Here is a 127,917-nt window from a genome sequence, read left to right on the forward strand (position 1 = left end):
TGATAAAAGAGGGCCAATTACAATAACAGCATTAACTGTAGTAATATTGGATATAGGTGTGTGAAAATAATATTGTAAACAGAATTTTCCACATGAGTTTTAGAATAAGCAAAAAAACGGAAAATTTCAATAGAAGTTAAAGATTAAAATTAGAGCTACATGTCAGTACATTGGCACGCAGAGGAGGAGGGATGACAGGGTGGTGGCCACAGGCACCCAATTGCTGGGTGTATTCCATCATATTCAAACTATATCTCTTATTCTCATAGTATTTTTTAGTACTAGGACTTGGACTTGAGTCTTTGGGATATATATAATCAAAGAGTTAGCACCGGGCATCACCAGACTCCTACATGCCACTTTGTCAGGATCTGACATATTAGAACAGAAAGTGAAACTTGGGTTTACTTTTGGCAGTCTCATATCTCTTGCTTGCCTTATTTTTGTCTTTTAGTTCTCACATTCCGTGAGAGATTTTTCTGACAAAGGGAGAAGAATTGCTGTCCCCTGGGTCTGGATCTATCCATCTAACACTTATCGTTGGATAATTTTTAACTTTGTAGTAGTTTCTTTTTTAGCTTCTTACATCAAGTGGCTTCATGACATGTCTGGAGCAATTTCTATTTAAAAAAAAAAAACTGAAGAAGACAGCAAAATCATTCTTTTCGACAGGCAAGCTGGTCAGATTCAGATTCACTTTTTATTCAAAGCTCTTCTCCCCCCTCCTTCTCACTTCACCAGGGAAGTGAGCGATGAAAAGCTCACGTGTGTAATTGTACAATGCCATATAAGAATAAAACAATTGTTACGCCATAGTGAAACAATTGTTGTTGTTCTTTTTTAAATGGTTACCCGATTACAAAATGTAAGGAAGAAGCAAGACAGAAAAATTTCTTCTGTTGTATGTTCACTACGACTATGATGATATTTATTAATTTATTTCTTGCGGACTATTATCCTCATCTTTTTATTTTAGTTTATAGTCTGCAATAAATAAATTAATAAATAATACTCATCTCAATAATGAATTCCAATTAAATAATATATATACCATTTGGTACGGACCCAGCCATAGAAGATCAGATATAAAAAACATGGATTTATAAGACCAAAAAATCCCACCTTGATCGCCCTTCGTCTCTATAGACGTTGAATCTCTGCTGTAATGCTACATAGCTAAATTCTTATAAATTTTGAACACGTCGTTTCCAAAGTGGATTTGACTTTCAAGAATTCCAGGCTTAATCTTTATTTATATAAAATCATGTAAAATCGGCTGATTAGTTTTGGAGTTAGACCTGTATATACAGGTCCAACTCCAAAACTAATTAGCCGATCATTAGGAATTTTGATAACACAACTTCTGGGTCTAAATGTAGGCTATATGTAGTTTTATTTAGTTTTATGCAAAGAGAATAAAAAAGAGAACTGAAGCCCTCTGTAAAAATTCAGATATCCAGTGTTTGTGAAATATTAACAACAGATATTAGATATAACTTAATAAATATTCCTCAAATTTCAGTTTCTTAGGAATATTTTAAAGGGTTTTTAGGGGCATAATATAAGCACGACCTTTCATTTGAATATTCAAATATATCAGATTTGTATTGAATTTGATCCATAGTCATTAGACATTAAATAAATAAGATTCTCTGAATTCACTTCGTTCTTAAAACTCCTTTATCTTAAGCCTTTAATTTTTAGTCATTTCAAAATCAAAATCATGTAATTGATTTTTATCAAAAATTGGAAGGTCCTATGGAAGACCTCTTGTGTAAGCATGTCAATGACCCTTGTCATAGCCTCTTTCATTTCCTCAATTGTTTTATGATGACAGCCCCTAAGGTTTCCTTGAGCTTGGGGAATAATCAAAAGTTACAGGAAGCAAGGTCTGAACTATAGGGAAGGTGAGGAACTGGCTTGATGCCCATCTTGGTTACATAGTCTGAGACAAGAATGGAGTTGCGGACTAGTGCATTTGCGCAAATCTTCTGCATCTTCAATTCCTCATGAACAATTGTGTGTACAGTTCCTACACTGACATCAAACTGTGCACTTATTGTCTCCATAGACACACGACGGTTCTTATTCATGCAATTCTTTATTTGGCCAATCAACTCTGGTGTTCTGACTTTCTTACTCCTCCCACACTTCTAATCATCCCTCACAGACTCCCTGCCTTCTTTTATGCCACTCAAAAACTGATGCCTGATTCATGCAAGATAGTTCAAAAGCAGTCGGAAGCATTCCATATGCTTCTGTGGCATTTTTTTCCAAGTTTTAAACATAATTTTATTGCATATCGTTCTTCTAAAGTGTCCTTATCTCCAGATTGTATTTTTGAAATTCACCAGCTGTGACAATCAGGCTTTGATAGGGTGTATTCCAATTCCTGCTGTAGCTGTTCATTTGAACCTGAAATCATAAAAATGGGTCAGTCATCTCATACGATGTCTAGCAATAACATACCGAATTTTCAAGAGTCTATGACAATTTTAAACGCCTGTACAAAGAAATTCTGGAAACTTATTGAACGCACCTCATGTAATGAGATTCATGGAATATTCTCATAGCACAGTTCTTTTTTTATGTGCATGTTTTGTAAAGCTCACATTTCACCATTATTCATTTGAATTAATATAATGATGGCGAAATCCATAGAAATTCCATAGTGTTTTTCGGTTGAAAATATTAAATGTCTATCAGGGTCAATACTGTTAAGAAAAAAAAATGACTCTTCTTCATCTGTAAAAATTAGCATTTGTTAGCTAAATATTCTTTAAATGGAACGAATACATCTCTTCTTTCTTGTTTTTTTATTTAAATTTGAAAGAAATTTCGATCTTCTTAATATCATATTATGTCTTCTTATTGTAAACATAAGTCTCAGTTACATATTGTGTACGTCAATAAAACGAATATCACTTTTTGAAATGCATTTATTGTTTAGAAATATATCATATGAAACTTCCACCAAATCACACTGACTTCCTGGATACACTGGATTTTGCACTCCCCGACCATGGGAACATCCTCTCACGTTTTTTCTTTTTACCCCACTCCATCTGTTTCATTGATTTTATTTTCATGCTAGTATAATCCATTTCATACCTATTTTCATTAAATGGTTTACAAGCAAAATTTCTTTTCACTAACTCCTCTCCTCTGGTGGGAAGGAAAGTATTTCTTCAAAACTCCGCAGATTAAGAACTTTCACCTCTATTTGTGTTTCCCTTCCAAATAATAAATATATTTTTACCTTTAACTAAAGTGTTTCTGAACATATTTTATTTTTTTTATTTTATTTTACACAGGAATCATTACTTATCAAGGCCTGGAGGCCACTCGAGGATAAGGGTTAATGGGTATACATTAGTCAATGTGATTATAACATAGTAAACATAAGTAGTAGGAATTTTGTAAATTGGATTACTTAGGGGGACGGTTCATCAAGAACTTGTTTACGTTGGACTTGAAGACAGATTGTAGTCAGCTGGAAAGCAAGCAATCGGAAGAGAGTTCCACAAGCGTGCAGTTCTAAGAAAGAAGCTTTGTTCATGGAATCTACATTTAGGTTTACGCATAGATAAAGAGTGTGGGAAATTATTGATAGTGGTTTTGGCTAGACGAGTTTTTTTTGTGAAAGTTTGGCGAGGTAGGGGTAGAGATTGAAACTCAGATGAGCCCTTGCCATGGAAATAATGATAAAACAATGACAGGCTTGCAACATCTCTTCTGTGGGAAAGAGGTTGCAGGAAAGAGAAAAGGGCATCCCCCACTAAGCTACAAAGTTTATTTTGAACTCTGTCAAGGCAGGATAAGCTGCTTCTAGCAGCTTATCCTGCCCAGATGTGGCAACAGTACTCTATCGTTGGCCATACCTGGCTTTAATATAGGTAGAGAATTGCCTCAGGAGTGAGATATCTACTGATGTGGTAGAAGGATCCCACCATTTTTCCAGCGACCTTGGCAATGGATTTGATATACGTGTTCGTAGACAGGAGTAAAGGGCAAGCCCAGAAGTTTGTCAAAACATGAAGCCTCCCCAAGACGAGAGTCATTCATTTCAACCAATGCCAGATTGGCATTAAAGCGTAGATGGTGTAGAGAAAGAAGCTTAGTTTTAGATGCATTAAAAGTAACCAGCCATCTCTTTCCCCATTGTACCACTTGCTCAAGATCAGAGGAGAGAAAATCAGAGAACTTGGTCATTTACAGTCTTTGATGTGCTACCATAGATTGTAGTGTTGTCAACATAAATGCCTACGAATGAAGGATGTGATTTGGAAGACCATTAATGAAGATCAGGAAGAGAGTTGGGCCCAGGATGGACCCTTGAGGGACTCCAGCATTAATACTGAGAGCTTCTGATTTCTGCTTATCAACTACCACTTTTATGAACCTATCAGGAAGAAATGATTTAATAATTGAGAAGACATTTCCAGCTATACCATAACTGAAGATCTTGTGAAGTAGACTTTTACGCCATACCTTATCAAAGGCCTTTGATATGTCAAGAGCAATTGCCCTAGAGAGGAAGCCTCCGTCAAGAGATTCGCAAATCCTATGAGATATAGCTGTAAGCACGTCTGCTGTAGATCTAGCAGAACGGAAACCATATCGCATGTCACTTAAAAGGTTATTTTTGCTGAGATGGTTGATTACTTCTCTATTTAACACATATTCCAGCAGCTTACTCATGACGCTCAGGAGACTTATTGGTCTGTACTGAGAGGGAGATGACCGATCACTTGAATTCTTAAATACAGGGCATATTGATGAGATTTTCCACGGTGTTGGGGGAGCATTTCTCCTTAAGATAACGCTTAAATAACTTTGTAAATATGGGCGCTAGTTCTGATTGAAGCTTTTTGAGCACTATAATTGGAATGCTGTCAAGGCCAGTTGCTTTACTGGAATCAAGGTTTTTGATTAGCTTGGCAACATCACGTACAGATATAAAACCCTCCCTTCTCAGGTCAAGCACTCTTAGTAATTGATATCGCCTGCTACTGCTTTGTAAATGCAAAGCTCTTTGTAAATAAACAAATGAAGCACTGTGGGAGTGGCGGTCAATGTTTGTATAAAGCATCATAGATATCATTGCCATCGGTGCCTGTCTAAGTGGTCTAAAAGATGGAGCGTCAAGGTCACTAATATATATATATATAACTTTATTTATATTAAGATTTGGCCACATGATTTTAGAAAATTTTATTTTACAGTAGACATTAATTAAAATTTTCCAATTATAAATGATCTATTTCATTACTGTCCCCTCCAAACTGCTTGTAATTTCCTTCTCATCTTAAAAGCAAAAAGAAAAAAAAAAATGAAGTCAACAAAAATTATTAAAGAGCTCAACTTGATAATTGGTAAATTTTTTATTCAATCAAAAATAATAAAATTAAAAACAAACAAAAACAGAACAATTTTCAATGAAAATTAAAATAAATTGAAAAAAAAAAAAAAAAAAAAAGAACAAACAAACAAAATGAAACAGATAACAATATCTGTTCACAAAAATCTCTTGGCAATAAAAAAAAAAAAACATCTGGCCAATAATAAGTTGTGAAAATGAAAAATTTATTCTCCAACAATATTTTTAAAATAGTTCCTAATCATCAGTAATGAAACTATTTATGAAATACAAGATAATTCAGAAGTAATCGGACAGTTATACTTTATAGGAAATTTAATATTGTAGCAAGAACAGATTTTCCAGCATTTTTAGTTTCAGAACCTTACTAGATTAACACATTTCACCTTAATAAAAATTGCATCAGCAAACCCATACCGCACTAATCATACACCTAACGTGTTACTAAATTATTTTTCAGCAGTTCAGCATCTTTCTTCGATGAAGATAGATGGATGTTTATGTTTTACAAAATGGCTACTATCTGAATTTATCCGTGAAAGCATAGTTAGGATTAAATTTAAGCAAAATAAAAAAGGACTACCAGGTGCAATGTAAACAAATTGATGGTAATTGTATACAGAGCAATCTGTTGGCCGCCCAGTAAACTTGCTTGCCGATAGCAGGATTGTCAAATTTTCACTCTTTGTCTGAATTGATTCCAGTGTTTGTTAGATTGTTTCATGGACTATCTGATTTCACCATAATAATTCAGTAACCCAGCTCTCATTATATAACTACCTTAAAGTAGCTGGGATTGCTATAAACGTCATCTTTTTCTTTGATCGAAATAGACTGGGTTTACGTTTAGCATTGCAATTTGCATTTTAATTTGCCTTTCAAGTTATAACAAGGTTTAAATTTAAGCGAAATAAGATATAATCTCAGAATAAAAAAGGGAGACTGCCACCAGCAGGTGCAGTGTAAACGAATTGATGGTGCACTGCACACAGAGCCATAGCTATCTGTTGGCCTCTTGGCAGCAACAAGATTATCAAGTTGTGATTTTGTCCGGATTAAAAGAGGTGCTAGAACATCAGTCACTGGAAAATCTGTGTTGCATTTGTAATTTATTAGTTGATAAATTTTAGTATAAAAAAAAAATGTTTTAACTGCCTGGTTACTTCTGACTTAGTGTATCATTGTAACATGTTTCCAGAACTTGAGTTTAAATTTTTCTGAAAGTTTACTTTTTTTTTTTATTTGATCTTTGCTGTTTTTCAAATTACGTAAAAAAAAAAAAAAAGTTTTAATAAAAAACAACAGCGATGAGTCAAAAACTCAATAATAGATGCAATATTTTAAATCATTCAAATATTTTAAATCATTCAAATATTTTACAATTTCGAATTCTTTAGATGATGATGATTGTGGATCATTTGGACTACTATTTCTCATCTTGGTTGTTATATTCAAGTTTCAGCTGACATAACCTTTGACCCCCTTCAAGTGCATTTTTTTTTAACTTGTAGATTTTTTAAAAAATTTATTCTAACTCACCTTCACCCCAAATAAGGCATATCACCCCTTGGACGTAAGAGGCAACTAATTTGGGAACCATGCCTAAGAAAGATTAACAAGGATTTGGTTTACGTTACATTTGAACTTCTACATATCAATACAGTCAAGGAAGCAGGTAGCAGGAAGGGAATTCCAAAGTCTAGCTGTTCGAAGGAAGAAACTATTAGAGTAGAAAGCCTGCTGGCATTTAAGGACCTCAACAGTGAAGGGGTGTGATTTTGTTGCTAAACAGGTATAACGGGAATATGTACATCAAGGGGGCACAAGTGCAACGAGTTCATCAGAGTACATTCCATTAAAATACTTGTAAAATAGGCACAGGGATGCAACATTGTGGGGATGGGACATTTTAATAAATGTTGGGAATCTTTATGTCAAAACTCTACAACAGACAGAATTTGAAACTGAATTCTTTATTTAATCCATAGGGGTTGATTGTTCTCATTCTATCAGCCATAACTAGGTAGGAATGTTAATTTATGCTATTCTACTGTCACCTGTAGTAAGGATCGAACCTTTAATCTCCAGAAAACTGTCACTTAGAACCTAAAAGCATTGGTTACCAGTTATCAGTCTTCCGAAAGCTGAAGGTTCAATCCTTACAAAAGGCAATAACTAATAATAACAAAAATTAATACTTTTACCCGATCATGGCTGACAGAACAAGAATAATTTACACCCATCGATTTAAAAAAGATTATTTATTTCTGTTTGTTCATCCCTAAACAAGACATAGTGCCACCTACGCATAAAAAGTTACTGTGATAGAAAGCAGATTTAGGGGAAGAAGGAGTAATCTGGGTGGAGAATGGAGCTGCAAGATGTTTGCTCACATTCCATTTAAATTTCTGCAAATATATTTGAGAAAACAGGGAACAGAAAGGGAATTCCAAAGGCAAGCGTTCTGAGGAAAGAAGCTATCATGAGTAGAATTACGTAAAAAAGCTCAGTTCTAAAATTCTATGCGTGTTTCTGAGTTCCAAGATACACCTGACAAAGGCATTACATCAGCTGAAACGTTGTGATTATAACAGCCCAAGGAAAACAGTCTGAATAATTCAAATTTCAATCCTTCTTCTCATTGGTGGCAATACATATAATTTCATTAAAGAATGTTAGCAGGTATTAAAGGAAAAGTTTGGAATATTATTTTTTGTTAATTGTTTTTTTTATTTCCAAATATATATTTTTTAGATGTGAAAAAGCTGAATTTTAGAAAAATTTTTTTGTTTATTCTTTCCTTATATTCTATTATCTAAAGAGCAGATGTCTGTCTGTCTGAGTGTCTCCCTAAAAGTCAGAAACTATAAAAGATACACTCACAAAGTTCATATATTCTTTTTTCGTGTTTTCTCAGAAAGAATATAGACACATTTTTTTGTGTAATATTCATAAATTTGGGGTCAAAAGGGACAAAATTAGCCATTGTTATTTATAGTAAGTATTTTCCATTTTCCACTAGACACACTTTCTCGGCCTTCAAGCTACAATCAAAGTGAAGCATCTGTTGTCTTTACTTAGAAGAGTGCAAATGCTTCTCGAGTCACCCTTAAAAACTTGACAAAAAAACTAAAAAAAAAAAAAACGCTTATTTTAAAATTTAGAATGGGAGATCAGTTTTGTATATAAATCTAATATAAAACGATCCCTTCATTTTTAGACCATTCTAGAATTGTAAAGCTGTTAATTATTTTATTTTTTTTTTTTTGCCTTCAGAGCTTAATCTACTGCATTATTTTTGAGTGGGGGGAAAGCGTCTACCTTTTTAAGACAATTACATGTGATTTCATGACCGTGCCACTTGAGCTTAGAGTTAATAATTTGATTAAATGTCCTAAAAATTTAGAATTGCCCGAAAATGGGAGATCATTTTATGCTAAATGTGTATAAAACTGATTACCCTACTCTAATTTCTAATAATTGTTTTTCTTTTCTTTTCCGTTTTTTACTGTGTTTATTCTTCACATGTAATCACCTAAAAAAAAAAAAGCAGAATCTCACGGGACAGGATAGCAAATGCTGTTAATCTGCAAATTCACCCATAATTTCTTTTTCATCTTATATTTTTTAAAACTATTTCAAGCAATCGATTTGTTTAGTTCTGTTTACCTTTCCGATGAAAATAAAATAACTTCTTTTAAATTAGTTAATTAAATTAGATACCTCGTTTTGAAAGTGTATATAAAAATATTAAAAGCATGAATATCATTGTAGATTAACACCCTCAGTTACGCCAGCTCCCCATGAAAAAAAAAAGAAAACAAGATTGTACTTTTTAAGGCGATTACATGGAAATACCATGAATAATCTAGTGATTAGAAAAAACAAGAGCAACCAAAATATTTTAGAGTGGAGAATTAGTCTAACATGTAAATTTAACTCTCCTCTCTCTCTCTCTCTATATATATATATATATATATATATATATATATATATATATATATATATATATATAATATTATTTTACGTGCATAAAAGTATACCTATGGACACGTGTTTCTGGCTTTTAGCCTTCATCAGCACAGGTTAGGATTGAACTCATGACATCAGTATCTGCATTCTGATACTTTACCAATGTACCACAGTCGATCGCCACTTTAATGCACGTTTTTTTTTATTGCTTATATATATCTTCTATAATATAAAGCTGAATGTGTGTGTGTGTGTCTGGTCACGAATAGGCTCCTATATGGTTGACTATTTTAAAAAACTGATTACATATGATAGAAGATGTATTGAGGATCAGGAATGGGTATGTTTGATCTGGCAGAACGGTAGTTCATAAAAATTGTGGGGTCTGCGTTCGCGCCTGGCCCCCAAAGTATGGAAATAAAAAATGAAAAAAAAAAAAAAAAAAAAATTACAAAGGTTTTTGATATAGAGCTACATAGAATACTTTGATAAGTATGTTTCAACTTAAATAGGAATGGTATAATAAAATTGTGGGGTCTGCGTTCGCGCCTGTACTCCATGGAAATATGGCACAAACTTTAACAAAAACTTTTCATATCTATTTGCGTAAGTATACTTTGATAATTATGTTTCAGTTTGAAGAAATATGCTATAATCAAATTATTGGGTTTTCGTTCGCGCCTGACCTCCATAGAATGTAAATGTCACAAGGTTTAACAAGGTTTTTTTAAAAGGGGTGAGGGTCCACAATAACACCTTAACTTTAATCTTACTTCACATTAGCTTTTATTTATATTTTTGAGTTAAATCATATTGTGTCGAATAAATTCACGTTCTTATTAAAGTGAAAGCCCCCCCCCCCCAAAAAGTCGGAACTTTAGACAATTCTCAACAAATTTTGCATAACTCTGTTTTTTCCCTTCTCCACTTGCACGTGCCACTCTTTCGAAAACAGATAAATAGATAAATAATAAAAAATAAGAACGTTACTTGTTATTGTATCAAAAGAAGGAAAAAATCCTGCTCACGTGATTACGTGTCTTTTTAAAAACTTTAACATAACCTTTTTACTTTTTATTTATATATCTGTTTAAGCTTTTTTTTTGTCAGCGTACTAGAAGGAATTAAGTTGATTACAACTCTTTCTGTGTGTTCTTTACATTACAATAGTACAACTCTGAATTCGACGGTGCAATACTACACCATTCAATACTGTAAAACTGAAACGAAGCTGTTCTGCTTGAAAAGGGCACCATTTTCTTATTCGTATTTATATCGATTCTTTGCTTTAAAAAACTAAAGTAATTACGTGTTTACTTTTTTAATATCCCATTTTGCTGTTTCGGATTATTTTACTAAAGTAAGTAAAGCTTCATTATTTTTCAAAACTGTTTTTGTTTCTTTGTTTTTCGGTATTTCGTCGATATTATTTAGTAAGAGTGTTTAGCAGAAAAGCCAACAATCGACTACCCGAAAAAATAAATATACAAGAAACAAATGTTACCATAGTCAATAAAAGTTCAGTTCATGTTTTTTTTTGTTTTGAAATAGTTTTTAATGCTCTTTACTTGAAATAATTTCAGCGAACCGAAATTAAAAAGAAATTTGAGGCGATAACTACTTGAATGAATTTTTATATAAACTGCACATGCCATAATCGAATATTCCTCAAGCACAAAATAACGGAAAACATTAAAATATGTTTAGAAATATTCCTTACGTTGACGGAACTCTCTTAAACTGTTAACACAGAATGCTCAGGTGCCCCTCCTTCAAATTTGCTGTCATTTTGATTTTTTTTTAAACCGGTTCATGAATTAAAAAAAAAAAAATTTTTTTTTACAAACTACTTAAAAATACAAACCAATAAACTTTTCTACCATAAAAGTAACTTTTATTGACTATGGTAACATTTATTTCTTGTATATTTATATTATTATATACATAACATTTTCTCTTTGTAAGGAAACATTTTATTGGTCACTCTTGGCTACGAATGGAAACAAAGTTGATATAAAAAAATATATTTTCATGAAAATTATCTTCACTTTTACTTAGGGTAAAATTTTTGAGTATCAAAACCTATCTCTTTACAACCCCCTCCTTTTCATAACCTATCATACTTTCATCAATCACAGTCCATTTTCTGTAGGCAAGCCATGTTTAGAGAAAAATAAATATAAAACAATCATGTTTGATGATACAATAAAGTTCTCTGTAACTTTTATCCCTCATCTTTTTAATCAAATTCTGCTCCTCTTAACCAGGTAGAGCTTCTACTATCTTGATAGGTTTGCTTTATTAAATATATCTTTTCCAGCTTCATTTATTAAGAACCATAAGCTATTAAAATAGTAACATATAAAAACAATGAAGTGACTTTTAAGGTGCTAACACAGAAATAAATTCAAAACAGCATAACGTCAACAAAAGCCAAGAAAAACCATCCCATTTAAAATATACGATGAATTATTCAAATCGTTTGTTCATATCAGAAGGTTTCAGTTGATCAGTTCTGAAGTTTTTTTTTACCTTGTTTTAAATATGAGAGGTCCTATGTCAGTAAGGAGCGATTGAGTTAACTAGTATAAATGTTGATAAAGGTCACATTTGTACATGTCAGCCGGGTAACCTCAATTGAATGTAATAAAAAAAAGCACATGGATGGGGGGGGGGGAGATCAAATTTCCTAATCATGTGATGAGCAGAACAGTCATCCTCCACATCCCCGAAAAAGAATGAAACACATATGTGTGGATAAATTAAATAAAATATTATATATATATATATATATATATATATATATATATATATAATAAAATATTTATTATAAATATAATAAAATATTTATTATATATATATATAATAAAATATATATATATATATAATAAAATATTTATTATATATATATATATATATATATATATATATATACAATAAAATATTTATTATATATATATACAATAAAATATTTATTATATATATATACAATAAAATATCTATTATATATATATAATAAAATATTTATTATATATATATATAATAAAATATTATATATATAATAAAATATTATATATATATAATAAAATATTATATATATATAATAAAATATTATATATATAATAAAATATTATATATATATAATAAAATATTATATATATATAATAAAATATTATATATATATAATAAAATATTTTATATATATAATAAAATATTTTATATATATAATAAAATATTTATTATATATATATATATATATATATATATATATAATAAAATATTTATTATATATATATAATAAAATATTTATTATATAGATATAATAAAATATTTATAGTCTCGTTATTATACAAACATTATTGGTTACATATGTGCATATATGTTTCAGTGGAATCCTAATTCAAGGAGACCATCTCCTCAGAAAAAAAAAAAAAGAAAGATATTCAGCTCTGTCCTCCAGTGAGCACTCTTTAATAATCACATGGGGTTCATTGGATTTATCTCTAGGAAACCAATCTATACAACCATTGTACACACACACACACATATATATATATATATATATATATATATATATATATATATATATATATATATATGAGAGATCTTACAAACTATAGCTATGCAAATCAAGTGTACCTTGGACTAGCAGTAAGTAGGTAATGCCAGGGTTGAACAAAAGAATAATGATCAACATTTAAGTAGATACAAGTTGATTAGGTGGAAACGAAATTTATTCATTAAAAAAAGGCTAAAAAAAAGGCTAGAATGGTATTTTCTATGATTTCTTTCAATGAAGCGAATTTTGAAATCAATTCCAAATCGCACAACGTCGACAAAAACCAGGAAAAACCACCCCATTTAAAAAATAGAGGATAGTTTGAATTATTAAAAAACTTTCGTTTGTATCAACAGATTTCAGCTGATCAATTTTCGAGTTTTTTTTACCTGATTTTACATATGAGGGACCTTACATCAGTGATTAAGTTAGCTAATGTAAATTTTAATATGGGTCACATTAATACATGTCAGGATAACATAGCTGCAAATGGAATTGTACCCAAAGACAGGTGATGTCATGAATTGAAATGAGAGAGGGAGGTCAAATCCCCTAGACAAAACATAGTCAGATGATACGAGTATATGGGGATGGTACGTTTTCATGTAAGAGAAACAGAGGTTTACAAATCAGTTCTCTCTGGGAAGCCCTACACATGAAACATAGCTAATAATGTGGAAACTGATAATCTCAGCAGATGTTACCCTGAGTTTCTGTAAACCCATTTTGTTAGATAGAAAGTAAATTAAGAAGTAAAGATTACTCATTAGTTTTTGTCTCTCTCCATAAGTAAATTCTCTCTAATAAAACCTTGAAGAACTCAGCAATGTCTCCTTATGATTTTCATGCATGAGTAGTTTATTGATTTAAATTTTTTTTTAATATTATTAAATAGGAAACGTTTTAGAGTTAAACTTAGTGTATTATTACATAGTAATAGGAAAAAGACATTTTAATAGTTTTTTTTAATAAAAATCGGAAAATAGCGACATTAAGCATACAAAAATCTGGATCAGAAACCATGAGTACTCAAAGTTTTGTACCAAATTATAAAAATAATTTATTTAAAAAATTTTGTTTTGTTTCAGTTTAACCCGACTGTTTTTACACAGAGCAGCACTTCCGATCTTTTAAACTTGATTTTGTAGACATTCCACTCAATTATGGTAGCCCATTTACACATTTCAAATATGTTTTTCTTCCAATTATAAGCATTATAATCGATTTTTACTTAAAACGGTTCCTAATTTAATAATATTTTAGGGATGGGATGATTCCAGTATTTTTACTGATTCCGATACAATTACTGACGCCGGTTCTTTCTAAATCTCTACATATTTAACTATGAAATTGTTATTTTTCACGATTATCGTAAAAACACATTTAATGTGTAGATATTTTCTCAAACGTAAAAATACACTTGGGAGGTATGATCTATCGATTTTAGTTTTACTAATAGTTTAAAATCAATAGATATTCACTATTTTAGTATAACTATCAGTGGTAGAATATTTTTCTTTAAAGAAAATCAAATAAAATGGCAATTAAAAGAATCGTTGTTGTTGTTATCAGAAACTAGCCACAAATTTTTCCGATTCTGATACTGATTCCGATACCCACAAAATTTCTGAATTTTTTGATGCCCGATTCTGATTAATTGATCAAACACAATATTTAAAAAAAAACACCAATAGAAACCATCTTTCTTGCCTATACAGAAATTTTACTTATCACATTATGTTGTCTAATGTTGATCTATATGATTGCCTGATAGTGGATGTGTAAAAATAGTGTTAAAAACGGTATTTTCTACATAAGGTTAAAGCAAGCCTAAAAGTGGAAAATTCCATTATAAGTAGAATTAAAGCTATTTGTCAGGATATGACATCATACACAGGAGTTTGAAGCAAGACATAGCAAAGTCTTTCTATTTGGTTGGTGTATTTACTAGGTCCAGGCACATTTTTGTAAAGCTCTATCTCTGTTTGTCATCTCCGGAGACTTGACAAGGGGAAGCTCATATAATGTGCAAAGGAATAAAACACCAAAGATCATGACATCCAAGAGCAAAAATGCTATTGGCGTTCTTTTTTATTTGTTACATTATTATTCTTCAACAAGAGAAGACACAGAAACTTCATCTGCTACATCAGCACTACAATCACCTTTACAACTAGATGTCACCACTCATTGAGCTGACTACTTGAAATATGTCAACAAACTGTTTTCTGTCAACAAGATTATAGTCATTTCTTTTTAAAGTAAATCTTAAGATAGTCTAGTACTTATGCAGGATAAGTACTGGGTTATCGTTAGCGTATTCTGGGTAGGTTGCGTAAATAACCAGAAGGTGCCAAAATGCTTAACCAATAAAATCATAGCAGCTGACAATTGGCAAATAGTATCTTTTGTTTATTAAATTGTTAGATGAAAGTACAGGATAGTTAAAAAAAAAACTCTCCTCTACACATTAAGAACGACTTTCTAAATAATATTATTTCAACACAGTCCGTAAATTGCACAAGTACCTTTTTTTCATTAAAATTGCCATACAATGACTTTGATTATAATTGTTTTTTTTTCTTTAACTTTTAACTGTTGGCTAGCCTTGGCCATAGTTTTCAATAAAATAAACACAAAAGTTTTTGTTCGGTACTTCCTTTGAAAAAAAAAAAATCCTCAAAAGAAAAAAAAAAAACAAACAAAAAAAAAACATGCACATAGTTTTCGTTCAGCATCTTCTGATGATTTATGAAATCTACCCAGAATATGTTGATGATAATGTGGTTCCTATTCTGCATAAGTACCAATAGTCTTAATAAACGATGGAAAACAAAAGAAACATTATTTTATATTCAATATCTACAGATCAGCCCCATTAGATATTTATAAATGGTTCATTTAATAATGGTATCTGCCTATACAAACACATATCTACATGAAACGCAGCATCATACATTAAAACATGTACAGTTGCAATATGTTACATATGAAAGGAGTTGTAATCTCCATATATAATAAAATAACTGCAGAATTTTCCCTTTGGACCAAAGTATCATAGGTCTGCAGCAACAGATGCCACATACAAAATCAATACGTCTAGGCTAATATCTTATGTAGCTTTCGAACACCATTTTAGACACATTCAGTTGTGATAATAAAATGCTACATTGCATCCTACGAGCAATACCATCATTAGTACTACCACTGCTACCAGATGTCACCAGGATGAATTCTACACGTTCCATAGATTCTGCGATTTCACCAACTGTAACTGGCTAATTCATACATGAACTTAACATAATCTTTCCCATTTCTGATTCATAAATAATAAACGCTTCCTTTCCAAAGTCCATAATTCTGATTGGTTGAGCTCTATATATTCTCGTATTCCAGAATCCAATTCTTCCCTTTATAAACAGTTACTAAAATTAAATTATGGCGTCACTGAGACACATTATTTTCCATGGCGTCAAGTTCATTAAATGCTTAGGTCATCACAGTCGTGTGCGTGTGAATATGTACGATACAAAAATCACTCTATTACCTGCTTTGTAGCTGTCGGCCTGCTGTTCCTTATTATTCTTCACCTCTCTTTCTCTCTCTCCCTCCACATATTTCCCTTTCTTCTTGTGTGTGCGTGTGTTTGGTTGAAATGTAAATACACAATACAAAATGCAACTTTTCTTGAGAAAAACAAATATATATATATATATATATATATATATATATTCAATAAATTTACAGTAGATTTTTATTTTCTATTGTATTTCTATTTTTTTCCAGTTAGTTTGTTTAGAAATTTGTCTGTTAATTTGCTCGGCTTTATCTGGTGACTGCCGGTTGAGCCTGAACCATAATTGACAGAAAATCCCAATGATCCGGGTCAACTTCTGCAAGAGTAGCAAACAATTTTAGGCAGGAGTGTTCATTGTACAGGTTGCCTGATAAAAAGGGTGCTTCTTTGTTATTGTAGCGAAATCCGACAGACGAAAAGTTGATTTTTAATTAAAAACACAATGACAACTCCTTACATTTTTTGTCAATTTTATCTACCTAATTGTCATGTCACAATCAGTTAAGTCTTCCATGATTCAATGAAAAAATGATTTTTGCTATGTTTGCTTTGTCACGTGACATGTGCCGTAAACACAAGGGAAATAGCTAAAATTTCTAATTTCCTTGAAAACTATTCTCTCTATTAATTAGTTTTTAACGTATCGTTTTTCGTGCGTTTTGGATATTTTCATTACTGTGACATGACAATTTATTAGATACTGCTGGTTTCACTTGAACATCAAAATTTCGATTTCCAACTTTCACTACAAAGATGAAGAAACACCAAAATGTTTACAAATATTCTCATTAATTATATTTGTAAGCAATATTTTTTTCTCCCAAAACATGCGAAAATAAGGATATTTATTTGATTAAAAAAACAAGTTTGCCAAACTATTTCCTTTCTTTAAGACTAATCCTACAACATTTTTAAATTCTTTTCTCCTTCCTTTCTTACTTCTGAATTATCATTGGTCTCCCACTTACTTTGTTGGGTCTATTCTTTAAACAGTTTTCTTTGTCATTTTTATTCCATCGATTTATTATTGATAAAAAACACTATACTTTCATACAAAAAGAAAATTGGCTAAATTTTTTAATTTACGAGATTTTCTAGTGCGTGCTCATATACATGTCCATAGTAAAACCAAACTCTCTGTTAACCTAAGGAAGAACGGGCAGTGAACATGCATTGAATGACTTCAACAGATATACCATTTTCATTTAAGATATTGCACTTCACAATTCGCTAGCGTTTGCAATAACCATTAACAAGTCTCAAAATATTATGTATCCACAAGTATTGAGAACATAAATATAATAAACATTTTCTCTTTTTTGTTTTCCATTTAAACAAACTGAACCACAGCAACGCATGGCCAGGTACAGCTAGTAGTTGAATAAAAATAAGTGCATTTTTCTTCACAAGTTAAAACAAGAAATGGCTTGTTCAAATTTTCCAACTATTGATGATGTGTTTGAAATGTAGGCAGCTGTGATGTAGATGTGTTTAGAAAAATTACCTAGCAACAGAGATGAGTTAATGGAATCTTTGGTTTGAATCTTTTCTCTTGGAAACTAGCGAATATTTTGGCGCATTTTTATCAAACAGTGTTCAAATAGGAGGTCAAAGTTGAAACAGTTAATGCAAAGAGGTTGATGTATTTTTTTAGAAAAACTTTTTTGAAATTTTCATAATTCAAGAATGTGGAAAGAAATTGGATCATTTTAAAGCTTGAAATGCTAATAACCATACGAGTGAGGAAATAAGATGGGTTTAAAGAAAGCGTTAAAGAAGAAAGATCAGCGAAAGTTGTGGATGATAGTCAATGTGTTTTTGCTACTGCATTAGAGTGGTCCATTCGTGCAATACATAATAGTGGTCCAAATTCTAGTTAGTCCCTAGAACGAACCCAAATTTGCCATTGGTAGTTTTAAACAGTGTATCTACAATAAAAATTGCTGCTAATAATCAAAAAAGATTGCAGCTAGAAAATAAACAGAACGTTGAAACATCAGATCAGATCTGATGTTGGTGCCTAAAGCTTATTACAGAATTTTCTTTTTCCTAAACTATTTGCTCTATCACAGCAAGTCTAGTTTATTCTATTTTACCTATATCTTAAAAAGGAGATCCAGGCTCAAATGTTATTATTGAAAGTGACACAATGACACTAACACAACTGGACATTGTCATGACGAGCCTAGAGATTGTAATTGTAAACACTCGACCACTAAAATTAAATTCTAAAATCAAGGTTCAGTGAATGTGAAACTCATTCAGGATTACACCTTCTACTGATGAGAAGATCATGAAAGTGCCCCCCTGCATAATTGTATGTCGATAACATAAAAACTGTTGGATATTCATGACTGAAACTTGGTGGGCAAGACAAGCATAGACCAAAATTTACTTGTACCAAATATAGCTGAATTGTAGAAAATATTGTGAATTTTATAAACGATTCCATGGGTGGCATTTTTATGGGGTCACCCTGCAGGTGTTATTGAGAGGATTTTGTTGTTGCATAACTAATCACGGCTGAATATAATTGGTTAATTGAGAATGAAATGCAAAATTCATAAATACTTTGAATTAAGGAAAAAAAAATTTAGACATTTTTTTTAATGACCTTTTAGAGTTTTGATTGTAAATGTTTAAAGCCAGTGTTTGGAAAAATGAAAATAAAATAGAGAACATGCCAAAAAAAATAAGCACTGTGGGTCTAAGGTAATAAAAGAGGGAGTAAAGAGTCATGTGAATCTTAGGTAATTAAAACCAGATAAACAAAAAAACAACTTATTATTCATTTTCAAAGCTCTGGTTAGGAATGGTTGAAATTGTCTTAGATAAACAGTATCAATTTAAATATTTTAAAATAATATCACTGATGAGAGAGAGAGAGAGAGAGAGAGAGAGAGAGAGAGAGAGAGAGAGAAACAAAAAAAAAAAAGATGTGAGAGATAAGGTAATTAATTCTGACTCTTCCTCTCTTAAAATAAAAAAAAAATAGTTCAGACATTTTAAAGAATATTTGGTGCTGGTGTAGGTTGGTGACTTTTTTTTTTTTTAAATTAACACATTTCAGGTGAAAACATTATTACTCACTTATGTGTCATATCAAAATTAGTAAACATCATGAAAAATAATTGAGTAGAAAAATAATTACAAGGACAAATAGAATTTATAAAATTATCGGGTTTTATCGTATGTTTTAATGTGGAACAGTTGTGTGACCAATTTTGTACGACAAATTGATTTATCCACCTAAGTTGACTTAAATTAAGTTGACTTAAATTAAGAGTCTGTCTTTTTAAACATATTTTCAACACCCAAACGATTACCAGGATGGAATTCATTCTATGTATTTGAGGTGGTTGTGTACCTCATATATCTGGCAGCGTGACTCTGGCGTGACACTTTCAGTAGCTGCAGTGTTTTGCATAACATGACTAAAGGTGGTTGTGTGGTCCAACTGTTTTCATTAGTTTTTTGTTCCTTTGTTCATTTCAGATGAATTTCTCCCACAGTTACCAATTTTGTATGTTGCGTCACCTGGATGATACAGGCGGAGATGGAGGGATAGAACTCGGCTAGAACATGCTCCCATCACATAAGACTATACACGTAGGATTATTTATTTTTTTCGCTAATTTTTGGCAATTAATTTTTTTTTTTTATAACAAAATCATTTCTTGTTACTTTCTTTTTTTTTGGAAAGGATTTTTTTAAGATATTTCTTAAACTACAATTTTCGATTTAAAATAGCAATAATGAAATGAGAAGAGTTGTATTTGTTTTTCCACTTGGCTGTGATCACTTATCAAGGCCTAAAGGCCACTCGAGGATAAGGGTTAATGAATGCAAGGTGGTAGTGAAGTAATCCTTAATGATGTAAAAATTGGTGGAATTTGATTATTTACGACAACCCAACTGGAACTTGTTCACATTAGATTTGAAGGCTACCAAATTTAGCCGGGAAGCATGCCAGCAGAAATTTTCCAAAGGCGGGCAGTTCTAGGAAAGAAGCTTTGTTCATGGAATCTGCATTTACATTTAGGCACAGATAGAGAGTGGGGAAAATCATATGGAGTGGCTGTAGCTAGCCGAGTGTCTCTTGTGAAAGTTTGGCAAGCGGCATTGTGTATCTTCAAAATAAATGTTTTGGTTACTTGATATATTTTTATTAATTATTTAATTTAGGGTAAAATTCTCCTGGGTTTACCTTTCACATTAGCAAATTAGAAAGTTAACCATTCTAGGGTTAAAGAATGTTATTGTGAATGATTTTTTTTTGTTAAAATACATCTAGCACATCTTATACTGGGTTATTTTTTCATAATTTTTGGAAGTTATACTAATTTCGACATGACACGTTAGTATGTAATAATATTTTCACCTAAAATTGCATTGGTTTAAAAGATCACCAAACCTACACAAACACAAAATATTATTATTATTATTATTATTATTATTATTATTCACTCTCTCTCTTTTTCTATTTCTTATGGTTTCCCATTTTTTCTCTCAAATCTTTGGACTACTCCGGTCATTTATCTCGGATTTTTTTAAGGCAGTCTTTTTGAAGTTGCAAATAGACCCAAGCAGAGCAGCACGGTCGTTTGATGGAGATAATGAGCCATTGGTGTTCTGTGAGGCTGGCGGTGATGTTTCTATTAAAGATTCTATAGGCGGAGGAGGTGGCACTGGTCCAGAGGAAATGGTACTCTTCAGACCAGCTGGAGATTGGGGAGATGAAGTTCCATTGCCTGTAGAAAAGGAAAGAAATAAAATCATTGTAAGAGAACAAGAGAGAAACAACGATAAGAAAAAAAAAACACTTTATAGGATTTTCTTACATTGGTCTTTTTAATTTTCATAAAAGATCTTCAAAATTCAGACACACAAAGCTAATACAAAACAGATTTATAAAATTCAAAAGAATTAAGTTTAATGCCATATTTTAAAATGCAATACATTATAAAATTATGAAACTATTGTGCATGTATTTCTTGCCTCTGTGTGACTTACACATTATTATTATTATTAGACTTTTAACCAATTAAAAACAAACAAAACTTATAGCCCATTAACTTGGAATGAGTGCTTTATGCCAAACTTTTGGAGTAAATGTGGTATTGTGGTGACTAATCCCTAACTGTCCCTCACGCAGATACCACAATACCTATTTCAATGCGATTTATCATAACAAAGGTCCCTACAAAATTTCATTTAAATCGGCCCAGTAGTTTCCAAGTAGATTGGACGAACAGACAAACTAAGAGAACATAATATAGATTGTGCATATGTATTTCTCGCCTCTGCATGCCTTGCACATTATTATTGTTCTTATTTAATTGATTAGTTATTGGAATAAAAAAAAAAAATTAAAAAAAACCACTACAGCATAAAGTGTTAAAATTCTAGTAACAAAAAATAATTTAATTATGAAATTTAATCAGCTATAATGCTTTTTAGTTTCTTTGTAAACAACCTATTTTTATCTTTGGGTAAAAGTTAAAAAACAAGAAAAAGAAGGAATTACTTTGTGATTCTTTGAAATTTGAAATAAATTTGTGAAGCATTTAAACTGTCAACTTTAAAATTCTTAGCAAATAATGGGGAGTAAATATAGGTCAACACTCAAATATTCAATATAGTCAAACTCTGCATCGGATATCACTCAACTTCCAACTACTCAATTCAGCCTTAACTTTCATATACTCGATATAGCCCTAACCTCCAAATATTTGATATAGCTCAACACCCAGCTGCCCGATATAGCCAAACCTCCAATGGGATATAGCCCAACATCCAACTTTTTGAAATTACTAAATTTGTAAAAACTTGATGTAGCCAAAGTGGCTACCTTTAATCAATATGCCGACCAAATACTAACTAAATTAAAAAAAAAAAAAAATGTTCTTATTTTGTTCTACTGGATGCCCCATTCCCAGCAAAAGCATTATTGTGCATACAACTGCTACATTTTGATATATAAATATGAAGGATAAAAACTCCATCAGTCAGGTTTCAATCATGGAGCAATAGAAATCCTATAACTATTCACACATATTTAAAAGGCTTGCACTAATTTCACTTCTAAAAAAAAAAAAAACACGGCTATAAAGTATAATCCTTTGGATACAAAAAAAAAAAAAAATAAATAAAATAAAATAAAACATCAGAAAAATAATATATTAAGTTGTCAAACAATAATAATAATAATGATAATAATAATAAGAAGAAGAAGAAGAAGAAGAAGAAGAAGAAGAGGTTCTTTTTTATATCATAGATGCAGGTTAAGGAGTATCATCCATACTGGTTGGCCCCTGTCAAAGTAGCTGGCTAGTAGCTGCATGCATGACAGATCTCACTCCACACCTCTAAGACATGAGGATCAACTGCAGGGATTAAATTATTTAGATTATACAAACTACTATTCTTATCTTTGATGTTATTCTTACAATGTTTTGGCTGATGTAACCTCTGACTTTCTTCAGGTGCATTTTGCTAAACTCAGAGAATCTGTACAGAATTTTGAATGAAACCACTGTCAATAATTTTCCCCATTCTTTATCTGTGCCTAAATCAAAACATAGATTCCATGAACAAAGCTTCTTTCTTATAAGTGCACGCCTGTGGAACTCTGTTCTATTTGCCTGTTTCCCACCTGACTACAACTTGGATGTCTTCAAATCCAACATAAAAAAGTTCCTGATAAACTGCCCCCTTAAGTAAGACACTTTATCAGATCTCCATTACTAACGATTACTACGATATTATCCCATTGATTACTGTACACGCAATAACCCTTATCCCTGAGTGGCTTCTGGTTACTACAAAAAAAAAAAAACTTTATTTTATTTACAGGGGTACCTGTTGTGGTTCCGTAAGGGTCCGGAAGAAAGACAAAACTCTGTAATTTGTAGAAACAAAATATATTGAACAGAAAAGCAGATACAACAAATAAAGAGTGGATATAAGTCAGTTCGATTGCCATAAGTACAAAACTCAAGCATAACCACTGAGAAACATATTCTCCCGGTCTTTATAGTAAGTAGAACAGTTCATTATTATCTGTAAGGTGGACACACCACAACAGTAGCTTGCTCCGTCAGCCATGACTTCATAGAAGTCTTACGCAATTTAGAATTGTATTCTTAGTATCACCTGCACTGAAGATTGAACTTTCAACCTCAAAATACCATTACTTAGAATTTATTATGACTTAACACTTATATCCATTACGCCATATGCCCTTGTAAACAAGATGCAGGTTGAAGGTTACATCAGCTGAAATGTTGTGAGAATAACATCCAAGAAAAATCTTCTGAGAATTTCAAAATCTCAAGCTATCTTAATGGCACCATTCAAGTGTTTCATGTGTCAATACCAAAAAAAATCTTTTGTCTTTGTTAACAATATCAATGTTCATGAGGCCAAGCTGTTCTAGTAGATCTTGTGAGCATACAACTGACACATCTTCTGACTTTACATTGCAAATCTACCTGAATCATTACCCTGCGATTGCAATATAATCGTCACATGTCTTCTTTGACCAAAGTCCAGGTATCACTTCCATGGAGTATTGCACTACAAAAAGTGTCCCTCCTCCAAGTGTTAGGAATTTTAAAAAGAGAGGAAAAACTATAACAAAAAAGAGGAAATAAGTTGATCTGCAGAATAAAGATTATGGGAAGTGAGCTTGGTAGAAAGATAATGTAAAGAAAGTTGTTCACACAGGCACACAAAGGAAAGCTTAAATAGGATTGTTAATCAAGGTGTGGCCGACAAAAAGATCAGACATACACGTAAATATATTTAGAGTTAGTTTATAGATAACTTTAGGAAGGGCAGTGAATTTGGAAATAGTTTACAACAGTTAGGAACAGTTTACAGACAGTCTTGGGTTTGCGACAGTTGAGGACGTTTTCCAGTTAGGGACAGTTAGTGGCTTGGAGATCCCTTGAGGGAGATCGGATTTAAAGTTGGGAGTACATCAGGCCTAGAAGAAAAATCGCTGGAGACTAAAGTGACCAGACAGCTAGCGATAGACAACATTTGGGGGGGGGGTCCCTTTTCCTACGTTACATAACAGTATCACTCACACATCCAGAGCTTAATTGATTTACATCAAGCACTTGTTTTGTGTTGCTTATTGTAACATAACAAAAAATGTGATCGTTTGGGTCACAATATGAAATACATTCAAAATTACAATGTTGTCATAAGAGAAACAATCAGCAAGAGCAGTTTATAACACTTTTAGAAACGCAGGTATCGATCAGACAAAATGAAAACATTTGTTAAATAATGATAACATGAACAATGAAGGTTTATAGAAAAGATAAACTAATTTCAAGTGTACATACAATCACCACCTGATGACACTGACGGGTGCTAAAGATGAAATAGGCAGTTATGTTCTGTGGATGTCAAAATGGAGATGTGGCTCAGTGGGGCGACTACACAGAACATATGTCAAACAACTATTAAAAGTAAACAAAAACCAAAAAACTGGTGGCATGTATACCAGAATCCTAAGAGCTGATCTTAACATTCCTTGGAGGCAGCCTTTCAAGGTACATTGCCACTTTGATGTAGGGGGAGCTACTATCAGGGACATAAGCTACAGGGGCACTATGTAGGGAGTTGGGCAGCAAGATGTCGGTTCACATTACACTTGAATTTCTGTATGTCAGTATAGTTGGGGAAGCAGGGACCTGGAAGGGAATTCCAAAGTCTAGTGGTTCTGGAGAAGAAACTACTGGAGTAGAAAGCTCTCTTACATCTAGGGATCTCTACTGTGTAGGGGTGGAATTTAGCTGCTTGTCGGATTTGTTGGGGATATTTACGTCAAGGGGGTACAAGTGCTTGCAGTTCGGAGCATTCACCATTAAAATACCTGTAGAACAGGTAGAGGGATGCAACATTTCGTCGATGGGACAGAGGCTGAAGCCGAGATGACAGTTTAGGACCTATCAGGTTGGCGACTCTCTCTTGAATCTTATCTAGGAGCGAGAGACTAGTAGCAGATGTACCAGCCCAAATATAACAACAATACTCGATACATGAGCAAATGGTGGCCTTATAGAGGTGGGAACTACTTTCATCATTCTCATGTATAGAAAATCCTAAACTCATGGCATCGATATTTCCAAACAAGCATAATATTAGTTCTAACATCAATCGGGAAATCTTAAAATTACACCCTCCTTACAACATAAGGAGTAGAAACTGTAAATAATGCTAAGATAAAAAAAAAAAAAAAAAATCCAGTTGTTTATCCAGATGGACTCCTATACTTAAAGAAAATTACAAAAAAACTTTGTTAGGTTTAATAAAAAGACTATATGCCAAAATTTACACAAATTAATCCAGTACTTATTTTTAAAAAATAAATTCACATACAAATTTAGAAAGCCATTCTAAACATGGGGTAGGAGCTTCGATGCTTGAGTTATGTCCCTTGGTCATTGATCTTAATGAAGACCGAAAATGGCTGACCACTGATAGTTTTTTTTTATATTAATTTATATTTATTAAACAAAAATACTGGATAAATTTGCGTAAATTTTTAGTGCATGAACGTTTTTTTTTTAAACATAACGTGTAAGTGCATTATAAACGTTTTGCGCTATTTTGCTTATATTTGTTTTTATGATCAGTGTTAATATTGGATGAAACTGGAAAATCAACAAAAAAACAAGAATTTACTGCTAAATGCAAATACGAAAAACAAATACTTGCTTGCCAAGATAAAATAATAAAAAACAACATGTAGAATAAAAAATACAATCATCCAAATTATTAACAATCAATATTATGAATAGAAGAAGACCAAAATGTAACTTTAATGAACAAATATTTATCAATATATGAATAAAAAAAGAAATCTAGAAAAAATGCTGTTTTTTTTATTTAAAAAAAAAAACAGCAAGATAAAAAATACATGTTAATAAATAAATATATTTAAAAAAAACATGTCAATAAATAAATACATTTAAAAAAAGAATGTTTTAAAAATAAATAAACATATGCACTGATCAAAGACGTCAACCATTTTTGCTTAATTTTGATTTTAAAATGTTTCTTAGATTTTTGTTTCTCTTACAAATCGTAGGTAGACATATGTAAAATACAAATTTTCTTTGTACATTGTATCTGAAGCAAAATGATCATAGAAAAAAAATGAAGAAATATAACATCAAGATCATTAAACTTATATATATATATAAAATACTTAAATAATCAAAAAAGAAAAGATTATAAAAGACAGCATTTAAGGTTAAAAATACATGAAAAATAAAATTATTAATAGTTCCCTATAATTTAAACCAGAGGTCTCCAAAGTTTTTGAACAGAGGCCATTATGCTGATTTTTTAGAGCTACATAGGCAAAAAAAAAAAGACCTAGACATGTTTTATACGATTTTGCTCATTAACTGATTTTATTGAAACTGGTTCTCCAAAGCCTCATTGTTTTTTTAATCATTTTCTGAACAAAAAGAAAAACCATAATTCTATTTTCAGAAATCTCTATTTTAAATTATTTCTTAGATATTTTTACGTTTATCATAAGAGCTTTGGCGAGCCGGGTCTGGCTCGCAGGCTGTACTTTGGAGACACCTGATTTAAACAAAAAAAAAAAAAAAATTACTTTTGTAAAATAGATGAGACAGCATTCTAAGAATGTCTTTGGTAATCTTTAAAATCTTCTTAAAATTTTTTTTTTATTTGGGTTATAGTCAGTTAACGTACTTCCTAACTTCCAGCGTAGCACTACCAGAAACAGCGACAAGGCAAATAAGTTCCTCCACTTTTATTGTTCTTCAGTATTTCTATTGTGAATTGATTTATTAAAATAAAATATAAGAAAAGGACATTGAAAAATATACAATAAAAATGAACAAAATTATACAGATAAAAATAAAACAATTAGTTTTTATTTGCACTTTTAATAAAAACTTTTTAAAAAATAAGTTTTTATTTTATTTGAAATTTAGAATAAATATATGTTTATGAAAATATAAAAAAATTTTTTTTTAATTTATATAATAAATATATGTTCATGAAAATATAAAAATACTTTTTTTAATTTATATAATAAATATATGTTTATGAAAATATAAAAATACTTTTTTTAATTTATATAATAAATATATGTTCATGAAATTATAAAAATACTTTTTTTAAATTTATATAGTAAATATGTTTATGAAAGTATAAAAATAATTTTTTTAAATTTATATAATAAATATATTTTTATGAAAGTATAAAAAATATTTTTTTTAAATTTATAATAAATATATGTTTATGAAAGTATAAAAAAATAATTATTTTAAATTTATATAATAAATATATGCTTATGAAAGTATAAAAAATCATTTTTTAAAATTTATATAATAAATATATGTTTATGAAAGTATAAAAATAAAATTATTGTAACCAAAACCATCCATCGCATTGTACTAAACGTGTTCAAAGTTTCATCTAATAGGTCTTTCATTACAGTTCCGTGGCTGGCATTGCTTCGTAAATTAAATAGTTCATGACTTAAAAAGATTTTTAAATGCGCTTCTAATAATTTAAAAAAAAAAAAAAAAAAAAGTAAGAGAAGACGCAAAAAGTGTTTTCAATAATTCTTAAAAACTAAAAAGCTTTCGATGATTACAAAGAAGGATCAGAAAAAACGTAACAAAAAAAGAGTACACGCACAGAGGAGATATAAGCATGAGAGAAAAATGTGAAGGAACTGATTTGCTTTGTCACTGCTTTCAGTAGCAGACATACCGGAAATTAAGAAATATGTTAGTTGATCATTACCTATATTTGCAAATTGAAGTGATTAAATAAAATGATCCCCAATGATATATATTTGTTTTAAATCACTGAAAATTAAATGAAACTAAGAAAGTAGCATCTGAATAAAAATAACATAATTCCCAGGCAACAGTAGAATAAAATACAAAAAGACAAATCTAGATTTGAACAGTTGTTAAAATCAACAGATGCAGATTTAATTTAATGGTGAGTTTTATTAATTATGTACAAACCAATTAAGGCATGACAAATGTACGACAAGGCACAACAATTACTCCTACTGATTCCCTATTTGTGTGATATTTATGCCCACACATAATTCAATCTGCAATTCTTATGTTAAGAACAACAAGAAGCAACCGATTATAATTTAGACGAATAAGGATTTAACTTTTAATATTGTAAGCTGTAATTTTAACAACAAACAATATTTTTTTTTTATTTATGCATGTATGTAGATGCCCATATTTGAACAGATGACTACTACTGCTATGGGATGTTGAGTGTGACAATTTATTTTTTAGGAACATACAAAAATGGAAAATATGTTAGTCTTAATATACAGACAGTAGCGGTTACACGTGTAATGTCTTCTGTTGATTTTAATAACTGTTGAAATGTACATTTTATCAAAAAAAAAAAAAAAAAAAAAATATATATATATATATATATATAAATTTATAAAAATTTGAATCTTCAAAATGTAATTTTCCCACAAAATAAAAGCAAATCTACTATTGTCCCATAACATTTGAGTAACGAGTTCCTACTTACTTGCTTCCTCATGAGTGCAAATCAGGCACAATGTTGATTTTTAATGCGAGGAAAAATCCAACTCCTAAAAAGGGGTACTATGTATTGGGACAAAAAAAAAAAAAATGCCTCAGTCTTGAAAGATTTCTCCTTAACTGACTGAGGACAAAAAAAATGAAGTATAGATACTGCTACTTTACTTCTAGCACCAAAAGAAATCAACCGATGCTGGCTCTGAATAAAGGTGGATGTATTCCGTAAAATGTAGAAATTACATATAACAAATATTGAGCATTCTAAATGGTCAATTCTTACAATTATATTTGGAGGAAAAATAAAAATTGTCTTAGTTTGACTGAGAATAAGATATTGTCAATAACTCTTATGCACTTCTTTCTTGGCACGGCCCTGATTTTGGTTGTGATGGCCCTCATCAGTTTTAGGAATTGTCAGCGGATTGTTTTGATAGACGTTATCTGTGAGATAATACCACAGATATAATAAGGTCCAATGAGTATGAAGCCAATTAGGATCATGTTCTTTACTGATAAGACAATCACTACAGTCTCTCTCATATTATTGAACGACACTTAAAGAAGGACTGTTGGATATTCATGACTAAAACTTGGTGGACAAGTTAGAGTAGACTGATATTTATTTGTACCAAATATGATTGAATAACAGAAAGGATTACAAATTATATTATCGATTCCTTGAATTCAGTTCGATGCCGTTTGCGTAAGATATGAATGTGCGTTATTCGGACTATTGTTCTCATCTCCGATGTTATCCATAGAAAATCCAAAATATATATTGTTTGTCTGAGTGATGATGAAACAGTTCATAAATGGTCACTAGAATCTAATTTTGTATTGTATTTTTATTTATTTATTTATTTTTTAATTTTCTTCCTTTGAAGATTGTAACGTTGGGTATGAAGCAGCCAAACCAGCTGCCAACACTGCACTGCTTTTTATCGAAACCAACCGAGAGCTCTTTTTAGTATCCTTGTGGTTCCCTTAAGTGCAATTGTCTGGATCTTTTTTGCACTTGGTTCACCAGGAATATTAGTTCGGTAGGACTTCAGGTTTTTCTTCATAAACTCTGTGGCACCTATAATAACTGGTATGATTAATATCTCTCTAAGATTCCAGTTTCTTTTTATATACATGAGACCTTGATATTTGGTCTGTTTCTCTCTTTCAGCTCTGTTCAGATTTCCATCATTAGGGGCACTCACTTAAACCAAGGTTGCAACTCTCTCGGACTTATTATATGTGCATGTGTGTGTTTTGAGTAAACGCCAAAACTAATTAACCAATTATTATGAATTTTGAAACATAAAGGACAATGTGGGTTATATTTAGTTTCATAAAAATTAAGATACCTTTTATGAAATTTTAACTATTGGTATTTAGACAACAATTAATAAATATTCCCCAATTTTCAGGGTTTTTTGTTTTGTTTTTTTGTAGTATTTTAAAGAATTGTTAAAAGTGAGTAAAATGTGGGCACAATTTGAAAATCCAAATTTTTCAGATTAGCATTGAATTTGATCCATAATCATTAGACACCAATTAAGCAAAATTCCTCGAATTTCAATTTCTTTTTAAGAACCCTTAGCTTAAGCTCCAAATTTTAGACATTTTTGTAGAATAAAAAAAAACAGACACAATTTGGGATTTGAAATATGAAGGAAAAGTTAGGCTGTACTTGTTACAGAGACAAAACCTGCAGACAAGCCAAAGATTAACATAATATATATATAGCTTTTATTATGCAATGTTTTCTTTTTAAAATAACTACATTTAAAAAATAAAAAAAATGTAACAATTTGATTGTTTCTATTTTTAAATGTAAGCAGATTCAAATTCTTTTTAAATAAACCCAGCAATTCAGTTAGAGTCAACCCTCCCACAAACCTTGTACTGTTTCATTTGACTAACTAATCGCAATACTTATATTAAATTATAACAATTGGAATGCAATTTCTATATTAATATAATTATGAGATAACATCATGTTTGCCTTAGTGTTTTTTGCACTGAAAGGGGCACTTGTGAATTTGATATCCTCATGAAACTTCTTCCTTTGGAGAAAACCAGTTCAACTTGACTAAGGTGAATGCCGCTTCAATACCGTATGTAATTTTATTTTATACTTTATTTTTTTTATTATTATTAATTGAATATTAATTAAAATCAGAACTACAATAGCATAAAAACAAATTTTAAAAAGTGATATTTAAAACAATTATAAAATTAAATCAACCAGCATGTATTTTGTTTTCATATATTTTGAATCATTCTTCTCCATGGCATTTACCTGGGCAATGCCAGGTAAGGACAGCAGGCATAGGATACTGTCCGGGACTTGGACACCAATAAATAAACATAAGACTTGATATGTAATAAAAATGGAAGGTGTACAAAAAAAATAAAACTACTTAAAATGAGATCTAAATTAGGGAAATGATTCAAATCCTTAGTTTTAACTACTAAAGTGAAGAATTTAATTGGAGACTAATTAATGAGGTTTATATCTTAAATATGGAATCTATCTACATTTAATATCACTTTTTCTTTTTCCAGGGCTCAGACTTTTTTGTGATATTTCGCAAACTCACTCTTCAGTTATCATGATTCAGCAGATCAACTGATTCTAAATTCTACAGCCTTGTTCAATCACTTGCTTCCTAGTTCTCCTTCAATTCAAGAACTTTCTATATTTCTAGAATGGTTTATACAATTTCTAATATTTCTCAATGTTTCAGAAATTTTTTTTTTTTTTAGCTGAGTATTGATAATTTGTGTCGTGTCCACTATTCTCATGTTTATTGATATATTCACAGCATTTCAGCTGATGTAACCTTGCTCAAGGGTGTCTAATGCAGTTCAGTGTTATGCTTGAGAAAAACTCTATTGAACCCATACAGGGGATCTCCACAGTTACTGCATTAGAGTGAAGCTGGTGGTAATGATAATGCTGTGACAGCGTGGAGAGATAAGTGACCACGACTAGCATGTGTCTGCCACAAAGAAATGGTGGTTTCATGTAGGTGTGAATCTGGAACCATTGGATTTCGAGGTGAGGGCCATGATTATGCAAAGTAGGCGCCATTGGCAGTTCAAAATAATTGAATAAAAAGAATGAAATTTTTGCTTAAAGATCAGTTCGTTATTTGAATGTGATATGTCCTGCAAAAGTTCTATATTTGTTTTAAGTAGCCGAATGGTCTGGGCTACATATCTGAGTAATAATCTAGTAAGCCGCCTTACTCTATGGTGTTCATGGTCGAAGCTGGTATAACCTTAAGCGTGAGGCTTACGTTATATCTCGCCACGTCTCTTCAAGATGCTCAACCATTTGAGATTTATGGCTTAACCAGCCAATCATATTCTGTGTGAGAAGGAACCCAGATGTACTAATATCTATTATATCAGAACGGATGTCGGTTTATCGCTTGTTTTTGGACTGTTGTCAGTGGAGAGAAGAAAAAAGAATGACTATTGTAGCTGATTTTTAGAGCAAACGTCTTCCCTGTTGTTTGTGAAGAGAAAAAGAAGCAAAATAATTTGACACCATGCATGAATACTGAGAGCTGGCATTCTGTGTGTTTTTTCAATTTTAATTTTCTGATCAAAATAAAAATTAATCAACCAAGTACAACTTTTAGGGAACTAAAGGCTACCTCAACATTTCCTAAAGATTCTAAATTGGATGCAGTTTAAAGTCATAATCTAGACCTGAATAACAAGCATTCAGTAAAAAAAAATAAAATGTCAAAGAAAATAGAAAACAAACAGTTTTGTTAGGTACATCATTTTTTTTTTTTTTTTTTTTGTAATTCTTTAAAAGATAAATTTTACTAAAAATATCCAGAACTGTGTTTATAAATACTGCAAGGAAAGTTAGCTCAGTTTATGACCATCTAGCATGGTGAATTGGACTGAACTGCTACAGAAGTTGAAACATTAATGAAATAATTTGAAGAAAAAAACTGAATGAAACTTAATTGTACCTTGTAATAAAAAAAAAAAAAAAAAAAAAAAGAGAGAGAAGCAACTTGAAGATGATTTATACTGGACTGTTTGGTTCTTTATTTGTGTCTTACATAAAGTTGATGCAGTGAGGGAAGAGAAAAGAGGGACTTTTATTTTTCCTTGTTTAACAGTCCATCTCCATCTACTTGCTTCCCAATCATTAATAAATTACTTACGAGGACAAGTACCATTTGTAATTTCTAAAGAAATAAACATTAGTATTTGTTTATAAACTGGACTTGCAGTTTTTGTGTTAGAATTGTCCAGCATAACGAGTGGCATGATCATGATCGGTACACTAAACGCACAAGGCACATTTATAATGTTCATTTCTCACAGACCTAAAAACATTAGTTCCATTATACAGTCCTTTGGCTGAGAGGCCCAAAGGACCCAACCTGCCTAGAGAAGCACATTGGCCAAACTGCCTGGCAGCTCACAGGAAAATCAACTGCCTACTTCAAATATTCAGCTCCAACTCCCACTCTTGCTTCTCCTCTTCCTTCTGAGAGGTAGCTATAACCAACTCCCCTTCCTATTTCCTGGAATCTTTTCACCCCTGACTTGCCTTTTGTTAGTGGTCACTATTCAGCCACCCAGACGTTGACCACTTGAGGCATTCGCCAGAGATAACATCTAGATAGTTACTATTCATGGACGCTTATCTGCAGATAATCTTGGAAATTGATTGTTTTCAAAATCCCGATTCCTGCTGCATAGTTTTCCCATTCGATGAAGTACTTACTTTTTTTTTTTTTTTTAAAAACAAAGAAAACATCTCTTGAGTGGGTGGATGGGGGTGGTGGGTCAACTTTGTCAGAGATGTTGCAAGTTCTCTGCTGTGCACCCAACCTCTTCCTTTGACCAAGCATTTATCACTGCAACACGTACCATTTGTATGCACCAACAAAATATGCAACGCAGTACATGTTTACAAGATTACCAAACAGGTCTCTTACTCAGCAACTTCTTGCTATGTTTGATTAGCAAGCAAGTTATAGTCATAATTGTCTAACAGTCTTTGTGTTATTGCTGTATAATGATATGAGGGAACATTTTGGTGATTATCTCATCAGTACAATAGGAGGTGCGTTCCTGAATAGTCAAAACAATCCCCAGATTATTACTGGAGTGAAGAGGGCAGCCACGATCAAAAGCAGTCATATCCAGGTGTATGTGCAAGACAGAGGTGCATATCTGCAGCATATCATCAGACTGCGATAAAAAAAAAAAACAAAAAAAAAAAAAACCCAAAGACTGAAACTTGGTGGACAAGTCAGACATAGACTGTAGTTTTTTACCACATATGGTTAAATTACTGAAGGATTGTGAATTTAATTAACGATTGCATGGTTGGGTGTCATTTAATTTAAGTTACCCTGTATCTCACTCACCTAGTTGAACTGCTAAGCAGTTATTTGTTCAAACATTTGACTTGAAACCAAAGTTGTGGATTTGAGAGATTCAGAGGTTTTGGAAAGAGTTGGAGCCAACTCATAAGAATGTTAGGAATCAAAGTCAGATTTTTTTCATTTCAACAGACAGCCTGAATATTGGAAGACTTTAAAGTAAGGAATTGAAGTTGAAATGTTTTGGAATCCTAGAAATTGGAGCCAGACCTTACATCTGACTCCACAAGTTGATTTGTTAAAATACAGCCTTTTACTGGCAGTTAGAATCTGATTCTTAGCCAAGTTGAGTTACCAAGTTGAGATACACACACAATAAACACGAATACATAAAATAAAATAAAAAAATGTGTGCTCATCCGGAGTGTACAGTTAAAGTGACTAAGTTTCAGTGATATGGAGTTCACTCAGTGCAGTGAAATTAGAAATCAATGAAAAAATTTTTTTTTTGTTAAAAAGTGAAAATAAACTTAAGTAGGAGTTAAGTTTTGGTGCTAAGAAGGGTATACTTCTAATGAGTAACAGCTAGGGATAAAATAGCAATTTGTAGACTATATAGGTTTTTCCATTAATGATTGCTATGCTTAAAAGCAGACAAAACAAACTAACAAGTAAAATCTATTCCACAATAGTTCAATATTTGAAAATGTTTTACATAAAAATAGATAAAATATTTGTAAAAATATCTGGATTTACTTTCAAGTATATTTTGTGTTGTGTTTCGGAATTTTTTTTAGATGAGGAGTGATTATTTGTATTATCTGGATTCTTTGGATTACTGCTGTCATCTTGAATTTATTTTCACAACATTTCAGACAATGTAGTCTCCGATTTTCTTCAGATGTATCTTGTTGAACTTGAGAATCTTTCTGTCCTGTCTTTATTTAATCCATGGGGGGTAGCATGCTATCATTCTGTTAGAACTTCCACTCAGTCATGGCTAAGTATTTTGTAATTGTATTTTTGAGTGTCATCTGCACGGAGGATTGAAAATTCAACCTCCAGAGAAGTGTAAGTTACAACTGAATTTTAACATGCACTTTACCCACTGTTATGGGTTTCAACAGAAAGGTTCCCGAGTTGGGCAAGATACATCTAAAGGAGGTTCAAAGTTACACTGACTGAAATGCTGTGAAAATAACACTTAAACTGAGAACAGTAGTCTGAAGAATCCAAATACTACGTATATTTTTTGTATTAATATTTTAGAGAATAAACACAATTATCTAATAAATAAAATTATCTCGTCAGATTTTTTTTTTTGTCAACAGTGGCTTCATTTCTACAATCTAGATACTGAAACCTGTTTTTCTAACATGATCTGATTTTCTTTCAAGTGTTCTTAAAAAGCTAAGTTTTATTTCTTTGCTTAATACAATTTCATTTCAGAAGAGACAGTATTTCTGTTGCACCAGAATTATTCTGCAGAAAATGATTTAAACGTCTCCTTAAGTAATCCAATTTACCAAATTTCCACTACTAACGATTACTACAATATTGTCGCATTGACTACTGTACACTCATTAACCCTCATCCTCAAGTGGCCTCTGGGCTTTGATAAGTGGTAACTCCAAGATTTAAAAAAAAAAAAAAAAAAAAAAAAAAAAATGATTAATGAAAATATTTCAATATTTGCAGCGACGGTATTCACCCTAGGCAGGTAAAACTGGCTTCCTCCGAAGAAGAAAGTTTCATGGGAATATGAAATTCACAAGCAGTCCCCAGTTGCATGTATATTCTGATCTTCAATGAATGTCTGGTATTTCCAAATGGTCACCTATCTGGTATAGATCAAGCTCAACATTGCTTAACTTTGATAATCTAATGAGAACTGGAGCGTGAACGTGATTATGCTGTAGTTATTTTTAATAATTACGCCCATATATATGTAAATATAGCATAATTCACTAATTAGTAGAAAACTAGAGAAAATTATTCCGGATATTTGTAAGTCAAAATCAACTGTATGGAATATGTCATTATTTTTATCATCCGCTTATATATTTGATTGCGAACACCAAATAAATATCACTATTTATAAAATTAAATGTTAACAAGAATTTATGGTTTACTTTTGCCAGCCTTGTAACTCGTTTCCCTTGTCTTTTAGTTCTGACAAAGGGGGAAAACTGTTTTCTGGGTTGGAATCTATCCATCTAACACTTATTGTTGGCTAACTTGACCTTGAATAGTATTTTTTTTTTTTTTTTTTTACCTCCTTACATCAAGTGGTTTTATGCCTTGTCTGGAGCAATTTCCATTAACAAAATTTAAAAAAAAAAAAAAAAAAGAAAGAAAGAAATAGAAAGTGTTTCCATGGTTAGCAAAAAAAAAAAAAAAAAAAAGGTAAAACAAAAATGAAAGTTGTTGTAATGAAATAGTCTATACCCCTTTTTCCTATATAGACTTGCTGTCAAGCTGCAGCATTCGTTTTAGGTAGTCCTACGAGGTCCACCCTCTCAGCCCTTACCTTCCGTCTTTCAGAAGTTTATTGCTTATTGCCTGAGGTGCCCTGACCAGGAAATGCTGACAAGCTTGCCCAGACAATTTTTAAAAGGCCAGAGGCTCCTCCTTTAGGGGCACTGGCTTGACTCTCCTCCACTTTCAACCTTTTGTTACATCTTTCTGCAGTGGGAAAGAAATAAACACCGATTAACACCATTCATTTGGCGTCAGGTTGCACATGCAGTCAAGGTTCTGATCTTAATTACTTTGGCAGAAACTGGATCATTTTGGTAGCCTTTTATCTATTAGGTTGAAGCATACGTTCTGGGTAGCCCTAGGAGGTCCATCCTCCCAGGCCTTGTCTCATCTCTTGGAGTGGAGTAAATTTATTACTTACTACCTGAGGCGCCCTGACTGGAGGATACTTACAGACCTCCTCAGGCAATGTTTAAAAGGCAATAGTGCTTCTTCCTTAGGGGCACTGGCTTGACTCTCTCACCTTTTGACCTTGTATCACATCTTCCTACAGTGGGAAGAAATTAGATACTGTGATTGGTGGCAGTTATGGTCCCAGAATCATGATGCATATTTTCTTTAACATATTTTTTTTTACTTTTGTTAATTATACAACTTCGTTTTTTTTTCTTGCTTATTACTGGTCTGTGAGACCACAACAATATGAAAAAGGTCTAAATCATAATCAGATGAGTAAACTAATGTTAAACTGGAAATGTGAAATGGAAATATTAAAAGATTTTAGAGAGAGATGGTGATAAAGAAGAAATTTTTTTATGCGGTTACAAAACTACGAACATTAATATGAATACAATAGAAATTACGTTTAGGGTGGAGCAGGAAGATGAGAGGACACCAAAGACACCAATAGCCATGCATTCTACTCACACATAAAAAGATGTTCATTTTCACAACCATGCAGTTAGAATGATTAATATACTTAATAACTGAACAGGGTCGTGTGTATGGATGGCTGTTAACATCCTGTCAGGAAAATGAAACAAATGTTTAAAAAGAAACGAAGAACAAAAACAAAAAAAAACAAAGAAACAAACAAAAAACAACAACAACAAAAGAACCACAAACACATCAAGATTTATTTAAAGTCAGTTAACAACATTTCATTTTATTTGGATCTTTTGGGTTAGTATTTTCGTTTAAGTTGTTATACTTACAATGATTCAGCCAGCCGATGTAACCTCCAACCTAACTTCAGGTGCATTTTTTTCAGAATTGGGAATCCGAATGAAATTATGAACTGAACACTTTATTTAATCCATAGGGGGTAGATTGTTCTCATTCTATCAGCCATAACGGAGTAGAACTTTTAATTATTATTATTACTATTATATGTAATAAGGATTGATCCTTCAATCTCCAGATGACTGAACTTAGAACTGATTGTTTACTAATATCCATGTGGATAATTCTGCAAAGTTTTTTAGTGATAACTAATAATACTGGTGTTATTAGTTATCCTAAACCTTGGAGATTTGCCCCCCCATTGCATATGCAGGAGTTTCCTCTCCTACAGTAATACAATTATCGTTGAAAAAAAAAAAAAAAAATTGAGATGAATTAATAAGCAATAAATTAGAATGTAATTTCAGGTATGTTCTCCTGGTGTAATGGTTAATGCACTTGACTACAGTCCTGGTGGTTGTAGGTTCAAATCCTGTCAGTCAGCCACGCAACTATTTTATCTATCTATATTATATTTTTCTTTGTTCATTCTACTAAATTCTTTTAAATTACTGGGCTGATATGACTGAATTTTAATATTTTTATTTTAATATTTAATTTTTAGATTTTGTCTATTCTCTATATATTTTGTTTTCATTGTCAGTATTCTATTTATTATTTTTATACATTTCTATATTATTTCTCTAATTTTATAGTTTCTGTTATTCTGTTATCTATAAATATAAAAGCAAAAATGTATGTATGTTTGTATGTGTGTATGAGATTGATTGAGATATATACTAGCAAAACACTCAGCATTACCCGGGATTGAATAAATAGGTGAGAATATATATTAGCAAAATACCTGGCATCGCTTGGAATTTGATGAGATAAATGTGTTGCATATTACCTGTCCTTGCATATACATGCTGTAAATTACCTACCCTAGGTAAGATACAATTATTTCATATGTGTAATACCCGTCTTATGTAGGTAAAATATTCTTTTGCTCGAAATAGCAAATGATACATAAACATACAAAATTCCTCTCTCATAAGAATAAATATATTACAAAACCAAATTCAATTTTTTCATTGTGTATACGGTCCCGCGCAACACCGGGTAGCCCCGCTAGTCTATAAATATAAAAGCAAAAATGTATGTATGTTTGTATGTGTGTTCGCTTTTTCTGTATGTCTACAAAAGGCTTTTTTCAGAGAAGCGGTCGGTCGGTTCACAACTTTTTAAAACTTTTTATATCACATATAAATCGTAATATCTCAGAGTTAACAACGAAGCTCGCCTGTCTATCTAATTTGCTCGACTTCGGGAAGATAAATATTCAACATTTGTCACTCGCCGCATGTGGGCTAGTCTTTTTCCTATAACATCTTGGGAAAATAAAAATAAAAAAAAGCGTTCCCGCAGTAAATGAAATACTATCCTTGACCTCATTAAGTCATTAAAACGTGCACCTGCCAAATCCAAGTAATTAAATAAATTTCCGTTAGCATCTCGCAGTGGCCCAATGGTTAAAACCGTCGCACTCTTTTTTTTCACACTTTAATTTACAACTTTGGCTCAACGGTTCAGGTTCGATCCTCATACTTACCTACCGAAACATTTTTTTTTAAATTTTGACCCCCAAAACATTTAGTGCACCCACCATGTTCCCTACCATTTGAGCTATTGACAGACAGATAAGAAAGCTTTAAAATTAAGCCACTTGAAGTTATGAATGAATTTGCACAAAACTAATAGAAATATGTCAGCATGTTGAAATGAACATTTTGCATTTTAACTTGCCGACATATTTCTGTATGCGTTATTCATCCATCCAAACAAAGATTTTACTTGTTATAAACCATCCTTGGTGTAGGATTACTATTTCCTGTTAATTTCAGTGTTATGTGACCAGAAGTTTAAGAGTTTATTGTCTAAATATTTTCACGCACACATGCATACATCTGTTTTATTTATAAACTTTAAAATATCTCTTTAAACAGTAGTAAAATTTGCTGTTTTACGTAACATCTATTTGTGATGTTGCGGGGTGGGGGGCACTGAAAAAGAGACTTCTTGAATCATCAAAATAGTCTTTGAAACAATCGTACAATTATTTATTGTGTTCTTAATCCTTGGAACTGATCTGAATAATGTTCTAATTTTATTTATCTCAACCTACTCTTCCATATGGGAAGAGTATTTCTGACAATATATAGCATGTTATTTATTTCTGACAATATATAGCATGTTATGTATCAGGCTCCATTTTTCTTGATGCTATCATCTGCACAGATGATATTACTAAATTATTGCTTGTTTATTAAGACATGGTGGTTGTTAGAAAAGGTGAAATTTGAAATTGTAAATTTTTTTTTTTTTTAATTTTGTGGCATTTGGGTTATCCACTTTTTCAATTTACACGGATAATATTTTAAGCATAATAAATGTTGAAACGATTAATTGGAATCGGGAATTGGAAAAATTGGAACTGTTGGGAGTATCGGAAAAATTTGTGCCTATTTTCCAATGCCAAAAACGATTCCTTAAATTGTCTTTTTCATTTTACTTTGTTGAAAGCAGAATCTTCCACTGCTGGTAGTAATAATAAAATAAATATTTATTGATTTTAAACAACCAGTAAAACTGAAATCTATAGACCATCCTCCACAAGTGTTTATTTTTACGTTTGAGAAAAGATCTGCACATTTAACATAAATGGAGAAAAAAATAACGCTATAGTTAAATATTTAGAGATTTATAAAGAATGGGAATTGTATTGGAATCAGGAATTAAGTACAGAATCGGTAATTGTATTGAAATTGGAAAAGTATTGGTATTGTCCCATCACTGATTATATTAACCTTCAAAAAATCTTTATAAAATTTTTTTTTGTAGAAATAAATTACTATTTGACAAGTTTCACACTTTTCTGTATTATTTGCACAAACAATAACAAAAAAGCAACTTAATACATAACATACACATATATAAATTCTATATATGTAATAAATATTCTTTTTTTTTTCCTGAAGAAGGTTGAAAATTTCATTGACCGAAATATTTTAGTTTAAATAATCCAAATAAAACAAATCAATTTTCATCTCCAAAATTCTGAAACAAAATAACTTTTCAGGCTGTAATTTTAACCATTATTTTATTTTTACCATCACAAAGTTTAAAGTAATTTTCATAGAAAAAAACAAAACAAAGAAAAACAAAGAAAAGCATAAAAATTAAGATCATATAATAAATAATTTTATGCAATATCAAAATTATAAATCAATCAAAAATAAAAACACAATCTTGAAAGAAAAAGTATTTCCAGGATTAAAGCATTTTTTTTTTCACTTTTATATTATGACCCGATACTTTTATTGAAGTTTATTTGGACAAAGTACACCGTGCCATACTTGGATTGAAGGGGGAGAGACAATGGATGGAATGAAGAGGACTTGTTTGAAAGAAATGGTTCAGAAAGAATTTGTTTTCATGCATCCTGATCAGAGTATCATTTCCGGAGGAAGGATGGGCCAATATTTAGGGAAGATTATTGATTTCATAAACAAGAAACTAGAAAATCATGTTCCCATAAATGAAGCAAAGATTTCTTTGGGAAATTTTCTGAAAGTTAGCAGATAAGCTACACATCAGACGACAGCGATAAATGTGAAGACAATCAGCTGAAATGCAGTGAAGAAAAGTTCCAAATTACATTTTATTTATTTAATCAATAGACGACCCGTAACCCATTGGGTCACTGTTGGGACATTAGTGCATATAGTTAGTGACCTGTTTGTTTGTTTGTTTGTTTGTTTTGTTTTACGGCATATCAACCACTTTGGGGTCATTTAATGCCGAAAGGTTCGTTATGTTGTGTTAAATATTGGTTTGTTCTTCTTAAGGTTTTTTTTTTTTTTTTGTGGGGGGGGGGGGGTCTTTCCTTATATTTTTGAGTATATTTTAGTTTCTTTCAGAAAATTGATAATTTTTTGGGGATCAATCTTGTTTAATATTGTTTTCAGATTTTTTTCTTGGTAATACTTTGTTCGGATTTGTTCAAGGTCAATGCAGTTTGTCAGTATATGGTGTATTGTGTAGGGTTCTTGACACGTTATACAGTTTGGTGTCTCCTCCCCTTTTAGTAGATGTGAGTGGGTGATGTGAGTGTGACCTATTCGCAGTCTGGTCATTACTACCTCTTCCTTTCTTGTTAACTTTTTGGTGTCTCTCGTTCCAATATTTGGTGTTATTTGGAATAGTTTGTTTTTGGTGCATGAGCTCCAGTTTTCTTGCCATTTTCTCTTCAAAAATGTGTTTATTTTAGTCTTTAGGTCTGTATAGGGGATTTTTCCACTTATGTGGTTTTGTTGCAGAGTTTCCTTTGCTGCCTTATCTGCTTGTTCATTCATGTATATGCCGATATGGCTTGGTATCCAGCAAAAGATAATGTTTTTTTTCATGGTTATGGCATCTATTTTGTTTAGCAATTTTGTAATAAGTGGGTTTGTCATTTTTTTTTCTTTTAGAGATATGAGTATTGAAAGTGAGTCAGTAAATATGATATATTTTTGATGGTCATCATTGGTTATTATATTCAGTGCCAAATCTATGGCTGTTGCTTCTGCGCTGAAAATAGAAGATTCGTTTGGGAGCCTTTTCTTTAGTTTTATTTTTTTGTGGATGGCTGCGCATCCTACTTTATCTCCATCTTTTGATCCGTCAGTGTAAATTTGTGTATATTCTTTGTATGTATTCTGGATGATAAGTAGTTCTTCATGGAAGGTTGATGGGTGGGTTTTCGTTTTGGGATATTTATTTAATTTTAATATTATGTGTGGTTGTTTGATCATCCAGGGTGGAGTTTTTGATTTGTTATATTTATGTATTTTTGTAATGTCCATTTGGGCTTCTGTGAGAAGGTTTTTTATCCGGAGGCTGTAGGGCTTGATATCTTCTTTCTTGTTGAAGAGATGTGTGTATTGTGGGTGAAGGGTACATTGATATGCAGGATTTGTTGGACTTGATACCAGCTTTAGGTAATATTGTAGCGCTAACTTCTGTCGTCTTAGAATCAGTGGAGGCTCGTGGGCCTCTATATAGAGGCTTTCTACTGGAGAGGTTCTAAATGCTCCCAAGGCTAATCTTAATCCTTGATGGTGGATTGTATTTAGTTCTTTTATGTAGGACTTCCTTGCTGCTCCATAGATGAAGCATCCATAGTCCATTTTAGATCTGATTAGAGTTTGGTATAATTTTAATAATGTGACTTTGTCTGCACCCCAATCGGTGTGTGCTAGGACTTTGATCAATTGCATTGTTTTTTGGCATTTTGCTTTTAAATATTTTATATGCGGTATAAAGTTCAATTTTTTATCAAATATAATACCTAAATATTTATGTTGGTCGGTAAGTGGGATGTTCTTGTTATCCAGTTTCAGGTTGGGGTCGTGGTGGAATTTTCGTAATTTGCAAAAGTGGATGCATTTAGTTTTTTCCTCTGAGAATGTAAATCCATTTTCTATGGCCCATTTGTTTATTTTATTCAGACAGAGTTGTAGTTTGCGTTCGGCTGTTTGTATATATTTAGATTGGTAGTATATAAGTAGGTCGTCCACGTATAGGGCATTTTCAATTCCTGGGTCTATGTTTTTTATGATATTGTTTATTTTAATGTTGAAGAGGGTGACAGACAGGATACTGCCTTGGGGGACCCCCATTTCTTGATCTTTTTGGACTGAATAAGTGTTGTCCATCCGTACTTGGAAGTTTCTATTTGTTAAGAAATTTCTGATAATTTCTGGCATTCTACCCCTAAGTCCTAGTTCATACAGGTCTTTTTGGATTCCGTATTTCCAAGCGGTGTCATACGCCTTTTGCATGTCAAAAAAAATTGCTATTAGATGTTCTTTTTTTGCAAATGCTTCTCTTATGCGTGTTTCCAGTTTTATTAAGTGATCGGTGGGGCTTCTATTTTTCCTGAAACCCGACTGGCTTTCTGTAATTAGATTTTTGCTTTCCAAGTACCAATTTAATCTTTCGTTAATCATTCTTTCAAAAGTTTTGCACAAACAACTAGTTAGTGCAATGGGTCGGTAGTTTGTTGGGTTTGTATGGTCTTTTTTTGGTTTGGGTATTGGGATTACTGTTGCCTGCTTCCAGTTTTTTGGAATGTTGTTAGTTATCCATATCTCATTGTAAATTTGTAATAAGTAGTCCAGTGATGGTTTTGGTAGTTTTTTGAGGAATTGATAATGGATCTCGTCGGGGCCGACTGCTGTATCGGGAGATTTGTTTATTGCCTCCTCTAGTTCTGCACTGTTGAATAATTGATTGTAGTTTTCTTCATTTTTTGATTTGAAGTTTATTTTTATTTTTTCTTCATTTTTCTTTATAGCTTGGAATTTTTTATTTTGGTTTTTTGATGATGAGTTCATTGAGAATTGTTCTGCTAATTTATTTGCGATATTTTGTTTGTCGGTAATCTTTGTGTTGTCGCATATAAGGTGTTTAATAGGGTTCTTTGTATTTTTTCCTGCTATTTTTCTGACCATCTCCCATACTTTTTTGGGTTTTGTGTTTTGATTAATTTTTGTTACATAATCTTTCCACGAGTTCCGTTTTGATTCTTTGATAGTTTTCCGTGCTTTGGCTTTGCTGTTTTTATAGGTGTCCAAATTTTCTTTCGTTGGACTGTTTTTAAATTTCCTTAGGTTTGCACGTCTGGCTCTTATAGCTTCTTTGCATTCTTTATTGTACCAGGGTTTGTTATATTTTGTAGTAGTGGAACTTTTTGGTATGTTCTCCTCGGCTATTGTGAGTAGGGTGTTGCTGAAATATGTGATGTGTTCTAAGTCAGGATTCGCTTCAGGTATTAATCTGTATTGACATGTATTTTGGAAATTTTCCCAATTTGCCTTTTGTAAATTCCAGCGGGGTGTTTTGTCTTCTGGCTTGGGATTCTCGTTTTCTATTATGATTGGGAAGTGGTCACTTCCGCATGCATCCTTATGTGTTCTCCAGCTATAATCCATGTATATAGTTGGGTCACATAGTGTTATATCGATTGCTGATAGGGTTCCCGTTGGTGGGTGCATATATGTATTCTCTTTGTTGTTGAGTAGGCATAGATCGTTTTGGTTAATTATTCTTTCTATGGTTTGGCCTCTTTTGTTGTTTTTTTTACTGCCCCACCATATATTATGACTATTGAAGTCTCCCAACAGTAGAAAAGGTTTAGGTAGTTGTTTGATTATATTGTTTAATTCAGTTTCGTTTATTGTTTCATTTGGTGGTATATAGAGTGAGCATAGGGTTATTGTTTTGTGTAGTGTTGCAGTTATTGCAACAGCTTGCATATTTGTTTTTAAGTTCACTTTGCTGTGTGGAATGTTTTCGTTTATCAGTATTGATGATCCACCGGTGGCTTTGCATGATAATTTGTTTATGTGGTTGTATATTGAGTAGTGTTTTATGTTAATTTTGTCATTTTCTTTTAAGTGTGTTTCCTGTAGGCAAATTATTGCAGGACATAAGGATTTGATAAGTATTTGCATTTCTTCGATATTAATTTTTAATCCTCTTATGTTCCACTGTAGGATTTTGTTAGTCATGGTTTATATTTTCTTTTGGTTTTGGACTGTTGGTGTTTATGTCTACGTCCATAGTTTCGATGTTAGTTTGGGTGTTTCTTTTGGAAGTGGATGGTCTGTTTCTTGTTTCTGGTGAGAGGCTTTTTTTGGGTTTTGGTCTGGGACTTTTAGATTTACTTTGTCTTGACTGTCTTTTTTGGCTATCAGTTTCAACTAGTTCAAATTTATTTTCATTTTCAATTAATACTAATTCTGTTTTTTGTTTGTCATTTTGTTTTTGGGGGGTAGTTTTTTTGTTGTTCTGTTCTATTTCCATTTTTTCTGTTGTTGTGTGTTTATTTTTAACATCTGTTTTTGTCCTTGTTTGTGACTTGGATCTTTCACGTTTTGATAATTGAGGAGGTTTCATTTCTTTAGGGATTGATTCCTCAATATTGATGGAAGTTTTTCTGATTTCCTTTGTTTCGTTTTCTTTTATACTGGGTTGTTCGTTTCTGACTTTTATTTGGCTGTTGGAGTTTATTTTCAGTTCTGATAAAAAAGATTTTAATTCTTCAAGTATGTTCTTTAGTTCTTTTGCTAGGTTTGCAATTTCTGGAGCAAGGTTTAGTTCATTGTAGTTGTACATTTTGTTTGCTTGTTGGGTTATTGTGGCATATGAGTTTTTGGTGCGATTTGTGACTTCTTTGCGGGCTTCTTGGAAGGTTATATTTTTTTGATATTTGATTGTTATTATTTCCTTCTCTTGATTATATATTTTGCACTGTTTTGAGTGAGAGTGGTGCTCTTCTTGACAGTTTGTGCATTTGGTTTTATTTGGACAGTCTTCTTCATCGTGGTCTGGGTTTTTTTCACTGCAGTTTCCACATGTGAAGAATCTTAGACATTGGTCTTTATTATGTCCAAACTTTTGGCAGTTGTAGCATTGTAAAGGTTTTGGGATGTATTGTTCTATTTTCGTTCTTTCATAACCTATATTGATGGTCTCTGGTATTTGAGGATAATTGAATGTTAATATATAAGTGTTTGTATATATTACCTCTCCTTTTTTTTTAAATGTGATTCTTTTTACATCTGTGACCCCTTGGTTTTTTAGTTCTGTTTTGATTTCTTCTGTTGTGCAGACGGAGATTTCCTGGTTTTTTATGACTCCTTTGGAGTAGTTTAGTGTTTGGTGTGGATAAGCTTTGATGTTTGTTTCATGCAATTTTTGTAGTTGAAGTAGAGTTTTGGCCTGTTTTTTATTTAGTACTTCTACCAATATGGTACCATTCCTTAATTTTTTGACATTTTTAGGTGTTATTTTGCTTGATATTACCTTTTGGATAATGAAGGGTGACATTTTAGTTAACGGTATATTAGACGTTGCTTCTAGCACGATGAATCTTGGAAAGTTTGTATCTTCATTGTCGCTGTCAGAGTCAATTTCTGTGTGTGGTCTCTTGGATTTTTTGGTATTCATAATAATTTTTGAAAAATTCATCAGCCATGCTCCCCACCCTCCTCGGAGCCCCTTATGGGGAAGAACTATGAGGGGGTAAATCCCATTCGCCTCGGTTCTCCAGGGCTACATAGCTGGTATACTCAAACATGGGGAGGTTTCCAAGCATTCACAATATATGGTTATGCCCACCCAAGTATGGGATTTCCCTGTATTTTTATTATTCCTGATGGTTACCTTTTTCCCAGCTTGATTGACCCTTCAGCCATCGCTTATTAATTCAGTTTATTGTTTATGTTGAGTGTTAGTGTGTTTTTGTTTGGATTGTCTGAATTAGTGCTTGTCATGACCAACCGATTGATTGGATCGGGCCTATCCAACCTCCCGTCTAGCCTAGTAAGGGCCAAAGTGGTGTGTTGTAGTATCATGTTATTATTTCCTAGGCATGTTCCACTCAACCACCAGGATCCCGTTCTTAATGCATTACGGGTTGCCACCAACGGTCAACTGGTGGTCCCATTGAAGGATTTTTACCCTCTGCAGGGGGGCAGTTGGTATGTTCTATCGCCCTACCAACTAGGCAAAAAAAAAAAAAAAAAAAAAAAAAAAAAAAAAAAAAAAAAAAAAAAAAAAAAAGGTGAGGAGGTGAAGGAAAAAGAAAACGAGGGAGGGGAGGGGGAGGAGAATGTTGTTTTTGTTTTTGTTTTCGCAGAACATGACTAAGTTTTGCAAAAGGGAATAAAAAAACAAAGACATCTATGTAGGTGCGTTTCATCTCAGGAAGTCAGTAGAGTTAGTGACCTGAAGAAATAGTGATGGTAAATGAAAAATACATTTATCGGTGCTTATTCGTATTGAAATCCATATATGGCAATTCAAAATTAAATAACAGGAAAACATATACTTATCAGTGGAAAATATTAGTGTACACCAAAAGTTATGGAAAATTATCAAATTAATTATCAAAAATTATGGAAAATTATCAAATATCTCATAGAAAAATAAAATTTAGTATTCAGAGTCAATGAATTCCAAACCACAAGACAGCATGGCGTCTTCATATTAGAAGAAGGGACACAACTTTCTACAACGTGCTGGCTTGATATGAATGTCGTTCAGAGTTCGTGGATTGCAAATAGTAAATTCTATTCAATGATTTTCCATAATTTTGGTATAGACCAATATTTTTCCCCGATAAGAAAGTATATCAATAAGTTTTCCTGTCATTTTGAACTACGATATTTCACATGTATCTAAATATAAATAAGCACCCATTTTTTTTTATTAGTAATTTATAGAACCGGTGTTAGATCTGAATCAATTTTAGAACAATTTACAACAAACATTCTTATTTTTTTTTTATATAATAGAAGTGAATGTATGTTTGTCCTGCCTGTTTCAATAATAACTTATGAAAATATATTTTTATGAGCAAAAAAAAAAAAAAAAGGAGGCTTAATCTTAACTGATAATGTTTTGTTTATTTGCTAAATGACCTGTTTGGTTAACATTGATACATTGTATATGAGTGGATGTATTTAGTGCTCTGAATCATCTGTGAAGGTAGATTAGATAGATATTTTAAGAGTAAATTTATTTATTAACAGTTTATTGAACATGTATTTGACTGGCAGAAATTGTAGAACTATTTATGAAACATTTACAATATTTTTTTTTTCATTTCACAAAATAAAAACTTTACAATTATCGCACATATTAGGGCCCTATAAATCAAAAGACCCTGATATGTTAACTAGTAGATATAAAGGAAGATACATTTTGTAACAAACAAAAAAATGTTTTCGAAGTAAAAAGAATGTTAGAAAACAAGTAATGGAATAAACTATGACAGATCGGAATTTACTAGGTTTTTTATGTTCTCTATTTTAATGGATGTCGTCACTTTATCACATAACGGATCTCTTCTTTCACCGTTTCTGTTTTACTGGATGATATCACAAAATAAATATCACAAATGCATTTGGTTAAAATATAAAATTTAGATAGCATTAAGTGTATTTTAAAAGATGTAAAAAAATAAACACTTTTACAAAAAGGATCTTATTAAGAGTTTTGCTTTTGTTAAGTTTTATGTTTTTGATAGATAATACAAAAAAAAACGTCGATGAGTTAAACGATTTTGGCAGTAAAGTTGTAAAGTGAAAACTGTGCAAAGGAGTGAGCTAAATGTGTTAATCAACAAAACTGAAGCTGTACAAGATGAAAGCAATCTTCTGGACTTCAAGTTTTCCTACCAAGATGAAGCATGACTTTTTTAAAGCAACTATTTCATTTTTTTTTTTTTTTTTACAAAGCAATCACTGCTTATCAAGGCCTGGAGGTCACTCGAGGATAAGGGTTAATGAATGTACAGTGGTCAAGGAGAACATGTCATAGTAGTGGAAAATTGGTAAATTGGATTATTTAAGAGGATGGCTCATCAAGAATTTGTTCACGTTGGACTTGAAGACAACCATATTGTAGTCAGCCGGAAAGCAGCAAAATGGAACACAGTTTCACAGGCGTGCAGTTTTAAGAAAGAAGCTTTGTTCATGGAATCCACAGTTAAGCTTAGGCACAGATAAAGAATGGTGGAAATTATTGCTAGTGGTTTCACCTAGATGAGTATTTTTTGTGAAAGTCAGGACAAGGGGGGACCATAGATTGGAGCTCTTGCATATGGAAGCAACACCTGGATTTTTATGAAAAGATTGGAAAAGAAAACTGATAGTGTTTCCACCAGAAACATCTCGGAGGCAGCATCTCATAAGAGAACAACTTTCCAGACATGTTCCTTGGATTTCAGCACTGAACTAAATGTGGGAGTTAAGAGGGTTGGAAGATAGAAGCAGTATAAAGATTGTTTAAAGCAGGATATGAAGACGTGTGGAATTGATCACACAACATAGAAGGTGAGTGTGGTCTTGAGAGCAGAGTGAAGAAATGAAATAAGGGTTGGTGTGGAAAGGTTTGAGAGCAACAAGAATAATACACTGAAAAATCAACCATGTGCACAATTTCCAAATGATATCTTATGTCCAAATTGTGATAAGATGTGTGGATATCGAATTGGGTTGTCTTCTCATATCAAAACTCACAAATAAAGCCCTTGGAAACCTGTATACTCAATTTGAGTGACAGCTATGATGATGATCATCATAATGATGGCTTGATTTTATAAAAGTGGGTCAAGAAATGTGGCAAAGAAATGACAAATGCAATAAGAAATTACAATCGTAATAAGTAAAAATAATCTAGAGCACTCTTCAGTTTTGTTTGAAGAATGGAGAAGACATATTTGGAAGGTCTTCCTTACTTTTCCCCTAATGGAGCTAAGAGGAAGCCTATAAAGTAAAGAATAAAACTATTAAAACTCTCAAATATGTGGTTAGTAGTTCTTATTTTACAAAAGAGATGATATGCTACACAACAAGAGAGCTGAATAGCTGCTACAAAGAACGATATTACAGGAAAGAGAAAACTATGCTACTACTACTATTACAGAGAGAGACAAAGACAGAGAAAAGGGAAGAGGTAGTCTCTACACTTGTGGCTGGCACATCATTGAGACATGTATGGTATTCTACTGCTACACAATATGCTGGCCGCATTCATTTAAGACACAAAACTTTGTCCGATATGCTAAAGATAGTACCACGAAAATGTCAGGTTTAAAAATGTTGAAGAATTATGTAATGTTTCAAATGGGCTTACCCGCAGGTGAAGCAGGAGAGGAGTTTGTATTTGATATGGAACTTGGAGAAGCAGGCAAATCATCTTTGGCATTTTCTAACGCTTTTTCTTTCTGGAATTTAAAAAGAAAAAAAAAATGTTCATTTGAATTAACGATGTATACTAAACATGAAAGTTTAATTTGAAATATTACATGAAACTGAAAGGTAGTTAATTATAATTTGGTGACATACAGTGACTTGTCTCCACTCTTGTATGTTGACAATGCTGATGCTTGTAGTAACAATATGATTCTCTACTTCACGATCTTGAATTTGAAGCATGCACATTTTTAATAAATACATAAGAGTACAAGCATCTTTCTTAACAGTCAGACTGATATTCAACCACTCTCTTATATGTTGTACTTATATTTTCTTCAATATACTTTGTTTCACTTAATCCAGAGTTTGCGTCTTTCTTCTGAATCCATTACCTGTTCACAACAATCTAAAAAATAAAGTGTTCTCAAATAACCAACAACACCTGTTTTCATGGTTACATTGTTGAATATTTCACGGAAAATGAAAACTGTAAATCATGTTTTTTTTTTGTTAAGTATCCCATGGAGGGGAGGTAGCCGTGACCCAAATGGTCTAGACACTAGCTGCTGGGCCAACATTTCTTTCTCCAATTAAATTCCAGAGAAAAGAGAGAAAGCAAGATAAAAACAGAAGATAAGAATAGAAGTTACCCTACACTCTTCTGGCTGATGGATTTTTTTACTTTAATATTATATCCAAAATATCAATAGAGATATTTACAAGTGGTGGAGGATATTTGTATGTAAGTTTATTATCAAGGAAAAAATAACAGTAATTTCATTTTTTGAGATTTATTTATCAAACCAATGTTTGGAAATTCTTCTGAAACTAAATCTAATTTCAAACATCTTTAACAAACTCATTAATACTTATCCTTGAGTGGTTTTTGGACAAGTAGTAATTCGTTACTACATAAAAAAATATATAAAGGGCAAAAAACTGTGCGTTTGTATGTTTGTATGTCTGCTAAAAACTTTTGACAGACGTGTCGGAACATGACAAAACGGGTATCATTTTAAACCTCAAACTTTTGGACAACAAATATCGAAAAATTGGCTAAAAACATTTATTCCTTTACCCTGAAATTGGGTACTTTTCTTTAAGAAGACGTCGCTTTTTTCGCAGATATTTTTGCAAGTCATTCACTCTTTTCGATTGACTAGTCTTAGTTTTGACATTTGCCACTTCCGGTTTTCCCATGGACGGCTAAGACGTTATATTTGTTTTTTCACATTCTTTTCCTCCTTCACGGTAGGGGTTCAAGCCTGACTGCCTACTACCACTTTTTTTTTTTTTTTTTTGCTCAACACACACCTCCAAACACCTGGGCAGCACTAGTAAAAAAAACTAAAAGTGACAGACTTGACAAATGTTCTAAGTAAAAAACAAATTCATATGAACCAGCATAGTACAACTTTTTTGACCAGACCAAGGTACTTATGCACAATAGGAACTGCATCATCATCAGCATATTCCAGGCAAGTTATGTAAACAGCTAGAAATTGGCAAAATATTTAGCCAATGAAATCACAGCAACAGACAATTGGCAAACAATATTTTTTAAAATTTTTTGTACAGTATCTTTTGTTTCTTAAATTGTTAAGTGACAATACAAAATAGTTAACACTGAACTTTTAATGTTAAGATTGGCTTTCTAAATAATATTTCAGCATGGTATCTAAACTACATAAGTAACATTTTTTTAATTGAAATTACCATACGATGAATATTTTTGGTTATAATTGTTTTTTTTCTTAATTTTTAACTGTTTGCTATCATTTTAAACATTGGTCATCATTTTCGGCAAAAAAGAAGTTTTCATTTTGCATCTTCTGAAAAATTGGCCAGCGTTTACACACAAGAAAAAAATCCAAACAAACAAAAATACAAAGTTTTAATTTAGCACTTTCCAATAGTTCACATAACCTGCCCGGAATATGTTAACAATAACACAGTCTCTATTCCGTATAAGTAGCCAGATCAATTCTGTTGTTGGCATTGGTTTTACCAACTCTCTCAACAATCAGGTATTTACAAGAGTGATGACGTGAAGGTTGCCAACATCCACAAGTGAAAGTGAACCTAAGGAATGAACAGAAGTTAAACAAGACACTTTAAGGTCATCCAATAACTAGATGTTAAGCCAAACATGATGACAAAAGTGTGACTCAGAAGTCCACTTCCTCTTTTCCCCTTTTTGCATAGTAAAAATCAGATTTTGTTATCAATTTTATCAGTATCGTCTCTATAAATTGAATATGACATTTTGTCGATAGTACACAACAGGTGAGTCACAAAAAAATCCAGTTGGACACACAAACCTTTTTTGTCTTCCGTCTTCTCATCTTTTCCCCTTCGGACATGTGGAATTCTTTGGCTTTTGTAAATCTCTTCAGTTGATGAATCTTACAAGAAAAAGATTTATTTATATTAAAATTGCTGAAATTAAACATGAAATAATATTTAATGGAATTTGGATCATTTGTTCTATTATTCTCATCTCAGTTGTTATATTCATGTTTTGGCAAAAGTAATCTCCACTGACCTTTTTCAAGTGCATTTTTCTCAACTCAGTAACCTATATGGGAATTTAAACGATTTTTAATAGTGATTTAAAAAGCTTATCTTGGTTGTTGTCTTCATGTTTAAATAATCTAAAAAGTTTCATTTATTTAATCCACAGAGGTAGACTGTTCTATTTCTAGCAGACATGATCAGGCAGAAGTGGTAATTATTAGGTTACTTTTAATTATCACCTAAAGATCGTACTTATGCGGTATAAGAACTATGCTATCATTGGAACTGTCCAGTCGATTTATAGAAAATGTCAGAAGGTGCCAAAACCTTGAGCAACTTAACCTTAATACAAAAAAAAAAAAAAAAGCAAAGAAAACATTTGTTTGCTATCATAGGGTTATTATAAGAAAAAAGAATCTAAATCTTGATTTGAACAAAAAAATCATAAATAGAAAAACGTTTAAAAAATTGTTTTCTATATTTATTCATGAAACTTGACTTACAATGAATATTTTTTTTCTGATTTGAATTTGAATTTTGTTAAAATTTTGTAAAGAATTGTTTTAATTTTCTTACTAGCTTTTCATTGAAATTGCTTTCATTTTTAAACTGATTTTTTCATTAAATTAGCTTTGTACTGACAGAAATAATATTTTTAACTGAAAAAATTGGCTAGTGTTTGTGCAAAAAAATTACAAAACTTCTGTTCAACACCTTCCGGCATTCTCCATAAACCATCCAAACAATTCTAACTATAGCATGATCCTTATACTGTATAAGTATCGTAAAAATATATAAGCAACATCAAAAGTGTGCATATATATATATATATATATATATTATATAAACCACATCAAAAGTAAGGGCACAAAATTCTTACAAATTAACCAAAAGAAATCATTTTTTTTATTTGCAGTATACAATTGTTTTGGTCTGCCATCAAGATATCTAATGTTCAAAATATACAAAACATTTTATTTCTCAATGAGGCCATCCTCATCATACAAGTCTGAGGATGTCTCAAGAAATAAAATGCTTTATATATTTTGAATACTAATATGTTATCTACAAATAAAAAACCTGATATTTTGTTAAATTTTCAAAAATTTTCTTCTCTACATAGTTTATGTAACATTAAAAATATTTTATTATAGCTCTCATCTTACTCTATTGAGGGCTTAGAAAAACTTTATATTATTAAAATTTATATCTGATATATAGAAATATATGGAAATTTTTCAACATTTAAAACTATACAAAAAATTAATCCCAAGTTCATTGTTGAAAAACTATTCCTCCCTTAAAAAACAAAAACATTCCAACTATTAGATCCCTCTCTCTCTCTCATATATATATATATATATATATATATATATATATATATATATATATATATAACCATTACTTATATTTATGGATTATATAATTTATTTATTTGAATTATTATTATTATTGAACAACTTATTTTTGATATTTTGGGTTTCTAATCCATTATATATTTTCTTCTTTTTTTTTATTTCATTTTATTCTTTTTCTTCTTATTATTAATAGAAGCATTATAAATTCATGTACATGTGTTTTTCTCTCTGCCTGTAATAATTTTTTATACATACTTATATATATATATATATATATATATATATATATATATATATATATATTTTAAATAAAAAGAAAATGTTGAAGTTTTTGGTTTGACTTCTCTTTTGTAAAAGGTACTGAAGAGGAGACATATGGGAATTTAAAAAAAAATAAATTAAAAAAAAATATATATATATATATTAAAATTCTTAATCATCTTAGAAAAAGATTGTATGGCTAATCTTTATAGATCTAAAATTCTTGGAACTGAAATAATGTTATAAATTTGTCTCATATTTATTAATAATACTATGCGTCTTGATAAGATAAGCTTTAAAGTTCCCAAAACATATAGCCACATGACATTAATTAACAGTCCATTATCTGCGACTGTCTTTTGGAGTTTGAAGGTCAAATCCTTAAGTCACTGGGGTAAATTGTTCTCATTCTGTAATTCATGTCCGAGTAGAAGTGCTAATTTTTATGTTATTCTTAGTTATTAATGCCTGTAGTAATGTTTGACCCTTCAAGATGCATCTGAAGGGGGGCTAAAAGTTACATCAGCTGAAATATCGCCAAATTCAAATCAGTCAGATTTGCAAGCAATGGACAGAAGCTGGAAAGATGCTCCGTATTTGGCAACAGACCATAACTGCCTCATACATTTCCTAAGTCTAAGCTATTTTTTTTTTTTTTTCCTGCCAGGTGTATGTTTGTGTCAACTAGCTGTTTTTTTTTTCCTTCCCCCATCCAGGTGCTATTTCCAGTAATACATATCCGATATTCAACACACCTTTTCCTCAGGACTACCCCTTCCTCACTTTCTGGTAACTGGTTCAAGATAATAAAAACAAATAAAAGTAAAAGTTATTTGCAGATGACATACTCTTTGACCTAGTTTCAGTGTTGTTTTTGAAACAACTACCATTAAGAATAAAATAAAGTCATTTTTTTCTGTTCTTCCCTATGCATTTATTTGGTGACTACCATGCAAATGAATATTACATAGTAATTTCTTTTCATTTTTTTTCCATCATAACCAGCTTAGGGTCAGGGGATGAAAGTGACTAAATGGTTAATGACATGAACTGAAAACGTGGGTGTACCAAGTTCAAATTCAGCTCATTCCACAGAAACACTTTTATGGAACCCATACTTGACCTTGCGTCTAACGTCTTAGGAAGTTAGTAAATAAAATAACCAGCTCAAAATCATACTGAATATACATAATATACGGATTAGAACTGTGTTACGTGTAGTTTCTAAAAATTACAGACACCTACACACACATTGAAATATGATTTGCCTTTTTCTAATAGATTAACCTTATAACCTCAATACTTACTGTATGAAAGAAACTTTGATTGAATTGAATTATCAAAGTATCAATTTTTACAATTATTTGCTGCATTTAAAATTTTCGAAGTGTGACCTCACTTCCAGTAAAAAACAAGGAAAAAAAAAAGAGATAATTTCTAAAGATATTTATCCCACTATTAAATTATTAGGTTGACAAGAAGTTCATGTGGTATTTTTAATTTTGATTTCAAATGACGTATTTTCACACAAGTTTTCATTAAAATACCTTTACTTTCTATATCATTTTAAAGAGTGTTTTCCGCTCTATCGTTTAAATTACAATCGTTTTAAAATAATTATGTCTTTTCAGAACGTTGAATACAAGATGGAAAAAAAAAGCAAATTTGCACAATTTTCTTATTTCAATTCAAGCAAGGCCAAAAAGCTGCCGAGACAGCTTGCGATAACAAAATTTTGGCCCACTGAACACACAGTGCAATGGTGGTTTAAAAAAATTTTGTGGTGGCAATGAGTTCTGAAAATTATGAGTGTAGTGGTCGGTCATCGGATGTCGACAACAATCAATTCAGAACCTTAGTTGAAGCCAATCCATCCACAACTGAGAATTTGCTTCTGAATTAGATGTAATGTATATGACAATTTCTAACCACTTGAGAGAGATTGGAAAGACAAACAAAACTTGATGAGTGTCTCACAAATTGTACGACAACCAAAAGAATGCCATTATGAAGTGTCATCTTCTTTTACGTAACAAGAATGACCGTTTCTCAAACAGGCTGTGACTTGCAATGAAAAGTGGGTTCTTTATGACAACTGGCAACATTCAACTCAGTGGTTAGACACCGACAAAGCTCCACAACACTTCCCAAAGCTAGAGTTGCACCAAAAGAAGGTCATGCTGACTGTTTGGTGGTCTGCGACTGGTTTCATCCATTAATTTTTTTTAATGCAGGCAAAACCATTACAGCAGTGAAGTATTGTCAACAAATAGATGAGATGCATCAGAAACTTTGACAACAACACCCAGCATTAGTCAACAGAAAATGCTCAATTCTCCTCCACTCCAATACCAGACTGCACGTTACTAAACCAACCCTGCAGAAGTTGAACAAATTCGGCTACGAAACTGCCTCTGCCTTATCTGCCATACGCACTAGACCTCTCACCTACCAACTACCACTTTTTCAAGCATCTCAACAACTTTCTGCATGAGAAATGTTTCAAAAACCTAAGTAATATCAAAAACTCCTTCAGCAACTTTATCACCACCAGAACACAAGATTTTTATGTTATGGGCATAAATACACTTGTTTTGCGCTCGCATAAGTGTGTTGATTCTGATGGTGCTTATTTCGATCAATAAATGTTTAATTGAGCAGCGATATGTTAATCTGAATTTAAAAGTTAAAAACCACAAGAACTTTCTTGTCAACCTGATAGATAATTTCAGCTTTTTATTTACTTACCATTTTTTGTTCTTCTTTAAGTTGAATTTCCATAGAATCTTTTGCTAATCGGATTGCTTCCTTTAACTTACTCGGAATTTTTAACACTGGTTTTTCCATCTGCTGCAATGTGATACTGGAAAAGAATCTGCAGGGGAAACAAATAAAATCAAAGAGAAGACTTGACAGGAATGGCGTAAGGAATAATTCTTGCATTTGGCCTAATTGAATTATATGTATTCTTTGTGGAGAATAGAAATTCATCAGAGAAGAGCTACCTGATGTTGCCCAGTTACTTGGGATTATCATAACAAGATGTCTAGTATTTCTTATATATTTCTTATAAACTTTCACTATAATTACATGAAGGATACTGCCAAGGCTGCTGCAAAGAGGGTGGGATCCCTTTACCATGCTAGAAAATTACTCATACTAGACAGTATCCTTTATATTTACAAAGCCACAATTTGCTCATGCATGGAATATTGTTGCCGCATCTGGGCTGGTGCATCTTCCACTACTCTCTCACTCTAAGACATGATCCAAAAATGAATCTCAAATCGAATAGCCAAGCTCCAACCTCTATCTCATCGCCGCAATGTCACATTCCTGTGCTTGTTTTATGATTACTTTAACAGAACATGCTCTAATGGACTTGTAGCATTTGTGGCCCCTCAACGTAAATACCTCCCGACTAACCCAACAAGCAGCAAAATCCCACCCCTTGACTGTTCAGGTCCATAGATTCCGGAAGGCCTGCTACTCTAATAGTTTCTCTCCTCGGACTGCTAGACTTTGGAATTCCCTCCCTGTTTCTCTGACTGTACTAACCCGCAGAAATTTAAATGTAATATGAACAGATATCTCGCTACTCAACTCCTCACAGCCCCCTGTTAGACACAATCCCAAATAATAGCTCCTTATGTTCAAAATGGCAATATACCTGGTTTGTGTGAAAAAAAAAAATCATTTGTTTATTTTTATGTATATCTTTGGCAAATGAATACAAAATCAGAGCTTCATATTATTGCTAAATAAATGAAATGATATTCGAGAAATTTGTATTATCCATTCTATGTCATAAAAAATTATAAACAAAACTAAGAGGGTTAGATATCGAGTGGATAGATCCACTAGTATATAATTTAGTTGAGAATAACAGAAAATGGAAAAGCCACTGAAAGGTTATCAGAGGTCAACTTGATGATCCAGAGTTGAAAATTGCTTAGGTTGTAAAAAATGTACGAGAAACAGGACGTCAAATCCTGGTGAAAATGAACAAATGGTGCAGTTTTAGGCGTTAACATGCGTAAATTTGAGTTCTGCACCAAGCAAAAAAAAAAAGAAATGACTGAATCCATCATTTGCCGCCTCCCCATTTAGCCCCAAAAGTCCCCAAGGCCTTAACATATTTAAATTGGAGTTCAGCACCATGCAAAACTGCTAAATAGACATACACAGAAACTTTTGGACAAACCAAAAGTTATCGCAAAGTATAGGCAAACAAAATTATATAGAAATCAGTTAGTTACAACTTTTCAGAAAGTTTTATAAAAATCCAAGGCATCAATTTTTGGGGAACTGGAGTTTTCCCGGAAAATCCGTTCTATTACTTTTTTTTTTATTTAGCCAAAAACAGGAAAAGAGAAAGAAAGATGAGGCACGAGAGAGAGAGGGAAGAAAGATAAATAAAATCAGACAAATGATGGAATAAAATAATGATAGTAAAATTCAAGTGATTCAGTAGAAATCAATCTTTGCTTAAAAAAAACCAAAAAAAAAAACCTTTTTCTGATTTACAAAAGCTAAATTAATCAAATCTTGATGTAAACGAACTAGTTCTTGAACAAAAATATGAATTTTAAAATAGACTTAAAAATATCTTTTGCAATTCAGAGACATCCCGTACATAAATATCTATTTCATCTCAAATATGAAAAATAAAGTAAAACATTTCTTACGTATGACTCAGCAAATCTGTTAAAGTAGGAAGGCCATTTTTACAAGCCTCCGTCGTTAATATAGATTCCAACACAGAACCTGAAAAATATAAAAACATGGCTTCATAAAAAGGAAAAATAAAAGAAAAGGAATATAAAATAGTTGCTGATGGGCAGCAGTTTGAAGCACATAGTATCAACATCAAGTCAAGTATCAAGGTCCAATTGTGCTATACGTGTCATTTTGCCCGTATAATCCGGCAACACTCAAGGATTTATTGTGGACTCAATCTTCTTTCTGATCTTCATTAATGATCTTTCAAATCATATTCTGAGGTGATCCTTTATTGAAATTTATGTAGATAACAAATGTCTATGGTAGCACTTTGAAGAGCATTAGTGTTGAAATACTGCTAACTTCTCTCTTTCAACCTTATTTTGATAAGCTCTTAAGATTAACTTTCATCCCAGATCTAAAATGGAAAATTTACACTAAATCTGTGGCTAAGGTTGCTGGATAAATGCTGGTATTACTACACTGCTCTTAAATGTACTTGACTCCTGATGCAATCCTCTACATATATCCGAGTCAGATATTTCCTAAGATGGAGTACTGCTGCTGCTACATTTGTGGAGGTACAAAATCAACTTCACACAGTAGGTGTTAAACAAGAATATTCAGAAAATAGCTAAATCGAAATACCCAAATGGTGGCTAAAAGAAAATAATTTTTTATTTCGTGTGAGAAGGATACAGTTTGCTACAAGCATTGTGTGTATTGTATAAGTTGAATTTTTTAAATGATGACAGTTTAGTAGAAAATATCATTGAATACGAAACAAGTTATATTGATTAAACAATATTGAAGTATTTAATAATTTTCCATTAATTTTTTTTTTTTTGTATATTTAATTGAAAATCACAGCCAACAGTTTGGGCCATTATTGAAATGGCCTTTTCTCTGTTGGCCGAGGCATGACTTTAGTTCTGTACAGTTCTATGCCCACCCTCTCAGGTTTTCCTTTTTCCCCTTTGAGAAGAGGTTAGTTTACTGCTAACTGCCTGAGGTGCCCCTACCAGGGAATACCGATGGAGCTGCCTAGGCATTTTTAGCAGGCTGAAGTGCTCTTCCTCTTCAGTGCTGGCTCTTCAAATCTCATTTTACAACCCTTGCATCATATTTTCCTGCTGTGAGAGGGCAATAAATATCATTGAATTCTTCAATATTGTCATTTGATCTGTTTACCTTGTCTCATATTCATTTTTTTCTTTTACAAACTTTTACAAAACTGCTTCAAATTCAATGTTTTTTGTATATTCTTTTATGGACCAATGTTTAATTGAAAATTATTGAATTTTTCAATAGTCATTTGATCTGCTTACCTTGTCTAGTATCCAACAGCTTTTGTTTTTTGTTTTTTTTACCAAAGTGCATAAAATTAAGTTAAAAAATTTTTTTTTTTTTAAATCAATAATTTAATATCAACCAATGTTTTATGATCATTTGGTTTGTGACATTATTACAACTGAAACAATCAAAGACATTAGTAATTATAATTGCTTTAATGTTTTCATAATACTTACGTAGTTCAGCAGGACAACTTGTAGGGAAAGAATCACAGGTAGCTTTTGTTAATTGTTCACCAAACGTCATTTCATATAACACATGACCAAACGAGAAAACATCAATAAATTCCATTTTCTAGAAAAACAAAAAACAATTACTTCATCACAAACATGACCAATGTATGGTGTTTTTATGATAATTGTTGTAGTAATACAATTGTGTGACCAGTTTTCATTGTGTGTGAGATTCTCGTGCTTTATGTATGGTACTTTTATGATAATCTATATATTAATAGGATAGTGTGTGTGTGTGTGTGTTATTTATTTTGTGTGTCACGCTTACATAAAACTGTCATTTAATTGTTATGAACTTCCATTTCTTGTAATAAATAATTTTACCAAGAAGTTTTGGTTTCAGTTTTGATTATAGTTGAAGGAACTCAAAGTATATATATTTTTTTTTCATAAGTTTTAGTTTCTTTTCTAGCAGATGCATCCAAGTGATATGGACATATTTTTGAAATTGCAACTTTATAATGTATAAAAATCGATAGAATATTAACTATATAATAATATATACAAAATCTACAAGAATTAAAATATCATTTAAGCATACTTTACATCCGGGCTATGCCAGGCGTCCCTGTTAGCTTAGATAAAACTTTTGCAGTTTTAACAAAAGAGCTACAATAATATCAGAGTGTCTTCATTTATGCTGAACATCTACAGAATGCCAACAGCGATATATTACATATGAATGAGTCCCTTGTGGAATTTCCACATGTCCCGCTAGTTTTATATACATCTGAATAAGAAAGAAGACGTATCATTATTCAAATATATAGTTTCTAGAGAATTAATACAATTGTGTGACCAGTTTTTGTGCGTGAGTGTGTGTAATTCTCAATTCAACATGACTTACACATATGGTGCTTCTATAGTATTAGTCATAAATGAAAATTGCATTTCAAGTAAAAACACTTTGATGTCCTTGTGTGCTATGCTGACATATGTATCCTCATCAAAAATTAGAAAAAAAAATGATCTAGTAGAGCAACTTTTTATTAAAGATAAACATTGGTCTTATTGTAGTTTCTTGATCTGCCATTGATAATAGTGGAAAAGTTTAGAAATTGCCGAATGAACAAACTACATGTGACTTCCTTACAGAAAGAAGATAATTTTATTTCTGTCGGTTCACTATTGTTAATTCTTCATATTTTCTTACGGCTTCATTTCTATCAATTCAGAATACAAAAAACACTCTTTGAAATGTTCTTTGTTATTCACCGCTAATAATAGAAAACACAGAATATGCAGAATTATAATCTGTAACGATAAACAAGAAAAGAAAATCTAGATGCCTAAAGTATAAATACACCAGCATGGCATCTAATAATACATCATGATAAATGTCTAACAATATATTGGTTTTATTATTATTGTTGTTGTTATTATTGTTATCATTATTATTATTATTAATATAAAACAGGGAGATGATTCATTCAAGCAAGTAAAAACTAATGATGTAATATGATAAAATTGCAATTTATGATAAAATTCATTTTCATTTGTAATTAATCTTCTATTCGATCATTTTTTTCCTAATCTTTTTTATGAGGATACTTATTTCAGCATGATGCGTGAGTACACCAAAGTGCTTTTACTTGAAATGCAAATATAACTCATAATATAAAAGCACAGACTTTGAACTGATTTATTATTTATTGAAATTAAATATACAATATCGTAAAATACTAAAAAAAAACCCAAAAAACTTTTAGAAAACCTAATTAAAATATAATGTAATTACAAAAATTAAATCCATCAGAATGCATTTCTATTTTTTAATAAATAACATTTGGATGTCTTTACTTGCCATATTGAACTAAGTAACTTCAACAAAGAATAGAAAAACATGAAGATTAGAAGGTCATCAGGAATTTTTTTTTTTTATCAAAGATAAACGTTGGCTTTATTATTTTCTCAATCCACTATTGATAACAGAAGAAATGCTGCAAGTTCCTGTAAAACAGGGGAGATACAAGTCATTCTTTCATTTAAGCAAGGAAAAATGAATGCTGTAAAACGATAAAACTACAATTTACAATAAATTTGATTTTTACTTGGAATAACTCTTCTATTTGATAATTCTTTTTTTTTTGTGAGAATATTTATTTCAGCATAGCACGCAAGTACATCAAAGTGTTTTTATTTGAAATGCAAATTTCAAGTGTTTCTCATAGTATAAAAGCAAAGACTCTTTTTTAATTCACTATGAATTGATTTATTATTTATTGAAATTAAATATGCAATCTAGTAAAGTACTAAAAAAAAAAACTTCTAAAAAAACTAATCAAAATATGCATATACAAAATTAAATCATTCAGAATGCATTTCTATTTTTAATTAAAAAGTAAACCATTTTAAGGCTTTGTTAATAGTTTAAAACAAAAAAAGAATGAATTACTTTATAATCCTTCTAAAACTGAAAACAAAAATTCTTAGCCTTTAAACATAGAAAAGTTATTTTTGGCTTTAAAATTCTTAGCAAATTCTTATGTATAAAAAAAAACTGAAGTTGTTTTATAAAAACTAGTTACATTCATAACTGTCAAAATATACATAAAAACAAGATTACTATAACTAAATTATAGTTTTAGAGGAATTTGTTTTGATTAATAATTTTATGACTAAACGATACCATAATAATTAAATTTAACTTTAAGAATTCCATTTGAAAAAATTATCATTTGGTAAAGGAAAAAAGCAGTGAAACAAAACAGTGAAAACAAAATTTATGAATATAAATATATTACTAAGACTGTTGGTTGTTTTTCCATTACTATCTTGTCACCATAGGGGGTGGGGAAATAATGTAAATAAAAGGTAAATGGTGAGAGAAATTTATGTTTTAAATAAAAGTTAGGAGGCGAAGGAAGAGAGGTTAGGAAGGAGGAGAGGATAGGAAAGGAAAAATAGAGTGGAGAAAAGGGGGGGGGGAGATTTGGTTGTTTGGTTTTATGGCATATCAACCCTTTTCAGGTTATTTAATCCCAAATTCAGTTATTTTGGAAATAATATTCATGTTGCATCCAATTATTTTATAGAAGGTTTTTATTCTTCAAGCTCTTTGTATCTTCGATCGCTAGTTTGCAGCGTTTGGTTTGGTTGTTTTATAGTGGATTTTATCGTTTTTGTTCCCTGCTCTGCAGAACATGAATGAGCTTTGCAATGGGAGAGGGAAAAAGGGTTACAGTATTAATATTTGGTACATTTAAAGATAGGAAACTATTCAGGAAGTGGGGGGAGATAGAAAAAGAAAGGGGAATTAAGAAGGAAAGCAGGGAAAAGATGGGTTGCTGTTTTTGTTTTTGCAGAACATAATTAAGTTTTGCAAAAGGAAGTAGAAAAACAAAAAGCATCAATGTTAGGTGCATTTTGTCTCAGAAAACTAATATCTTCAGACAGCCTGATTTGGTAGCACCAGGGGGGAAAGAGGAGAGTGGGATAAAGCAATGGGGGATAAGCAAAAGAGACTAGGAGCTTGTGGGGGGGGGGATAAACAAAAGAGGTGGGGGTGGTAAAGGAAATAGATGGGGGGGGGTAAGCAAAAGAGATGGGGGGTAGCAAAAGAGATGGTGGGGGGTAATAGAAAGAGCCAGGAGTGGAGTAAGCAAAAGAGTCAGAAGGAGATGGAGTAAGCAAAAAAGTCAGGAGGGGACAGGGTAAGCAAAAGAGATTGAGGTTGAGAGAAAAGAGTATATTATGGGATAACAGTAATTGTACCTATTTACTATGCCTCCCCACGGGACAGAGTTAGACACCAGGGTCGTTTTTTAACGTGGAGAAAAGGTACAAAAATAAAAATTGTCTCAGTCGTGAAGGATTTCTCCTCCACCAAAAGAGAACAAGAAATGGAAGTGAAGCATCTGAAGAACAGATACTACACTTTGATCTTGTCCCGAAGGCCAAGAAATAACAGTAATTGTAAAGTCATTTGATTTAATGAAAATTGTTTTGTCTACAGATTTTGTTAGAGATATTTAAAATATTGCTTTTACTTTCCTTCTTTCTTTATCTAGGTTTCATAAACGGACAATAAATAAATGTCTTTTTAAAATATCTACTTAACTTCATAATCTGTTTAGGACACTAAATAATGCACATACACTGATGTACTAACATTGTTCCGATGGGTTTCAGGTTATTTAGAATTTATTAGAATCTTTTTTTTAAACAATAATCTAATCATCTTGAATAAAACATCTTTTTCTTACCTGGATCTTTTTAAACTGAGTAAAAAAAGCTTTGTAATAAGAGGGAAGGCCGAGCAACCAATTTTCTAAATCCAGCAGTTGACATATATCCCCATTTAATACGATATTTCCAGTGTGCAGATGACCTTAGAGAGGAGGAAAAAAAACAAAACAAAATCAAATTGTTAGGATTCAGTAGTAAAAATTTGTAACTAATAGGACTTAAGAGGTCGTTGAACAATATAGCGAATCCTCGTTAGTCAGTGACACAAGTCAGCCAGCCCCCTTGTCTAATTACTTGATTAGACATTCTACAATAGTAATAATCAGCAAAACTGAACCCTTAATCAGTTGTACGCGTCTATATGACATTTTATTGTCATTGCATTCAAGTTATTTTACTGATTTAAGTAATATATAAGAATATTTTAATCACTTCCCACTGTAGCAATGTTAGATAAACTAGTTCTTGCAAGGAAGCACTCTGGAAAGAAATAAAAATAGTCGAGAATGAACCATTCCTCATTACCAGGTTGGAGGAGATAATACTTGTAAAAAGTGCACCTTCTAGGATCAAGCCGAAGCATACCTCATTCTGACAAAGAAGTGATGCTTTAAGACAGCCTTTATGTTACCAGAATGATCTTAGCATGAACCCGAGCTGGTACGAACACATTATCACCTCAATTTGTCCGTTTCCATGTTTGTTCAAAGTTTATTCCATGTCAATTTTATGTCTATTTAGTGAAATACATTAATAAATATAATTACACAATCACAATTTCATTTTGTTTCTAACATTCTTACTTTAAACAAACAGAATATCCATCTCACAATGGATATATTAATCAAGTTCACTCAACAGAATAATTTTGCACCAGTTTTATGTTGCACTTACAAAGATCAAAATATTTTATGCTACTAAACCTTATCTCTAAAATTCTTGTTCCAATTTTGATTAAAATTCATCAAATAATTTTTATTCTTTAAACATGTGTAAAATATGGCCCTTAAGCTTAAGAAATTGAAATTCAAGAAACCGCACTTAATTGATATCTAATAACGATGGCTTAAATTTAATGCAAATCTGAAATATTTGAATTTTCAAATAGATATTGTGCACACATTACATTCCCTAACAATACTTGAAAATACTTCAAAGAGACTGAAAATTGTGGAGGTTAGATCTAGGAAGTTTACCCTCCCAGGCTTTACTTTATCGGAGAAGGGGTTAGCTTATTGTTAATCGCATGAGGCACTTTTTTCAGAGAATGCCGGCAAGGTTGCTCAGGCATATTTTCTAGGTGAGTATGCACTTAACCTAGTGTACTGGTTTCTCAAAATCACGCCCGACTGTGTATAACCTTTTACCAAAAAGGTAAATAATATATCAATGGTTGAAATTTTATTAACATTGGGATCTGAATTTTCAAAAAGGTTTCTATTTTCCCTTGCATGGAACTATATATAACTAAATATAGCCCACATTGTGTATCTTTATGCCGTATTCTAACATTCATAATAAACAGTCAATTAGTTTCATAGTTTACTCCCCGCAAAACAGAAGTGAACAAACAAAATTGATTATAAACACTTATGTATCTATATACTAGCAGGGAGACCCAACGTTGTCCGGGATTGAATGAGAATCAATAAATGTTCAACATTTCCAATACTTTTGTCAGTAAAATTAGTGAAGTCACTCATTTTCCAATCAAATCGATTGATTACCTGCTCTAGTCTGGGATCCACTGTGGTGCACAGTGAGAAAGCTTAACATGCTTCCCCGTAATGACAGTCCACAATACACTGTAGTCTACATGGCACTGTAGAGAATATACTGTTGATTTAATAAAATTATTTTTATATAATGGCGTGAATTAAAGTATAAAATACAAAAGTCAAGTATCATAGAACAGAAACATTCATTTTGAATAGGAAACATTCATATCTTATCAAAGAACCTACTACTGAGTTTATACGCCAGACCCTTCTGCTTGTAATAAAACTTCTCAAATGCACTTGTGACGTTAGGCTATAGAAGGGTATAAACTTGGGTAAAAATCGAACTGTTCCTTTTTTAATCGGATATTTTCAGTTATTGATACTTATCAGCGGTATTCCAATTCAAAACCTATCTAAGAACAACCCAAGATACAAAATACATTTGTGTGAAATTTCAAAGAAATCGGCCCAGCCATTTCGGAGTTTATAGAGAATAAACTAGCACACACACAAAGTGCTTTTTATATATAAACTAGCGAGGGGTACCCGGCATTGCCCGGGTGTGTGGAGGTGTGTGTGTGTGTGGAAACTCCAGGGGTGGGGTGGGGGTGGGGGGTTAAAAAAAAAAAAAAAAAAAAAAGTAAGTATGAGGATCGAACTCAAACCCGAACCCTTGAGGCAAAGTTGTAAATTAAAGTGTGAAAAAAAAAAAAAAAAAAAAGTGCGACATTAACCATTGCCCCACCACGACATGCTAACGGAAACATGTTTGAATTTATTTAATTACTTGGATTTAGCAGGTGCCCGTTTTAATGAGTTAATGAGGTCAAGTTTGACTGCAGGATTTCATTTACTTCTGAACGCTCCCCCCCCCCCAAGATGTTATAGGAAAAAGACTAACCCACATGTGGCGAGCAACAAATGTTGAATATTTATCTTCCCGAAATCGAGCAAATTAAATAGACAGGCGAGCTTCGTTGTCAACTGTGAGATATTACGATTTATATGTGATATAAAAAGTTTTAAAAAGTTGTGAAGCGAGCGACCGCTTCTGACAAAAGCCTTTTGTAGACACACAGAAAAAGCGAACACACATACATACATTTTCGCTTTTATATTTATAGATATATAAGTAGAGAAAACACCCTTTTTTAATGAGCATAAAAATGAGTGTTTGTTCTCAGTAAAGTAGTATAATACAAAAGTATTTATAGCTCTAGTATTGCACTATTGAGCTATCTAAATGAACCTTGTTATTAATATTTATATTTGAATTCAAATTTGGAAAATTTTATTTCAAAATCAGATGAGGCAAAAGTCATATTTACACTTTAAACTAATCTCAGAAAAGATGAAAAGGCTACACTTACCATAAGGTAATCCTTTGTCATAGAGAAATTTAAGTACTTCTAGGATTTGTCGTCCATATTTTTGGATTTGGTGAAGTTCTAAAGCGTGACATATTTTTGGTTTACAATATTTTTTCAAAAAATGACCAGATTTTGGCTTGCATTGACAAATGTGATCTCTTAACGTGCCTTGTTCGTAAAATGTTCGTATCACCATTCCTCCATTTTCATTTGCAATAGAAAACGATATCGGAGCTAGAAAAGGATGCTGAAAAGGAAAAAAAAAAAAATAATAAGCTAGATGGAATTAACATTTTTAGCAAATGTGTTTCATATCAATGGTTTTAATGTTTTTTACTTTTTTGTATGACAGTATCTCTTGAATACCAATATTATTTAAATGGCAGCATTCATGAATTACAGATAATGGAATTTCAATGCTCATTCCATTGTTTGATCAATTACTGTTGCATTGATCATGTGATCTACATGGAACCACAAATTACAATATGCTTCGTTTGTCTAATAGAGATTGTGAACAAGTCAAGAAATCAAGAGATAGAAACCAGTTAAAAATTTGAACCAACTTTTTTTTTTTTGTGTGTCTTATTCTCATCTTGGTTGCTATCTTCACAATGTTTTAACCGATGAAGTGAATTCTTTTGAACTTAGAAACATTCTAGTCAAACTTGGGAATCTGAACTCTGGAAACCTGTATGAAATTTAAAACATAATCCTTTAATCAATAGGCAGATAAATGACTCAAGATTAAAGGTACTAATAACTAAGAATAGAATAAAAGCTAACACTTCTACCTGGAATCAGAACAATTTACCCTTGTGAACTAAATAATGGTTTCAGTTCGAAACTCCATATTAGTTCCCAAGTTTGACTAGAAGATCCCCAAGTTCAAAAAGATGTACCTGAACAAGGTCGGAGGTTAGATAATCTGAAACATTGTGCATATAACAACCATGATGAGAATCGTAGTTCGAATAATCCAAAATATCAACCCTCATCTCAAAACTTTTTAAACAATATTCATTCTTCTGGGTTTTATTTTCAATAGTCCGATGTTTTTTTTTTTGTGATATGAACGTTTCTCTTGCATCATTTTCTTGTATAGCCATAATCACTGACACAACTAAGAAGGTGTGCGAAAATAAGGGGTGGAGGCTGTTACTGCAAAGAACTGCTAATTACTTGTCGGATCTTTTTGCCAAATGATTCTAAGACTTTCTCAAATGTTCAGTCATTTTCAAACACTCAAAAACATTCTAGATTTCTCAGAAGCATTTGTAGGGTATATCTATGCAGAACAGATAACCTACACATACTATACACCACACTCGAACATCTAGAAAACAACCATAGAATACATTCTTTAACACCTGTTTCCTAAAACTGACACACTTTAATGATTATCACATTAGCCATGCAATCATTTGAGGTGAAAAGAAAAGCATCTCGTTCAACCTCACTTATAGCACAAATGTTAAAACTAACATACCAAAAAATGTTTTTGATTGCAGAAAAGTCTTTCAGATACCCACAAAGTATAACACTACCCTAAATAAAAATTCAATTAAGATCTATTGCACTACAATGCTCAACCTTGTATAGACAATAATCACACCAAATAAGGAAAGTAAACCAACTCGAACAATCCCTTTTCCTGTATCTCCTAGAGCTAACTGCAACTGTCAACATAAACAGAATTGTCCATTTAAAAATGACTGCATCCACAAAGGTGTTACATACCATAACAAAGATATCAAGTGCTTCTTTGATAGACCGAACTACTAATTCACATATACTAATCCCCCATCATTCAAATATTATCAATTCCGCTCCAGTAAATAAAGCAGATATTTCATCCATTAATAGCAATTCACCTAATAATCCCCACAATAGCAATCCCTATACCCTCCCCCCGATTACTGACTCTATAAGCCCCACACTCACTACACTAACCAGTACTAATCATAACCACCCTAACTTAATTTGTTACTTAGACGCTAATAAGAAGAGAAACATCAGCACCAACAATAGAATACAGGCACCTTTCAAATCCCATACCTACATAAGTGCTTCCTGTAATTTAATAAAGGTACACATTTCAAACCATGTGTATTCTTTTAACAATGAAAATATTGATAATAAACAAAAGACATCCCTAACTACTTTAATTAGAAATCTTAGGTCTAATAGCATTCCTTTCTTCATTAATTGAGCTATACTTAATAAGTTAAAATCATACACTCCAGGCTCTAAATCCTTTGCATTTTGGATGCTGTAAGAATAATTACTTATTCTTAGGATAAAAATATAATTAACTCAAAAAATGAACTTATTTTGCAATGCAAACACATGAAAAAGTTTATCAGGTTGATGCGGTTTTACACTTTTAAATTCAGGTGAACATATCTCAGGTCAAACAAAAATTTATTGATCGAAACAAGCAACATCAGAATCAACACACTTTTCCCAACACAAAACGAGTGTATTTATTGCCAGTAATGTAAAAATCTTGCGTTCTGGTGGCAATGAAGTCAATGAAGGCGTTTTTGATATAGCTCAGATTTTTTAAGCATTTCTCACACAGAAAGTTGTCGAGATGCTTGGAAAAGTGGTAATTGGTAGATGAGAGGTAGAGTTCTGTAGACCAATTCATTCAACTTCTACAGGGTCAGTTTAGCAACATGTGATTTTTCTGCTGACTAATGCTAGGTGTTGTTGAAATTTCTGATGCATTTCATCCATTTGTTGATAGTACTTCACTGCTATAATGGTTTCGCCTGCATTCAAAAAACTGTCATGGATGAGACCGGTCACAGACCATTAAACAGTCAGCATGAGCTTCTTTCAGTGCAACTCTGGCTTTGGGAAGTGTCGTAGAGCTTTGTCGGCATTTAATCACCGAGCTGAGTATTGCCGCTTGTCGTAAACAACCCATTTTTCATCGCAACTCACAACCTGGTTGAGAAACAGGCCCTTCTTGTTGCATAAAAGAAAAGATGATACTTCACAACAGCATTTCTTTTGGTTGTCGTTCAATTCATGGGGCAGCCATTTATCAAGTTTTTTGTCTTTCCAATTTCTCTCAGGTGGTTGGAAATCATTGTATACGTTATGCCTACTTCAGAAGCAAGTTCTCAAACAGCTGTGTGTAGATTGGCTTCGACTAAGACTCTTAACTGATCGTTGTCAACATCCGATGGCTGACTACTAAGCTCATCATCTTGAAGACTCGTCGCCGCCACAAAATTTCTTAAACTACCATTCAGTAGGGGTTCCTGGACCAAGAGCTCCATAGATATTGCAAACTGTTTCAGCATCTTTTCAGCCTAGCTTGAATTGAAATAAGCAAATTGTGCGAATTTGCTTTTTTTTATCTTGTATTCAAAGTTTTGAAAAGAAGACATAATTGTTTTAAAACAATTGTAATTTAAACGATTAGAAAGAACGAAAAACGTTCTTTAAAATGATATATAAAGTACAGGTATTATAACAAAAACTTATTTGAAAATACATCATTTGATATCAAAATTAAAAATTACATAAGAACTTTCTTCTCGACCTAATAAATACAACCAGTTCAAAATCACTTAGTCAATCCATGTGCCACCTAAACTACATAAACAATTATAAGCAAGTTCCCTAATTCTGTAGACATTAGAAAATTTCAGAACTATTATTCCCTTTGAACTTTCCAATATTTAAAAAATGTTCCCTATTTCCACAGAAATCCTGTGCCACAAAATTTGGTCATTTTTCTGTCCTTTACAGATTAATAATACTCCACAATACATCTAAGACTTTGGCAGCTGCTACTCCAATCCCTTCATCCCTCTTCTCACTCCCCACCTTCTAGACTTGATTATTACCCCTGACCAACGTAGTATTTTCTTCAATCCATTGGCTTGTTATCGATTCACCTATTACAATAGCTAATTGCATTTAGACTTATGCCCATTAGGTTTACCAATGGGCCCTTTGAGTTTTATCAAATTTTCCTTTAAAATCTTATGAAAATCCCCCCCCCCAATATGCTTATTAGATTGAATTACCATAATTTATAATTTACATTCTTTTACAACTAACAGGCTCTAAAACCATCAAACAAGGTTTTTAGATCATCCCACATGATTTTAAAATTTCCCAAACCGATTAAATTTTCTATCTCTATTCCTCACTTATTTCTATTTCAATCAAACACACTATTCATTCTGTCTGCTTCAAATTTAATTGCTAAGCGATTCTCCAATTGAAATATATTTTTTAAGTAAATGCAAATGCTTCATTTCCTTATAATATTTAATATTTTAATTCCATCACTATGATGAAAATATTGACTTTATTTTCATAATTTTATTTCTGATTCAACATGTATGCCTGGGCTTTTTTGCGTCTTTGTGTATCCATTGAAACTTTGCGGCATATAACATCTATTCCTTTTTTGCCCAACAGCCTAGATAATTAAGATAAATAATCTTTTGCCCTGCTCCTATTCTATGTCACTTTGATATTTTGTTTCACAACTAGTTTAAATTTGCTCTAAAAATAAAACATCTGGCCTTTTCTTAAAAATATTATCATTTCCTGCTTTTAGTTTTTAGATAATTCATTTTAAATTTTCTCAGCCTATGGAAGCAAACAAGCTGGCTTTTTTCTTTCTTGTTGTGAGACCAAAATTAACTTTTTTTCATTTAGAACTTTCTCCTATGAAAAAATCTTCTCCCACAATATTAAGCCATCTTCTCATCTGGAATTTACTCATGTTCACCGAGCAACGACTTAAATTATTACAATTACTTTTGGACTATTTCACTTGCATTTCTACATCTAACTAATCAATATTATCTTTAGATTGTATCACATTTTCAATTTCTTCTTCATCAAGCTTAGACTTGATGAAGACTGGAATATCCTTTTAACCTATACATTTCTGCATTATTATCACTTTTGATCTAAAAATGATTTATATTTTGTAGTTTTCATTTTATGTGCTCGCCTATGAATATTACTTTGCTAACTATTTTCCTCTGAGGATAAGAACCATTCTTTGAAACTTAATGGAATAAAGAAAATTTAAAAAGTTTCCAACTTGTATTCCTTGTTGAATAATAAATTGTTGTAAATTTAAATTTATAGTTTAAATTGATTTTTTATATATATATATATATATATATATATATGAGAGAGAGAGCGAGAAAGAGAGAGAGAGAGGGAGAAAAACAGACAGAGAAATATATATATATATATATATATATATATGTTTTAAATGAAAAAAATAAAGATATCAGTTTTCACTTATTCTTTGCTCATCACTTTGTAATTTAATATTAAAACCAAGAATATTGGAATATAACAAAGATTCACGTTATTGTTAAGTCACTCATTAAGATAATAACTTACTTGCACTGAAGGAAGGAGCTTTATCACAGCAAGAAGTTCTTTTGAAGGTAGAAATTTACACGGCCCATAATCACTCTGAAAAAGAAATACAACACATAGATTAGAAAATCCACAAGAACATCATTAATTCTCGGATTTATATTTTATACCATATTTCTTAAATATACCTTTTGTTAGAAGCGTATGAACTTTTGAAAATCTGATGATTAGTTTGTATTTTACAATGAAAATGTAACATTGGCTTTCAAGATCACATTTGTCATTTTCTGATAACGTTTGCACAGAATAAAATGTGTCAGTGTCTTTTATGACATTTCAAATCATAGCTTACTTTAATTCAGATTTGTAATAGGTATAAATAAACTTAATGTCATATAAATGTAAATCTTTCAAAAAGATGATTTTTATTTGCATACAATTGTTTCAGCCTTCCTCAATCAGATACATTTCCATGATATATGAAGTATATAAGACACTAGCAGGCCGCAAGGCATTGCCAGTCATAAAAAAAATGTTTAAATATTTTAATTTATGCAGATTTTGTATTTATTATCATTATCAAGCCAATACCCTATCAATTATTATATTGTACCCAATATATAGTAGTAATTTCAAAAGTTATAAAAGAAAATATGACCTGGGTGCTATCAGCTAGAATTGAAACCAAAACATAGCTCTTCAGCCTTATTTGTTACCATCTGATCTAAATCCATATGCATACAAACACTTAAAAATAATGTTGTGAAAGATATAAGTGCACAGAAGTAACACGTTTAGTCGACTTATGTCTGCCAAGTTCCGATTTTTTCAATTTTGACCACTTAGCAACTATTTTTACCAGCGAAAAATCAAATCGAATTTGCTTCACAGGTCTAAATCCTCTATATCTCGGGTTTCAAGTGTAAACTAAAAATTGACAGAGGAGTTTGGTAGAAACTGTTTCTCACAAACAAAGTCATTTTATTGTTTATATATATATATATATATATATATATATATATACACACACACATCGTTTTTTTTAAATATATATTTTATTTAAAAAAAAACAAAAAAACAATATATATGCCGCTCACATGTGAAGGTACCAAATTGGTTAAAGGGAAAATTATTCCCAACTCGCATTTAGGTAAAAATTCACTTTCGTAAATAATTGAATTCAATCAAAATGTATCGCAAAAACAAAAGCAAATAGCATCTTTCTCTCTCTCTCTCTCTCTATATATATATAGAGGTTAATTTCCTGAAGAGGCTTAATAAGTGCTTATAAAAACGTTCACCCATGCAAGAAAAAATAAAGTGCATTCAGTATTCATTTTTTTTTTTTTTAATTCTTTTTATTCTATTTGCAATATATATTCTGCTTTACTGATCATATTATTCAGGGGAAAATATCTGTTTTGATGAATACCCAAATTGTAGCATACCTGTATTTATTAATTCTACGCTATGGAGTTATTACTTAAGCAAGGTGAAGCAAGGCAAGATAAAATATGATGGCAGTGAGGAAGAGAGAAAAAACAGTAAAAGGGAAAGAAAGACAAAGCAAAACAGAGAGAGAGAGAGGAAATAAAAATCAAATCAAGTCTAAAAGACATATTGGCCCTATCTTATAAAAAAAAGGTGAAATTCTGCCTTTTCTGAACTACAAAAAAAAAAAAAAAAAAAAAAAAAGAATTTTACTAAAAGTCAGAGAAAACACATTCCTGTATTAGATAATAATCATCAAATGTGATTTTTAATGTTTTTTATAATTAGTTTTCAAAAAACATACGATTTTCAACAGTTTTTTTTATAATTAGTTTTCAAAGACGTAAAAATAAAAGTATAAAAAAGAACAGACGTACCCATGAAAGGATTTGTCGTGCCTTGAAGTTTTCTAGAGGTTTCACCATTATGTAATGTTTTCGTAATCTCCAACCTACAATGTAAGAAAAAAAAAAAAAAAAAATTAAAAAAATTTTTTTTTTTTATGAGAAACACAAGCAAAACAAGGAGTAAATTTTTCAGACGGCTAAATGTTACAATATTAGACGATATTAGTAAAAAGTCTATGCACCTTTCAATCATAAATTAATAAGTGTAATCTACGTATGGGGTGACTCCCAAAAAATGCCACTAATAAAATCATTAATAAATAAATTTCCCAATTTATTTTTGCCGTCAAACCATATTTACTACAAATAAGCTTCAGTCTATATTTGACTTGTCCACCAAGTTTCAATCATGAACATCCAACATTTTCGTTTTATTGGTGTTCAATTTAAGGAACATTTTGGTGAGTATCTCATTAGGATGAAATGTGATCCTAAATGGTTCCACACCTATCAGATAATAGCTTCCTAGATTTTTATCATTGGGGTTATCTCAAAGATAACATCCATTGAAGCATTATTCCTGAACTGATGATGGTCATAACAGTTAGAGCAGCGCCAAAAATTTGTCAGCGTTATTGACAATTTTGCGCATTGTTTACAAGTGTGCTTATCATTGAATGCTAAAACAAGGACTGTTGGACATTTTTGGACCAAGTCAGGTATAGACTGAAGTTTATTTGTACTGAATATAGTTGGATTTCAGAAAGGATTGCGAATTTTGTTAAGTATTCCTGTTCTTTTGTTAAGCTATAATTATTTAGAAATTCTAATAACTTTTTCCAAATATTTTTCTATCATGAATAAAGATTTAGCATTTTTTTTTTTTTTTGGGGGGGGGGGGGTCTTTTTACTTCTGAGGTTTGTGATTTCTTCAATTTTTCACAATCAATATCAGTACACATATATCTTATACAACATAATCACGTTAGATCACCAAGGCAACGTTGAATCTGGTCAATACTAAAATCGGAGACCACTTGGTAAAACCAGATGCTGTATATGCTCTGAAGCTTGGAGAGCGCTGAGCGCTGGTTCCTTTTCCAAGACCAGTTGCATGAAATAATGGACCGCCACCACGACCCCATAGAGTTAAGGGTTAAGGTTAAACTATGGGATCTCAGATTGGTGTAATTTACTGTCTTTATATTTGAAAGTGAAAATTTTAAAAACGTGAGAAAAAAAAAAAGGGAAGAATGATTTTTCAAATAATTCTGTTGAAACAAAAAAAAAAAAAATGATGCGTATAAATGATTTTAAAATGGAGTAAAAAAAAAAAAAATTGATTATTTCAAAAATTGAGGTAGAGAAATTTTTTAGTTAGCAAAAGACTTTCTTCCATTACGTTTCATTTATTTGATCTTCCAGGATTTTGTTCAATCGATTTGAAACAAATAAAATACAAATTAAAGAAAAAAAATAAATGCTAATGGCGATAACCAAGCAAATATTACCAAAATTGTGAAGAGGTTCAATGACTTCCCATCTGGGTTCTGATCGACAAATCATTGAGACATGTTGTAAAGCAGTTTCTGAAAAGATAAAGCAATACAAAACAATTTATCAAAATAGATAAAATTAGATGTATTCACAAAAGAATAATAAATGTGTCTCATTTTATATAAATATAGATGTATAAGCGGCCTGCTAGTATCTCTAGAAGCCACTATTTGTTCACGCATGGAATATTGTTGCCACATCTAGGCTGGTGCACCAACCACTAGTCTATCCAAAAAAGAGCCTCTTAGGTCTCAAACTGTTTACCAAGCTTCAGCACCTGTCCCATCACTGCAACGTTGCATCCTTCTGCTTGTTTTACAAGAACTTTAATGGAATGTGTTCTGATATTAATATTTCTGACCAATCCAACAATAAGCAAGATCCCACCCCTTCAATGTAGAGACCCTCAGATGGCAGCAAGCTTTCTACTTAAATAGCTTCTTTCTTCAAACCATTTGCTTGTAGATTTCCTTCCCTGCTCCTGAGTGTATCAACATGCAGAAAGTTAAATGTAATGTTAAAGATCTTGCTGCACAACTCTCCACTTAAGATGTCCCTATAAATCTGGCTCTTTATTCACAGTAGTTCCTTACACCTCGGTGGCAATGTGCTTTAAAAAACAAACCAGTAATAACTGATTTGGTATTCGTCCTTCATGGGATATACCAGCTTCCTCTGACGAATTAAGTTCACAAAGAATATCAAAGGAATAGGCATAGCCGCATGCATACCCTGAGAAATGAGAAAATGACATACAATGCCTAGCATTCTCAAATGATTACCTGTCTGGTACTGGCCAGGCTCCACATCACTTAACATTGGTAATCTAATGAGAACGGTGTGTCAATGCGGTGATAGCATAGTGAATCTTCAAGTGCTAGGAAGTAGGTCATTGGGTAACAAAAGAAATAGTAAATAGGATTTATCACTAGACAATAGGTATCAAAATAGACAAAAAAACTTTGTATAAGATGGTTGATCGGGGGTGACAGTAGTAATGGACTTGAGACATATTTAGATTTAGTTTGCTGGGATTGACAATGAGTTTTATGCCTTTGTGGAATGACTATAGGGTGCGACAATTAATGAGAAATAATTGATGGATGTTGAACTTAAAGACAGTGCCCAGTTGGGAGTGTTTAACGACAGTGATCATTAACACAATAATTGACCAATGATAGTAAAAGTTAGATGCATGAGGAGTTGTGAGTTGGATGCAGAAGAGAGTACACTGTGATCGGGAAGGCTTTGGAAGATCAAGATGAACTGATGGCAACATATGAACCAAGTCTCGACAGTAGAACATACATGTGGACTTTAGCATTTAGAAGGTCGGGGATATCACACATAAAGCCAGAGTTCAACAAATATATACGTAGTGTCGGAGTATGTGTCTTTTTTTTATTTATTTTTATATTAGCGGCATTACTCGGCATTGCCCGGGTGTTTGGAGGTGTGTGTTGAGCACAAAAAAATGAAAAAGTGTTAGTAGGCAGGCAGGTTCGAACCCGCAATGCGAAGGCAGAAGAGAAAGTGAAAGAAAACTTTACATCTTACCGATATGCTACAAAGCCATATGAAGTGAACAGCATTCAAATTTACCACAGTCAAGCGAAAAGTTGACTTGCTAAGTGAATAAGTTCACGCAGGTGCAGAAATGAATGTTGGCTGAAGGACAGTTCAGCTTTCCGCAGTTTCATTTATTTGTTTCCCCACGATGTTGGGGAGAACCAGCTCCCCACAAAAAAGGAGTGTCCAAATGAATAGCAATTGTCTGATATGAGGGGTTTCCCCCACATTGATCAAAGCTAATTGTTTTCTGGACATCCCAGCAGAAAAGTCGGGAAGCTGCCTTTGCTTTCAATTAGTTTCGCTTTTATACGAAAAACACAAACAAACACACAAGAGGATAGAATAGCGTGAATTTTATAAAAGTCGATCAAAATAAATGTAGACATGACGTCCCTTCGCAAATCGTAGATATTATGATCTAGGGAGTATATAAAAAGTTCTTGAAAATAGTACCCCCCACCCCCTTTTATATATATATATATATATATATATATATAGATAGATGTATGAAATTACAGCCACTTTTGCCTTTTATATATACAGATGTATTATACCGTGTTCACTGTTGACATGACCAGTACGGCGATAAGAACAGAAGATGAGAAACAAAGCCACAGTACACAATGTTTGGGGGTCGGTGAGTCGTCGAGTGAGGATAGCACGTTGTGTCACAATGCAATTCTGCCATGTATTCACTCCAAACAGAGTGAAAGTAAGTAACATATTGCTTAGAAAAAAAAAAAAAAAGAAATTAATTAGTAAGTGATATTTACCAGAGAGATTTGCTGAGTAATTTTCAGGGTCTAAGAATTTCTTGACAATCAAACAACTCGCCAAGAGTGGGTAGTTCATCAAATTATTCAAGTATTGCTGTGAAAGATAAGTAGATAAAAAGACATTTGATGATGCAGCAAAATCCATCTCCTATCAGCAACAGAATATCATATGAAACGTTAAAACTAACAAAAAGTTTACATCTTGATTCATTTCGATTATTCAAATTACTGTTCACATCTTCAGTGTTATACTCACAATATTTCAGCCGATGTAACCTCCAACCTTCTTCAGGTGCATCTTGTTAAAATCAGAAATCTTTCTGGCACAGTGCCACTTTGATGTAGGGGGCTACTCTTAGGGACATAAGTTGCAGGGATACTATGTAGGGAGTTTAGCAGCAAGATGCCTGTTCACATTACACTTTAATTTCTGCATGTCAATATAGGTGAGGAAGCAGGAACCCGGAAGGGAATTCCAAAATCTAGTAGTTCTGAGAAAGAAACTATTAGACTAGAAGGCTTTCTTACATCTGGGGATCTCTACTGTGTAGGGGTGAGACTTTGCTGCTTGTCGGGCTTGATAGGGGTATTTACGCCAAGAGAGTGCAAGGGCTTGTAGTTTGTTGGAGCATCCACCATTAAAATACTTGTAAAACAGGCAGAGGGATGCAACATTTTGTCGGTAGGACAGAGGTTGAAGCTTAGATGACAGTTCAGGACCTATCAGGTTGGCGACTCTTTTGAACCCCCTCCAGAAATGACAGACTAGTAGCAGATGCACCAGCCCAAATGTGACAACAATACTCCATACATAAGCAAATGGCGGCCTTAGAGGTACAGGATACTTTCAGGCATAAGTAACTTTTTAGTACAGTAGAGAAAGCTCACCTCCTTCCATGGGGGTAGCATGCTCTTGTTCCATTAAACAAGATGAAGTAAAAGCCTTAAACAATTCGCAAAGTTTATTCCTTGTATCATCCACACTGAGGATTGAACCTGAAACCTCCAAAAGAGTGTTATTCACAATTGAATTTTATCTAGCATTTATCCATTATGCTATGGGTTGAAATTTCAGAGTTTGACAAGACACACCTGAAGAATGTCAGCGGTTACATAGGTCAAAACACTGTGAGAATAACATTCAAGGTGAGAACAGTAGTCCGAATAATCCAAATAATCAATCCACATCTAAAAACTTCAGGAACAGTTTATATCTTAGCTTTTATTTTTTTTTTAACGACCATGTGTTCAGGTATATCTTTACCCTGAACACTGGGCCGCTATTTTGTGTCGTATAATCGTGGATAACAGATAGGCATCGAAAGATAAAAGGATAATAGTAAAGAAAAAGTTTGATGTACCTACATAAAAATATCTTGTCACATAAACAGTTTGTTGAAGACAAATGTAAAATGGATTATAAACATGGAAGGTGGTGCACAATATAATACAAAAAGGAAGATCAGACATTAATATAAAAATATTACTGCTCCGATTACGTTGTACTATTTTGGAGTATATAAGTGCTAGCAGAAAAGACTGACAGTGTTAAGGTTGGTGAAGGCTATGCAAATATGGCCAGCTGGTTAAACCACATATGATGACTTTGAAAGACCAGCCAGGAAGAGGAACTAGTTTTTTCTAACTTCTGGATCCCACGCCCTGATATTGGTCAGAATAAGTTTAATTGCAAGAACTGTGACACCAGGGTTGGAAAATGTGATTGAAAAGTCAGCACCCACAAAAGGGGGCACTCTAACCTGCAAAACGTACCTGAGCAGCCCCCATCCGTCGACATTCCCCAGTAAGGGCGCCTCAGACAATTAGCAATAAATTAACCTCTTCTCAATCAGAAAAGGCAAAGCTTGGGAGGGTGGACCTCCTAGAACTTCACAGAACTAGCATTGCACTACAATCAACAGGTATCACATCATTATAGTAATGGTCTCATCTCTTTTAATCTTAGGGGCCCCGAGGATAAAAATCTCTAGCTGGCTTCTAATTTATTTCCAAGGTAAATAAATTAGATGATTCTGCAGTAAATAGGAACATTCTTTTATATAACACCATTTTTATCATATCACTCTTCCCATATGATGCATACGTTCTCATTTCTGATTGTAGTAAACAGAAAGTTATTACATTCCTGTGCATTTGTTGTCTCTAGAAAATGTCTATGATTATTCTTTGCACAAAGTTATTTGCCACAGATTTATAGAGCTAACCAGCATTAAAAAAAAGCTGGTTCCTTTTTGCTGTAAAGACAAAGGAGAAGAACAAGACTTTTTTTTTTTTGCTATCCATCCAGAGCTGGAGCAGCTACATTTGGAATTGAAGATACTTTTTGGTGCTTCATGGTTCTCTAGGATTATTTTAATGTTTTGGATGTTTGTTTTTGAAGCAATTAGTTTTATTAAAAAATAAAATAAAAATCTGACATGAAAGAAAATTGGAAACAAATGGAAGAAATGGTTATTTCTCAGATTGACAAACTGTTGTGTCAACCCTAAGGAGGAAAAAGATCCTTCAATCCAAAAAACAACAATAAATTACTGCTATGAGTAGAGTAAAAAATATCTAGCAATACTATTGCTAGAAATATAAGTGACAGAAGTGGGCTGACAACATTATTGAAAATTTTGTTCATAAAATATATATATATATATATATATATATAAACTGCAAAAATTGTTCAAAATTTGGTCACAAAATGAGTGAGCAGTGAAGATTTAAAGCAGTTCTAAATGAGTAAAATTAACACTTAACCATATATTCAAACACTACCGAGTTTGAATGAGATATATATATATATATATATATATATATATATATATATATATATATATATATATATATATGTAGGCAGCTGAGGATTCCCGTTTTCTATTTTAAAAAATTTAGTTTAGATTTTTTTTTTCATCCTCATATAGTTGAATTCTCTTTTTGTAATTATAAACTTTTTAGAAGTTGGATTATGTAGGTGCTAAATCTGCAATAGGTTAAATTTAGTTTTTTTGTTTTTTTTTAATTTAAACTGTATTCTGTGTTTTTATTTTTTTTATTCAAAGCTTTTTAGACTATATATATTATAAACTAATGAAAATTTGAATGCCTTCAGTTAAGTAATAAATAACAAGAAACGAACATGCATATAATTTATATTTTCTGTGTGTATAGGTGGATGACACGTGGGCAGTAAAACTCATAACATTAGCTTCTCCAGGAAGCGCCAACTCTAGCCATTGTCACAAAGTTGACAAATCTTAAATATAGCTTCATTTTTGTTTCAGAACTTTTGATTGAGAATTGATAATTTCTATTATTTAGATTATTCCAATTACATCTTGGACATTATTTTCAATATTTATTGTCCATGTGGCACAAACGGTTTAGGTGCTAAGTAATAATCAGTTGTAAGGAACAGTTTTCTAGAGGTTGGTTTGGTTGTTTTATGGCATATTAATTCTTTTTAGGTTATTGCATGCAAAATCCGGTCATTTTGATAAAAGATTTTACGCTTCAAGTTCTTTAGATCTTCAAATATTTATTCATGGTGTTCGGTTTGATTGTTTTGTAGTGGAAAATTGTTTTTGTTTTTACAGAACATAATTAATTTTTACAAATGGAAAGGAAAAAAAAATAACATCAATGTTTAGTGCATTTTGGTCAGGAAGTTGATATCTTCAGATAACAAGTTCTGGAAAATGGAAGCCCAATCCTAAGAATATAATTAGGAATTGCATTAGAAATTCTACTCAGGAGGGCAATCGACATCTGTGGATTAAACAAAGAGTTCTACTCAAAATTCCGTACAGATTCCTGAGTTTACGTTAGCCAAACCATTGCGAAAATAACATCCAAGATGAGAACAGTGGTCCAAATAATCCAAAATAGCTACATTCTGTTTCACATAATTTTTTTTCTTTTTTGTAAAAAGGTTGAATTTAATATTTTCAATTTCAGATGTGTAATCTTGTAAGAAAATTGATGGAAATCCTTTTCCACAACACTATAAAGAATACTGAAAAATATCAGTTTCAACATTCTCAGCTGTCAAAAGTTCAATTGTCTTCCTCAGCCCATCCTTGTTACAGTAGTTCTCATATGCAACTGAATACAAAAATCTAACTACAAACACAATCTGTTTATTTTTCCACTGAAAATCGAGTGACCAAACGTGAAAGTCCACATGCTTCAAAACTGGTATGACAAGTGCTCAACTAAGCTTTAATCTATGGTCCCCCACTTCATAACCTACACTCGTCTAGCTACAACCACTGTCAACAATTTCCCCTGTCCATACCTTAAAATAAATACAAATTCTGTGAACAAATTTTCTGTCCTAAAACTGTCCGCCTCTGGAACTCTATACTGTGGGACTGCTTTCCAGTTGGTTGGAACATGGTTGTTTTCAAGTCCAATGTAAACAAGTTCTGGTTGAGCTATCCTCTTAATCAAATTTTACCAAATTTTTTTTTTTTACATGGAAGTCACCACTTATCTACATTTACATTTCTGTCACCACTGATTATTACACGCTGTTATCTCACCAACCTTCCACTCATTAACCTCTATCCTCGAGTGGCCTTCAGGATTTGATAGTGATGATTCCCATGTACAAAAAAAAAAAATAAATAAAATAAAACTTCATTATTTTTCTCTATTGTTACAGTAGATAATATTTAATTCTCCATTTTATTTTGAACCACAAGATGAAATAAATCTCTTATAAAGATCTTGTGAGAGCTTAAAAGTTGGACTTAAATAGCATTTCAGTTGACATATAAAACTGATTCTGACGAGCCAATTTTTGTTTGTTGCATGATTGTTACAACATACCTTGTTTTTTGTTTTTTTTTTAAATTTAGTTCCCCACCGGGACAATTAACTGATAATATGGAAACAATTTTTTCAATTATGGCCGGAAAAATCAAATTCATCAAGGAAAAATAACTCATATATATTTTAAATTAAAGAATATCAAAGGAGTTATCTTCCTTGAATATCAGCCTATCAATTGATGATGTAACAATCACAACTCCTATCAACATGAATACATTGAACTAAAAGGTATAGCTTGAGTGTTAAAGAAAACAAAGACCGTGGACAGATACATCACCCCACCCCCACCCACCCCGTCCATACACTTAATTGTCAGACATAACAGTAAAAAAAAAAATGAAAAAAAAAAAAAAAAAAAAGATCTTTGTTAAGTACAAATTATTTTAAAAATAACCATTTTACTTTTTTTGATTAATGTAAGCTAACATTGCTACGCAATGTAGCCCAGGCACATAGACAACAAAATAGAAGGGTTAATAATTGAAAGCTTGACTTGTGGCAGTGAAAGCCAACTTGGAAAATGTAGCTGGTCCACATGCCTGCCACATTTGATGATGGAACCATGACTCACTATAGCATACAGAAAAGTCAACCATGGACAGACATAGACTACCTTGACTTGTGATGCAATGTTGCCCAGGCACATAGACAACGAAATAGAAGGGTTAATAATTGAAAGCTTGACTTGTGGCAGTGAAAGCCAACTCAGAAAATGTAGCTGATCCACATGCCTGCCACATTTGATGATGGAACCATGACTCACTATAGCATACAGAAAAGTCAACCATGGACAGACATAGACTACCTTGACTTGTGATGCTGAAACCACTACAAGAACAGGAAGGAACAGTATTATAAACTGTCCTGGGACAGATATTCCAGATAATATAAACTATTTAATTTCTTTATATTGATGATATATTTAAAAAAACTTATGAGAAGTGTTCCAAAAGTAATGTCTCCTATTTATTATTCCATTCAAATGGATTGGAGATTGCAAATTGCATTGTTATGATGACTGAACAAGTATTCATGTCCTGAAAGTTTCATCCCTCTCTTGCAGATATTGGCAGTGTGGGACTAAGAAAGTAAACCTTGTCATGAACGTGCATCAGAAACACAGATACGTCATTAAATTCCTCCATGTAGAAAAAATTGAACCGATCAACATTCACTGGCGTCTATGAACGTTTATGAAGTTAACATAGTCGATGTCAGTAACTTAGATTTTAGAATAATTACAGTTATGCGAGTGACAAAGTGCACTACAGACAACCATGCACAGTCACCACCTCTTCAATGACAAAAATACATTGAATAGTGACTATGAAGAAAAATAAATTGAGGAGCACTGAAGGTCACTTGTTTTAATGGTATCACTCCTGTTACCATAGATCTTCAACTGTGTTTTTTTTAGTTAAAAAAATACATACTTTACTTTTGGAGCAACCCCCGTATAAAAATTTTAATCATTTTTATGGATTTCAAAATTGTAGAGAACTCTGAATATTTTACTTTATTGCATAGTTGCTTTATATATTAAACTAACATTGCTACACAGCATTGCCTGGGTACAGTGGTAACAAAATAGAAATATCTTCTTGTTTAAAAATTCTCTACTTTGATGACATAAAATTGAAAAAAAAAAAAAAATTTTTTTAATCACACTTGTATATGTCTAAAAATGTGTTACATTTTCAAATATCAAGACAAAAAGTACTATTTCACACCAAAGATTAATGAAAAAAACAAATGCTCTAAATGTCACCCCCTCTCCAATCTTTCTGGCAAATTTGGTTTCCCCCTCCCCTACATTCTGTCCAATTAATGTTCAAAAAGAATACATCAGCTATAAGGGTGAGTCTTGTGCAGTTGCTGTCTCTTAAGTGGACATGCATATAAAGAACAGTTGTCTGTGTGTATATATGCGTGGGAAGTTCAAAAGATAAGCTGCGACGACTATCATACGCCTGCTGCAAGGAAATAGTGACTTTGCGTAGAAGAAAACTTGGAGCCGTTTGATTTTGAGACAAGTGTTGTAATTATGCAAAATAGAAACTCTTGACAGTTCAAGATAGCTGAGTTAAAGGAGTGAGATTTTTTTTTTAGCTTGAGAAGAACACATTTTTTGGATGTTATATCATTCGCATGTGTTTCTGACTATTGTCAGTTTATCTTTTGTTGGTGAAATGTTACTGCTGCTAATACTAAGAGCAAACATATTGGTTGTTGTTGAAGAGAAGGAAATAATCCGGAACAAGTGTGTATTCTTTCAACTCTAATTTATATGACTAAAATAGAAATTAATTACCCAAATATACTTTACAATATAAAAAGATAAACATGAGATCTGCGTGAATTTAAACAATAGGTTTCAGCATATTTTACACCTGGGTAATGCCAAATCCACTTACTAGTTCATTAATACATTTAAAGTATCAATATGACAGATGTTTATTCGACTTTTATTTATATTTTTACTGATGAACATTGGTGGAGGTATGCACTCATCAGGGTGTTTAGTAATCAACGCCAAAAAAATGAAGCAAACCAGTCATATCATGATAGCGATAAGGGAAATTGGGATTTTTTTTTCTCATTTACCTGCAATCCTGATTGGCGTTCAGCAACAAACTCTCGACCCATATTACCAAAAACTCTTTTGGGTGGCAGCACCAAATCTACGTTGGATATGTGCAGCTCTGTGTCAAGGGTGACAAAATCACTGTAGCGTTTACGAATTGTCCAGCTGTTATCAGCCAGGAGACCTCGCTGGACTCTGACGATGTATTCCTGCAATTATAAACAGAGAAAAATCATACAAAAAAAAAAAAAAAAAAAAATTATCATAAAATCGGTCGTTCCCAACCTTTAAACTGTGACACCACCCTGTGATGTAACTTGTGTTGTGGAAAATTTTAAACTTGAAATAACTTTTTATGTTTACATGTTCCAAATGATTTTCCTCATCTTTATTGTAACTGGGTTTACATTTCAGCCATTACATTGTAATATAATGGTGGCCTAATGTGGCAAGGAAGTGACGTAGTGAACGGGAAGTTGGCAGATAGATAGAAAGCTAGAAACGTTCTCTTTGGTTTCATCTGTGGAACAAAGCAGACATGTTTTTGATAGGTCTAATATTGTATACTGCAAAGAAAAAGGCTTAAAAATATATATTTAAATGGGAAGTTCAACTTGTTATTAAAGTATTGTTTGGTCGGTACATTTATTAATTGAACCAAATATCCTCCTTGTCCTCCTCATAACTTTCACTTTTCTCTCTCCGCCTCATGTGACCAAAAATATAATTCTAGTCATTTTGATAAAGTTTCTCTTAATAAAGAAGCAAACTATGTTTTTGATTTGAATCCATCTTCTATATTCTATGGGTGTTCTAATTTTCTATTAATTTCATTAGAGTTCATCCTTATACATTTTTTTTTTAACTCTTTAAAAAATACATAACAGTAGCATAAAAAGAAAGATTGACTCTAGTTTATATATTAATTGAACTATTGTTTTCATCTTTAATATTATTCTCACAATGTTTCAGCCGATGTAACCTCCAATCGTCTTCAGTTGCATCTTGTAGAACTCTGGAATCTGTACAAAATTCCAAACTAAACAATTTATTTTTTTTATTTAATTTATAGGATTAGCTTGTTTGGGGATAGTGCAGTCAAACCAACAAATGAGTACAGGTCACAAAGCGAAATATACAACAAGCCAAGCATGCAGAGTCCTCCTCCATGAGTGAAAAATTTACTTTCACCATGACTAAGGTTTGCGTAAAATTTTTTTAAAAATCAAGGAGTAGTTATTGAGAAAAGTGCAAACAAATGAATGGGCAAACGATTTGGGGGCAATTTTACCCCTATATTAGCCCTTAGGGGTTAACCAGAGTTATCCTGGAAAATCTATTCTGGCAAAAATTTTCTTTCACCATGACTATTGTTTGTACAAAATAAAACAAATCCGAGGTGTGATTATTAAGAAAAGTATGAACAAATGATTTTGGAGCAATTTTACCTCTATAATGCCCCCTAGGGGCAACAAGAGTTATTCCAGAAAATTCGTTCTGGCAAAAATTTACTTTCACCATGACTAATGTTTGTGCAAAATTTTTTAAAAATCCAAGACATGGTTATTGAGAAAAGTGCAAACAAACGAATGGGAGTGAATTACTAGGTCCAATCCCTCCTTTGTCGATGGACCAATAAATGTTAGCATACCTCATGAAATTTATTTTTCTACCTACCTGGCTCATATTTTGTGTCTTTTAAAGTAGTTTTAAATACTCTTTTTTTTTCAACTACTACATTCAATTTTTACGAGGTGTTAGCCAACAAAGATGGCCGTCGCATCAGCAGCCATCTTTTGTTAATACCTTGTAAAAATTGATGAAACGAAAGCATTTTAAAATTACTTTAAAACACGCACACACACAAAGTAGGTAGAACAGTAACTTTCATTGGCTATGGTGACATTCATTTATTGTATATTTTTTTTTTTTGTCCTTTTGTATTCATTTGTTGGCTTGACTACACAATCCTCGATTGTTTCTGTTCAATAAGGCATGGCCAAATCTGAAGTAAATTTTATCTTATTTTTAGTATCACCCGTAGTAACATGTATGATGTAAAAGATGTTAAGTAATAATAAGTTCTAAGTTGACAGTTTTATGGAGGTTGATGGTTCAATCCTCATAAAAGGCGATACTAAGAATAAAATAAAAATTACTTAAGACATCTACTTGATCATGTCTGATGGAACAAGAGCAATCTACCCCCAGGGATTAAATAATGGCTTCCGCTCAAAATTCCGCACGGATTCCAGGGTTTGACAAGACGTACCTGAAAAAGTTACATTGACTAAAACGTTGCGAGAATGACATCCAAGTGGAGAATAGATTGAATAATCCAAATTATCATTTGCCATCTCAAAAACGAAATAGGATTTTGTCATCCTTCAATGGCTTCTAAAATTATACTAAGTTCCAAAAAACCACTAAGTGCATTGTTCGTGTATGGATCAGTTAAATAATGTGGACTCTGACTTAGCTAGTAGAAAAAACTGTACATTACAAAAATAGCCTTCTTTTATGAAAAATCTGTAAACTAGAATTAACTTGAAGGAAGTGACAAATTATGGGAAGGAAGAGTGAGTATAAAATCCAAAGAAATAGATAAGTTATGCTCGTTTTGTTTTATTTTTATATTTTTAATTTAAAAAAAAAAAAAAAAAGAGAAAATATTTTGCTGTTAGCAAAAAAGATTGGTTGGTAGGTTGTTTTTGTTTTAACAGCATATCAATTATTTTGGGGTTATGTCAAATCCAGTAAGTTTGGAAAAAAGTTTTTATGCTTCAAGTTGTTTAAATATTTATTCATGGCGTTTGGTTTGTAGAAGAAAAAAGGTTTTGTCTTTGACTTTGCAGAACATGATTAAGTTTTGCAAAAGGAAAGGGGGGGGGAACAATATCAATGCTTGATGCATTTTTAGTCAGGAAGCCAGTATCTTCAGACAGCCTAATATGGTAACACCAAATGCTCTAACAGGTATTACCACACCGGGCCAAAGTGGACTTACGTCCAATCTATTATATAAATCTCACCTGTCTGTTTAAATGTATGTATGTATATATGTTTGTATGCTTGCAAAAACTTTTGACAGAGGCGACGGATTTTCATGAGATCGGTATTGTTTTGAAGCTCGACCCTTTGGACGACAAATATTGAAAACTTGGCTCAAAACATTAATTCCTTCACCCTCAGCTGGGCACTTTTCTACAAGAAGGGGTCGATTTTTTCACTGATATTTTCGAAAGCTATTCCCTCTTTTTGATTGACTAGCCTTAATTTAAACATTTGTCACTTCTAGTTTGGCAACAGCAAAGACATCACGGTTTTTTTTCCACATTCCTTTCCTCCTTTGTGGTAGGGGTTCGAGCCTACCTGCCTACTACCACTTTTTTTTTTTTTGCTCAACACACACCTCCGAACAACCGGGCACTCAGGCTGGTAGTCACTAAGAGGCAACTACACATTCCCTACATCCCTTACTTTATGGGGCCTCACTACTGGATGTCCTTTAAGGTCATACCCAGCATCACAAAGACTGACAATAATTAAGAAATTAAGATTGCTGATTGTTAAGAAAAAGACAATAATTAAGAAATTAAGATTGCTGATTGTTAAGAAAAAGACAATAATTAAGAAATTAAGATTGCTGATTGTTAAGAAAAAGACAATAATTAAGAAATTAAGATTGCTGATTGTTAAGAAAAAGACAATAATTAAGAAATTAAGATTGCTGATTGTTAAGAAAAAGACAATAATTAAGGAATTAAGATTGCTGATTGTTAAGAAAAAGACAATAATTAAGGAATTAAGATTGCTGATTGTTAAGAAAAAGACAATAATTAAGAAATTAAGATTGCTGATTGTTAAGAAAAAGACAATAATTAAGGAATTAAGATTGCTGATTGTTAAGAAAAAGACAAAGGCCACAAATACAGAAAGGCAAAACCTCTTTTGAACTTTAACTTCTTTACAAAATTGAACCAAAATATTTTGCTTGTTCTAAAAAAGTATCATGACTAAATTTAAATTCCATGGCTAATTTATATGAAAAATCACTTATCTCTTCTCCTTCCCCTGGCCCAATGATATCAACTAACTTCTTAGAAGATAGCTGTGTTACCACAATTAAACGACTTTGGTAAAAAATTAATTTGATAAGACATTTTTTTCTTGACCTCATTAAATACATATTACATTCACGTGCAGATGAAACGTAGTTTAATTCTTGATAGGCTGGTATTGGGCCTGACTTTCCCTTTTGTAGCTCGGATCAATTGTAAAACTACTTGTAAAAATAAAATTTTCAAAAAAAAAAAAAGAAAAAAAAAAGGGTGGAGGGGAAACTAGCATGATTCGTACATATTTTGAGGCTTGCCCACAAAATTTAACTTAAAAAAATTACATATTTGAGACAACATGAAATGCCGGTTTAGAAAAAATGAGCATCGATTAACTCACTTAGCAACTTTAACTTGTAAACCAAGGTTGAATTTGTTTTCAGTTTTCGTTGTTATTTCTTTAAATGCAAATATGTGTTTGTTTTGAACTTACGTGATAGATATATGCTTGTCTACAATCATAAAAGTTATATTTGTTGTTAGCATAAAGCGCTTTTATTTACAACTCTTGTCTCAGGAACTTAAAGAATACCCCCCCCCCCTAAGTAACAATACTCTGTAGCAAACCTATTTTATGTGGATCATTGTTTCTTACTTACAATTATATATCATCATAGTGATGGAGATCTCAAAATAAATAACATTACTCATTCTGAAAAATATGTGCTAAAGAAAGTTTATCCACTTTGCCAAAGTTACTTGCAAGAAGTCGTGGCATAGTGCATATTTGGGAAAATTCGGTTGCAAAGTTACACTCTTCTGGAGGTTGAAGGTTCAATTCTCAGTGCGGGTGACACTGAAAATACAATTGCAAATTGCTTAGGACTTCTACCCTGTCATGGCTGATGGAACGAGAGCCTACTACACCCGTGGATAAAATAAAGGGTTCTGTCCATAATACTATGCAGATTCCCGGAGTTTGACAGAAAAACTCCATAGTTTTACAAGTTACTAAAGAATGGTTGGTTGGTTGGGTTTGTTTTACGGCATATCAACCCTTTTCAGATTATTTAATACCGAATCCAGTGATTTTGAAGAATTTTTTTTTAATAGAATACATTTGTTTTGTTTTTTTTTCAAGCCAGTTTCTATTTAACCCATAGTTGAGACCCTAACAGGTACTAACATTCCGAGTCAAAGTGGACCTGTGAGCAATGGCAATTAAGGGATGGCTCCACATTTCTCAAAGCCCACAAGCTGGAGCCTCACCATCGCATATAATTTAAGGTCCTATCCTGGACCTAAAGAAGGTTGGAGCTTGTATAAGACTCAGGGTGAGAACAGTAGTCCGAAGAATCCAAATAATGCTACACGTTCTAAAGAATATATATATGCAAAAGAGCATTTTACTTACTGCAGCTGAATGCAGAAAATATTTAATCCAGATTTAGATTTCAATATTTTTTGTACACAAAAGCAGGAGGTATTATCGCTCTACAGAAACAGTACTCACTGCTACTCTTTCACAACATGAACTAATTTTCTATTTATCATTTTCAATTGAACAGGAAGAGAGAGAAAGAGAGAAAGAGAGAGAGAAAGAGCGTGTGAAGGCAAGTTTGTTTACAACAAGTAACAACCTCATTCTGTATGATTATTTAATTTATAGTTTTAAAAAGGAAATAAAAATGCAACGTTAAATCCTCATACTTTTCTTAAACTGCAATTTAATTTTAAAACAGAATCTGAGATATTGAAAAAAAAAAAAAATGCATGCACAAATAAAGTTTGTTTACTACCATTTAATTCTATAAGATTATCCAATTTTTACAAGTTACTTGATTAATATTTATTTTCGTTTGTTTTAGCTATTTTTATTTTATGGCATATCAACCCCTTTCACGTTATTTAATGCTGATCCCAGTAATTTCGAAAAATGTTTATTATATATTCAAATATCTATTCATGATGCTTGGTTTGGTTGCTTTGTTTTACGGCATGTCAACCCTTTTGAGGTTATTTAATGCTGAATCCAGTAATTTTGGAAAAAGTTTTATGCTTCAAGTTCTTTATATCTTCAATTATTTATTTATAGTGTTTGGTTTGGTTGCTTTGTAGAGAAAAATTGTTTTCACTTCTGATTTTGCAGAACATGACGGAATTTTGCAAAGGAAAAAGAAAAATAACAATAACATCAATGTTAGGAAACCAGTATCTTCAAAATGCCTGATCTGGTAGAACCAGGACTTCCTTTTGTATTTATATGTAATTGATTACAGAATGATTAATACATTGCTTGGTTAGCCAACAAGGGCATGCCCAAACCTGCGTAGTGATACACAGGTGATCAGAGCAGCATTGCGCATGCCCAGACTTGTGCAGTGACGTCATAGGCTTTGGAACACAGTGCGCATACTCACTTTTCTCGCGTCTGCCCAGACATTTTGGATACACAAATATAAACAGTTCCTGGACAGGAAAAACCTTATCTCTTGTTATTGCATAGCAGGATGCGAAGGAATTCAATTCTTTTTTAATGACTACCTGCCACACAAGCCTGTCTGTCTTATGTCACTAATTCCTTCTGGTTCCTATTCTGTTTGGTGAAATTAATAAAGTTGATTTAATTTAGTATTTTTTATATGGAAACTGGTGACCCTTATTTCGTCTTCATTTCAAGAAAGCTTTGTCAAAGGAATATAGGCACAGCTGCTTCTACAACATGGCTATCCCTAACAAGCATCCCATCTCACCAACAACCTCTATATTAGTTAAATAAAAAAAAAACAAGAAACTGATTCTTGTCCAAAATTCTATCAATATTAAAAAGCAAAATAAAAAATCTGTATGAGGTATGTATCTGTGATGAAAAAAGAAATATACTCAAAAATCATTAATTCAGTTTTATTTTTAAATAAGAAAATAAAATTTTATGAGTAACCGAGGAGCAACTGTGTTGCCTGTGATTTCGAAAACAATTTCAAGACAAAAGGGGGATAACTCAATAATTCAGACTTGTGAGATTTATGTTGTAATGCCAACGAATTTCCTCTAATGATTTTCTTTATAAAAATAAAACTATTTGATCAATTTATGTGATTTTTGGAATATGATATTTTTGTTTCCTCACAGGTACGCAAATCATACAGACTTATGTGGAATTCTGGACAAGTACCAAGACATTCTTAAAAATAGAATTAATATTAAAAGATGAACCATTTTTACTTTGTCACTACTTCTTAAATTACAATGTAATTTAAATACTACAAAATACTATAGAATAAAGGACGTTGAAAACGTAGACAAAACAGATCATTTGTGTAAAGGGTTTAGTAATACATATTTGCTCGACTCCTCCCCCACCAGTGCAAAGTTAGACATAAGATCTTTTTAATGCAGAATAAAATCTAAACCTTGCTCCTCCTCTTTACTATAAAAAAGTGCACTCTAGATTGGGAGAAACACAAACCTTTGCCTCGATCTAAAGGGGTTTCTCCTTCACTTGTAACAGAGCACATATAAAAATAGCAGCAGCAGCTAAAGGATTGATGGCAAGCGATTGTATTAGCAGCAGGAGCAGCGTTTGAACATGTATGCAAATTGGCAAGTGTGCTCGGGCTTATGTCAGAAAAAAAAAAAAAAAAAAGAGGACATGATGCGGTCGAGCAGAAACAAAGTCAGCACCAAAGGAGATGAATGTATAAAACGAAGGCGAGAATGAGCTGACTGTGGCCAGCGTGTGGTCAAAAAAAAAAAGAAAAAGGCCACCAGGGGAGATGGACATGTGGCCTTGCAGAGGCAGTGAAAGACTTTAAATGGTGTCGAGTCGGGGGGGGGGGATAACAGTAATAAATGATTATGTTAAAACAAGAAAGAATGCTGACCGCAAATTTTTATTTATTTTTTCCAGTTTTATTGTCACGAATTACTATAGTAAAGTGTAACGCCATGTAATGTTAAACCATGACCCAGAACAGAAAATATACATAACGTGAATACTGAAGTAAAAATAAAAAGAAAAAGAATGGCTGTTCTTCTAATGCATCCATTTAATCTATTACTGATGAAAATGCCATTGCAAACTTGCATGGCAAGCATGCTATTTGTAAATTCAGCATGACGGACAGAGCCTCTCACGGAGATGATGGGATGCATTCTTGATCTGTACGTTTAGCAATGAAAATGTAATTTCAAATTAAAGCATGACAGAATGGTCGACTGAAAACGTTTCCTTCGAAGATTCAAGAACATATCTAAAAATATAAAGTAGCAACAGCAATGCCCCTCCCTCAAATGTCCAGCCGTTTGTCTCTGTGGTAGAAGCATTGGTAACATAATTAGGGCTATGACAACAGCATATTCTTTTCATTGTTTTGACACTCAAGTACATATCCGACACAGTCAATTAGCCGAGAACTACATCACTCTTTAGAAAAGTATATAAGATATCAACGGATACACACGAGAGTCAAAACAATGTAAAGAATATGCTGTTGCTATAGCCCTCATGATAATGTCAGAGCTATACCGTCTGGAATTCTGTGACCGAGCCAGGATAACAATGTTTAATGATGAGACGATTCCAATATTTTTCCGATTTCGATACAATTATCAATTCCATACTAAATTCCCGATTCTGATTCTTTATAAATTTCTAAGCATTTAACTATAAAGTTGCCCCCCCCCCGACCCCCGATTACTGTAAAAACACATGTTAAATGTGCATATATATATATTTTTTTTTTTTTCAAACGCAGAAACACACTTGTGGAGGTTTGATCTATAGATTTTAGTTTTACTAAAAAAATCAATTAAATATTTATTATTTCATTATTGATACCAGCAGTCAAAGAAGAATCAAGAGAATCGTTTTTGGTATCGGAAAATAAGCACATTTTTCCGATTCAAATGCCCTCAAAAGTTCAAATTTTTCCGATTCCTGATTCCAATTAATCATCCCAACACTAACAAATTTGGCACTCAGCAATAAATATCATTATCGCTAATGGGGCTCTGGTGAAAATCTAGGTAGAGTTAACATCAAGATCCACTGTTTTTTGTTGTCTTCACTATTGCATCTCAGGTGTGGAAACGCAAATCTATAAAGTGAGGATAACAATGAGCCTTCTGCACATGAGCTACCACCATTCCTGTGTGTGCTTTAGGTCAAACCTTCCCCGACTTTGTATGCAACTGCTGGGCTTTGCTGCTTACAATTGTCTAGAGTAAAAACTGCAATTTTGCAGGTCTAACAAACAGCTACTGCTGACATTGAGAACTTATATAGACCAGAGAGGTACGATATTCATAGGCTCTGCGCAGAAGTCTGATCCAATAAGCAGCAACAGTAGGAGTGGTCCTTAGTACGTCACATTGCCATAAGATAACACGCTCAAGGTCAGATACTCTCGGCATCTGATTACATTTCCAATTAATTATGAAAATTAATCAATCTCTTCATTATTTATAAACACAGATCATATATGATATTAGACAATCCCTCTCTGTTGGACTGAAATGATGCGCGATGTCTCCAGACTAAATATGCTAAAGTTTTTAAAAATTAAAGAAGAGAATCTCTTCAGTTGTAATTTTATTTTCAGCAAGAACACGCATAGTTGATTGTTCAGAAAATGACAAAATTTAAAAGCAAGCACTTATTTGGGAAAATTTTAGCCCAACTTACATCAAAATAAGTTATCACAAACAAACCGGTTTATAGTGTGAAAACAGGTAAATAAAGTGAAATTACTTTCAATTTTAACTTACAAGTTACATATCTCATTTATTTTGAGGTTATTTCAAATAAAATTCTGATGTAAACAAAGTTTAAAATTTTCTCTTCATAATTGTACCTCTTGTAGAATTAAGTTTTTTCAAGGTTACTTCAAGCTAAATTACGATCTTCCATGACAGGTGATTTTTTTTTTTTTTTTTTTAATTTGGATCATTTGAGTGTTATTTTCACATTTCAGCTGATGTAACCTCCGACCTTCAGGTGTCGCTTGTTGAACTCTGGAATCTTTCTGCCAAACTCTGACATCAAGTACCTTATAATATGTGGTCTACAAAGGTGAACAAAATGTTGTAGTTGAAGAAACTACTCACAAGTCGTATTAATCTACAACAGAGAGGAATAACGGTTATAAGAAGGAAAAATTAGGAAGGACAGTGAGTCAAGTTTTTGACAGCAGAAAGAGAGAGAGAGAGAGAGAAAGCATATAAATGTTGAGCATTGGTGTTGTAAATTACGGTTTAAGTTCTTACAAATTGCAGCTTTGGTGAGAAAAAGTTATGACAATTTTTTTTTGCATTACAAGATATTTCTGACAATTTGAGATGCATTTTTGTTCAATTGAGGAAACAGTTTGCATGCATGGTTGTCCTCTAGTTTCTTTATCTTCCATATATGCATTACCAGCATAGAATTTCTGAAACTTAGTATTGTCCACTTCCTTGTCTGCTCTTCTTCCCATGGTCTTTTGATATTGGCAGCTGTCTAAAGCTAATAAATCCTCTGTTGAAAATTAGCCTTGTGTGTAACATAGTGTCTGATCACTTGTAGACCTTTCTCCCCATGCTCTATTGATATTGTGAAACATTATGGTCGAGTTTAAACTCATGAAAGAAAATGGAGTCGAAAAATCAGTATTCTCCAGTCAACATCTGGTACTCGTACTGGACTGGTGGCTGAAGTGTCATGTCTGCTCAGATGCTGTGCTCAAATTAATTATCCTTAGTCAATTGAGGGGGGGACCCTTCTATACCAAGGCAATTTTATTTTTGCAGAATCCCCTTTTGAGGGGAATTGGTTATCTCCCATATTAAACTGACCTTGTGTCACATTTTGTTTCGTGGGAAACAAATAAATAACCAGTCAGTATTTTCCAAACATATGGCATAATCATATTGAGACATCGGTTCTCTTCAGATCACCAAAGTTAAACAATGTTCAATCTGGTTAGTACCAAATGGGTAACCATTTGGGAATTCTAGGCGCTGTATGTGCTCTCCACTTATCTCGGCACTGTTTCCAATCATCCTGAATCCCCACTTGCCACTGGTATTTAACAAAGCTGACTGTGTGGTTAGAGATTGCACAACTCTTGCCACAAAAATTATATGTGCAGGTACTCTTACAGTGGGTATCTATAGTCTGTCAAAGACTGAAGGAAGCTACAAATTTTCCAAACAACTTAGTTTGTCATTTTTTTTTAACTCATATTCACTCCAAACAAGACAAATTGCTACCGAGACATAAGGGACTTCTGTTAATTAGAAACCATGCTTACAGGGATACTCTAGTTAGGGAGTTGAGCAGCAAGATATCTGTTCACATTGCATTTAGATTTCTGCATATTAATATCTTCAAGGAAGCAGGAAACATGGGATTTCAAAGTCTAGCAGTTTGAGGGAAGAAACTATTAGAGTAGAAGGTTTTCTGATATTAAGACACCTCTACAATGAAGGCATGGGATTTTGCTGCTTGTCAGGTTAGTCGGGGGTATTTACGTTGAGGAGGCACCAGTGCTACGAGTTTGAGATATTTTAGTCTTCTGTTCAGTCACAGAAGACTTTAAAATGGACTTCATTTCAGCATTAAAAGATACAGGTTAATTACGAAAGAATGAAGACAGAAAAAATAAAGTAGGATTTAAAAAGTAATTATGTAAATGAATAATCCAGTTATACCCAATTTCCTTCATTAATGATTACTATGTCGTTGTCCCGATGATCACCAGATACTCATTAATCCTTGTCCTTGAATGGTTTTTAGGCCTTGATAAGTGATGACTCTTGTAAAGAGAGAGAGAGAGAGAGAGGCAGTCAGATTAAAAAAATTAAATAGTATACGAATGAAAATGGTCTCCTATGTTTGTCACACTCGTGGCTTTTATATTTATGAAACAGAGAGTGGGAAGGGAGAATGAGAGAAAGAATGAGAGAAAGAAGGAAAGAGAGCAAAAGAAAGAGAAACTAATAAAGAGCAAGCAGTTCACCTTATGCTTCATCTCCATTCCAAATTAAAAAGAAAACATTTTAAAGTAAACAATTAAAAACAAGAAAAACAAAGAAAAACAAAGAAAGGAAAAAAAAAAAAAATCACAATTTTACATTGACAGCAGAAAAAAAAATGTCGCATTACGGAAATAGATTGAAGGTGGCGAATGTCTGGCTTGCTATTTGCTTTCTCAGTTCCCCTCAATATGTGAAATAAATTTCTTCAGCATTTTTTTTTTTTTTGTTTGCATGATGGTATGTACATGCACTGTTATATATTATAAAGTGGATGATATATCAAAATAAAACATTTTTTTACGGAAAACTGCTCCAGACAAGACATGAAGCCATTTGATGTAAGGAACTAAAAGAAAAACAAAGAAAAGTACTTCAAGGTCAAAAACTAACCAACGATAAATTTTATATGAATAGATTTCAACCAACAAAATAGCAATTCTTTCCCCTTTGTCAGAAACATCAATCATGGAACATAAGGACTAAAAGACAAAATAAAGGAAGCGAGAATTATGAGATTGCCAAAAGTAAACCAAAGGCCCCCTTTTCTACTCACTTTGTTTCAACTTCATATATACAGATTACATAAAGTATTTGAGGATATTATTTTTTTATATTTTTCATTATTCCAGGCCCTCCCCTCCTTTCACGAATTATGTCACATTTTTCAATAGGGAGGTGGTCAACTTTATGACTCAATCATTCTCTTATTTAAGATGCTGTTGAAATCAAACTTTTATGATTCATTATCAACAATTAACTACTTTAAAAAAAAAAAAAAAGTGACCATGAAGAATAAAATGGTGAATCTTTGTTCTATGTTTTTAAATCCTCTCTCCACTCTCGCATCTTAAAAACCTCTTATAAATAAGTGCTCTTTAATTCATTTTTAATTTTGTTGAATCATTTTGGCTCTACATAAACAAGTTTTACACTCGTACAGGTTGCTCTCTCACCCCCAAAAATTGCTAAATCATAGAATTGCTAATAAAATCCACAATTGAACCATATTTGGTACAAATAAACTTCAATCTATGTCAGACTTATCCACCAAGTGTCAGTTATGAATGTCCAATAGTCTTTATTTTGTTTTATCATTCAATGAGATGTATTTTGATTCTTTCGACTATTATTCTCATCTTGAGTGTTATTTTAATGGTCAAGGAAGGTATGAATAGATCATACATGGGATCATCAAGTGTTTACTGCACCAGATATTGGAGATCACTCTTAATTATAGACTGTAAGGAGCTACATAAGATGAAAAAGATTGAAACATTATGAGCTTTCAGGCTCATTCAAATGAATAAAAGGGGGTCCTGTAGTATTTGAATTATTTGGACAATTATTCAGTATTATTTTTAGTGTCTAAGGCAATATAATCTCCACTCTAGCATAATGGATAAAAATACTAAGCAAAATTCAGTTTTAAGTGGAACTTTTCTGGTGGTTGATGGTTCAATCCTCAGTGCAAGCACTACAAAAAATACAATTGCAAATTATTACTTTCTACTGAATTATGGTTGACAGAACAAAAACAGATTAAATAAAGGGTTCAGTTCAAAATTCCATGCAAGTTTCCAAGTTGAACAAGATACACCAGAAAAAGGTCGGAGGTTACATCAGCCTAAACATTGTGAAAATTACACTCAAGATGAGAACAGTAATTCAACTAATTCAAATTATAAATCCTCATCTCAAAAATTCCAAAATTATCCCTTCAGCTAAAAGTGTGGTGCCAACCAGGGTTGCAAAATCTGTTGGTTTTGGAAAGAAAGTCAATGTCAGGAATTGGAGTCGGATATTTTTAATCTGACTTGATATTTAAAGACTTTAAAATAAGGAGTCAGAGTCAGTTTGGAATTGTAGATGAAGTCTAAATCAGACCTTATACCTTCAGACTTCAACATCTTGGTTCCAACCTCTACTACTAATAGAAGTTTAAGTGAACGATGTGATAGCTGAAGTTCATTGATACTGGATGGACAACTATTTTACTTGCTTGCAAGTGGATGGGGTGGAAGTGACACTGAAAGCTGTTGATGGTCAGTAGAGATACAAATATATACAGTGGCTCTAAAACGAGTGACAATCATATTTAACCAGATTATTGATGAGATCAATATTTCTGTCAAAATGAATGTGATTAATAAACTGGGAGTGAAGTTTGGAGAGGCTAACTGCGCTGCAGCTGTTCAAATCCCAAACTATTGGAAAATTGATACAGACTTCAAATCGGAATTTCATAAGAATAGATATGCGTATTCATTATTATTTTTTTTTTTTTTGTGGACTGTTATCCTCATCTTTATAGTTGTTTCACCACATTTTGGCCAACTCATCCTCTGGTCTTTTTCAAGTGGTTTACCACAACGTGGTGAGACAAGAACTATGTAAGGTAGTAATTACTGGGGATACAGTTACAAGACTCAGCATTCCTATCTCGTCGCAGTTAACCACCTGGAGAAGGCCAGAGGATGAGTTGGCCGAAATGTGGTGTAACAACAACTATGAAGATGATAACAGTTAGAAAAAAAAAAAAAGAATATACAAATCATGAAGCCTCATCTTAGAGTATTTCAAAAGAATAAAGATAAACAAAAAAAAAAAAAAACAATTAAAAAATGATATATAAAAATAGGTATACAAAACAGGCCTACTTATGCCATGAAAATAGGCAAAATTTAACTTATGATATTTTGGCTATTTTTTTCAAGTTACATTTACAACATTTTTTTTGGATACCTAATGCGAGGAACCACTCTGGTTTTATGGCAAGAATATGAAAATATCGCTGATCAGGGAGTTGGTCTCCTCAACCAAGTAACCTTCCCCGGAAAACGATAGGATCATATTGTTGCCGTAACACCAGGATTATTCCTCGCATAGGAATAAGCACTACCCTACGAAGAAAAATCCACAGACACAACCCAAAAATCAAGCATAGACGAAACCACAACACCGGCCAACCACTTGACGAAAACAACCAAAGAAAATAACCACTAGACGAATCAAAATCCAGGGAAACACAACGCAAGAAATTCAACTCCAGAACAGCCATTTCAACCCAGCATCTACAGAGGAAAAAGAAGACACCAGAAGACTCCAGAAAAGCTAAGGTTTTTTTTGGGTTTTTTTTTTTAAATTGTATTATACACTGCTCTGCACACAATGCATATATGACTGACTGGCATTTGCCATTATTTTCTTACTCTAGTGGTGAATTTTGTTCATATTGGCTAGTTCATTGCTATTTTAATTAGAAGATTTGGATTGTAAAATTGTAGGACTGATCGACTAGTCATTATGTTTTATCAGGTTGGTGCAAAAGTTTTTGCCGGCTTGTAGAATAGACATTTTAAACCATTGCAATTTATTTTATGCATACTTATTGTTTAAACATTTTTTTTTTTTAAATACTTATAGCATCATTCATATTTTTCTGCAATATTCTCACCCATGTTGACACGAAAACGATTTTCTTTATTGAACAGAAAAGGAATCGTCTTCCATCATGTTAATAACCGTTATCACACGGCACTACTAACCAAAAATTTATTAAAAACTACTAACCAAAAATCTAGAAAAATTTGATTAGCAAATCTTGCCTCATCCTGCATATTCCCCTAATCTAGCTCACTTGGATTATCACATATTTTTGAGGATTACAAAACCATCATGAGGAGATTGAACAGAAATTAGATCCATATTTTATATCGAAATCTAAGCTCGTTGACAGATGGAGCAAAGTTATAGAAAGCAAAAGTTGTTAGTTGCGAATAAAGATTTTGAAACAACAGTTTTCCATTTCAAGATGAAATTTTAAATCGGCAAAAACTTTTGTACCAACTTAATAGTTTTTTGTATGACTTCTATTTGTGACTGTTTGAATAAGCATTTTATGTCCTTTCGAAATATTCAACATAATGGTTGCAATAGGTCATAGTAATTTGTCATTTTCCAGCAAGTTTTACTGCATTTTGGCTGTGGCATGTTTATTAGTATGCCAATTTTCGTTAGTTCCTTCATAGATGATATTTCTGCTGAAAGGAATTTGCGTTTCATGTTTCTGCATTTTTGAAATGAACATTGGTTATTCGTATTATTTGGATTCATTGACTACTGTTCTCATCTTGAGTGTCATTTTCACAATATTTCAGTCGATGTAACCTCGGACCTTCTCCAGGTGTATTTTGCCAAACTGTGGAATCTTTCTGTTGAACTTGGAAATCTGCATGTAATTTTGAATGAAACCCTTTATTTAATATATAGGGGTAACATGCTCTCATTCCATCAGCCACGACTGGGTGGAAGTCCTAAGCAATTTGCAATTGTATTTTTTGAGTGTCGTCAGCACTGAGGATTGAATATTCAATCTGCAGAGATTTAACTTACAACTGAATTTTACCAAGTACTTTATCCACTATGTCACGGGTTTTATTCGATTTGAAACTATTTCTTTTTATTGTTTCAAAACTTTTTCTAAAGCTTCTCTTCGTTTTTTTCTCGGGTGTTAGACCATACTATAAGGTCTTGTGAATTTTTGCATCCTTTGATATTTTTCTATGGTTTGATTGTTTTGTTTTACAGCATATCAACTCTTTTCAGGAATCCAGTTTATTTGGAAAACACTTTTATGCTTCCAGTTCTTTATATCTTCAAATATTTATTCATGGTGTTTGGTTTGCATATGTACAGGAAAATTGTTGTTTTTGTTTATGACTTTGCAGAACATGATTGAGTTTTGCCAAGGGAAAGGAAAAGAAACAAAAACAATGGTTAGTGCATTTTAGGTCAGAAAGCCAATCAATATGATCTGGTAGCACCTATCTATGGTTGGAGATATTTGTATTTGAAATACTGGCACCGTGTATTCTTTTATATAGTGTTCGCATTGATCTGTCTCAGAAGGCAATGTAGTTCTGCACCTCAGATTTGTCGGTCTGTGCAAGCCTATCCTGGATCGAAATGCTCTGTGGCAGATGCCACAAGTGTAAGTTGTGTCTTGCAACAAGAGATCTGTTGCAGCTCTCTGCCATCTGTGCTCTCTTCTTCCACTGCTTGTCTCTCCTCTCCTTACTCCTTTTGGAGCATGCCTTTACAGCCCTTCTCCAGCGGGTGCAGTCTTCAACCACAAACTCACAGCCTGTTGGGGCAATGCCACCAACCCTCATGTCTCACTTGCAAACATCCTTGTAACATAGGACACTGCTTCTGCTGGTCTGGAGCCAATAAAGAATATCCTTTGGGATCCTCCCATCATCCACTCACCTAGCATGGTCAACCATCGAAGTCATCATTGGGAAAGCAGAGCAAAGATACTCGGACTGTTTTCCTGATCAAGGATGATCTTGTTTGAGATGTAGTCCTGTCGAGTGATTCCTAAAATTCTCTTGAAGTTGCGCAGGTGGAAGGTGTCGAGTCTGTTCTTTTAGTGGGAGTAGAGGGCTCATGATTCACTTGTATATACGAGAGACATTTCAAAAATAATGGTGCCTATGCTTTTTATTCCGCTCGCATAGATAGATAAGATTGCAAATTGTATTGTTATGATGCCTGAACTTACGCATTCATAACCTAAAAGTTTCATCTCTATGTTGCAGATATTGACAGAGACTAAGAAAGCAACCCCTATCATGGACGTGCATCAGAAGCAGAGATGCATCATCGAATACTTCCATGCAGAAAAATTGAATCGATCAACATTCATCAGTACCTCTTGAATGTTTACGAACTGATGCAGTTAATGTCAACACAGTTAGAAGATGGGATTGTCGATTTCAGAGTGGCAACAGATGTGAGTGAAAGCACGCTCCAAACTTTTACGACCGATACCGTCAAAAGAAGCTGGCAAAAGTACATTGAGAATGGGGGTGATTATGTACAAAAATATATTCTGGCACACAAAAGGTCACTCATTTTAATGATACCACTCCCATCTTTATAGTTCTTCTTTAGTTCTTATATTAGAAAAAAAAAAAAAAAAAAAATAGGAGGCCTTACTTTTGGAACAACCATCACAGAAGTTTGGAAAATCTGCATCTTCCAAATGTTGAGTTAGAAATGAATAGGTAAAATGCTTTACCTTGTTAACTGACAACTTGCTAGTATTCATTTGGTTTTGCATTTCTGCAAAGATTTCTTTGGCAGTTAATAGCTTATTAATGTTCTCTTGAAATGGTTTTGTTTAAATCTCTTGAATCTAGACATGGTCTTAGTTTTCCATTTAGTTTCTAGACTATTTTTTTTTTTTACATGGTAGTCACACTTATCAAGGCCCGGAAGCCACTCGGGATAAGGGTTATTGCGTGTACAGTAATCAATGGGATAATATTGTAGTAGTCGTTAGTAATGGAGATTTGATAAAGTGTCTTACTTAAGAGGGTAGTTTATCAGGAATTTGTTTATGTTGGACTTGAAGACATCCAAGTCATAGTCAGGTGGGGAAACAGGCAAACGGAAAAGAGTTCCACAGGCGTGCACTTCTATAAAAGAAGCTTTGTTCATGGAATCTACGTTTTGATTTCGGCACAGATAAAGAATGGGGAAAATTGACAGTGGTTTCAACTAGACAGGTGTTTTTCGTGAAAGATTGGCGAGGGGGACCAGAGATTGGAGCTCAGACGAGCACTTGCCATGGAAATAACGATAAAACAAAGACAGGCTCGCAACGTCTCTTCTGTGGGAGAGAGGTTGCAGGGAAGAGAAAAGGGCATCCCCACTAAGCCACAAAGTCTATTTTGTACTCTATCAAGGCAGGATAGGCTGTTTTTAGCAGCTCCTGCCCAGATGTGGCAGCAGTACTCCATCCTTGGACATACTTGGCTTTTATATAGAGAATTGCATCAGCAGTGAGATATCTTCTTGAGTGGTAGAAGGATCCTACCATTTTTCCAGTGACTTGATGTATGTGTTCCATTTCAGATCAAGAATAAAGGTCAATCCCAGAAGCTTATCAAAACATGGAGCCTCCTCTAGACGAGAGCCATCCATTTCAATTGATGCCAGATGGCAATCAGAGCGTTGATGATGTAAAGATAGGAACTTGGTTTTAGATGCATTAAAAGTACCCCCCCCTCTTTCCCCACTGTATCATGCGCTCAAGATCAGAGGAGAGAGAATCAGAAAGAACTTTGTCATTTATGGCCTTTGATGTGTTGCCATAGATGGTTGTGTCATCAGCATAGATCCCAACGAATGATTTAAGTATGTGATTTGGGAGATCATTGATGTAGATCAGGAAGAAAGTTGGGCCCAGGATGGACCCCTGAGGGACTCCAGCATTAATACTCTGGGCCTCTGATTTCTGCCCATCAACCACTACTCTTATGAGCCTATCAGAGAAAAACGATTTAATAATTGAGAAAACATTTCCAGTTATATCGTAGCTGGAAATCTTGTGAAGTAGGCCTTTATGCCATACCTTATGGAAGACCTTTGATATGTTAAGAGCAATTGGTTGGTTCAGTTGTAGGCATTATTTCTTGTTTTTGTGGGGTTTTTTTTTAGCTTTGTTTTAAGTTTACTTTTTTAAAATTAAAATTGAAACTTTCAAATGGTGAATGTATTGTAAAGATATTTTTGTCTACTGTGATGCATGTATGGTAAAGGTTGACAATTTAAGTAAATCAATCTTCATATTTTATGAGCTATTTGTTTAGTTTTGTTCCTATATGTGATATTTTTTATATTTAATTTCTCTGTGGTATTTGCTATACTAGTTTGGTCGTTTTGTTCGATGGCATATCAACCCTTTTCAAGTTATTTAATGTCAAATCCAATCATTTTGGTAAAAGTTTTTTTATACTTTAAGTTCTTTACATTTTCAAATATTTATTTATGCTGTTTTCTTTGGTTGAGTCGTTTTATAGGAGGAAATTGTTGTCTTTGTTTTTGGTTTTGCAGAACATGACAGTCTTGCAAAGGGAAAGGAAAAAAACAATAATACATGTTTGGTCCATTTTAAGCTAAGAAGCCATTATCTTCAGACAGTCCGTCTGGTAGCATCATTCATAGTACTGGAGTTGAGTTTGATTTTACCACAATGAATGTTGCTATTATATTTGAATGCTGTACATTTACCTAATATTCATATTTTATGTCGTCGTAAGATTTTAGTTTTCTTATCGTTTTAAGTACCTTTAGCAATGGTTTATTTGTAGTCATTTTTTTCTAGTAATTCCTGTTCTGGAATCAATTTTCAGGTCACTTTTAATTTTATTTTCATATTTATGTCCATTGTTCATTTTACAACCAGTTTTATGGAACGTAAATACAGATGTTTTTTTCTCACATTTGATTGGCTTTTTTTATTTATGTTCTAACAAGAACATTCAGTGCAAGTTGCACAAAATGGTGACCATGTTGCTTTTTTTTCTTTTTTTTTTGTGACTATCCATCTGGGTAGGAGTTGTTCAGCGCACCCTAACTATCCTTCCTTGATAAAGTTCAAAACCGGCTAAGAAACCTAGTAGATCATGCCCCTTTTTCTCTTCCTGCAATCTCTTTCCCACAGAAGAGACGTTGTGCGCCTGTCTCTGCTCTATTATTTTTATGGCAAGTGCTCGTCAACCTTCCAATCTATACTTCTCCTGGACAAACTTTCACAAAAACAACACTTGACTAGCTACAACAACTATCAACAATTTTCCCAACTCTCTATCTGTGCCTAAATCTAAATGCAGATTCCACAAACACAGCTTCTTTCCGAGAACTGCCAGCCTGTGAAATACTGATTCCTGGCCGACAATAGTATGGTAGCCTTCCAGTCCAATGTAAATAAGTTCTTGTTGAGCCGTCCCTTTAAATAATCAAATTTTATCCAACTTACACCATTACTGATTACTACACTACCACTTTACATTCATTAACCCTTATCTTCGAATGGCTTTTGGGCCTTGATAAGTGGTGACTCCCTTGTAATATATATTTTTTTTATTTGAATATCATTTTTCAACAAATGTCAGTTATCTCCCTTTCTAAATTCATTATAATTTTAAATTCAAATATAGCATTCCAACGATAATAAACTGGCAACAGTACATTTATCAGTGTTTCCTTTAAAGTAATATAAATAATTATTTCAACCATTCAGAGACAACTTTTAACAACATGCCAAGGAATAGATGGACTGAAATTATGATAAGCTTTAAAAGCGTAAAAAAAAAAAAAATTTATTAAAAATAATTCCCCTTACTTTTCCAACCTATTTTATTTTTATTGTATTTATCAACATGAAAATTAGTAACCTTTTTCTTTATTTTTTTAAAATATTTCCAGAAATATCTGCCTTACTACAAAAAATGCTAGTTTTATTTTAGTGTCTTTAACCTCTCCCCCTTTGCTGATGAGGAGACTTTGTTTAAAGAAAATCTTTTTATCAAATTATTCTTCAAGTCTATTTCAATAAAAACATCGTTTCCGAAACGATCGTACAATCTATTGATTTTGTTTGTTTTCCTTTTGAAACTGATTTTTAATTAAAAATTATGAATCATTTTACTCAAAATATATATATATATATATATACACACACATACATACACACACCATAAGTATAAATAAAAACTGTAAACTAGAAATTTACATGTACAAATTTATTTTTCGACAGAATACCTCCAATAAAAAAAAGAGGCGGTGAAATATCCTTATTCCGCAGAGTTTCAAAGAATGTAATGTTCTTCTCGTCAAAGAATAGAAACTGGTTAGCAGATTATATATATAGCAGAGAGCTAGAATCTGCTGGTTTTGCACTTTCTAAAACTGCATTTTATGATGGTGGTCACGAAATGTATAATTATGCATGTACTTCTCACCGTCGTATTGAGCTTCTATTTTTTTTTTTTTTTTTACTTGGTTGGGATAATATCTCCATTAATATATTTATTGAACTGAATCTTACTTTTGCATAATAAACTTTTCCTATTAATTACATGATATAGATATATATATATATATATATATATATATATATATATATATATATATACTATGGTCAAAGTCACTTATTATAATTATTATGATTAGCGCACCCATGGAAATTGAATAAAAATATAACAGGTAACATAAGTAGTAAAATAAATTTATATTAATCACCATAATATGACTTTAGGATTACTTATGTAGCTTTTCTGCTTATTCTGAGTTCTATTATAATTCTTTGGAGTGGGCATTGTATTCATATTTTGTATCTTTTATTTCCGTCTCAAGGACAAGGAAACCAGACCATCATATGGTCTGTAATACATCTCGAGAACCGTGCCAACTTTGTTTACTTTTGATGTAACCTTAGACCATGCACTCTCATTCAAGGAACATATCAAAAACACGAATTGAAAGTCAACCTCAAAAAAAAAAAAAATCCTACAAAAACTGATCAACTCCAAGAGGAAAGTCACAACACACACACACACTAAGGGAGGTATGACCGTAACCCTGTACTATTCCTCCGCAAAGTATGCACGTCATATTTGGGAGAGATTAATCGATACCAAATAAGGCCCAGTATTGGCACTTGATTACTGGTTTCCTAAAGCCTAGTAATCTGTAAAACTGACATTGCCCTTGCAGATGTGAGACTGGATGTTGCCAGTAGAGTAGCAAATACTATCAGTGATGAACGTCATCTCCTTATGAATATGAATCAATGACCCAATGATTGACATCAAGGAGAAACTTCCTTAACTATATTCAGCTCATAATAGCATCTGAGGAAGAGACAAGACTGAAACTGTAGACCAGAGGGTTAGAGAATGTCCCCACTCCTACTGACATGGGATTCCTCCCACTTCTGAAATTCTCTCTCTTGGTTCAAAAGCACAGCGAGTTCAATGAAGAACAGTCAACAGCCAAAGAATGAAAATTAGGAGACACTCAAAAGTTGCTTTGGGCAGATGGGAGCTACAAAACCACGCCAACCATCTATAAATGTGGAGAAACGAATGATATAATGCAGAAGTGCCTTGTCAGCTCCTTACTCTCCAATAAGCGTAACTTGAAAGTGTAACAGAGCATGGATGCGTGTATGTAAATGCATACGAAACGGCATAGTGAAAAAGAAAGACTATAAAAAGGGCAATCACGTTAGTGATGGATGTGGGTGATGTCACAGTCAAAACGAGAAATCACGCGTGCTGAGAGAATGAGGGAATAAATGTCATTGTTACAATAGAGGGGGAAGCAAGTTGAAGTTCTTTCCTATTCTTTGTCTACTTTGCGACTGAGGCTACAATGTGTTGGGTAACGTTACAAAGGAAGTGTGACACTGTCATATCATGATATGCTTCAAAGACATGCAAAGAAGATGATGGATGCTGTTTTCAGGTCTTCTGAATCCTTTTCATTTTTACTGGCATTCATTACAAAACCAATGCTGAAATAAAAACATTAATTAATTGTAAGACTGCATAACTCCACCTGACAACATAAAGATTGGCTAAATTCTTATTAGAGTCCTATTCTTCATATTGCATGAAGTATTTCCAAAGTTATGCCATGGAAACATTGATAATTCATAACCTAGTTATCTGATCAGTCAGAAATTGTGCAAGGTGGTTACTGTTATTGAAGCATGTCAGATCAAATCATTGTTAAATATGGAAAAATTGGAAATTGAAACTCTGACAAAATTCACCAAACTTTTCAAGGTCAGATAAGATGCAAGACTTCATTGTCTACAATATGGGTCAAGTAGCAAGTCTCTACAATGAACAGAACTAAAGTTATTGCCAAAATACTTTCGCCTTTTCCATGACCTGATTTTTCTCCATTATATATTCGGACCCTACACCGGTAAGTAGCGATTGAGTTAACCAGTATGGATTTTAGTGAGGGTTATATTAGTACATGTCAAGATAACCTGGCAGCAAACAAAAGATATACCCAACTGCAGATGGTATGATTGAAACGAGGATCAAAGGTTAGCTCCCTAGACAAAAAACGCTAGAAAAGCAGATGTCGAACGATATGACATAAGAAAGGTCATCACGTGCTTGAAGAACAGTTTTAGTCAGATCAGCACTGAGAACAATACAAACAAGATGTGCTTGACAATTTAGAAATAATCTAAGCAAGAAGATTTTGCCTGTCTATGTCTCAGTACCAATCCTTTTCTCTCAACAATAATTAAGTACGTTTCCTTATATATTTTGAAAGTAACAAAAAGACCGCTACCAAGGAAGAACGTAAAAGAACACCATTCTCACGTTAATCACTTTAAAGGGGGGGGGGGGGGTGATTTCCATACTGTCCGCCCAGGATTCATTTAGGGAGTGGGTTGAATAATGCATAGTTAAGTTTACCGGGAACCTATTTTTTGGGAGGGGGGGGGCCTATGTTTCTTTTGTCCCCCCCACCCACCCACTTTTCGGCTTCTACAACTTTTTACACTCTTCAGCTTCTACAATGTTTTTTTAATTTTTATTTTGGTAGGACAGGGGAATTTTTACATTAGATCCAACTCCTCAATTTCCTTGAAAATTAAGAGTTTTATAATTTATCCAGTATACTCATTAAGACAAGGTCATTTATATTTGGCGTAGACAGGTACTTTTAAAGATATAGGTACTTGCATTTTGCACTGTAATTCACTTGCAGAGGTTGGGAGTGTCTATTCCAAATACTGCTCTTAACATGGCGAGGTTGAAAGTGGCTACGAACAACAACCATACTTTACTTTTTTTTACGTGAGAGGGAGGGGGGTTATGCTTCCACCGGGCAATGCCGGTTAACGGGTCCTGCTATGTTTTTAAATAACAAATATAAAGTAAAAACACTTTATTTTATTACTGCAAACCATTAAAAACAATATTTAATTTAATTATTTTTATCCCGCAAACATATATATCGGGTTGAAACCGTCTAAATTAAACTTAAAATGTTTTTGGTAATATCAAAGATCAGTGCTCGGAAAAAAAATCAAATACCGGAAGTGGATACGGAACGGAGTCAAGACACGAAAAATGAAATCATATTAAAAAAAAAAAAAATTACTTTAGTTTTAACACTTCTGTTATTAAGAAACAAAAAAAAAAAATGTTTTGAAACAAAAAGAAAAAAACGTTTCTTGTATTATCAAATAATAAAACAAATATTTTATTTTTAAAAATTAATTTAGCTTTAACACTTGTTTCACAACCAAACAAAAATTTATTAAAAAACTTCATAATATATATATATATATATATATATATATATATATATATATATATATATATATATATATTCATCGTAAAACAAGTGTTAAAACTAAATTTTGAATAAAATGTTTTATTGTTTGATAATACAAGAAGTTTTCTTTTTAATTAAAAGTCATTTTTTTCCGTGGTAACATAAGTGTTAAAACTAAAGTAATTTTTTAAAATAAATATATGGTTTCGTTATTTTGTGTCTGTACTCCGTGACTCCGTTTCGTTACACTTCAGGTAACATTATTTTTTCCGAGCATTGATCTTGAACATTACGTTGTTTACGTTTGATCGTTAGGTCCAAGAAAAACAAAAAACAATCCATTTATGGCGGCCCAAAGTCACGAATTCGGAATAGGGGCGTGTAGGCAAGAAATTCAGTATCGCCAACAACTTGTTAAAAATTAACCAGTATTTCAACTGAAAGCTGGAGCTCTTTATGTACCAAGTGACTGACAAGTTAATGAATTTAATTTGATAATTAACGTCATGTTTTGTCCAATGTTGACTTTATGCGACGGCGTAAATAGAGAAACAAGAACGAACTGGAACTCCTGCTGGATTTCATTCAATAAAATAAACAAATAAATTATTTCTTGACGCTTTAAAGATTTTTTCTTGTCATTTTTACTAAAAACTAGCAGGCCGCCCGGCATAACCCGGTCGTAATTTAAATTGCACTTCAATATAATATTTTGATTCATGCAGATTTCGTATTTATTATTATACTAACAGTTCAGTCCGGTTTTGCTCGGGTCCTATGTACTGTTCACACACACACACACACATACATATATATATATTAAAAAGTTTGACTCATGTCCAGGTAACCTACATCTAAAATTTCAAGTGTTTAGACACAAAATTGGCGGAGGAATTTGGTAGAGACCACAAAGATCAAATCTTTTTAACTTTTACCCCTTGGCGGTCAAATTTGCGGCCAAAAAACGATTAAAAAACTTGCCCTATGTCTGAATACACTTTATGTAAAATTTGAAATGTTTAGACAAAAAAATTGGCTGAGTAATTTGGTAGAGACCGCAGAGGTCAATTTTTGACCCCAATTTTGATCCTTTAACATTTAGTTTTAGGCTCAAATCAAATTAAAAAGTTTGATCCATATCCAAGTAACCTACATCTAAAATTTCAAGTGTTTAGACCCAAATTGGCGGAAGAGTTTGGTAGAGTTTTCAAATGTCAAATTGTTGAACTTTGACCCCTTGACAAACAAATTTCTGGCAGAAAACCGATTAAAAAGATTTTCTCAAATGTCAATATCCCTTATGTCAAATCTCCAGTCTGTAGACTGAAAATTAACAGAGTAGTTTGGTAGGGAAACGCACACACACACACACACACACACACACACAATTTCACTTTTACAGATATATAGATTATATTGGACGCAATATATAATAATGATTTAAAAAGTTTTAAAAAAAAAAAAAAACGTTTAGCTTACGATTTACTTTTTTCTTGTACGTTATTGCCTGAGCTTGAGCTATGAAGCCATGTTTGCTGCAAGGCTAAAAATTAAAACATTAACGAATAGCTATTACGTTACGCATGCATATTCATAATGCCGTCGTTCGACCTTTACTTGGCAAATTCTATTTTTTAAATTTTCACACTTTTGCATCGATTTTCCCCGGCTAAGAACCAAAGTTTCGCATGGGTTCGAATACCTTATATATTAAGTTTCATGCCTTTAGACCAAAACCTGACAGGAGTTAGGTCGGCAAAATATTTGGTACTCATGCACTTATTGATCCGTGCTGAAATAACGTTATTTAAAAAGCCATTCTTAACATTGGGAGGGAGGGTGTTTTATTTGTACCTATTCTGTACTTTAACCTTGCAATTGAATAAAAAAAAAACATAGCATAAAACTAATTAAACTTGGAAATACGATTTAAAAAATAGCGTGGATATATATATATATATATATATATATATATATATATATATATATATATATAATTAAATATATATATAGAAAGAGGTTTGTGTTTACCATATCCTTATTACGCAATAAATCATGTAGAATATCTGCATGAATATAATTACATGTAATAGTTAACTAAAAAGATGATCATCTCATTAGAAAACCGAAAAATCTAATATGGAATTAATTAAAACGAATGTTTAAAAGAATATGCAAATTAGCTAGATCTTTTGCAGATGAATGCAATTCCACGACCCATATATAACAAAGTTGTATTTTCTTTTTAAATAAATAGAGAAAAAAAAATTGATACGAGTATCAATAAAAAAAAAAAAAAAATCATAGGAGTAGAGAGAAATTTCTTCCGCCACCAGTGAGATGAAACACATTAAAAAAAAAAAACACGTGATATCAATTCCGTTGCTTAAAAGTGAAACAGATTCTAGAAAGGGGTGGTCCCGGAAGAAATAACGAAACAAGAAAAGAAAAAGAAATAAAGGTGGAGGAGTCAAATAAAAGTCAGTAAACATTTTATGACTAAACTAATTAAATAGTCAACTCACACACACACACTAGCAAGCAGAGCAGGGAGAGCCGGCGTTGCCCGGGTCAACGAATGTTCTATACACTGCCAATAGACATCGGTGAAATCGCCAATTTTTTCTATCAAATCGAATGATTCATTACAAGAGGTGGTGCTAGTGCAGAGAGTGATCCGCGCCATTTTTTAAATCGCATTTCCAAGTTTAATTAAAGTTTTATGTTTTTTTTTTATTCAATTATAAGGTTGAAGTATAGAATAGGTACAAAACACTCCCCCCTCCCTATGTTAAGAATGGCTTTTTAAATAACATTATTTACGTTCGGATCATTTTCTCTGCACTAGTACACAAGAGGTTTTGCCCGAACGAATTTTTTTTTTTTTTTTTAATGCGCATTCAAGTTTCGTCACCTGATATTTGCAATCTACGGGCAATGAATGTGCGCTAAAGTATCAACTAAATACTTACCTTTAAAATGTTGATTTTTAGGGTTGTTCGGGTCTGTATTCAGTGTATGGTTTTCACTGGTCGCCATGTTTGTTTTCGCAGCATTCAATTTTGCGCGCGAAAACAAGCATGGCGATCAGCGTAAACAACACAGGATACAGACCCGAATACTCCTAAAAAATCCACGTTTTAAAGGTAAGTTTTTAATTGGTATTCTAGTGCATTTTGATCATCTTAGATTGATAAAAAAGGGGGGTTCTTATCGAGTGGTTCCAATATGGGGGATCGATTTATTGAATTTGAAACTGTGCAGTAAGTGTTACTGTTGCAGTGTTGCTGTTGCACGTACAGGTACGAAATAATTTTCCTATTACTTTAAAAATTGTAATGTTAGGTGACGAAACTTAAAGATAACGTATTAAAAAAAAATCGTCTGGGTAAACCCTTAGTAAATGTCGAGTGATGAAACTTTAAGATAACCATAAATATGTATATAAAATAATCAGAAATGACAAATTTCAAGCGAAATTTGGGGGGGTGGGGGCCGGGGGGGAAGGGCCAATCTGCTTAACAAGGCTAAATTCGCGAAATTGGGCCTAAAAGCATCGCGTGGTTCTTAAATAGGTAGTCGATTTACTAAAACATTGCATTAAAAACTCAGCATCTCCTATAAAATATTTAAATATCGACTTTTTTCATTTTTTTTTAATTTTTTTTTTTATAATCTAGTAGATTATAGTGTCCATTCAATAATAATCAGCTGAAAAAATTGGAAAAACGAAAATAAAATAGAAAGAGGCAAGCTCCTTCAGGTCCGCCAAATAAATAACAAGGCTAAATTTGTTTAAGAAGAATAACGAAACCCATTTTTTACGGTAAATAATTTACGTGATTGAAATAAGATTTATCACAATTTGTATTTTCAAAACAATGGAAAACTAGAAGAGTAGCCGACTCAAAGTTAGCAGTCGATCAGACGCAGCGTCGCAGCAGCAGCACCTGATATTAAAAATTTCCTGTCTTGGGTCGCTTCTTCTGGTTTGCACTAACGTTTATTTATTAAACTATTAGGTGAAGGAAGGCCCATAATAGTTAACAGTATTAATCGCTTTTTAAATGATTTTTTTTTTGTACTCATGCATAGAGTGATCCGTGTTGAAATAATAACGTTATTATTTAAAAAGCCATTCTTAACATGGGAGGGTAGGGTTTTTTGTACATATTCTGTACTTTAATCTTACAATTGAATTAAAAAAAAAAAACATCATAAAACTTTAATTAAACGTAGAAATACGATTTTAAAAATAGCGCGGATCATTCTCTGCATTAGCACCGTTTTTTTTTTTTTTTTCAATCACATAAAACTTATCCAGGTAGGTAGAAGAGTAACTTATCTTGCTTCTAGTAACATTTATTTGTTATTTGTGATTTGAATTTTGACCTTTTTTTTTTATTTAGAAACCCATTCTTAACTTGAGGAGGAGACTTTGTAAAATATTCTATATTTTCACCTAACAGTTTAACGAATCCATAAATTTTGGAAACTCATCAGAAGTTCTATTGCAGATGAATATCAAGAACTGAATCTGACCGAACACCGTTTGCTGCCGACTTCGAGTCCGATACTTTTCTGGTTTGCCGAAATAAGTATAAAAGTGGGAGTAAATCAAATACTTACAGTGTGGGATCCAACATTTACAGCACTTTCAATGGTACAACTTAATGGGATAGTATCATCCAGAATTTTAATGGTTGGATTCGTTTCAAATACAGCCATCTTTTAACAAGAAAACTATATCATTAAAATCAATAAAATGCGTACACCACGCAGAAGAATGTTTTGCGTTTTTTTGAATTTAAGTTAAAATTGGGAATTTGCGATTGAAACAAAATATAACACGTGTATTTCCGGGAGAAATTTACTTTTTCGTTCGTATGTATGCGCGCGGATATTTTTCGTTTGTATGCATGTACGTGGAACCCTTTTGGGCCCCTCTTCAAAAATTAATATTTCTTAAGCAACGGGTAACATTTCTAAATCGGCCCAAATCAATCAATTACGCGTTGAAAAAAAAAAAAGGAGGGAGAAAATGTCACTATTAGTCGGTGAAAAAAAAAAGCTTGTATGATTGCTGAGAGAAATGAGATCATTTGCGATTGCAAGCTAGGCCGGATTCTGCTTCGAAACAGTTTTTAGGAAGAAGAAGAAAAAAAAAATGAAGTTTTAAGGGTCGCCGTTTTGTTGACACCAACTTCAAAACAATAACAGTGACGACAGACAGGCAAACGGGTGATCTTTAACACGTGACGCCAGAAAGGAAGACCAATATTTCAACAAATAGACTCAGCTGAATCTAAAAATAAAAATGGTATTACATTAATTTAAATAATTGGCGTCTTCTACCACAGCCGCCGAGATATAGCCGTGATTCTATCCACTCGTTTTAATTTATTTTATAGGCTATGGAAAGAAAAATCTTTATACATTTTGAAATATTCTATCTATCTATCTATCTATCTATCTATCTATCTATCTATCTATCTATCTGTGTGGGGCCGGTCGTCCGGGGACAATCGACCCAACAACTAACAAGGTAGACACGGGCAAAAAAGTAAACGGTAAAAAGGCAAAGAAGAATGACAGACACAGGTTGTTTGGTTAGCCTTTTATTTGCTAAGAAAGCGAAAAATCGTATGATCTGGATGCTAGTTGTCCGGAAGGTCGCATGTCACCAGAGGCTAAAGTCTGGTGGTCTGGAACAAGTACTCTAGTTGTAGCGTGGTTTAGGGTTCCTCGCTAGGTCTGGAACGATCAGCTGGATGTCAGGGCGATCCGGAACGGATGATGGACACTGAGAATGTAGGGTCAATGTTAAGGAATGGACGACACTGAGAACGTAGGGGTCAGTGTTAAGGAACGGATGAAACTGAGAACGTAGGGGCCAGTGTTAAGGAACGTACGGTCGGTAGGGAGCAAGGTACAGGCGAGGTCGCAGACCGGAGGAGTGAGGTGCAAGCGAGGTTGCAGGTCGGAGGAGCGAGGTGCAAAAGCAAGGTTGCAGGCCAGAGTTGCAAGATGCAGGCGAGGTCGCATGCCAACGGAACAAGATGCAAGCAAGGTTGCAGGAGTGAGCTGGAGGCACCAAGGGCTGGAAGGCTGTGGGGATGAGCAGGAAGCTGCTGGAGTGAGCTGGAAGGTTGCAGGAGTGAGCAGGAAGTCGCTAGAGACTGGAAGTGAAGTTTTCTGCTGGTGGATCTCAGGAGGCAAGCAGTAGTGAATCGCATTAGTAGAAAAACTTATTAGCCCTGATAAGGGCTGTTTGAACTGCTGCTGCTGCTGCTGCTGCTGCTGGGAATCCTTTGGCTGGTGGATTCAGTCAATGTGACTGGTAGCATCAATGTCGCCATTTTGGGAGCCTCCTCCTACTCCATTGGCCAGGTCTGTGTATTTATTTGCTTCCCCACTGAGCAAATCAGGCACAAGGCCGCTTTTTAACGTAGAGAGTGAAGGGGAGAGGGACCATCTCCTCCTCCGAGGAGCTGGATAGTGACAATTCGTATGAAGGATTTCCCCTACATTGACCAATAAGTGATTGCTACAAGAGCAATGGTCTTATATGTGCGGTTGCCCCCACATATGGTTTTTGATTGCAGTATCTGCTGGACTAGATACTACACTTGAGATATTTGGGTCCAAAGGCCAAAAAGGCCTGGGGCCGGGTCTGGCGCCGGACTGAAAACTACCTGGTTGAGCCGAGGTTGGCTGTATTCATTTGGCCAGCGTGATGTTAGAGGCGTCACTCCCAATAAGGCAAACAAGCGACTCTAATTAATTATAGAACGAAATTTATGCAATCAAAAGTAGCTTGGGAGTTTGTTGATTCCATTTAAATTAATTTCGTCTAAGAAGTAAAAAATCAATTGCCTGAATTATTGGCATTTTGTTTGATATATTTGAATTCCGATGTGTATAGCGAAGTCGTCGATGGAAAGGAAGGGAAGGTGAATGTATTCACTGAACCTGGATATTGTTCATACGTTAGCTCGCATTAGCCAATCGCATCCTTTGTTTAAGGTAAAGGAAGGCAAGGAGTACAGCAGGAGTGGAGAAAGAAGGAAAAATGGAGGCGGTGATTTTGAAACCGCGACACTATCTGCTAAAACTGTGGATTTTGTTAATGTTTGTTTATCTTATCTTGTTTGTCCCCGGGCACATTTAATAACGTCATCAGATTATGACGCCATAAAATGATGATGTAACTTAAGGATTATGGCGTGGTCTGTGGTCTTGGTAGAGACATTCTTGGAGCTACAATAGTGTCTTTGTGTATAGCCAGAACCCCACAAATATTTAATATAATTTGGGTATAAAAGTTATTGTTTTAGTGAAGGTATAGTGGTGTGCTAGTTAACCACTTCCATGTTTTTTTGTTTTTTTTTTGCTTTTTTTTACTTATCAAGGCCCAGAGACCCCTCGAAGATAAGGGTTAATGAATGTAAGGTGGTAGTGTAGTAATCACTAATAGTGTAAATTGGGTAGAACTTGATTATTTATGGGGACGGCTCAACAAGAACTTGTTTACATTGAAGGCTACCATGTTGTATTTAATTGGGAAGCGGGCCAGCAGAACAATATTCCACAGGTGGGGGCTGTTCTGGAAAAGAAGCTTTGTTCATGGAATCTGTATTTAGAGTTAGGCACAGATAGAGAGTGGGAGAAATTGTATATTGTGATTGTAGCTAGTCAGGTGTTTTTGTGAAAGTTTGGCAAGGGGTACCATAGATAGGAGTTCAGTTGAGCCCTTGCCATGAAAATAACCTGTGGGAAAGAGGTTGCAGGGAAGAAAAAAAGGCATCACTTACTAGGTTTCAAAGCCAGTTTTGAATTCTATCAAGTCTGGGTAGGGCGTGCCGAGCAGCTCCTAACCAGGTAGCAACAGCACTCCATTTTAGGGTGTACCTGGCTTTTATACAGATAGATGATTGCATCTGCAGTGAGATACTTACTGGAACGGTAGAGTGATCCAACCATTTTTCCAGTGATATTGGCAACATATTTGATGTGTGTGTTCCATTTCAGATCAGGAGTGAAGGTCAATTCAAAAAGCTTGTCAAGACATGGAGTTTCCCCAAGACAAGAACCATTCATTTCAATTTGGAGATCAGAACGATTATGATGAAAGGAGAGAAGCTTGGTTTTCAATGCATCAAAGTTAATCAGCTACCTTTTTCCCCATTGCACCATGTTCTCAAAATCAGAAGAGAAAGAATCAGAAAGATCTTGGTTATTGCTGGCCTTTGAAGTGTTGCTGTAGATAGTGGTGTCGTCTGCATAAATGTCTACAAATTATCTAAGAATGTGATTTGGGAGATCATTGCTGAAGATCAGGAAGAGAGTTGGTCCTAAGATGGAACCTTGAGGGACGTCAGCGTTAATACTATGAGTTTCTAATTTCTGCCCATCAACGACTACTCTTATGAGTCTATCAGTGAGAAAGGATTTAATAATTGAGAGGACATTTCCAGCTATTCCATAGTTGGCAATCTTGTGAAGTAGACCTTTATGCCACACTTTATCAAAAGCCTTTGATATGTCAAAAGCTATTGCTCTAGAAACAACGCCCCTATCGAGAGATTCACTAATCCTGTGTGATATAACAGTTAGTACATCAGCTGTAGATTTCACAGAACATTAACCATATTGCAATTCACTACCAGGTTATTTTTGCTGGGGTGGTTGACCACATTTCTATTCTATTTATTACATATTCCAGCAACTTACTCATGATGCACAGGAGACTGTACAAAGAGGGAGATGACCGATCTCTGGAATTTTTAAATACAGGGCAAACTGATGAGGTTTTTCAAGGTGTTGGGAAGCGTTTCTTCTTAAAACAACGTTAAAACAGCTTTGTAAGTCTTTAAACAAAACACGCCATCAGTTGAAACTTGACGATCCCAAAATATGCCACAACTACATATACTAAAAATAGCAACCACATCTTCTTCAACAACAAAGAAAAAAAACACAAAACTTAATTTTTCAATACAAAGCAAGATAAGAAACTTTTTATTTTTAGATGGAGATTTAAATAAATATTGGCAGTAAACACCACATACATATTTGCCGGTAAGAAATTTAGCCTAAAATTAATGATAGTCATTTGTTGTTTAGCGACACTATCACTGGCTGTGGGGCATGAATGGCTCTCTATAATATCAGTGGCTTTCACAGCAAATTTTTCAGTTCAGTTCATGAGCTCAGTCTGGGAGGCCTATGTTTTTGGCGTTCGAGCAAGAGCAAAAAAGTAATCAGTTCTGGTCAATGTGGGGGAAACCCTTCATATCAGACAATTGCTATTTTTGGACCCTGCCAGAGTGCCCCCTCGAGGGGAGCTGGTTTCCCTCCCCACATGAAAAAACGGCCTTGTGCCTAATTTGCTCAGCGGGGAGCACTCCTATGAACGCTTTTATCTTTCAACAAGTCTGTTTAATCTTTAATCAACGTCTCTGCACAGGCACTCTTCCACGACTAACCCTTTCTCTATAAAAACCAACCAACGAAGTTCATCAATAAAGCTGTTATTAAATGTTAGAATGAAACTGTCGTCTTGTCATCATTTCTACACCTTTCTCTCTTATTCCCTTTTATTTACACCACAACGAAAATGTCTCAATAAAGTTTGGAATATTCAAAGTGGATTTTGTCTCATTTCTATAAGTTTTCACTGACTGTGATAAAATAATCCCAAGCAATGTCGAGTCGGGTCAGCTTGTATATTACAGTTTAAAGAGACGGCCATTACTTTTGAAAAAACAAAAAAAAAAAAAAAATGATCAACTCGTGACACTTCTTAAGTTGCCTCTAAACGTGTAAACTGTCTTCCTCTATTTCTGTCTAGATAACCCAGTTTTTATTAACACAGTTTCAGATAAAGCCGGACAGAAATGCTTGCTTCTTGACAATAAAACATGTTAAAAAGACTCCTCATTATTTTTTTTTTTTTCAAATTGTTCGATTTTTAGGGCATGGTTATTCTAGTAGTCCCGATTTGCTTGCCTTCCTCACACGGGCAGAGTTGAACACAAGGTAAGTTTTTAATGTTGGGGAGGGAGACTCTACCCCCCCCCTCCTAAAAAAAGGGGCACTCTGGATTAAGATACAAATTAAAATTGCCTCAGTCCAAAAGGATTTTTCTTCACCGATCAAGAACAGAAAAGAAGTGGTATAGGCCCCTAGACACACAAGCAAGTAATTTTTCTTTGATCTTCTCGTTTATTATATAATAAAGATATGGGTGGCTATATAAAATACAGCTACCCTGGTCATTTTTTTTTTTAGATGTTTAGGGGCTTTGTGAAGATATCACAATTTTTTCTTTTTTTTTCTTTTTTTCTTTTTTTTTGTAGGCAGAGATAATTGGGAAAATACCAAATCTTAGAAAGTTTGTGAAATTAATACGTGATTATAAACACAGATAAAAATGGTTTAAATGATTTATTTTAAAAACTAGTTCTATTCGTTTTTCTTTTCTTTATTTTCTTCTTAAATATTTCGTCAGATAGACCCCAACAATGCTAGTATAAATTTCCTTTTTCTCATTACTCCTGAATTCATCCAGTTTATGCCTAACATAATTTATATTTTGATCTGATTATTATGTAATTTGTTTCAAAACTATATTGCTCTACTAGTTCTATTACTCGGTGTTGCTCGGGAGTCTTTTTACTTTCATTCTTGCTTCGTTTTTTTTAATTTTTTTTTAATCAAATTATTTTTATTATACCATCTTTTTGTGGGAAATTCTAACCTCCAAACATGTCCTCCCACTCCCTTCGATACGTAGTCACAAAAATAGTCAACATCCGGGTATGTACAGGCTCATAAGTCGGCCATTGGTGGACATTTATTGCAGTGCCAATTATCTGCACTGGAGGTTACACGGATGAAACTTTCTTTATCTTAGACAGAGCACGCTCGAGAATTCATTTAAAAATTCTCAAGGCGATATCTATTACTTTGCGCCTACCGTGTCTGTGTAAATAGAAAGAATATACCCATAATTTGAGACTCATGGGTGTTCGTCGAGATTGTTTCCTTTTCTCCTTTCCCCGATATTAATTTTTTTTCTTACCCTCGCTAATAATGTATGGTCTTTTGACCGTTTTTTAACGATGCCCCTCCCCCGCTGCTAACGTTCATTTTGAAAAGTGTCGGCTGAAAGACATCTCGATAGAGTTTTTTTTTCTACCCCACCCCTTATTTACCGTCAACAGGAAATAAAGTGCGATTTGACATGATTAAAATCCGAAAATTGGAAGAGAAGCTGCAAATACCTTTTAATATGTTTCCATTACGCCATTTTTTTCTTTTGACAGATTGATTGTTGCTATTTCTTCTAATGAATTAAGGGCATAATAGATTCACTGATTGATATACGAATTAAGTGATTGATTTTGCGCTACAAAACAGATACTGTCAAGAATTGTAAATGTCAACCGAATTAAAGGAATAAACTATAAGATGGTCAACATCATGAATTTTGGAATATACTTTTTTGGTCATTTATTAAAACATATATATATATATATATATATATATATATATATATATATATATATATATATATATATATATATATAGAGAGAGAGAGAGAGAGAGAGAGAGAGAAAGAGAGAGAGAGAGAGAGAATAAATGACAAAAAGTTATATTCCAAAATTCATGATGTTGACCATCTTATAATTTATTCCTTTTATTCAGTTGACTTATACAATTTTTGACATTATCTATTTCGTAGAGCAAAATCAATCACTTAATTATTATATCAATCAGTATATATATATATATATATATATATATATATATATATATATATATATATATATATATATATATATAAAACAACCTCTCGTTAGCGTAGCTTCTTCACTGTGTTTAGGAATCGAACTCGGACTACGTGTATCACAGTCTGGCGCATTTTACTGTTAAACGTTGAACTCCTAGATGATTTTACTGTTTATTTTTATCGTTTGTAAACTTAGATTTCTTGTTGATTTTTTAATGATAACTATGTTTAAATTACTTCGCCTAATGATCTCCGAGACGAAGCTGCTATTTAACCGTATTTATCATTAAAAGATCAACAAGAAATCTCTCTCTCTCTCTCTCTCTCTCTCTCTCTCTATATATATATATATATATATATATATATATATATATATATATATATATATATATATATATGTTTGAACATATTTGTATTTCTAATATAATTATTTATTCATTGTAATAATTAGGTTAAAGTCTAGCATATCTTAAGCTTATATACAAAATTAACTAAGAAAACGTAAATAAGATAAATGAATAAGGAGTTAGTTTCTTATGTATATAAAAAATACACCCATTGTAAACTTAATCGTAGTTAACATAATTCAAACAATAAATATTGTTTTGAAATAAAATAAAATTAATTATTATATAATAAATTTTAGTGTTCATTAAAACAATATGGAAACGTTATATCAATGCGTAAAATGAGCTCGTTTGTGTGGGGATGGGTGATTATTCAAACAGGATAATGTTGCAATCCACACTGCAAGACGGTCTTTGAGCTTTCTATAAGAAAATGGAGTCCATCTCTTGGGACATCCTGCATGCTCACCGGACTTGAACTCAATTGAAAATGTTTGTGGATGAATGACAAGAGAGGTTTATCGAAATGGCAAACAATATTTAACACAAAATGAACTTCGTGAAGCCATCTTCAGAAACTGGAGCAGGATCCCCCGCATCTTAATGGAAACCCTTATTTCTAACATGCCCCAAAGAATTTTTGAAGTCATCAAAAGCAGTGGAGGTAGAACTCATTATTAAGTTTGATTGTTGAATGTTTCCATACACTTTTCATACACTTTTTGTACAATTTAATAGAATTTTTGTCTCTGGTCTTATAATTTTGATCATGTGTAAAAAGCCTAATTTAATAAAAATGTAAATCTTGAAAATAAATATTTGCAATGTAGCTTTTTGTTTCTTTAACCTTTTAGATTGTAGTATTGGTAACCTTAAGTCAGAAGAGTTTAAAATCTATCCTTAAAAAAAGGTTTTTTAAAAGATTTTTAAGTGGTCTTAAATTTTTCGATCAACAATATAATTTGTAAACAATTCAAATACCACAAGTATATTTATAGCACATTCATATAATTTCATTCGATATATGGTAGGTCTTGCATGTGTTTTGTTGAATGGAATACCAATCAACTGATCAGAGACCCATATACAACATAATCCTTAAATTAGATTATGTTTTAAAGAAAATTTAAAATTTTAATTTTAGGTCGACGAAAAGTGTATCGTTTTTTTTTTTTTTTTTTTTTTTTTTCATAATCATGGAGGCAAAAATGAACAGCGAGAGAAAGAAAGGCCAATCCTATAACGAGATAGAGAGAGAGAGAGAGAGAGAGAGAGAGAGGAGCGGGGGGGGGGGAAGACGTTCAGCAGAAGACGTTCAGCAGATGAGGTCACCCGAAGAGGTAGGAGTAAAAGAAAAATGATAAAAAGATTTCACATGAATGGATAGATTTTTCTTTTACCTCCTACTCCCCTTACCTCACCCTTTTTTTTTAACCAAGTAAGATCTGTGACTTACTTGTAGTTTCACTAAATACTTTTACATGCAAAATCCGATGCCGCATTTTGCTAATTCCTGCCCTCTGATGAGAAGGAGAGTATTTCTTCGAAACTCCGCGGATTAAGGACTATCCACTTATCTTGTGCTTCCTTTTTAAAATTATATATATATTCTTATATTATTTAATTGGAATTCATTATTGAGATGAGTATTATTTATGAATTTATTTATTGAGTAATATTATCCTCATCTTTCTTAGATGTTGTTTCACAACGTTTCAGCCAATTATTCCTCTGGTAAGATTTGTCTGAAGATAGCGGTTTCAATCCTACTCAAAGCCGGCCAGAGGCTTACTTGGCCAAAACGTGGTGAGACGACAGCAACTATGGATGGCAGTAATTGCTGAGAATGCAGTTAGGAGATTCAGAGTTCCTATCTCGTTGCGGTTACCAACTGACGAAGGCGAGAGGAATAGCTTGCTGAAACGTCATGAAACAACATTTAAGAAAGATGAGGATAATATTCCACAATATTTTTGCATCCCAAATTATGAGCTTGACCGAATTCATGGATTTATGGATTTCTTTGAAGGATCTTTTTTTATATATATACTTTGATTCACCCCAAACAAGGCACATTGCCACTAACATGTAAATACTGGCTACTGTAAATTATGGATCATAACAGCATCCCAAGACGAGAGTTGAGTAGCAAGATGTTTGTTCCCATTACATTTAAATTTCTGCGATACAGTTGGGGAAAACTGTGATAAAATGCCTTGTCATCATTTTCAGCAAGTAATAAGAGTGGAAGAAACATGCCTCAAATTTCTGGATGAGTTTGTGTTTTTTTTTTTTTTCTTCCTTTGAAGATTGTAATGCTGGGTATGGGGCAGCCAAACCAGCTGCCAACATTGCCTCGCTTTTTATTGAAACCAACAGAGAGCTCTTTTTAGTATCCTCGCTGTTCCCTTAAGTGCAATTCTCTGAATCTCTTTTACACTTGGTTCACCAGGAATATTAGTTAGGTAGCAGTTCAGGTTCTTCTTCATAAGCCCTGTGGCACCTATGATAACTGGTATGATTAATATCTCTCTAAGATTCCAGTTTCTTTTCATATAATACATGAGACCGTGATATTTGGTTTGTTTCTCCTTTTCAGCTCTGGTCAGACCTCCATCGTTAAGGACACTCACTTCAACCAAGGTTGCAACTCTCTCTGACTTATTCCATATAACTGTGTCAGGTTTGACAGCAGCATTTTCAAGGTATGTGGCTGGAGGGATTACATGGTATATAAGTCATTTCCAACTGTTTTTTTTTCAGGTTGATGTTCCCAGGATTTGTTGCTACATTGGATGTTTGTGTGAGATCCAGTTAAAGGCAAAATAGAAAAGCAAAATGGCGGCCATGCCTGGTTATATGCTGGTGGGTCTCGCAAAGTAACGTTAAATCTTGTTACTCATATGCAAATAAGACGGTGCTGGCTTGAATAAAAAGCCTGTTTTCACAGTTGTTCAGAGTTGTGAGTTTGAACTGCAGCGTATGTACACATAGTATTGAGGTGCGACGATTTTAACAGCAAAAACCAAAACCACAGAAAAAAAGGAGTAGAGAATGAATTCCAAAGGCTAGAAGTTTGAGAAAAGAAGCTATTAGAGTAGAAAGTCTTCTAGCATGTAGGGATCTCTACAGTGAAACGGGGTGGAATTTAGCTGATTGTCTGGTTGATCGGGGCTATTTACATTAGGGAGACACCAGTGCAGCAAATTCAAAAAGGATTTGGAGTTTCATAGAATCTATGATTAATGGAATCATTAAGTAGAAATCATAGAATGGGGATACAGCTTTTTCTTTTGAGTTAGTTATGAA

At 32.8% G+C, this 127,917-nt stretch overlaps 1 protein-coding gene across 3 annotated transcripts; it reads right to left on the reverse strand.

Annotated features, from left to right (window-relative positions):
- Positions 1-20,106: 20,106 nt before the first annotated feature.
- LOC145293669 (PX domain-containing protein kinase-like protein) lies at positions 20,107-117,707 on the reverse strand. 3 transcript variants are annotated; one of them, XR_013869746.1, is made up of 15 exons: positions 117,094-117,707; positions 87,244-87,432; positions 79,795-79,891; positions 77,404-77,481; positions 75,923-75,996; positions 74,076-74,150; positions 68,679-68,925; positions 65,605-65,729; positions 61,343-61,460; positions 59,780-59,858; positions 57,840-57,966; positions 53,277-53,360; positions 50,894-50,984; positions 37,850-37,945; positions 21,207-21,239 (listed from the first exon to the last, which is right to left on the reverse strand). XR_013869746.1 is itself a non-coding variant. In XM_080140048.1 (14 exons), the coding sequence occupies exons 1-14, from the start codon at positions 117,190-117,192 to the stop codon at positions 20,998-21,000; spliced, it is 1,725 nt and encodes a 574-aa protein (XP_079996174.1). In that variant the 5' UTR covers positions 117,193-117,707; the 3' UTR covers positions 20,107-20,997. The 3 variants fall into 3 exon arrangements, 2 of the variants coding, with proteins under 2 accessions (XP_079996174.1, XP_079996183.1); XM_080140048.1 differs by lacking the exon at positions 37,850-37,945 and having other exon boundaries at positions 20,107-21,239; XM_080140057.1 differs by lacking the exons at positions 21,207-21,239; positions 37,850-37,945 and adding an exon at positions 41,573-41,829.
- Between the last annotated feature and the right edge of the window lie 10,210 nt (positions 117,708-127,917).

The sequence above is a fragment of the Euprymna scolopes genome, chromosome 2 (assembly GCF_053919585.1).
Source record: "Euprymna scolopes isolate OS-2025 chromosome 2, ASM5391958v1, whole genome shotgun sequence".
Taxonomy (NCBI): Eukaryota; Metazoa; Mollusca; class Cephalopoda; order Sepiida; family Sepiolidae; genus Euprymna; species Euprymna scolopes.

Excerpts from the sequence above, each read along its gene's own strand:
- LOC145293669 (XM_080140048.1), bottom strand. The coding sequence starts at position 117,192 with ATGGCTGTATTTGAAACGAATCCAACCATTAAAATTCTGGATGATACT. Across the intron at positions 87,433-117,093 it reads TAAATGTTGGATCCCACACT|GAATACATCGTCAGAGTCCA; the intron begins GTAAGTATTTGA and ends TTATAATTGCAG. Across the intron at positions 75,997-77,403 it reads TGAACCTCTTCACAATTTTG|GTTGGAGATTACGAAAACAT; the intron begins GTAATATTTGCT and ends CTTACATTGTAG.